This window comes from Salvelinus alpinus, chromosome 4, assembly GCF_045679555.1.
Source record: "Salvelinus alpinus chromosome 4, SLU_Salpinus.1, whole genome shotgun sequence".
NCBI classification, from domain to species: Eukaryota; Metazoa; Chordata; class Actinopteri; order Salmoniformes; family Salmonidae; genus Salvelinus; species Salvelinus alpinus.
The window spans coordinates 36,986,771-37,120,366 of NC_092089.1; the positions used below are offsets into that span (position 1 = coordinate 36,986,771).

At 43.9% G+C, this 133,596-nt stretch overlaps 2 protein-coding genes across 4 annotated transcripts; both read left to right on the forward strand.

Moving 5' to 3' along the window:
* Positions 1 to 26,048: 26,048 nt before the first annotated feature.
* On the forward strand, positions 26,049 to 79,193 carry LOC139573445 (nephrin-like). Of its 2 annotated transcripts, XM_071396895.1 has the most exons (31): positions 26,055 to 26,233; positions 27,306 to 27,456; positions 30,972 to 31,080; positions 34,246 to 34,449; positions 39,957 to 40,079; positions 47,732 to 47,854; positions 48,668 to 48,749; positions 49,743 to 49,849; positions 53,148 to 53,272; positions 53,471 to 53,642; positions 56,254 to 56,411; positions 62,686 to 62,827; positions 63,183 to 63,307; positions 63,442 to 63,610; positions 63,839 to 63,968; positions 64,684 to 64,856; positions 65,825 to 65,965; positions 68,318 to 68,458; positions 69,610 to 69,734; positions 70,185 to 70,347; positions 70,577 to 70,733; positions 71,295 to 71,446; positions 72,521 to 72,632; positions 72,826 to 73,007; positions 73,277 to 73,318; positions 74,190 to 74,315; positions 74,915 to 74,960; positions 75,579 to 75,711; positions 78,060 to 78,138; positions 78,244 to 78,416; positions 78,651 to 79,193. In XM_071396895.1, the coding sequence occupies exons 3-31, from the start codon at positions 31,017 to 31,019 to the stop codon at positions 78,771 to 78,773; spliced, it is 3,792 nt and encodes a 1,263-aa protein (XP_071252996.1). In that variant the 5' UTR covers positions 26,055 to 26,233; positions 27,306 to 27,456; positions 30,972 to 31,016; the 3' UTR covers positions 78,774 to 79,193. The 2 variants fall into 2 exon arrangements, with proteins under 2 accessions (XP_071252998.1, XP_071252996.1); XM_071396897.1 differs by lacking the exons at positions 75,579 to 75,711; positions 78,060 to 78,138; positions 78,244 to 78,416; positions 78,651 to 79,193 and having other exon boundaries at positions 26,049 to 26,233; positions 74,678 to 74,949.
* Positions 79,194 to 87,446: 8,253 nt separating this feature from the next.
* LOC139573446 (intercellular adhesion molecule 2-like) lies at positions 87,447 to 106,026 on the forward strand. 2 transcript variants are annotated; one of them, XM_071396899.1, is made up of 11 exons: positions 87,645 to 87,737; positions 89,879 to 89,924; positions 95,670 to 95,760; positions 97,856 to 98,128; positions 98,209 to 98,535; positions 103,280 to 103,330; positions 103,884 to 103,949; positions 104,385 to 104,414; positions 104,563 to 104,637; positions 104,782 to 104,827; positions 105,467 to 106,026. In XM_071396899.1, exons 4-11 carry the CDS (start codon positions 97,966 to 97,968, stop codon positions 105,489 to 105,491), a joined length of 783 nt encoding a protein of 260 aa, XP_071253000.1. In that variant the 5' UTR covers positions 87,645 to 87,737; positions 89,879 to 89,924; positions 95,670 to 95,760; positions 97,856 to 97,965; the 3' UTR covers positions 105,492 to 106,026. The 2 variants fall into 2 exon arrangements, with proteins under 2 accessions (XP_071252999.1, XP_071253000.1); XM_071396898.1 differs by lacking the exon at positions 95,670 to 95,760 and having other exon boundaries at positions 87,447 to 87,737.
* Positions 106,027 to 133,596: the final 27,570 nt, after the last annotated feature.

Here is a 133,596-nt window from a genome sequence, read left to right on the forward strand (position 1 = left end):
CACACTGCCGCCTCGTGTTCTTTACCTCTCCCTCTCCCTCTCCGCCTCTCCTTCCTTCCTTATCTGCTCCTGTCTTTTCAGCCATGATGAGAGACACATGAACACAGACACACACAAACACACATACACTCACACTCACACACCTTAATGTTTGTCTTATTCACCCCTCCCTCCCTCCCTCCTGATATCCACTTCCGTACTTCTCTCTTTCAAACTTTCTTTCACTTGACTTTACTTCTCTATTGTGACAGTTAGCTGAGGACATGTGACTGCTCTCTGAGGACATGTGACTGCTCTGAGGACATGTGACTGCTCTCTGAGGACATGTGACTGCTCTGAGGACATGTGACTGCTCTCTGAGGACATGTGACTGCTCTCTGAGGACATGTGACTGCTCTCTGAGGACATGTGACTGCTCTCTGAGGACATGTGACTGCTCTCTGAGGACATGTGACTGCTCTCTGAGGACATGTGACTGCTCTCTGAGGACATGTGACTGCTCTCTGAGGACATGTGACTGCTCTCTGAGGACATGTGACTGCTCTCTGAGGACATGTGACTGCTCTCTGAGGACATGTGACTTTACTCCTGTATCTTTGTCAGGACTGTTTGCTTCTTGGAAATGTCTTGTATTGTTACGCATTTGAGATGTGTTTCTATAAGAGGTATTCAACCCCTTTAAACCTTATAATAACAGTTACATACCATGTCGTTTTTAGTGGACGTGCTAGCAGAATCTTGCTGTTTGCAAGGTGTTATGGAATTGGTGGAAATCAGGAATGAAGGCTTACATGTGTGTCATGATCATTTTGTATAGTGGTATAAATGTGTTCTGGACATGAGTGTGCACATGTCTGTGTGTTCTTTCATGAGACTGTACTATGTTGTGTGCATTTGCATGAATGAAAGCTGAAGTGCAGGCCTGTGTGTGGGAGTCTCTGCTGGTGTGTGATGTTTTTTTGTCATGTGTGTGTTGTTATGTGTGTATCTAGTGCGTGCATGCATGTGCATGATTGTGTGTGGATATAAGTGTCTCCGTTTGTGTGTGCATACATGTGTGTTCATATATGTGTGTGTGTGTGTGTGTGTGTGTGTGTCTGTGTTCAGGTTGCACATGACCCCTACTCCTCTGGGAGGTCCCTCTTTCATGTCCCCTGCTCTGCTCTCCACTGAAACTGTGTCAAAGGATAAAAGAACAACAACCACACACACACTGATGAACACACAGACACCTACATTAGCAAGCAAGCACGCACACACAAACACACACACACACACACACACACACACACACACACACACACACACACACACACACACACACACACACACACACACACACACGCACACACACACGCACGCACGCACGCACGCACACACACACACACACACACACACGCATGGACGCACAGACACCTTAATGTGCACAAGCACACGCACGGACACACAGACAAAGACACACACACATGCACAGACACACTTGTGCATTAACACATCAGCACATAGACACATCAACACAGACACAGGCATATTCAGACACTTACCAACCACATTGAGAAAGAAAATACTTACTGGTGAAGAGGTGAGAAATGTGGAGGACACTGAAGGCAATAGCTCTGATATAGATATAGATATATAGACAGGACTATATTAGTGATGTTGGAAAAAATCCATACAATTACTAATCGGGATATTCTTTTAAACGATATATCGTATCGTATTGTTTTAACAATACCACAATATTATTTTTGCGCTAATTGGCTGTACCTGCACCACAACTCCAGGATTGTTCCTTCATCGCTTGTTCTCCATCTTCTTTTTAAACAGGGAGGCAATTTGTTTTCAGCACTTTTATTTCCATGACTGATCATGTCTCTCTCTTGTCTCTCTGCAGCAGACATATGGTGAGCAATATGTTTGGAACATCAAATTGGAATTCAATCACAGAATCGGATTGCAATGCATATAGAATCGGGAGAATCGGGAGAATCGCAATACATATCGTATCGTCACCTAAGTATCATGATAATAGCCTATCGTGAGGTCCCTGTCAATTCCCAGCCCAACACTGTACCAGCATGCTTTTCAGCAGCCGCACATTGTCCTAAAAAGGAACGCTGTCTCTCTCTCACTCTCTCCCTCTCTCTCTTTCTCTCTCTTCTTCTTCAGACAATGGCTATTCTCAGCACTTCTTACACTCTTTCTCGCTATCTGTCTCAGAATATGGTTTGTCCTTGTGCGTCACACCATTGACATAGCCTGGCTGAGTGTTGTGGATTTGCGACTCGGCAGCAATTCCATTATGAATGAGCGTTATGAATTCTCAGCGTCTTTCTGGCATATCTCTGTCTCCAAGGCCCCTCCAAGTAGGCTGTGTTTCTGGACTGAGCTTTGTGCCTCAAAGGAGGATAGAGTGAGCCACACTGGGCTTTTGGGAACTTATGGAGGCAATGGCCAAATATGAAGGGTGGTGTTGGGGTCAGGGGTGGTGAAGGTATGAGGGGTACTGTAGTCCTCAGTGTTGGGGAGTAGTGAACTACATGTATTTCAACCAGTAATTTAACTACATTTTGCAACAGTAGCTTGGTGGTAAATTCAAATCAAATCTTGGTAGTGTTTTCAGTAGTTAATACATTTTCTTTTACCACGTAGCGATGTAGCTAACTACTGGAACTACATACTACTTTTTTTTTAACTTGAAACACCGTTTTTGTGTTTAATAGATTAAATTACACATTCTGTTAACAAATTACACCAATGTGATCTGTTCTTGCAATTTGTAGTGTATGACATTTCAGATTTACATATGATAATTAAAAAAAAAGTAGTTTAGTAAGCTATATTTTTCTTAAGGTAGCTTTAGTGTAGCTTAACTTATTTCAGTGTGAAGTAATTGGTAGCTTGGTAAACTATCTGTTCAGAGTAGCTTCCCCTACACTGGTAGTCTCTCGAGCTCTTGAGCAGTTAGATGTTCTTTACCATTCAGCCATCAGATTTGCCACCAATGCTTCTTATAGGACACATCACTGCACTCTATACTCTTCTGTAAACTGGTCATCTCTGTATATGTTACATGGAGTGGAACAGGGAAACCCAAGAGCAGACTCAGATGAGGAGACTGGGATGAAGTAACCAAGGTATTTATTGAAACACAGGGGGAAGATGGAGTGCAGGCCAGGGGAAGCTCAGGTGGGTTGCAGGAAACCAGGTGCGGAGGCTGAGGCTGGAGTGAGTGGGGTTGGGACAGGGTAAGCAGGGGAATCCAAGGGAGCAGTAGAGTGGGGAATCCAGGGCAGAGTAGCAGGATGAGGAGACGTAGGACTGGAGACAGGGACCGGAGTCAGAGCGGGCAGATTGAGCAGAGATTACGATCTGGCAGTGTGGTAGGACTGAGTATTTGTAGAGGTCTTGATTATGGAACAGATTGCAGCTGGTGGGGATCTGCTCTGACTCCAGCACACCTGTCTCCGCCCACACAATCACACACACAGAGGGAGAGGGAGAGGGAGAGGGAGAGGGAGAGGGAGAGGGAGAGGGAGAGAGCACTGGGAGAGTGGCGGCAGGTCAAGGAGACACAGAATGAGCAGTAGAGGGCGTGGCAGGAGCAGATGTAACAGTATACCTGTCGCAAGCCCCACTGGTTGATGCTTATTTATAAAACCCTCTTAGGCCTCACTCCCCCCTATCTGAGATATCTACTGCAGCCCTCATCTTCCTCATACAACACCTGTTCTGCCAGTCACATTCTGTTAAAGGTCCCCAAAGCACACACATCCCTGGGTCGCTCCTCTTTTCAGTTCGATGCAGCTACCGACTGGAACGAGTTGCAACAAACACTGAAACTGGACAGTTTTAGCTCAGCCTCTTCATTCAAAGACTCAATCATGGACACTCTTACTGACAGTTGTGGCTGCTTTGCATGATGTATTGTTGTCTCTACCTTCTTCCCTTTGTGCTGTTGTCTGTGCCCAACAATGTTTGTTCCATGTCTTGTGCTGCTACAATGTTGTGCTGCTGCCTGGTGTGTTGCTACCATGTTGTTGTCATGTTGTGTTGCTACCATGCTGTGTTGTCATGTGTTGCTGCCATGCTATGTTGTTGTCTTAGGTCTCTCTTTATGTAGTGTTGTGTTGTCTCTCTTGTTGTGATGTGTGTTTTGTGCTATATTTTTATAGGGGAATCCAGGACAGAGTAGCAGGATGATTAATTTTTATTTTTAATCCCAGCCCTTGTCCATGCAGGAGGCCTTTTACTTTATGGTAGGTAGTCATTGTAAATAAGAATTTGTTCTTAACTGACTTGCCTAGTTAAATAAAATAAAATAAAATAAAAAGCTTCTCAGTCCCTTGAGTTCCTGAGCACATGCTGTCTGTCGGTCACTCTGGCTTTTCATGCTGGAAGAGAAAAAGAGGGAAAGGAGGGAAAGGAGGGTGTGAGTGTACGTGTGTGTGATGCACTTTGTGGACGTGCGTGCATGATCGTGTGTATGGTGCCTTCGGGAAGTATTCAGACCCCTTGACTTTTTCCAAATGTTGTTACATTACAGCCTTATTCTAAAATGGATTAAATAAAACAATTTCCTCAGCAATCTACACACAATACCCCATAATGAAAACAGTTTTTTCAAAATTTCAGCAAATGTATTAAAACCAAAAAACAGAAATACCTTATTTACATGAGTATTCAGACCCTTTGCTATGAGAATCGAAGTTGAGCTCAGGTGCATCCTGTTTCCATTGATCGTCCTTGAGATGTTTCTACAACTTGATTGGAGTCCACCTGTGGTAAATTCAATTGATTGGACATGATTTGGAAAGGCACACACCTGTCTATATATGGCTCCACAGTTGACAGTGCATGTCAGAGCAAAAACCAAGCCATGAGGTCAAAGGAATTGTCCGTAGAGCTCAGAGACAGGATTGTGTCGAGGCACAGATCTGAGGAAGTGTACCAAAACATTTCTGCAGCATTGAAGGTCCCCAAGAACACAGTGGTCTCCATCATTCTTAAATGGAAGTTTGGAACCATCAAGACTCTTCCTAGAGCTGGCCGCTCGGCCAAACTGAGCAATCGGGGGAGAAGGACCTTGGTCAGGGAGGTGACCAAGAACCCGCTCTGACAGAGCTCCAGAGTTCCACTGTGGAGATGGGAGAACCTTCCAGAAGGACAACCATCTCTGCAGCACTCCACCAATTAGGCCTTTATGGTAGAGTGGCCAGACGGAATCCACTCCTCAGTAAAAGCCACATGACAGCCCGATTGAAGTTTGCCAAAAAGCACCTTAAGACTCTCAGACGAGAAACAAGATTCTTTGGTCTGATTAAACCAAGATTGAACTCTTTGGCCCATCCCTACGGTGAGCATGGTGGTGGCAGCATCATTCTGTGGGGATGTTTTTCAGCGGCAGGGACTGGGAGACTAGTCAGGATCAAGGCAAAGATGAACGGAGCAAAGTACAGAGAGATCCTTGATGAAAACCTGCTCCAGAGTGCTTAGACTGGGGTGAAGATTCACCTTCCAACAGGACAACAATCCTAAGCACACAGCCAAGACAACGCAGGAGTGACTTCGGGACAAGTCTCTGTGTGTCCTTGAGTGGCCCAGCCAGAGCCCGGACTTGAACCAAATTGAACATCTCTGGAGAGACCTGAAAATAGCTGTGCAGCAAGGCTCCCCATCTAACCTGACAGAGCTTGCGAGGATCTGTAGAGAAGAATGGGAGAAACTCCCAAGACCCGAGGCTATAATCGCTGCTAAAGGTTCTTCAACAAAGTACTGAGTAAAGGGTCTGAATACTTATGTAAATGCGATATTTCAGTTTTACAAATGTTATAAATTAGCTAACATTTAGAAAAATCGGTTTTTGCTTTGTCATTATGGGGTATTGTGTGTAAATTGATGAGGGAAAATAACTATTTAATCAATTTTAGAATAAGGCTGTAACCCAGCAAAAAGTGGAAAAAGTAAAAGGGTTTGAATACTTTCCGAAGGCACTGTATGTGCACATGCAAGTCTGTGTGTGTAAGAGAGAGAGGACAACACTGCCCTTTACTCTCAAGACTTTAACATTGTGGGTGTTAGGCTCTGGACTGGAGCCTCGTCTGTGAGACTCTGGGCTGGAGACTAGTCTGTCAGGCTCTGGGCTGGAGGTTGGTCTGTGAGGCTCTGGGCTGGAGACTAGTCTGTCAGGCTCTGGGCTGGAGGCTGGTCTGTGAGGCTCTGGGCTAGAGACTAGTCTGTCAGGCTCTGGTCTGGAGGCTGGTCTGTGAGGCTCTGGGCTTGAGACAGGTCTGTGAGGCTCTGGGCTGAAGGCTAGTCTTTGAGGCTCTGGGCTGGAGGCTAGTCTGTGAGGCTCTGGTCTGGAGGCTGGTCTGTGTGGCTCGGGGCTGAAGGCTGCTCTGTGCAGGCGAGGACAGGGTAGGGAGGGATGCAGTCAGTAGCACACTGTCTGCCATAGATAAAGACTCCAGGCCCCCCACCGGGACTGGGATGCTACCATCTGGAACCTCCCTCTGAGCCCTATACACCCCCCTCCGCCACCCACCCTGGACCATGCTGGGCCAAGGAGGCCTCTGTCACAGTGATGGAGATGCCTCCCTATGGCACACTTTGGTGTCCCCCTCCCGGTGCCCTCTTTATTCAACCCCCACACCCTCACCCCCTACCCACCCCTGCAGAGTCTGCACATTCCTCCACCGTTCCTCCGCCCCTCTCCAACCCCCTACAGCTAGCTCCTGCTGCCTGTTTATTGTTTGACCAGTCCCCGAGGGTGTATTGGGAGTATGGGGAGTTTTATTTGTCATCCTTTCAGTGGTCGTCAGTGTGAGTGAGGAGCCATAATGACAGATAAGCCAGGGCCTCTTTACAGATAGACTGACATAAAAAGACACTGCTACAGCAGAGTGCTTGGTGGGGGTTGGGGTTGGGGAGGAATACTGTTACTTTCCTGAGGTTGGGTTGCTGCTATCCCATCGACTGTGTGTTATTCTCTGTTTCACAGGCTCAGGTTTTGATCATCACCTGTCTTTATCAGGCGGAGGACTGGTGTGAGCCTTGAGGCTGCCCAGGGAAATTACCGTCCGACAGACGGCACGCTGAGGCTTCGTTAGCCAAGAGCACAGCACAACTCACTGCCTCTCCGGCCTGATCAAACGGGGCAACTCTCTACCATGGCCAAGTAAACAAACCTTTTTGCACTGTGCAGAGGCTGTCTGTGCTTTGCGAAGGTGCTTGTGGAGGGGAAGGAAGGAAGGCAGGCTGAGTTAGTCAGACAGTACAGTAAACAAGCAGCACTAAATGTCCTCCCTCTCTCCCCCTCTCCTCCTTCTCCTCCCTCTCCTACTTCTCCTCCCTCTCTTCCCTCTCTTCTCTCTCCCCCTCTTATCCCTCTCTCTTTTCCCTCTCCTCCCTTTCTTCCCTTTCTTCCCTCTCTTCCCTCTCCTCCCTCTCCTCTCTCTCTTCCCTCTCTTTCCTTTCGTCCTTCCCTGAACTCTTTATCCCTCCACTTAAACAAACATACAGATGTAGGATATTAATTTGAGCCAGTTTGCTACAGCAGGAAAACAATCCTTCAGCAACAGGGAAATGGGAATTATTGTGTGGATTATAATTTTTGTAGGGGTTGATAACTTTTCCGTAAACCGAAAATCAAGTCTGAAGTTTTAAAGTGGAAATTACAAACTTCAGAAGCCTTTTTAAACCTCAAATACACTAGAAGATTTACATTTTCTGCTTTGCGCAAAAGTTCTCCTGCAACAGCGTGATCAAATTAGGATCCAACATCTGTACGGCAGTAATTGTGCTGCCAAGCCGCAGCGGAACTCATTTAGCAAACTTCCCGGTGCCTCACCGCTCCTCATGTTTTTTTTGTGCTTTAATTGATAATTGAATTGACTATCACCATGTAATCAATTAGGGGGTTCCTCCCTGACTCTGACTCCAGGCAGTTAATTGGCTTGTGCCAGAGAGAGCAGGAGAGAGAGCAGGAGAGACAGTGCAGAGCAGGGAGAGACTGACTGCCTATAGAACTACAGATGGGCTTTCAGAACAATTTGCATTATGTCTGCCTTTAAATCACTGATTACCTTCCTGCTTCCAAGAAGTTGCCTGGGTGCAACCCAGGTTGACTAGGATTGGACCTTAGTGACTGTCCTCCAACTTGATTCAGGGACTGACTGGGGCAGACACAGAAGCATTGACGGACACAAAACACACAGCGGGAGGCTCTCTCTGCTTTGATCATATTCTTTCAGAGACACATGCAGGTTCTCTCTCGATTCAACACTCCTTTTGTTGCTTTTCTATACAAGTAGTGTCTGGAAAAATTCCTGACTGCCTGCTGTCCACTGTTGCTTTGTACCTGCAAGTGGAAAGAAAAGTATTGAAGGGAGGGGGCACAAAAGTGCAGTATTGATCCAACCCCTACCTTTATGTTATTCTGTCCTCTACAATGTGTCTTTTCACCCAGTTGACCTCTATTCGAGCCAAGCCAGTGTGACCCTTCTTGAATGATGGATGCTTGACTAGGTTCTACTGGGTTCCCCACCCACCTGGGACCTAGGCAGAGGTTGCTTGGCAGTGCACAGGCAGGAGGCTAATAGGCCCGGATAGGCTGGATAAAGGGAGAGGGGTTTAGGACCGGGACGTAACCATCTGCTTTTGTGGTGGTGAGCATCAAAGCCCTGAAGGAGCCCAATTGGGACCCTCCTTTTAGAGGGGAAACCCCACATATGGGCTTCATATTTCACCAGCCAGGACACAGACAGGCAAGCAGGCCTTTTGGACACAGTCTACCCTCACTATTCTCTCTCTCTCTCTCTGTTTCTCTCTGCATGGCTTCTATAGAGCTTTGAGTTGACTGGAAGGAAGAGAGAAGAGAGCAGACAGACTCCCATGATTAATCCTGGGAATGTGGGTAGTACAATTGTCTGTTTGACCCAGAGGACTTGGGCCATACTCCCTCACTTCACTAAATAAAGATAGGGAGGAGAGGAAGTGGTAGTTGAGTGTGTTGTATGTAGTATAGTGAGCGGTCTTGGAGAAATGGGTCAGTGTGTAGTGTAGCTCCTAAAACATGCTTGCAGGGTGATTCATTATTGAAGTGACTAATACTTAATTTGCCTGGCAGCACCACTGGCTCTCTCACTCTCATCCACTGTGGTGGTCACACAACAACTGTCTACCACTCTCCTCTCTCTCTCCCCTTCTCCCTCCCTCTCTATCTCTTAATCTCCATATCCACTTCTCCCTATCCCTCCTCTGTATATTCCTCAACCTCTATCTTTCCATTCCCACGCTATTGCCATCTCTCTCTCTTTTCTTTCCCTATCCTCTCTCCTCTCTCCTATCCCTCTCTACCTCTTTCTCACTCTCACTTACCTCACGTGTTCTGTTCTCTACTCTACCTCTATTCTTCCCTAACTTGTTTTCTTTATCGTTCCTTCATTCACTCTAGCTCCTTGGTCCTCATTATCTACCTCCATTTCGTCTCGTGTTCTGTCAATCTCTCTGCCTAAGTCATTCAATTTCATCCTCCCTCTCTTTCCATCTCTCTCTCTCCCTCTCTATTTCTGTCTTTCTGTCCGTCAGTCCCGTATCTGTAAGGAGTGCTGGGATGCAGGAAAAGAGAAACATACAAACCAGAAACATATGATAGCAGCGCCGATGGAAGATAGCCAGACGACACAGTTGCAGTTCTGAGATTTCCAGGCACTGCCTGGCTGTCACAAGACTATGCTTGCCTAAAGGTAGCATATGGCATTCTCCAAGACTGTTGTGCTCATTGCCCTCCCACACAACGTCCTGTCTCCATCGCTCTCTTTCACTCACTCTCAGTCGCTCTCTCCCTCTCCTTTTCGCTTTCTCTCTCTTTCACCACTCTCTCTCTTTCTTTCTCTCTCTCTCTCCTTGGTTATTTTCTCTCTTCCCCATCTCCCCTGTCACAGTACACAGCCCCTTCCCTCCCTGTTCTATTTCACATAGCCACACTTCAGTGGCGTTGGCTGAGGAGGATGTCTCTGGCCCTGGCAGTTGGTGAGAGGGAGGGAGGCAGTAGAGGGAGGCTGCAAGGAACAGTCATTAGTTAAATATTAGCCAGCCTGTGTTATAATCCCTCAACAGTGAAGGGAGGGTTAGTGAGGCGGTCATGGAATTGAGAAACAATTGGGCATGTGGAGAGGGTTGGAGGGCGAGCTCTATGGCACGCACACAGTGAAGCACACACAGAAGCAGGCAATAAACACATTTAAACACACACACAGAGACACAGAGACACAAAGACACAGACACAGACACAGACACAGACACACAAAGACAAAGACAAAGACAAAGACAAAGACAAAGACACAGACAAAGACACAGACACAGACACAGACACAGACACAGACACAGACACAGACACAGACACAGACACAGACACAGACACAGACACAGACAAAGACAAAGACAAAGACACAGACACAGACACAGACAAAGACAAAGACAAAGACAAAGACAAAGACACAGACACAGACACAGACACAGACACAGACACAGACACAGACACAGACACAGACACAGACACAAAGACAAAGACATACACACACAATCCCCCCCTCATACACAAACCCCCATAGTGCCCCCAATAGCCTGTCACAGATGGTTGTCCCTTAATAATACTTAATGACACCTGCATATGTGACCAACCCCAGCAGAGGGCCCATAGAACACTCAAGCTCTACACTGGAACAGACAGAAGGTGCTGTTTCAGTAGATACCTGGTGGAACACAAAGAGACAGTGTTTTGGTGCCAACTTCTCATCTACACAGTCAGTGTGGGAAGCTGTGCTACAGTTACACACATAATGCGCTGCATGGTATCTGTCTTGTGAACACGTGTTTTGACATTTGGGATTCAATTTAGGATAAGAAGTGATATATGAGGTAGTCTGTGCAACTCAGATGCTGTAACAAAATGTAATATGTGTTATATATTGGCATGTAATGTGTGATAATATCTGTAACCAAGCACTGCAAAGTAGCATTTCTCATAAGTAAATAGAAGATAGACCACACATTTGTATAACATAAGAACCTACCAGGTAAATACTGACTAAAACAGCTCTGTGAAGTAAAGTTTTACCACAAGGTTGTTTGATAACATAACATTATTGAAGAGTGAAAATCTAGTTACATACCATGATATCATTTTTTGCGATATTTGACTCCATGTATCGATATGCATTTTTTTTTAATTATAATGTTGCTACTGTAGGTAGCATTAACTAGTGCTAGTCGGCTGTCCCTGCGCCAAAACTCTGCTATTTTTCATCGTATTGCTTGTTCTCATCTTTTTTTTAAATTATACACCAACATGTTTTCAGCACTTTTATTTATCTGACTGATCAAAACTTGTTTTTTTATTCTCTCTCTTGTCCCTCTGCAACAGACATATGGTGAGTAATATGTTTGGAACATCAAATAGCAATAAAATTGCAGTATCGAATTGCAATACACATAGAATCGTGAGAATCGCAATATATATCGTATCGGCACCTACTGTAAATATCATGATTATATCCTATCGAGAGGTCCCTGGCAATTCCCAGTCCTACATGACATGTTATCATTAGCAGTAGCCTAATCCATTCTAGACTAGTTTATTGATAATAGTTGTGTGTCCTCTATTCTATACAATATCAGTGCAATCTGTGACAGAAATGGATAATAGCTAAGGAAAATGATTTAGCAGTTCCTCCCTTCTGATTCGCTACATTCTTAGAAAAAAAGGTGCTATCTAAAACCGAAAAGGGTTCTTCGGCTGTCCCCATAGGAAAACCCTTTTTGGTTCCAGGTAGAACCTTTTTTCCACATAGGGTTCTACATGGAACCCAAAAGGGTTTGACCTCGAACCAAAAAAAGGTTATCCTATGGGGACAGCCAAATAAACCATTTGGAACCCCTTTTTCTAAGAGTGTATCAAGGTAATAAGGGTTTTTGGGAAAATAATTATTGTATTTGGTGATCCGTATTAGATTCAGCCGATATATGGTGTTCTCGCATTCATTTCCGTTTGTTGGCTGTGAATGAAGATTAATCTGTGGGGATTATGTGTGAGATCTCCATGGTAACCCGATGTAACAGAATTGTGGGTGTCGTGAGGGGAACCATGCTGGGAGTCTCAATCTCAGACCATGCATCATCTCTCTCCTCCACCCAGGAGGTCCACGGTGAAGAAGGAGCTCTGGACTGCTGTGTGCTGCTAAAGGTGGAGAGAGAGAAACACTGTGTGCTAGAGCTGAAGAGAGAGAACCCTACTGATATCTGCTACAGCGCCACAGCTCAGATATTAATTGTGTGTGAGGGCGTGAGTTGTGTGTGTATGGAGGGTGATGTGGAAGCATCTGACTCCCCCACCCTGACCCTGCACCAAGCACACACACACACACACACACACACACACACACACACACACACACACACACACACACACACACACACACACACACACACACACACACACACACACACACACACACACACACACACACACACACACACACACACACACACACACACACACACACACACACACACACACTATCTTTATCTCTCTTTCACACACACTCTGACACACACCAAAGGAGATGCACAGCTATCCCATTCACACTAATCAAAGTGCAATCCCTCAACCATCTGGCACATATTCATGCAAATACACAAATACCCACGCACACACACACACGCACACACAAGTGCACACACTGACACTCTGGGTCCCATAATCAATTAGTTTCTGGATTGCAGAGGAATGTCGGCTGGTAGCGTTCAGGCCACCCTTCACCCTCATTTCCTCACATGCTGACACAGATCAAACAGCACCTACTTACTTTACCCCCACCTCTGTCCCCCTCCTCTCTCTCTCTCTCTGACTGCCTGTCTGTTTGTGAGAGAGTAGACTGTGTCTGAAACGTAGCTACGTGTGCTGTAGGGTGTAGGTCTAGGCCTAGGAAAAACAGGGAATGCCTGTGTGTGTGTGTGTGTATGTATGTGTGTTGGTGTGTGTGTGTTTGCCTGCGAGTGTACAGTACCAGACAAAAGTTTATACACCTACTCATTCAAGGGTTTTTCTTCATTTGTACTACATTGTAGAATAATAGTGAAGACATCAAAACTATGAAGTAACACATATGGAATCATGTAGTAACCAAAAATGTGTTAAACAAATCAAAATATATTTTCTATTTTAGATTCTTCAAAGTAGCCACCCTTTGCCTTGATGACAGCTTTGTTCTCTTGGCATTCTATCAACCAGCTTAATGAGGAATGCTTTTCTAACAGTCTTGAAGGAGTTCTCACATATGCTGAGCACTTGTTGGCTGCTTTTCCTTCACTCTGCGGTCCAACTCATCCCAAATCATCTCAATTGGGTTGAGGTCAGGTGATTGTGGAGGCCAGGTCATCTGATGCAACACTCCATCACTCTCCTTCTTGGTAAAATAGCCCTTACACAGCCTGGAGGTGTGTTCTGGATCATTGTCCTGATGAAAAACAAACAATAGTCTCACTAAGCGCAAACCAGATGGGATGGCGTATCACTGCAGAATGCTGTGGTAGCCATGCTGGTTAAGTGTGCCTTGAATTCTAAATAAATCACAGACAGTGTCACCAGCAAAGCACCCCCACACCATTACACTTCCTCCTACATGCTTCACAGTGGGAACCACACATGTGGAGATCATCCTTTCACCTACTCTGCGTCTCACTAAGACACGGCGGTTGGAACCAAAAATCTCACATTTGGACTCATCAGAGCAAACAACAGATTTCCACCGGTCTAATGTCCATTGTTCGTGTTTCTTGACCCAAGCATGTCTATTCTTCTTATTGGTGTCCTTTAGTAGTGGTTTCTTTGCAGCAATTCGACCATGAAGGCCTGATTCACGTACTCTCCTCTGAGATGTGTCTGTTACTTGAACTCTGTGAATCATTTATTTGGGCTGTGATCTGAGGTGTAGTTAATTCTTATGAACTTATGAACCTCTGCAGCAGAGCTAACTCTGGGTTCTCCTTCCTGTGGCGGCCCTCATGTGAGCAAGTTTCATCATAGCGCTTGAGGGTTTTTGACACTGCATTTGAAGAAACAGATTGACTGACCTTCTTATCTTAAAGTAATGTCATTTCTGTCATTTCTCTTTGCTTATTAGAGCTGTTCCTGCCATAATATAGACTTGGTCTTTTACCAAATAGGGCTATCTTTTGTATACACCCCTACCTTGTCACAACACAACTGATTGGCTCAAACATATTAATAAGGAAAGAAATTCCACAAATTAACTTTTAACAAGGCACACCTGTCGTTTGAAATGCATTCCAGGTGACTACCTCATGAAGCTGGTTGAGAGAATGCCAAGAGTGTGCAAAGCTGTCATCAAGGCAAAGAGTGGCTACTTTGTCTAAATTTTAAAACACATTTTGATATGTTTAACACTTTTTTGGTTACTACATGATTCCATATGTGTTATTTCATACTTTTGATGTCTTCACTATAAAGAAAACCCTTTGAATGACTAGGTGTGTCCAAACTTTTGTCTGGTACTGTATGTCTAGGCGTGCGGGTGTGTGAGTGTGTGAGTATGCATCCTCCAGCACTAATGGTCACAGCTGCCTCAACACACACACAGACACCTCTCCCTCGCAACCCACTTGCACCAACCCCCCCACCTCTGTCAGATCAGGAATGCACAGGCACATTCTGCCCTTAATGTTTGCCCCGTTTGCACTGTTTATGCAGCCCACGCACTCATTTAAAGAAACTTGATTGCTTTATTTCTACGTGTGTGTGTGTATTTCTCTGCCAACAATGTGTGTGCGTGCAGTTGTGTGTCCCGCCCTAGCTATCTGTTTATTATTATATCATAAAGTCTGCGTTTATTCTAATAAGGCCTGTAATGAATTGCACCATTAGATAGCTGGGTTCAGGAATGTTCACTGCCGGAACCACAGTGATTGCCCATTCAGGTTGTTCACCCTGTTTCTTAAAAGAGTCTCATTCTCATTATAATTTTTTTCAGTAACTTCCCATTTAATTAAAAAAAGGCCGATCATCCATACTCAGTTTGTTTCTCGATATGTTTTGCTTCAGGAGTGAACCTATCCAGCCCAGTGGCCGTTATTCTCTTTGGTGTAAAGACATTGCTCTCTGCCTGTTGTTGGAACTGCACTTCAGGAAGGCAAATAGAAAAAGTCACCTGGCTGGCTGGGTGGGTGTGGTGCTCCAGTTTTACAGATTAACCTCTTACACTACCGTTCAAAAGTTTGGGGTCGCTTAGAAATGTTCTTGTTTTTGAAAGAGAAGCACATTTTTTGTCCATTAAAATATCATCAAATTGATCAGAAATACAGGGTAGACATTGTTAATGTTGTAAATGACTATTGTAACTGGAAATGGCTGATTTTTTTATGGAATATCTACATAGGCGTACAGAGGCCCATTGCCTCTTCACTGTTGACATTGAGACTGGTGTTTTGCGAGTACTATTTAGTGAAGCTGCCAGTTGAGGACTTGTGAGGCGTATGTTTCTCAAACTAGGCACTCTAATGTACTTGTCCTCTTGCTCAGTTGTGCACTGGGCCTCCCACTCCTCTTTCTATTCTGGTTAGAGCCAGTTTGCACTGTTCTGTGAAAGAAGTAGTAAACAGCGTTGAACGAGATATTCAGTTTCTTGGCAATTTCTCGCATGGAATAGCCTTAATTTCTCAGAACAAGAATAGACTGACGAGTTTGAGAAGAAAGTTCTTTGTTACTGGCCATTTTGAGCCTGTAATCGAACCCACACATGCTGATGCTCCAGATACTCAACTAGTCTAAAGAAGGACAGTTTTATTGCTTCTTTAATCAGAACAACAGTTTTCAGCTGCGCTAACATAATTGCAAAAGGGTTTTCTAGTGATCAATTAGCCTTTTAAAATTATAAACTTGGATTAGCTAACACAACGTGCCATTGGAACACAGGAGGGATGGTTGCTGATAATGGGCCTCTGTACGCCTATGTAGATATTGCATTAAAAATCAGCAGTTTCCAGCTACAGTAGTCACTGAAAACATTAACAATGTCTACACTATATTTCTGATCAATTTGATGTTATTTTAATGGACAAAAAATGAGCTTGTCTTTCAAAAACAAGTACATTTGGAAGTGACCCCAAACGTTTGAGCGGTAGTGTACGTACTGGTCACTTTTGCATCAAAGCTGCATTTTAGAATTGTGTAAAATGCAGATGATTAGGAGGAATGGTTAAGATGTCAGGATATGTTTTAGGATGTCCACTCTGTCTCCAAATCAAACACAGTTATTCACTTCTTCTATTTTATTAGCGACTGGTATAAGTTACAACAGGACAACATTAATTGGTACAGTTGTACTTCAAATTAACCTCTGTGAATAAATAAGTACCATACTAACAGTCAAATGAATACCAACACAGTCAGATGAATACCAACAGAGTCAGATGAATACCAACACAGTCAGATGAATACCAACACAGTCAAATAATGATGGAAGAACGAGAGGTAAAATGAGTATGAGTATGAATGTTCAGAATGTCAGGTCAGTGAAATGCCACAGCATCACCAGCATCTGTCCAGTGTAAAATATGTCCGTTACCACCGCAAGGATCAAAGCAACTGCATCATACTATAGGCTGTCTGTACTCGATGATGCAACTTTAATCCTTATTTTTTCCTCTCTTCCAAGGGAGTTTGTTTTCTCACAGTTTTGCAATTAAGCAAGAATCTCTTTTGAAGTGAATGGCCCCCCTCTCTCTTCATGGCTTTGTTTCCTCTTATTTAAATGAGAGCATAGCGACCTGGCATACCACACCGTTTTGAGCCCACTGAGTTTATACCATTGCTGTAGAACGTAAACAAAGGATGCTTCATTAGTAGCCTGGCACTTTATTAATCCTTAACTCACTCACACACACACACACACACGCACGCACGCACGCACACACACGCACACGCACACACACACACACACACACACACACACACACACACACACACACACACACACACACCGCACGCACCCGCACCCGCACACACCCACACACACACACACACACACACACACACACACACACACACACACACACACACACACACACACACACACACACACACACACACACACACACACACGCAAGCAACCACGCACACACGCAAGCAACCACGCACACACACACACACACACACACACACACACACACACACACACACACACACACACACACACACACACACACACACACACACACACACACACACACACACACACACACACACACACACTCCTGTCTCTTTGTCTGGTTAAGGCTTAAGTTAACAAATAATGAGGTCCTTGGTTGTACAAAGGACACTTAAACAGTAATAAGGACCAACTAAGGAGGGTTTCTGTGTGTGTGTCCTGGAAGTTGGAGTAATTGGTTAAAAAGGCTGAAGAACACCAGCTTTTGCCAACCACCCCTTTCTGTCAGGGACCACAAAGAAGCAAAGAAATATGCAATTCAAAACAAAAAGAGAAAAAGAAAGGCAGACAGAAGCCACCCCCGTCTTGAAAACATATGCAGGCACATGCTCCGGCATTCTATTGTCTCAACTGCTGGCCCTCTCTCTATAACTCACTCTGTCCCTCTGACAACTTTCTCTGCGGGGACTTGGAGACGCCCCCACCAGAGGCGTGGGAGGGATGGGGGGTCAGGGGGGTCAGGTTGAGCGATGTGTTTTGGTAAAAGGAGCATGCTTCATTAGGCCTTTTGGCTCAGGGTTCATTAAAACTCCAGGAGAGGAACATTCCAGGATATGATTAACCAAGCACTCCTCCTGAAATGCTGTCAGGACCAACAGATTTGAACCATCATGTGTTAACCCCCCCTACACCGCCCCCCCCCCCCCCCCCCCCCCCCACCCTCTACTCCAGCCAGACCCTCTATTATATACGCCACCATGGCACTGCACCCTGTCTTACTCTCCTCCCCAGACAATAGGCTCCATCTGTTAGGCAGCTCAACTTTCCCTGGCAGGACTCTGGGGGGCCGTGAGGCTGAGAGCTGAGCCCAGTACGGCAGGCGGAGGGGTGACAGTCACCTCTCAGACACCTCCACTGATGACGGAGAGAAGGAGGGATGAGGGAGGGAGGGAGGGAGTATGTTCTAACGGTTCAGTGAGGCCATGAGGGAAAGAGATAATTGTATTTTTGACGGTGTGGGGGTGATGGAGTTAGAGAGGGAATGAGTGAGAGAGGAAAGGAGGGAGTGAGCTTTAGGGGTGGAGTGAATTGATGCAGGGGGGAGGGATAAAAGGAGAGAGGGAAAGAGGGAATGGGTCTCAGGGTTTGGGGTGAGGCGAACCACCAGGGTCCCATCATAGATCCAATAGCCGACAGCTGCTGCTGAGGAGAATATAAGTCATGCAACTGTGACTGGGACCAACCCTGGCTTTTGGCACTATAATTACCAAGAACGGGGGTTTACTAGTCTATACGTTCAGCTATACTCAAAACATATTGGACAGATTATTAAAAAATACACCACAGCACTGTTCTCAATACCAGTGTCAAGGGACTTGATATTCACTTGACGTGGCTTGTTTTTGTATTAGGATATGTCCGCTATATATGCACCGATATACCAGCTATAGTAGAGATGTAAGGCAATGTAAAGTCCAGGGTATAAAGTTGGTTGTGTGCAGTAGGACAGGTATAGATGCATGAGTCCCTGTGGTGCCATCGGCCGGGCTGATTATGTGGGCTCCATGCCTGGTCAGTTTTAACTGGAGGAGATTAGAGAGAGCAGGAGAGGGGTTTAACCTCGTTTGGATCTCTGATATGTTAATTAAAATGGATTTGTGAAAAGGGGATGGAGGGATGGGGAGGATGGCAAGCTCCACCTCAGCCGACCCAAAACCCCATCTGTTGGCTGAGGTAGGTGTGGGTGCGCACGCGTTTCGTGTGTGTGTGCGCGTGTGTGGCCAGCGGAACAGAGATAATAGGCCATACAGCTTATGTTATTAAAGCGCCATTTTACCGCTTAATCGCTTTTGTGAAAGGCTTCTTTTTTGGATCCATTCAACAACGTTCCTGCCCCTGCTTTGTTATTCTCCCCATTTTTAGCTTTCCTGGATTTAACTCAGTTGCATCCATCCGTTTCCTAATCCCTCTGTTTTATCAGTGACACTCAGGGAGCAACCCAGATTGTGTGGCCATGTCAAGTTCCATGCTTGTCAGACCCTGGATCATGCCTGTCTCTGTCTATCTGGGTGGGTTATTGCCTGGCCTGTCAAACCCTGCATCATGTCTATCTCTGTCTATCTGGGTGGGTTATTGCCTGGCCTGTCAGACCCTGGATCGTGTCTGTCTCTCTCTATCTGGGTGGGTTATTGCCTGGCCTGTCAGACCCTGGATTGTGTCTGTCTCTCTCTATCTGGGTGGGTTATTGCCTGGCCTGTCAGACCCTGGATTGTGTCTGTCTCTCTCTATCTGGGTGGGTTATTGCCTGGCCTGTCAGACCCTGGATTGTGTCTGTCTCTCTCTATCTGGGTGGGTTATTGCCTGGCCTGTCAGACCCTGGATCGTGTTTGTCTCTCTATCTGGGTGGGTTATTGCCTGGCCTGTGAAGATGTAGATATTCAAGTGTCTGAGACGGGCTGCAGCTGACGGGACTCTAAATAAAAGAATGGGATACACAAGGCTGGGCAAAACACATCGTCTTCTCTGACCTCAAATTTCCATATGATCCCCCTTCTCTACCTCCATCCCCCCTCCCTCCCTCCAATCTTCCCTACCTCCATCCCCCCTCCCTACCTCCATCCCCCTCCCTACCTCCATCCCCCTCCCTCCCTCCACCCCCCCTCCCTACCTCCATCCCCCCTCCCTCCCTCCATCCCCCCTCCCTCCCTCCCTCCCTCCATCCCCCCTCCCTCCCTCCATCCCTACCTCCCTCCCTCCCTACCTCCATCCTCCCTCCCTCCCTCCCTCCCTCCAATCTTCCCTCCATCACACCCCTGCGCGGTGATAGATGGAGCGGCAGAGACAGCGAGCGTTAAAGTTTGTGGGCCGTGGACCGACGGCGCCGCATGAAAATCACCAGCGTAGAGTAAGCACTCGGAATTGGATGAGAAAGACAGGGAGAGAGGGAGGTGTCAGCACTTTTCTTCCCATACATTTCACTCAGCTGAAGAGAGTCTTATTATCTGACCCGGCTCCCGTTCCCTGAGTGACCTAATAATATTGTGGTGGTGATCCGCAGCCAGCCTCTAACCTCATCACATCACACAGGAATCTACTACCATACTTCCTCTAAGAAGCACTGCAGCGTAGCTTAGCTAGTTTGTTCTGAGACTCTGGCCTGATCAGTTGCACCACCAGTATCCATATCACTTGAATTGAATTAGCATTATACTAGTAATGTTCTTTGTTTATTCATAAGATAAGACTTACTGTATTGTCCCCAAAGGGATATTTGTCTTGGGAATTGAAGTGCTGCTGTTGTCACATAACAAGTCATATGTCACAAGCACAGTCATGCACTCCGCAGCCCAGACCCAGAGCTAGCACATTATAGAAGTCTTTAACGTTTAGTCCTGCATCCTGGCCTTACCTCCTACATAACATCTCAGAAGAGGGCCAAATGCCAGATCTTTCATAATCAAAGAAATGTCAAATATCAAAGTATTAATATCTGTATCATATTAGTATAATTTTCATTATCCTATTCTACTCATTTTAAAGTTATTCTGTTTGTTTAGTATGTTAGTGGTTCTATTTATTTGATACTTGAGTTTCATAAAAATAACTCCAGTCAAGTTATTTGATGAAGTCTCACTCACTTCTCCACACACCTTTGCATCGTGCTCCCTTCACCAATGTTGACATTGTAATGTTCTGTGGTGTGTTCATTCAAACGTGTGCAGCCTTGCTTCACACAGGGTGTCATAACAGGGTCAAAGCGCAAACAAACACTTGACCTTCCTTTTGATTGGTCCACCCAGCGGAAAGCAGTGTGTTATTTAACGTGCTGATGTCGAGCATCTGACTCACAATATCTATTTATTAAATAGCTGTTATGCACAAGCTTGTTAGGGGGTTTGGGATAAATGGAACAGATTTGGGGAATAATCCTTCCCCAATCTGCCCACCACAGCTGGATGTCTCAACCTCGACCCAGCCAACACCGCCTTACCACCCCACCCACCCACACAACACCGCTTTACCACCCCACCCACCCACACAACACCGCCACTCAGTCACACACACACGCACGCACGCACGCACGCACGCACACACACACACACACACCACCACTCAGTCACGCACGCACGCACGCACGCACACGCACGCACTCACTCACTCACTCACTCACTCACTCACTCACTCACTCACTCACTCACACACTCACACACTCACACACACACACACACACACACACACACACACACACACACACACACACACACACACACACACACACACACACACACACACACACACACACACACACACACACACACACACACACACACACACACACAGAGAAAGAGAGATAGAGAGGGATCGAGAGGGATAGAGAGACAGAGATAGAGGGTAAGGGAGAGGAAGAGGGGTCAGGGATAGATATAGGGATAGAGAGACAGAGATAGGAAGAGGGGTCAGGGAGAGATATATGGATAGAGAGACAGAGAGAGGAAGAGGGGTCAGGGAAAGACAGGGATAGAGAGACAGAGATAGGCGGTAAGGGTGAGGAAGTGGGGTCAGTGAGAGATATAGGGATAGAGGGTAAGGGAGAGGAAGAGGGTCAGGGAGAGATATTGGGATAGAGAGACAGAGATAGGAAGAGGGGTCAGGGAGAGATATAGAAATAGAGAGACAGAGATAGAGGGTAAGGAAGAGGGAGAGGGGTCAGGGAGAGATATAGGGATAAAGAGACAGAGATAGGAAGAGGAGTCAGTGAGAGATATAGTAATAGAAAGACAGAGATAGGAAGAGGAGTCAGTGAGAGATATAGAAATAGAGAGATAGAGATAGGAAGAGGAGTCAAATCAAATCAAATGAAATTGTATTGGTCACATACACGTGATTAGCAGATGTTATTGCGAGTGCAGCAAAATGCTTGTGCTTCTAGCTCCGACAGTGCGGTAATATCTAACAAGTAGTATCTAACAAATTACACAACATATACCCCATACACACAAATCAAATTAGGAATGAATTACGTAAGACTACATACATATGGACGAGCGATGTCAGAGCAGAACAGACTAAGATACAGTAGAATAGTATAGAACACAGTATATACACATGAGATGAGTAATGCAAGATATGTAAACATTATTAAGTGAATGAGATGCCATAGCATAGTACAGAAAACAGTATATACATATGAGATGAGTAACGCCAGATATGTTAACATTAAGTGACTAAAATACAGTAGAATACTATACAATACAGTATATACATATGAGATGAGTAACGAGTAATGCAAGATATGTAAACATTATTGAGTGACTAAGATACCATAGAAAAGTAAGGAGAGATATAGGGATAGAGAGATAGAGATAGGAAGAGAGGTCAGGGAGAGATATGCGGATTGAGGCAGTGGATGTCTGATTGGGTTCTCCCTCTTCCAAATCCCTCTTAACCCAGATACCCATGGTCCCTCCACCTACTCAAACATGGCTGGGTTACAAAAGGGAATTAGGATGGAAACCATAGACACACACACACACACACACCCACTCAGGCTCACACACACACAAACACACACACACTCAGACTCACACACACACACATTCAGGCTCACACGCAAGCACGCACGCACGCACGCACGCACGCACGCACGCACGCACGCACGCACGCACGCGCGCACACACACACACACACACACACACACACACACACACACACACACACACACACACACACACACACACACACACACACACACACACACACACAGCACACACACACAGCACACACACACACACAGCACAGACCCTCTTGGAAAGCTAAAACAGCTTCAAGTCCCTGATCCTGGCACGTCATTCCAAACTCAATGTCCTCCAAATCCAACAAGTGAATCCAACAAGCTTTACTACTGCAGACTACCTATGCCAGATTGCCTACGATCTGATCCATGTGGTAGGGGAGAGTGGGGTAGTTGAGCCACCTTTGTTTCTGGGAAGCCATACACAAAATTGGAGTCTGTGAAGGAAGAACTCACGTTGAAAAAGTGTTAAGTCCAAAAAACAGATTTTCACCAAGTCAAATGTATTTATTGTGTTAGAGGTTTCATGATGCTTGTATCTAAACCAAAGCAGATCATTTTAAGTTTGTTCTATACATCACTTGGGGTCTCTATAAGATTCAATATAAGGTCCTAAACCTAGCATGAATGTGCATCCTTGTACCTGTGTGGGCTAATATAGTCAAAATGTTTGCCTTGGGGTAAGTTGAGCCAATGGCCATGGGGTAAATTCAGCCAATGGTTGAGCCAATGGCAAGTTGATAAAATTGAAGAGTTTTCTTCCCAGGCGTAATGCAAGGCATTTTCACTGGCTCAACTTACCACATAACCGGGCTATGTTGTGCCAAGAGAGCACGTTTTTTCTATGTTCTCCAAAGTGTAATGTTTACATGAATTTTCATTATTACCAGAGATACACAACATCCTGAAATATATGTAAATATCTTTGTGAGAAAGAATACTATATTTCCCTTGAGGGAGAGGTGCTGAATGTAAAAAATGTCTCCACTCTCCCCTACTCTGGCGTTGTAGTGACGGCTGGCATGTAATCACACTGCCTTCCTCTTTCCTCTCTGGGTTATTTAGGCTGAAGACCTCAAGACCTTTAGCTCCATCTCCTGTGGCTGCTTGGGAGCCAGATTGACCAGAGAAAAGCATTGTGACCTTGCCATCTGACATGGAGCGTAGCCCCACACAGATACGCCAGCTACAGCAGCTTTAGCAGGGCAACAACAGCACAACAACAAATAGTAGAAGCAGGTTAGCCTGTTGTAATTAGTGGTAGGCCAAAAGGGTTGGGATGTAATTATTTAGCTCAGGGAATGGAGAGACCCAGAGGCCCCTGTGCAGGGCTCTAGGAGACCCTGTAGGGTCACGCGGGGTCTTCTTTCATTAAACAGACCTAGAGGGCTGAAAGCGTTAAACCCTGCTATTGGTGGAGATCACATATTGGATGTTGAACATACTGTATCTGTCTGTCTCTGTCTCGGTCTGTCTCTCTGCTCTGAGCCGATCGGCCCAAGCTGCCGCCGTGTTCATTTCATAATGAAACTTTTTTTTGGTGGTAACAAGTGGCACGCTCTGATCTGTTACGTTACAGTTACTGATCCAACTGTCAACCTTAACACCCCTGTCACACACACATCACACACTGTCACGATCGTCGCCAAGGAAATGACCGGACCAAGGTGCAGCGTGTTAAACGTACATTCTTTTATTTTAAATGTCGCCAACAAAAACAATAAACAACAAAACGAACGTGAAGCTCTGTAAGGCTATACATGCCACTAACAAAGACAACAACCCACAAATGAGAAAAGGAAAAAAGGCTGCCTAAGTCTGATTCCCAATCAGAGACAACGATAGACAGCTGTCCCTGATTGAGAATCATACCCGGCCAAAAACAAAGAACCAGAAAGCATAGACTTTCCCACCCGAGTCACACCCCGACCAAACAAACATAGAGAATAAAAGGATCTCTACGGACAGGGCGTGACACACACAGGCAAACACACACAGGCAAACACAACTTTCTCTTTCTCTCTTATTGCCCTTCTTTTTCATTGCAGTGCTTATTGCTTTACCCTATCTCTGCTTCTGACCTCAGGGCCGGCCCTAGCTTTTTGGAGGCCCTAAGCGAGATTTGGTTTGAGGGCACCCCACTTCATAGGTATAGTATTTTGGTGGGGCCCTTCTGGATGGCAGAAAGAAGCAATTTAAGTTTTAAAGTTAATTTTGCCACATTTTGCCATGGGGTGGAGAGAAATGTTGCATTTTAAAAACGAATTTAATGGAATTCTACAAATTTTGCCATGGAGCGGACAGAAAATGTTGCAGTTTTAAGGTCTGGCCCACTGGGCACATGCCCTGCGTGCCTGGTCAATAATTTGGACATGATTGCTACAAGGTGCAGATAGCTGGCTAGATTAACTTACCAATTAAAAATGTTTTTGCTGACATGGGCAAATTGACTGAATGTCAGTGACTGACATTACAAGACAAAAACTGCTGATGCATAACCACATTTCGAACCCAGTCTGAGTTCCTATATATATATAATTTTTTGGTTGGGGTCCCCCTAGCGGCCGGGGGCCCTAAGTGAATGCCTGCCCTGCTTTGCATCCAAAGACTTCCTGTTCCCTTCCATCTTTTTTTCAAAACAACTCATGTCAATCATCTCTCTTGTAGAAACTCCTTTCAGTTTCTCTCTCATTCCTTTCATTCCTTCCTCTTCTATCTTCAATTTTCCTGCTTGTTTCTCTGTTTCTTTCCATCGATCCTTCGTTTCACTCTTTCCATTACCCCATTTCCCTCGTTCTTGTCTGCCTTCTTCTCACTATTTCCCCTCTACCCCTCCCTTCTGTATCACTCTTTTCTCTCTCCATCTCTCTGTCAGGCCCAGTCTCTCTCTCCTCTCCCTCTGTCTAGCCGCAGAGGCTCCTGCGTTAGCCGTGTTGCTGACAGTGCTGTTTGTGTGAGCAGTGAGCTCCTCCATGGCCTCCCTCGCCTCTCTGCCTCCTCCCCTATCTACCCCCTCCATGCAGGGGAATTAACCTTTCAGCCCTGGGCTTCCGTATTTAATGACTGTCTGAGGGGCCACCTCCAACTACATGGCCCAGCTGTTAGCATCTGTCCCCACAGCACAATCCCCCCCCCACCCCCACTGCGCACACACACACACACACACACACACACACACACACACACACACACACACACACACACACACACACACACACACACACACACACACACACACACACACACAGCACACAGCACACAGCACACAGCACACAGCACACAGCACAGTACACACACACTACAGGGGCTCCATGCTGCTGCCCTCTTTTTATTACCTGCAGAAGCTGTGGAAACACCACAGACAATACCTGCTGCAGAGGGTCTATGCCTAATTCATAGCTGAGCACACAATGAAGGAACTGTACAACGGCCGTAGGTGAGTACTGTTTAATGTATGCTGTGTGTACTGTATATGGTTGACTATGGACTGAATACTGCAGATTGTACATAAAAAGCACTAAGTGGGGTCAAATAAAAAATACGTACTGGTAGAAAAGAATGTGACCTTTGTGTTAGTCACTGTAGAAAGGTTCCAATATGCCTCCCAGTCTCCAGTCACCATTCACTTTCAGGTGTACACGTTAATATGTATATGAAAATGATTATATATATATACTGTATATATATATATGTATATATATATATATTAAAGTATACACCTGAAAGTGAATGTTAACTGGAGACTGGGAGGCATATTGGAACCTTTCAGCACAAAATCAAATATTCTGAAGTGGAAAATGAATTCAGCGTAAAGTCTCCAACTCTACAGCAGCGCAGCTGAATCCCCCCAGGAGTATTCAGTATATAAAATAAAGTGGATACTCGCTGTCCCATGCATTATGTATGAGCATAAATGTTACAAAACGGGCGGCAGTGGAGACATCCATGTTGCCTTTGTATCTTTGAAGGTTCCCTTGCTCCCTCAAACCCCAGACACTATGAGTTCTGTAGTCTCCCTCGGAAAGGATGAGCAGAGGAATCACATTCTCCCCTGCTGCTGCAGCTGTTTAATACAGCTACACTGTACAGGCATATTGAAGCTTTTTATTAGAAATGTAGAATATTCTAGTAGACTTGAAATGATATTGTTTCTCTACTCCCTATGCCTAGCCTATATACTCACTATCCCTAGCCAATATAACCCTGTCCCTAGCCAATATACTCCCTATCCCTAGCCAATATACTCCCTGTCCCTAACCTATATTCTTACTATCCCTAGCCAATATATTCCCTATCCCTAGCTTATATAATCCCTATCCCTAGCCTATATTCTTACTATCCCTAGCCAATATACTCCCTATCCATAGCCAATGTAAAACATCTAAAAGAGTGGCATCACTTTTTTGTTGTCAGCTGTTTTTTTGTCATCTATTTTTCCTTAAGATGACCCCCCCTAACCCTCATACACACTCCTCTCTCTCTTCCTCCTGTGTCGTTCCCTGTCTAAGAAGAGGAGGATACAGTACATGTGGAGTCAGAGAGTGGGAGAGTCCTATTGGCATTCTTTCTCATCCACGCTGCACACTTTTGTTCCAAGCGACATCGTGAGATCAGGCGAGACATAGAGAGTGGCTCCGGGGCCTCGACGTTGCTCAACAGGTAAGCACAGCTCTTCTCTCTCTCTCTCATGCAAATCCCTACGCATATTCAAAGACTAGTGACTTCGTTATGAGAGATGCACTGTCTCTCTTTCTCTCTCTCACTATCGCTCTCTTTTTCTCTCTCTACCACGGTCTCTCTGTGAGCTCTCAGGAGACAGATAAGGATGAGTCAGTGGAGGTTTGAAAAGAGGTCTTCTCTCCTTCTGTCTCTCTTTTTTTCTCTCTTCCAACTTTCTCTCGAGGCAAGTGACATGTGAGGGAGTCAGAGAGAGAGACACATTGAGTCGAAGTTGACGACTCTGCAGAGCAGAACCAGAAACCAAGCCAAGCAGACAGACACTCTGCTCAGGTTGGTGAGAAGAGCTTCTCGGAGACATGCTGTCCAGCTGCCACTGTAAATTGCTGGACGAGGCTGATGTAATCTGGCTCGTCCACCTGCCCGTCCTTGACTTGGCTTGAAGTTTGCTCTGTCTATTTGCATCTGGAGAAGCAGGCAGGCTCACGCTAATCAGACTGTCAGAGGACCACCATGTTTTCATGCACAATTAATGATTTTAGTTCGATTAAGCCATGTGGATAACCTAATCTGCATCTTTGGCCTATAACTGATTCTGCTGGTGAGTGTCGGTGGTGTAATGGGTTCACAACAGACCTCCCCTATGAGGCCCTGTAATTGGGCCCACAGGTTAATGGTGAGATTGGCGGTGTGTGGGTGAGCCTGATATTAAGATGTAGGACCATATCTGAATTGCATGGTTGCATGAGGTTGAGGCTTCATTTTCTGCACATTGAGTGATTTCATGGGGTTTTGCATCAAATTGGTCCAGGATTGAGTGTATTGAGTCGTTTGATGATGTTATGAAAGAAGCCATTAAAAATCTACCTGTCGGGGTCACGCCTGATGCCTCTGCTCTCTCCAATACCCTGGAGGGGAGAATGGCTGACTTGTCTCCGAGAGCGAATCAAATTTCAAATCAAACTTTCTCATTTGCATCTGTGGAAAGCTAGTGAGGGACAAGGTCAGAAACTGTAGTAGCAGTGAAGGTAGAATATCTACTGACTTATACAGGCAAGTTACAACAATGCTTATCCTGGGTGGTGAGCTTCAGTTTTCAATCTCATCCTGACTCATACAACTCTATTGTTGTCAGTGAAACACATGTTATATTATACAGTACAAGGTTTTCCTAGACAAATACATTATTTAGCTTGATAGCACTTGAGTAAATGTGGAAAAATTCAAGGAGTGTGAGTTCTTTCTGAAGGCACTGTAGATACTGAATGAATGTAATTGTTCATGTATTCCATTATACTGTGTGCATGCGTGCGTGTTATGAAGCTTGTTGAGCTAGTTCTGGATAATGACAGATATCTGTGCAAGGACAAGAACTCGATTAGCTGCCGGGGCCGAAGGCCTGCTTTTTAGCGGTTTGTGTCTCATATTGTGAATTTTGAATATGTGTTTGTGTGTGTGCTTGCATGCATGTCTTCATGCGTGCATATTCGTGTGTATGGTTTTCTCAGGTAGCCTAGTGATTAGAGTGTTGCTGGTTTGAATACCTGAGCCGACAAGGTAAAATATCTGCTGATGTGCCCTTGAGCAAGGCACTTACCCTACCATAGCTGACCCTGGAAATCAACACATTTCACTGCACCTATCTGGTGTTTGTGACAATAAAACATAAATTATTATTTTTGGGATGATTGTTTTCTGCAATTGTTTTCTCCATTCATTTTAATTCTAACATGACTTCATCAGAGTCCATCCAACAGACACAGCCAAGACCCAACCCTAAAATAAACATTGTTAAGGACAATGAAACGAAACAAAAGCAAACACTAGAGAATGAACCAATCCTCCATTTTGTGCAAGGACCTATTTTCCCAGTAATTAAGCCCTGTGTTTGGGTTAGCAGTGGTGGCGGTAGTGCGGGGAGGGGAGGGGACGGGAGGTCAGAGTTAGTAGGCTGCGGCTCTTTTCATTAAGATGTCCGGTAGAAACGTGTTGAGTCATGTAGCCTTCCTCTCCAGACCAGTTTCACCTCTCTCCCTCTCAGCCAAGTTGGGCCCCTGCAGTTCTGCAGTAACAGCATCACTCCCACAACGGAGGAGGGAAGGCATGGGGAACTTTCATTACACATATAGAAACCAACCAGCCAGCACTTTACTCTCTCTGGTATTTAGATCTCAGATGTGAGGAAAAGGGCAAACGGGATGGAAAATAAGTATGAGGAAAATCAATTAATGAACATCGGTCGGGGTTAAAATGCTTATGGTGTTTTAAAGGGGCAATCAGCAGGTCAGGTTAAAACAAAGCGAAATGTAACCACTCTCAAATTCATAAACAGAGCAAGGACTGACAATCCATGATATCAAAAGTAGAATTTTAACCATGTTTTGAGGCTATACAGTGTTATTTTACATTTACATTGTTTACAAACATTGGAGCTTTTGTTTTGGGTTCTGAGGGGATACGACAATTGAACCAAGCTCATGAAGTTAAGTTATATTGAAGTTATATTCTTCAAGAATCAATGGGTACATATCCTATATACAGTGAGTCCAAAAATGTAAATACATGTAGCAACTGCAGATTGACCCTTTAATAAAGGGTGTATTAGAAAGAGGGAAAGGGAGGCAGAGAGAGAGACAGTGAGAGAGAGAAAGAGAAACAGACAGAGAGAAAAAAAGAGGGAGAGTAAGAGAAATAAAGAGAGTGATGGTGTGTGAGAGAGAAAGGGAGAGGGGGGGAGAGGGGGGGGGGAGGCAGATTTGTTTTTGAGAGCTCAGAACAGACATCTAATGTGGTGAAGGGGGATCAAATTGCCCTTGTGTGTTCAAAGTGCATGTTGGGGGGCTCTGAAATGCACTGATGTTTCTGAGAGCCAGGAATAATTGAGTGTGAGCTAATTCTTATCAAAGCCTGTTGGAGTGCAACTAATCGACTGAGGGAGATGCCTCAAAGAACCGTTTCTTTTAATTCATTTTGTTTATTCAGATGAGAAAATGTTTAGTTTTCAATCAAGTAAATCACTATTATTTGTTCCACCGCGACAGATAAATTGATTGATTGCAAACTAACTTAAAAAGGGTCCCTTTCCAAAAGAAACAGGCAGAGGGGGAGTGTTAGATTAGAACAGAATGTAATGGACGTAGACATAGTGTTACTCATGGATTTAAATCAAAACTGTTGATGGGTTAATTTACTAGTGCATGCAAGAGTCATCCAATGATCAGTAACCAGGTTAGTCTGTCTTCACCAACATAGCTAGCTACAGTAGCTAGCACAATATGTGGCTATGGCTTTGAGAATACTTTGTGTGCTCGGTGACTCAAAACTTGACATTGAGTCACCTAAGCCTTGACTAACTCAACTTTCACCAACATGACGGTAGGCCGTCATTGTAAATTAGAATATGTTCTCAACTTGCCTAGTTAAATAAAGGTAAAATAAAAAATAAATAAATTGACAAACAGTTCACTGTCTGTCATCTCTGTGATTTGTCGTTTCAGGATTCCGCAGGGCCTGCATCAAACGATTGGAGCCTGAGGTTTGAGATGGGTTTGTCATCAACAACGTGCTTCTCTAGTCCACTTCTTCTTCTCCTCACTCTGCAATGGGGTAAGAAAAACAGCCACAATGGAACTATTGTCACCTTTTGAACTCAGCAAGGCCTTCTGTTAAGTTACACACCATTATACTACTCTATAGCACTGTGCTCTCATTGACTTTATGAGAGGCATAACCTAGAGTTCTGTTCAAATCAATGGATGAGTTTGCATCAAGGTTTCTGTGGACTGTTGTAGTGTTGTTGATAATTGTATGTAGCACATCAGGAATTATTCCTCGCTAATACCCTTTGCTTTTCACTTACCTTGCATTGCACACTTCTGGCATTGGATTGTTATTCATCGACAATCACATTGATACAATTAGACATTGTGCTAAGGCCTCAACATTACGCTTCCTTGCCAATGTACCAGCTGGTTCTCAGAAGAGCAAAACCAACTGAATGGGAGCAGAAACAGGACAGCTTAACGACAACACATTGTCAGAAGAGAAGGATCCTGTGACGAGTGGCTAATTGTTTTCTCAAAATACGCTGTCGATTCCCCAGGCTGTCAAGGTTGTTGTTTTTCCAATCTGTGACCGTCTGTTTACTGCTGCTGGAATTCCTCAGACAATGACAATCTGTGACCGTCTGTTTACTGCTGCTGGAACTCCTCAGACAATGACAATCTGTGACCGTCTGTTTACTGCTGCTGGAACTCCTCAGACAATGACAATCTGTGACTGTCTGTTTACTGCTGCTGGAACTCCTCAGACAATGACAATCTGTGACCGTCTGTTTACTGCTGCTGGAACTCCTCAGACAATGACAATCTGTGACCGTCTGTTTACTGCTGCTGGAACTCCTCAGACAATGACAATCTGTGACTGTCTGTTTACTGCTGCTGGAACTCCTCAGACAATGACAATCTGTGACCGTCTGTTTACTGCTGCTGGAACTCCTCAGACAATGACAATCTGTGACCGTCTGTTTACTGCTGCTGGAACTCCTCAGACAATGACAATCTGTGACCGTCTGTTTACTGCTGCTGGAACTCCTCAGACAATGACAATCTGTGACCGTCTGTTTACTGCTGCTGGAACTCCTCAGACAATGACAATCTGTGACCGTCTGTTTACTGCTGCTGGAACTCCTCAGACAATGACAATCTGTTTGGATTATTTTGTAAATCATATTAAAAAATGGTGGCCGTCAATCCACATGAAATCCCACAGTACTTGTAAGCCTTTGCTCTGTAAAACAAATCTAGTTCCAGTGTTCATAGCATCATTATGCAGTTACAGCACATTTACTGACACATACAGTAAATCAGCTCCAAAATAAATCTAACAATCACAACGAATATTTATTATCCACACTAATCTGTTAATGGAACAGATCCCACTGTACTGCTGGCATAATTATTTAAAGTTGATGAGGTCTGATAGCATGCCTTTACATTTACATTCTCTCTCTCCTGCCTTTGAAAACATCACAGAGAGAAACAGAGAGACATTGTTCAGTAAGTTAACAAGTAACAGGTATCAAATCAAATCAAGTTTATTTTATATAGCCCTTCGTACATCAGCTAATATCTCGAAGTGCTGTACAGAAACCCAGCCTAAAACCCCAAACAGCAAGCAATGCAGGTGTAGAAGCACGGCGGCTAGGAAAAACTCCCTAGAAAGGCCAAAAACTAGGAAGAAACCTAGAGAGGAACCAGGCTATGAGGGGTGGCCAGTCCTCTTCTGGCTGTGCCGGGTGGAGATTATAACAGAACATGGCCAAGATGTTCAAATGTTCATAAATGACCAGCATGGTCAAATAATAATTAGGAGTAAATGTCAGTTGGCTTTTCATAGCCGATCATTAAGAGTATCTCTACCGCTCCTGCGGTCTCTAGAGAGTTGAAAACAGCAGGTCTGGGACAGGTAGAGGGGTGGCCAGTCTAAACTTGATTTGATTTGATGATAACGGTTGAGCTTATACTCCAGAGTATGGCTAGCCTCTGCTTCCATCTTGTTGTGACAGCGAAGGCCATAGAGTTTTGTGGGCAGCATCAGCTCCATAGCATAATTCCAAGCCATAATCTCGTTCAAATAGACACCAAATCCTTGGATGGGGAAAGGAAATCAATGGCCTACGGTGTTTGCCTGTCTTACCACTTCCATCCCCCATGCACATCTCTAGGTAGTGGCAGTAGAAGAAGAGAATAATCCATTTTGTTCCTGTCTATTTTTCAACTTCCTGTTGCTGCTCATTTGTACACTGAATTGTTGTGTATTCATTTATGTAAACTGATATGCAAATGTGATTTTGTGGCTGGTTGTTTGCATGTGTTGTCTATACTGGCCAATCTTGCCCTTCACGTTTGACGTGAGGTGACTGATGTCCCCTTGATCTGAGAGTTTTTCCTCTCACTCACGTTGCCGAGGCGCAGCTGAGCATGCAGTTCGCAAACAACTTTGTGATTGGCTCAAAGAGGGTCAAGATTCAAACAACCTTCCAGAATTAGGCGGTGTAAATAGCTGCTCTCCTCTCCACTGCATAGTTTAAAAATAAGATGCATGCTTATATATTAGGGCCCCTAATTTGCATAGGACTTTGCATGCAGAGCTACAATCGCATTACCTTGTGATCCTGGTCTCATTGTTCTAGCCTCCACTTCACTCACTCCCAGGCTGGCTGAGTGGCGGTAAGGTTACCTTCCAGCCACCAGTGCAGTGTACCGGAGCGTTTCACTTCATACAGGGAGTGAGGGATTGCCCACACCCACCTTCTGACACCCCCACATCACCTATGATAAACGAGGGCATTAAACCAAATATCATTACTCTCATCTGTAGAAATTAGCCGAAGGGACATCGCCAGTGAAGAAAAAGCAATGGGTTCTTGCCCCCCCCCCGCCCTCTCTTCCTTTCCATTCCTTATCTCCTGGACCGAGGAGGGGTTTAATTCGCAGTAATTACATTATTGACTCATTTGCAGGGCCGAATTGCTCCAATTTCCCATCAATAAAACATACGATGTGATGAATAATGTGGCCCAACTCTACTGTGTTTATTTGAGCCCTCATCCCCTGCCTTCCTAGCTTTCCCTTCTTCCCCTCCATCTTCTCACCCTCCTCCTCTCCCTCCATCCATTTTCCAATCCCCCTAACCCATCCCTCCCTCTGTTCCCTCTTTCCTCTCCATCCTCTCACCATCTTCCCTCCTTTCCCTCCCTCTCTTCTTCAGGTGTGGTGGAGGTGGGGGCCCAGCAGGCGTTCAGGACCCAGCCCAAGAACATGACGGTGCGTGCGGGGACTACGCTGATGCTGAAGTGTGAGGTGCTGAGGCCCTCAGGGGTTGTCCAGTGGGTGAAGGATGGCCTGCTTCTGGGTCCACAACAGAGACTGCCGGGGTTCCCTCGCTACAGCCTGTTGGGGGACCCTAAGAGAGGTGAGAGCCCGGGGAAGGGTTAGGGTTAGAGTTTGGGTTGTGGTTGATGGTTAGGGCTAAACCAGGATGTGGACTTGAAGCTAGGGTTAGGGTTATGGCCAGGGTTGAGCCGGGCTGTGGACATGAAGCTAGGGTTAGATTTAGGGTTGTGTTTGAGGCTAGGGCTAGGGTTGAACCAGGATGCAGACATATAGCTAGGTGTAGGGTTGGCGTTTGCGTTATGGTTGAATATAAAGTAGGGAAATATTAGTAGTAGGGGGAAATGGGTGGGAAAACAATATATCAAAATTGGGTAAGAAATAATGACAGGGAAGCAGAAAATGATAACACACATGGGTAGTAGCCCAACACAAATGTGTTTTTACAGCTTGAGCAGATGCAGAAATCAAGCTACCAAATGAATACATTGAGTGGTAGACAACCCATGGACAAGATGAACATGAGGAATATGTCTGCATTATGAGCACAGAGATGCAGTCGCAGAATGAAGGTATACACAAGCCACGCAAACAGGTCAAAAGGGCCAAGAGTTCAAGCATTGTGTTGTTGCTCTAAGAAGTGTGTGAATTTGATGAATTTGAGTGTGTGGAATTTGATTCTTTATTGTGACATATTTCAAATTACAGGTTGTTCGCTGTGAGGGTGAACGGTGCATCTGTCGGCTTTAATTGCATTGGCTGTAAGACAGACATAGTAGCAGTAAGTCTACACTGTATAGCCTTGATATGCATGAAGGACACAGTGATAGGCCTAAATGAAGTTACCACGGGGACCTGATGGTAGTGGCTTAACAGAGGACGTCTAAACAGAGGCCATCTGTGACTACAGAGACTATGTGAATGTGAAATAGCCTCGCGTGCACCACCATTGTCCCCCTCAGAAGTGAATAAAGGGAAAATGAAAGTGGCAAGAGAGAGTGAGAGATATAGAGATAGAGAGAGATGACAGCAATACAATTAGACCCAACCAAATCATGAAAAGACAAAAAGATAATTACTTGACACATTGGAAAGAATTTACAAAAAAACAGAGCAAACTAAAATGCTATTTGGCCCTGACCACTGTGCCTGACCCAAAATAAAGGACATCTTTGATTATGTGCAGACTCAGTTAGCATAGGTTTGCTATTGAGAAAGGCCGCTGAAGGCAGACCTGGCTCTTAAGAGAAGACAGGCTATGTGCACACCTGCCACAAAATTAGGTGGAAGCTGAGCTGCACTTCCTAACCTCCTGCCAAATGTATGACCATATTAGAGACATATTTCCCTCAGATTACACAGACCCACAAAGAATTCGAAAACAAATCCAATTTTTATAAACTCCTATATCTATTGGGTGAAATACCACAGTGTGTCATCACAGCAACAATATTTGTGACTATTTGCCCCAAGAAAAGTGCAACCAGTGAAGAACAAACACCACTGTAAATACAACTTATATTTATGTTTATTTATTTTCCCTTTTGTACTTTAACTATTTGCACATCCTTACAACACTGTACATATAAATAATATGACATTTGAAATATCTTTATTCTTTTGGAACTTTTGGAACGAGTGTAATGTTTACTGTTCATTTTTATTGTCTATTTCACTTTTGTTTATTACTATTTCACTCGCTTTGGCAATGTAAACATACAGTACCAGTCAAAAGTTTGGACACACCTACCCATTCAAGGGTTTTTCTTTATTTGTACTATTTTCTACATTGTAGAATAATAGTGAAGACATCAAAAATAACACATGTGGAATCATGTAGTAACCAAAAAAGTGTTAAACAAATCAAAATGTACTTTATATTTGAGATTCTTCAAAGTAGGCACCTTTGCCTTGATGACAGTTTTGCACAATCTTGACATTCTCTCAACCAGCTTCACTTGGAAAGCTTTTCCAACAGTCTTGAAGGAGTTCCCACATATGCTCAGCAATTGTTGGCTGCTTTTCCTTCACTCTGCGGTCCAACTCATCCCAAACCATCTCAATTGGTTTGAGGTCGGGTGATTGTGGAGGCCAGGTCATCTGATGCAGCACTCCATCACTCTCCTTCTTGGTCAAATAGCCCTTACACAGCCTGGAGGTGTCATTGGGTCATTGTTTTGTTGAAAAAAAATGCTAGTCCCACTAAGCTCAAACCAGATGGGATGGCGTATCGCTGCAGAATGCTGTGGTAGCCATGCTGGTTAAGTGTGCCTTGAATTTAAAAAAAGAATACTGACAGTGTCACCAGCAAAGCACCCCACACCATCACACCTCGTCTTCCGTGCTTCACGGTGGGAACTACACATGTGGAGATCATCTGTTCACCGACTCTGCGTCTCACAAAGACACGGCGGTTGGAACCAAAAATCTCACATTTGGACTCATCAGAGCAAACAACAGATTTCCACAGGTCTTTTTATTTTTTATTTTACCTTTATTTAACTAGGCAAGTCAGTTAAGAACAAATTCTTATTTTCAATAATGGCCTAGGAACAGGGGGTTAACTGCCTTGTTCAGGGGCAGAATGACTAATGTCTATTGCTCTTATTTCTTGGCCCAAGCAAGTCTCTTCTTATTATTGGTGTCCTTTAGTAGTGGTTTCTTTGCAGCTATTCGACTTTGAAGGCTTGATTCGCGCAGTCTCCTCTGAACAGTTGATGTTGAGATGTGTCTGTTACTTGAACTCTGTGAATCCTTTATTTGGGCTGCAATTTTTGAGGCTGGAAACTCTAATGAACTTATTGTCTGCAGCAAAGGTTACTCTGGGTCTTCCTTTCCTGTGGCGTGCCTCATAAGAGCCAGATTCATCATGGTTTTTGACACTGCACTTGAAGAAACTTTCAAAGTTCTTGGCATTTTCCGGATTGACTGACCTTCATGTCTTCAAGTAATTGAAGACATTAATTGAATAATTAATTGAAGACCGCTCAGCCCAGTCAAAACTGTTCGCTGCTCTGGCACCCCAATGGTGGAACAAACTCCCTCACGACGCCAGGTCAGCGGAGTCAATCACCACCTTCCGGAGACACCTGAAACCCCACCTCTTTAAGGAATACCTAGGATAGGATAAAGTAATCCTTCTAACCCCCCCCCCCTTAAAAGAGTTAGATGCACTATTGTAAAGTGGTTGTTCCACTGGATATCATAAGGTGAATGCACCAATTTGTAAGTCGCTCTGGATAAGAGCGTCTGCTAAATGACTTAAATGTAAATGTAATGTAATTAATGACTGTTGTTTCTCTTTGCTTATTTGAGCTGTTCTTGCCATAATATGGACTTGGTCTTTTACCAAATAGTGCTATCTTCTGTATACCACCCCTACCTTGTCACAACACAACTGATTTGCTCAAACGCATTAAGAAGGAAATAAATTCCACAAATTAACTTTTAACAAGGCACACCTGTTAATTGAAATGTCTTCCAGGTGACTACCTCATGAAGCTGGTTGAGAGAATGCCAAGAGTGTGCAAAGCTGTCATCAAGGCAAAGGGTGGCTACTTTGAAGAATCTCAAATATAAAAATATTTTGATTTGTTGAACACTTTTTTTGTTACTACATGATTCCACGTGTTATTTCAAAGTTTTGATGTCTTCAATACATACAATGTAGAAATGATTCTACAACATCAAAAATAAAGAAAAACCCTTGAATGAGTAGGTGTGTCCAAACCCCCTTAAATTAAAATGGAATTGAGAGAGAGAGAAAGAGAGAGAGAGTGAGATGAGAATAAAAGTATGTAGCAGGATCTGCACACGGCGTGTATAAAAAGTAATCGCCAATTAGAAGGCAATCCTAAATAAGAGCATAGCATTTGCTCATGATCAACCAGCACAGAGCCGTATGGTGCTATTCCATGGTGCCATGGCTGTTGTGAGACACAACACTAGCAGACTGGCAGACACACACACACACACACACACACACGCACACGCACACACACACACACACACACACACACACACACACACACACACACACACACACACACACACACACACACACACACACACACACACACACACACACACACACACACACACACACACACACACTGCTCTCCACTGAAACTGGGTCAAAGGATAAAAGAACAACAACCACACACACACACTGATGAACACACAGACACCTATATTTGCACACACACACTTATGCATACATACACATATATTCACACAAACAAAGAGACAGATATATATGCTTGTGGCAAACACATACTTAAATCTATAGAAGCAAAAACACAAGCGTTATCACTTGACGCCACTCGATGGTACTTGTCACTGATTGTCACCATCAGTGATGTCTGTTGGCGCTGAAAGAGCTCTCACACTCTCACATACGCTCACACACACACACTTGGCAAGTTGATTGCGGCATTTGTGGTGAGTAATTTCAGGAAAGAGGAAAATTATTAATAATTCGAAGTCTTCCCGCTGTATGATAGCATAGATGTGAAAATTGCTGCTGGTTGGTATTAATTATCTTGCCAGCTTTGTTGATGAGTCCTTTTTTAGGACTGGGTGGTTGTCACACCAAGATGTTATTTTATACATGTTAGTACGCTGTGAGTCAGAGAGCGACACAAAGCAGGAAAAAGCCTCCCAGACCCCAAACATCCTATAATACACACGTTTAATGGCATCAGTCAACATATTAAACCGTGGATGGTGAAACACTATCAGGAGAGAAATAAAGATGGAGAGGTACTTTGTCTGTCCTCCTCAATCGATACATACCATATTCCCAGCAATATAAAACAACATGACAGATCTGGAGTCAGACTTCATACACCACACAGCTATCCCTCTTCGTTGGTTAGTCTGCTATTTTCCAAACCTACGTAGCCTAATGGTAAATCAACAGGGTGTGAGACCAAGTTGCAAGCAAAATGTCCCCGAAAATCAGGTACACAATGCTAGAGAAAATATTTACTGAATTGGACTAAAGCCTCTTGTGTTATAAACAGATGTAATTCCAGTGTGTATCTGGTGCTAAGATCCTCCTCAGTACTGTTTGTGTGGAAACCAAGCTCTCTCACAGTGGTCGGTAGTCAAAACCACTCTCTCTCTCCTCTTTTCAAGGGCTTCAACTTGGTGCCTGATAAATGAGAATCCTACCAGTCTGTTTCCCCATAGGTATCAATGATGCAGGCAGACATTACGCTGAATCTACAGTATTATAACAGCTCTGTACCAACCACACCATCTGGCAGCATTACAGATATTCAAGTCTTTCATTTCCCACACAAAACATCTGTGTTCATTCAACCATGTTTCCTCGGTTGAAGGTAATTCAAAACTCAGTGCTTTTTGGACCCAGTGCCCCATAGAGACACAGGGGCTTGGTAGTAAATGTTCATAGATGTACATTGGACGTGTACAAAGAGAGCTATTTCAGATGAAGAGTGAATGGTAGAGACTAAATGGACCACCTCTCATTGTAATTACAGTTCATTGTGTGAAGCTTCGCAATTACAAGATAATGTGTCATTACAACATGAATTACTGTCCTTGTGTCTCTCTCTACTCCAGGACAGTACTATCTCCAAATCGAGAAAACCGAATTGGAGGACGACGCCCCCTACGAATGCCAAGTGGGCCAGTCCGAGAGCAGCCGGGCAATCATCTCCCATACAGCGTGGATCAATGTGCAGAGTGAGCAAAACCACTGTTACTCCACAGGGGGGCACGGTGGGTGGTGGGTCATCTTATTCAAGACAAAGCGTGACATTAATGTATGAAAATCTTCAGGAGCTCAGCCACACACTGGACCCCTAACCTGTAATCTACAGGTCCTTGTCCTTGACACATTGTGTTATTTGTTGCTATGCAACTTGAGTCTGCTGTTTAGGCTTATTTTGGCCTCAAAATTATAGAGATTAAACCCATTTCTTACTTTTATTTGTACATAAACAGAGTACAATAACATAAAGTGGCCATTTTGGTTACTTCTTGGGTATTTAAGCAATAAGGTCTGAAGTGGTGTGGTACTGTATATGGCCAATATACCACTGATAAGGGCTGTTCTTAGGCACTACGAAAGTGGAGTGGATACACCCCTTAGCCGTGGTATATTTGCCATATACTACAAAACCTGGAAGGTTCCTTATTACTTTAATAAACTGCTTACCAACATATTAAAATAATGAGTGACATATTTTCATTAAAAACATTACTTTGATAAGTCAATTCATACTATTTCATCCTTCCACCAAAGGAAATATTTTCCCATCATTGCTATGCAATCAAAGAATTCTTTCCATTCAGCCTGGCTAACATTCTTGTCTTTTGTTAGCTCGCCATCGACCGAAAACAAAATCACGTCAATCTCTGCCGTTGAAATGACAGCAAACTAGCTGTATTTCCTTTTGTTTGAGTTTTTTCTATAGACAATTCTTTGGATATATCCATAATAATGATTCTGATTTCACCTGGCTCAGTCAGAAAAGTTGCTGTCTCATCAGGACACCGTTCACTCTCTATGACAGAGGAAGATCTCATTTGTAAATTACAAAATGTTTGCAGAATTGCAAAGAGGCAGACAGCAAGGTGAATACAGTAACCCCAACCCAACAGTTGCACAGTCCATCCGCTAATCCCATGACCATGAACTGCAGGACATTATCGCACACAATAGAGAAATATGACAATTGAGATATGTTTTAGATTCTATGGATCACACACAAGCAGTGTGTGAGCCTCCGTCCGTAGCAGCCACTCATGGTGCTCCGTGTCAGTAGCTCCTGGAGAAGTAAATCATAATAGAATGGGAGTGAATGAAAAGTTTCCACACAGACATGGGAAGGAATGGATGTAATTGTGTGAGTACACCAGGCCGCCTGTTGTCACTTTATGATGAACAGCATACTCTCTCATTCTCTTTCTCCTCTCTCTCTCCTCTCATTCTCCTCTTTCTCTCTCCTCTCTCTTATTTCTCTCACCCTCTCTCTCCTCTCTCCTCTCTCTCTATCTCTCTCTCTCTCTCTCACCCTCTCTCTCGGAGCTGGCTTTCTCTGTCTCCTTGCTTTTGGGAGCTATGCCATATGTGGAGAGCACGGTGACTCTGAAAGAGCTTTTCTTCTCCTGCTACGGTGTATTCATTTCCCCCTTCTCCATTCATCTTTCGCTCTTTCTTTTTGGGGGCCATGGAGTGTGTATACCGGGGTGCTGGGGGTGGGGGGGGGGGTGTTGCCTTGGTGACTCTCGCTGCCTCTCTCGCTCTCCTGGGAAGGAGCAGATTTTTCTGACATCAATGGGAGAGAGAGAAAGGAAGGAGGGTGGAGTGAACCCCAGCTCTCTCTACACTCCCCCCTGTTCCAGCCAGCTCCGTCTTTATACACCTGCAGCTACAGCAGGACTCAGTCCCACATTTATCACTGCTGTGACGTGAAGTGTGTTGTTGGGTGGGTGTGTACACACTCAATCACAATACGTAAAGGCTATCCACCCAGGTGCCTATGAGGCACCAGATCAGAGAGGTCCAGGCCCAGATCAGAGAGCTCAGGGTGTCAGGAGACTGTAGTGTAGTAGTTTGTCTGGAGGAGACCTTCAACTCTCCTGTCAGTCCAACATGCGTAGATCATAATGCTCCCACACTTCCCAGCTGCTATCCCTGAATATTTTCCCTGAATGTTTTCCAACTGATTCCATGACAGATGGATGTATTGATACAATCAGACAGACAGACAGACCAGCCTGAGGCCACAGACTAATCTAAATCCTGCAACAGCAGTGGTCGTCAGTCCTGGGGACCCAGAGGTGTGCAGACGTTTGTTCCAGAACAACACTAAAACACTTGCTTCAATTATTATTAATGTAATACTGGGTTAGGACCAAAGCCAGTACTGTACAACCTATGAGTGAAATGAGTAACACAGCTTGACAGCCTTCCAATGAGTTAAGAGTTCCTCCAGACTACCACAGCTCCCATGATAACACAGACAGCCTTTACCAGTCAGCCAACCAAAACACTATCACACACTTTAAGAAAAGAGAGATAGAGGTTGTCACGCCCTGATCTGCTTCACCTGTCTTTGTGCTTGTCTCCACCCCCCTCCAGGTGTCGCCCATCTTCCCCATTATCCTCTGTGTATTTATACCTGTGTTCTCTTTTTGTCTGTTGCCAGTTCGTCTTGTTTGTCAAGCTTACCAGAGTTTGTCCTGTCAGCTCTTGTCTTTTCCCAGCCTCTCTTTTTCTCGCCCTCCTGGTTTTTGACCCTTGCCTTGCCTGTCCTGACCCTTAACCTGCCCGCCTGACCTTCTGCCTGCCCCTGAGCCTGCCTGCCTGCCGTCCTGTACCTTTGCCCCTTTCTGGATTTCCAACCTCTGCCTCACCTGAACCTGAGCCTGTCTGCCGTCCTGTACCTTTGCCTCTGTTGCTGTAATAAACATTGTTACTTCGTCAAGGTTTGCATCTGGGTCTTACCTTATCCTGATAGAGGTAGCGATGCAAAGAGAGTGAGAAAGCATAGAAAGATCATGTAAAACCAAAAGAAAAGCGAGCCTTGCTCTCTAGTTGGACTCCCCCAGGTCGGAGTGGTGGATTGTGGGTATCATCACCAGCTAATTCAAGACGGATCACCACACGCATCGAACAGTCGAGAGGGAGGCACACAAACGTCAATAAGTCCTCTCAGCGGGCCAACAAAGAGTCATTTTCGAGACATTTCTATCAGGGGCAACATAATTCCTGTGTGTTTTTCCCATCCTGCCGAGTTCAGATAGGGGATTACGGCAATAGACAGATCAAGCGGCAGCAAGTAATCCATGACAAAAACAACCTCTCCACCACCCCCGCGTCCTCCCGCCGAAACTTATACCCCCGGCTCCCGCCCGTCAGAATACCAGAACACCTGACACATCCACTGTCTTTTGTTTGAAACCATTAGTGTTACCATATAATCCTATTAATTAACAAGTCCCTCTTTCCATTTTCTCCTCTCTCTCTCTCTCTCTCTCTCTCTCTCTCTCTCTCTCTCTCTCTCTCTCTCTCTCTCTCTCTCTCTCTCTCTCTCTCTCTCTCTCTCTCTCTCTCTCTCTCTGTCTCCCTTTATCTCTCTCGCGCTCCCGCTCTCGCTCTCTCTCTAAGCACAGGCCTGCCTGTATATCCGGATCCTGCAAATAAAATTCTAAATGTTTTTGTTTGATGTGTCCCCGTTTTTAAGAATACGTTACTCATGCAGTTAAGCTGCAGTTAGGTATTTCTGTGGGAGTAGATGGGGATTGGGGGAAAGGGGGGTGTTTAAGCTTGTTATCAGCGTTGGTTGGGGGTTAGAGACAACAGTTTGAGGTACGACGGTTGGCTAACGAGTTTAGCGCACGGAGAGTCTACTGCACAATGAGCCTTCATGTTATGGCACTTCTTTATGAATAATGCAGCAACTCATAAACGGGGGAATTTACACAAGCAGAATGGAAGGCAGGGTGATTTTGTTCAATGGGTATACCTTTGTTCTATTTGCCTGTGAAATTGGCCCTCTTTTTCAGCACAGTGAGCAAACAGGTATTAGCTGCCCAAGGCTGCGGACCAAAAAATTAGCCTCAGCTAGGTATGTGGTGTGCTGCGGATATGAGAAGGATTTTATGAGTTATTGCTCAATAATGTCAAATATGTTGCATTCAAGGCCAGGTCAAAAAGCTAGTGAGTGTTCTGTTGTTGTTTCGTCTGTCTCTAGTATCCAGTTCTCACTCACAGGGAAGATGCTGGGTCTTTGTGACAGGGGATGGAGGTGGGGGTTGTTGAGTAAGATGTTGTTTCTTATGTAATGTGAAAGATGAGGGGGAGAAGGACTGACTGAGGCCTATTTCTGTCTTGGACACCTGCTTCGCTTCCTGTTCAGCACTGGGGAGAACGGAGGAGAGGAGGAGAGGAGGAGAGGGATGAGGAACGAGGGAGGAGGATGAAGGGGGAGGACCGCTTCAATGGCTTTCAGCCTCAAAGCTCACACACCTGAGTCCTTAGTGTGTGCGTGTGTCTGTGCGGCGTGCATGAATGCATACATGTCTGCTTTGATCTAGTGAGTCTGCACATGAAGAGTTTCATTCCAAAACACTATATATCCATTTTCAAAAAATGTTGCTAAATGAGCTTTTAATGTTTAAAGAAATTAGGAAATAGATTGGTGTGTTTTTTCACTATCTAATCATGGCATGGGGTTGTTCAATGACAGACATGTATTTGTTTAAAATATAATTTGATGGTTTCATTTCAGAGTGACAAACAATCATGTTTTTGGAGGCAAAATGCTATATATCTGCCTCACTCTCATCGAAATAAGTAGTACTGCTTGATTTTACACAGCCAAATGCAACAAATAAGTAGATTTAAATGTACTGTATGTAAAACAATAACATTTGCCATTTTACTCATTTAGCAGATGCTCTTATCCAGATCAACTTACAGTAAGTGCATCTATCTTAAGATAGCTAGGTGAGACAACCACATATCAGAGTCAAATATACAGGTTACAAACATTCCATTCCAGCTAAACAATGGTTATATAGAGTTTTGGGGAAAAAAACACAAATATGAAAAACGTGTGGATAATATAGCGTTTTGGAAATGAACTCTTCACATGCATGTGTTCTCACAGGAGTCCATCTGTGTCGGTGTGTGTGTGTGTGTGTGTGTGTGTGTGTGTGTGTGTGTGTGTGTGTGTGTGTGTGTGTGTGTGTGTGTGTGTGTGTGTGTGTGTGTGTGTGTGTGTGTGTGTGTGTGTGTGTGTGTGTGTGTGTGTGTGTGTGTGTGTGTGTGTGTGTGACCGTTAACAATGACAGTGATGTAAACGTAGGCTCTCTAAACTGTCTTCTTGTTTATCTGTTTCCCGTTGATCAGATGTTTTATTCAAACAGATCAGAGGAGCTTTGTGTTCTCTATAAAGTCACTGTATGGTGACCACCTGCTGTGTCAGAGGCACACAGCTACCTGAATCAAGATAGATCAGGGGGATTCAGTCAGGGTCTGTGTGTGCAAATGTGTTTTCAGACTTGTTGATCTGTCTGTGTGTGTGTGTGTGTGTGTGTGTGTGTGTGTGTGTGTGTGTGTGTGTGTGTGTGTGTGTGTGTGTGTGTGTGTGTGTGTGTGTGTGTGTGTGTGTGTGTGTGTGTGTGTGTGTGTGTGTGTGTGTGTGTGTGTGTGTGTGTGTGTGTGAGTGTTATCCCTAATTGAAGTGTGTGTGTCTGGCTAATCTGCTTCTTGTCTGCCTTATCCATCCATCCGTCTGTATTTGTCTAATGAATGGAACTTTGCGTCTCGTTGTCTCTCGCCTTCATGGCAGCAGCATGTCTGCGTGTTTGTTTATGTTGAGAGGGTGTGTGTGTGCACATGAGATTGTGTGTGTTTATGCATGACTGTGCATGTTTGTGCACATGTGAAAATGCATTTGTGTATGTGTGTGTGTGTGTGTGTGTGGGGGGGGGGGGGGGGTGTATGTGTGTGTTTTGGGAGGTAGTAGGGGGGAACTCAGGTGGGGCTCATTGGGGTCACATGGTCCACCTGAGTGGCTGTGGTGGATACGGGGCTCTCATTCCCAACACAAGCTACAGCACACCCTCCACCATACTGCACCTCCCTCTGCAGATTTAACAGCAGTGATAGAGAAAGAGAGAGAGGGAGGAAGGGGGTTGGCTAGGGCTGGGGAAGGGGGGTAGGGGATGACGGAGTAAGTGTGAGATAGGAAGAGGAGGCGAGCAAGAGAGTGAGAAAGAGAGGGAGCAAGAGAGAAGAAATGACATACCTGCCCAGCTCGTTTGCGAACATCATTATTCTTATTTTAGGAGGTTTGTTAGGTGGCGAGACTCTCCTGGAGCACCACAGTGATGCAGCCGTGTGAATCATGTGGGTTTGAGTAGATTGAGCGTGCAGGAGCCTGTCAATAGACACATGGCCCAGTCATCGGCCCAGCATCCCGGGGAGTGGAGACTGGTGAGGGAGGGGGAAAAAACACACAAACAAATGCATCTCATTATTTCAGTGCTCACCTCTGCAGTGCTCCGGGTAACCCATCACAGTCCACACAGATCCAATTGCTTCCATTAAATCAGTTTGAAGCTGCAGCCAGATCTCATCTGTCTCAATAGCAGGGCTGGAGCCAATAGGACTACTCTACTGCACACAGCAACAGCTCCTCCCAGTGGCGCTAGGTGAATTACCCAGATTTGGAGGAGAGGAGAGAAACGATCTGGCTGACTGTTTATCCAGCCATAACCATTGGATTTATGGTTTATGTCAGCATTCAGCAGTGGATGATGGAATTACCCCTTGATGAAACATATAGCTAGCTCTTCCCCTGGATGACTCGCATGATAAACAAACAATAGCTGCTTGTTTGTGTCTCTTTCTTCCTCTACTGTTCCATTTTCTCTTTCTTTCTTTCTTTCTTTCTTTCTTTCTTTCTTTCTTTCTTTCTTTCTTTCTTTCTTTCTTTCTTTCTTTCTTTCTTTCTTTCTTTGTCTTCTCTCTCTCTCTCTCTCTCTCTCTCTCTCTCTCTCTCTCGTCATCCTCTCTCTTCTTCTCTATATTCCTCTCACTAAAGCATGCTGTCAGTTGATATCTGTTGAAAAGTAGCAATGACCTTTGTTTCTTGTGTGCTATGCTGGCTCTCACCCACTCACAGAAAGCTTGCATTTGCTTGGTAAAATATATGTTTAAAGATCTCTTTCCTCTCATCTTTCCATGTCCCTACTCCTTTACCCTATTCTGTGACAGTTTGTTGTGGAGTAGATGATCATGTGTCCAGAGTAAATGACAGTTGTACTGAAGCCTGTTTGTTGATTAGCAAATTTGGTGACATTTTCCCTCTGAATTCCCTTCCAAATAACTTCCACTCTCTTCAACAAAGTTTTCTTTCTCTGAATTCCTGCATGGTCCGAAAGAAATGAAAGAGAGTGGGGAAGAGAAAACTAGGAGTGGGAAGTGCTTTGATCTGCTGTGTAAGCACGTATTCAGCTGGGGGGTGATCTGAGAGAAGAACTGTTTGGCGCTAACACAGATTATCATCTGTCTCGTTTCATCACCAACACATCTCTGTATGCACATCACAGTCTTATCTACTGTACACCACACTAATGATATGGACCCATTGATTCTCCAGGAATATAACAGAACCTGCCTTATTAGCTTGGTACATCTGTCTTTCTTCAACATCTAAGGGTCTCAAATGTTTTTAATGCATTAATTACCAAATCATATTTTTCTGTGATCTGTAAACAGAATCACCAATTCTGGTCAAGGCCTAGTCTGTACTGTATATCTCTTAAGACGACCCAGAACCACTGTTATAGACACCAGTCCACTGTTCTCCCCTCAGTTCCTCCCTCTAAACCTTACTTTGAGCTGGAGACCACAGAGCCATGGGTAGCAGGGAAAAGCTACACTGTCACATGCATCGCTCCAGACGCCAAACCAGAGGCAGTGATCACTCTGTTTAAAGGTAGGTCACCAAGTACGGTATCAACCCACTGCACACAAACTTAATAATGCTAGTACATACAGGTTTTTCCATTAGGAATAGCAGAGACGTTAAATGTGAATCAGTACTGAGTTGAGGGAAAAACATGTTTGCAATGACATGTTTCAACCTACACTATAATTGTAGTACACTATAACACAATGCCCTGTTTTTACAATGACATTTTAAAACTATGGCTGTGTCTGAAATCTGTCTTGCCTACTACTTACTAAAATGACATACTGTGTACTAATAACACTAAATACTATTTAGAATTTACTGGTTAGTAAAACATATGCAGTAAGCAACAAATATCGTAATACTTATCATCCATACTGAGAAGGCGTCATCTATTTTCAATAAATGTAAATACATTTATCTTTATTTAACTAGGCAATCTAATGCGCAATTGTGCTTGTTCCCTGCCATTCGTTCATTTTTGTAGAGCACATCCCCTATTCTGATTATCAGCTGTTGTCAAACACCCTACACCCCAACCCTAGCACTCTGCCACCTCTGGTCTTTTGTTCCTCCCACCCCTAGAAGGTGCATGCTTCTACTCATCCCAGGCAAACCTCTTCTCTGTCCTGGCACCCCAATGGTGGAACAAGCTTCCCCCTAACGTCAGGACAGATAAGTCCCTGCCCATCTTCCAAAACGTCTGAAACCCCCAACTGTTCACAAAGTATCTTTGTAAAAATGGTTGGGGAAAAACGAACACCCTTGCCTTGTTTTCTCTAACACTCACACTCTCTTTCCTCCTCCCCCCCCCCTCCTCCTCTCTTTCTCTCTCAGATGGAGTTGAGCTGACAGGTGTAGAGTCTTTCCCTATGCCTGGCTCTGAGGACAAGCTCCAGAACACACACGCTACAAAAGAGTATGTGTTCCTGTTCTCTGGCTCGTGTGTGTGTTTGTGTGTGTGTGTGTGTGTGTGTGTGTGTGTGTGTGTGTGTGTGTGTGTGTGTGTGTGTGTGTGTGTGTGTGTGTGTGTGTGTGTGTGTGTGTGTGTGTGTGTGTGTGTGTGTGTGTGTGTGTGTGTGTGTGTGTGTGTGTGTGTGTGTGTGTGTGTGTGTGTGTGTGTGTGTGTGTGTGTGTGTGTGTGTGTGTGTGAGTGTTATCCCTAATTGAAGCACTTCTGCATTCCCACAGAACTACAGTACAGTGTAATGAATTGGTGCCGACTGTGAACTGTCACTCGGTGCCTTGTGTCAAATCAAATTAGCTTTTGTCATAGACACAGAATTACATTTCAGTTGCTAGACAGATCCAATCCTATCTGATTCACCTGGTGGTGCATACATACATTCACCAGTGCTGCATAAGAGTCTAATCCAGCTCCAAAGATAATAACCCCTTGTCATCTGCAAAAACACGCTGTAGAAGGTATTAAGGACATAATTCAGCTCTAACGCAGAGTAGCCTGGTCTCCAACTAAATCCTTTATGTGTAGATAGTGGTTATAAATAGCAACCATATTTTGTATAGGAGCTTTTAAATCTGGAGATGAATATAGATAACATGGTGGACTTTGGGTTTGTCATGGGTCTGGAGGTATAATGCCCACATTGCGGGGTTATAATGCTCTTAATATCCAGACCCCAGAGATTGTATGAATCTGTCTGTTCTTATGGGGTCTCAAGGGCTCAATTAGAGTGTTAAGGGGTGATGTGTCCTATGTTAAGTCATGATCTTTAATGTTATCCATCATCTATTCTTCTCTTCCATCCAATCCTTCCTTCCCCATGACCCGCTCTCCCCCACGCTCCTCACCCACACCCCCATCGCACACACACACACACACGCACGCACGCACGCACGCACGCACGCACACACACACTTACACACACACACACACTCCCCACCCCTGCAGGTTCATGTTCTTAAGCAGTTCGGACAACGGGAGGGAGCTGGTGTGTCGTGCGAAGAACCCGGCTCTCCCTAGGGCCCTGGAGACCAGCCTGGTGATGAATGTATACTGTGAGTGTGTGTTGTTCCTTACCTCATGGACTCACAGACACCTTTACCTTTCCTTATTCCCTTCTCCAGCCACGTGTGGACCCCGACCCCGGGCTGGCATTGGGGCAAACATCCTCACACTGAGCAACCACTTCGAGGGGAGACTTTCAACCACGGGCGAACTCACACCTACTTGGGGCTCAATCCCAATGCTCAGCCTGGAGTGTTTACATTTATTTTTTCACCTTTACTTAATCAGGTAGGGTAGTTGAGAAGAAGTTCTCATTTACAACTGCGAACTGGCCAAGATAAAGCAAAGCAGTCCGACACAAACAACAACACAGAGGTACGCATGGAATAAACAAACGTACAGTCAATAACACAATAGAAAAAATCTATATACAGTGTGTGCAAATGAGGTAAGATTATGGAGGTAAGGCAATAAATTGGCCGTAGTGGCGAAGTAATTACAATTTAGCAATTAAACACTGGAGTGATAGAGGTGCAGAGGATGAATGTGTAGAGATACGGGGGTGCAAAGGATCAAAAATAATTAAATAACAATACGGGGGTGGGGTAGTTGGATGGGCTATTTACAGATGGGCTACTGTATGTACAGGTGCAGTGATCTGTGAGCTGCTCTGACAGCTAATGCTTAAAGTTAGTGAGGGAGATAAGAGTCTCCAGCTTCAGTGATTCTTGCAGTTTGTTCCAGTCATTGGCAGCAGAGAACTGGATGGAAAGGCGGCCAAAGGAGGAATAGGCTTTGGGAGTGACCAGTGAAATATACCTGCTAGAGAGCGTGTTACGGGTGGGTGCTGCTATGGTGACCAGTGAGCTGAGATAAGGCGGGGCTTTACCTAGCACAGACTTATAGATGATCTGGAGCCAGTGGGTTTGTCGACGAATATGAAGCGAGGGCCAGCCAACGAGAGCATACAGGTCGCAGTGGTGGGTAGTATATGGGGCTTTGGTGACAAAACGGATGGCACTGTGGTAGACTGCATCCAATTTGCTAAGTAGAGCGTTGGAGGCTATTTTATAAATGACATTGCCGAAGTCAAGGATTGGTAGGATAGTCAGTTTTACGAGGGTATGTTTGGCAGCATGAGTGAAGGATGCTTTGTTGCGAAATAGGAAGCCGATTCTAGATTTCATTTTGGATTGGAGATGCTTAATGTGAGTCTGGAAGGAGAGTTTACAGTCTAACTAGACACCTAGGTATTTGTAATTGTCCACATATTCTAAGTTAGAACCGTCCAGAGTAGTGATGCTAGACGAGCGGGCAGGTGCGGGCAGCGATCGGTTGAAGAACATGTATTTAGATTTACTTGCATTTAAGAGCAGTTGGGGGCCACGGAAGGAGAGTTGTATGGCATTGAAGCTCGTCTGGAGGTTAGTTAACAGTGTCCAAAGAAGGGCCAGAAGTATACAGAATGGTGTCGTCTGCGTAGAGGTGGATCAGAGACTCACCAGCAGTAAGAGCGATATCATTGATGTATACAGAGAAAAGAGTCGGCTCTAAGAGTGTTAGAGGTCGACATGAAAGCATCAACGTCTCTACTGCTGTCACATTCAACCCACTTAACTCTTTTAATTCCTCTGGCATCAGTGCAATCCAAACTCCAACTCAAGCCCAACTGTTACACTCTGATAATACTGATCAGATGAGCCTGGGAATGAAACTCAAGCCCGAATTCTAAACTCTACTGATGCTAAATATAATTGTCAGGACTGTGAGACCATAACATCTCCTACAGTGTAGGACATACAGTACACAGCATAATAGGGGTGGGTGATTGTACGTCTCAAAGGATCGTTTCCTTGTTTACCCTTTGTCTTGTTTGGACAAACAGTATATCTTTGAAACAATATGGAAACCCAGCCTATTGTTTTCTAGTTTTAGTTGTTCCTCAACATTTTGTAGATCAATTTCAGTAATGATTGTTCTGGAGTCCACCCACCTGGTTCTGTTCCAGGTCTAAATCAGCTGCTGATTAAATGCTACTGTTACTAAAGACACTCAATGGTAAACATTCCCATTCTACTCCTTCCTTTCCTTCCACCCCCGCCATATTATCCACAGCCGTCCATATGAAATACTGTCTCTATCTATCTCCCTCTGCACATAGACGCTGTACTATTCTATGTCCTACACTTTAAACACCGCCCAGAACTGGAAATGCTTCTACATCTCCTCTCTTTCTTTCTTTCTTTCTTTCTTTCTTTCTTTCTTTCTTTCTTTCTTTCTTTCTTTCTTTCTTTCTTTCTTTCTCCCTCCTACCTCCCTCCCTCCCTCCCTCTTTCTTTCTATTTCTCTGTCTGTCTCTGTCTGTCTCTGTCTGTCTCTGTCTGTCTCTGTCTGTCTCTGTCTGTCTCTTTCTGTCTCTTTCTGTCTCTTTCTGTCTCTCTCTGTCTCTCTGTCTCTCTGTCTCTCTGTCTCTCTGTCTCTCTGTCTCTCTGTCTGTCTGTCCGTCCGTCCGTCCGTCCGTCCGTCCGTCTCCCTCTCCCTCTCCCTCTCCCTCTCTCTCTCTCTCTCTCTCTCTCTCTCTCTCTCTCTCTCTCTCTCTCTCTCTCTCTCTCTCTCTCTCTCTCTCTCTCCACTCTGTATTAAACAACATCCCTCCACAGTAAGTGCTAATGTAGCAGAACCCGTCGACCACCGCAACAGTAGTCCTTACTCAGCAAGCCAGCCCATCAAAGCCTGGAGCACCGTGTCCGTTTTCAGCCAGCCAGATTGTTAGTGAGGTAGCAATTTGTCACGCCGGCCCAGGGTCCACATACAGCCGCCTGCGCTGCCTGCGCTCCCAAACTCATTGCAGCAATAACAAAGGCTGGCCCTCCCTTAATTTATTTTACGCTGTATATTTTATTCAGGAAGGCTGTAACTTATTCATATTTCCAAACGTTGCTTTATTACTGTTTAAACATCTGTTATTTTGCTTTATGGAGTCGATCCAGCCGGCTGCTCCCTTAATACTTAATGCTTTCATCAGAGCTAGAGCCCTTACTCTGCAGTCAGGGTAAATGTTGCCGATTTATTGGCCCTGTCTCAACAAATAGAGAGGATGCTCCCTTGCTCATAAAGCCAAGTGTCCGCTCATCCCAGTGCATATATCTCACCCTCTCTATCCTCTCTTTCTGTCATCTTCTCTGTTTCTGGTGATTCATCTCTCCCCCTATTCTGGTGATTCATCTCTTCATCTCTCCCCCCATCTCTCCTATCTCTTTCTATTGCTCCCTCTCTTCCTCTCTCTTCACTTTCTGTCGTTCTTTCCCAAGATGTTGTTTCATCTCTCTCTTTCCCTCTCAACATCAGTCCCACCCCAGCATCCAGTAATCCAGGGCCTGGACAGAGAAGGCCTGGTGAAGAGGGGGACCATGTTGAAGCTGGTTTGTGTGTCCCAGGGAGGGAACCCATTGGCCACCCTACACTGGACCAAGGTACATAGACTACACTCGGCTAAAGCTTAGAATCAGTCGTTTTTGGTGTCTACTTCTACTTCTGTACTCTTTCTTTCAGAACTCACTCCCTTCCTCCTGCTGCCAGTCAGTCACCTATTATGTTAGTGAATAATCCATACAGTAGCCCTGTCCTGTCCTCTGCTTGTTACTAACTCATAGTTCTGTCCTGTGGATCAGAATGGGGAGGTGATTTCCACCAGCTGGGAGGTGGACACAGAGTCGCGACGGGCCATCAGCCACCTGACCCTGCAGGTTAAACCACAGGACAACCAGGCCGAGCTGCGCTGTGAGAGCGTGAACCAGGTGACCCCTGTCCCTCTGTCCAGCAGCCGCAAGATCACTGTCCTCTGTAAGTCCCCGACTGCTAAGAGATACATGCACTTGAATGCTAGAACACACACACACACACAGACACACAAAAGCGATGGAATGTTCGTGTTTATTCAAATGGTTGTTAACCCAATCATTAAAGTTATTTTCAATAGCATTCATCCCAATCACAATTACATTAACATTAGTCCTAGCTCCAATACTGAAACTAATTCTGCATTAACACAAATTCTAATATCAATATCATTAATGAAACTAATGGCAATTATGACCCGGGCCCATATTTCACACAGAAACTAATTTGAATCCCAGCTTGGTCTTTTACAGTGAGCTAATTTAACTGAATCGCTTCAATGCACAATCCAAAGGCAATAAAGCCGGCACTTTCTGTGGTGATAATAATGCCAGGTGATAAATGACACATTTTCACCTCACTGCAGAGCAGATTTCTCTACTACCTTGACTGGAAAACAAACAGAGAATGAAGGTTCCTTCGCATCACACCGACTCTTCCTTCACGCCATCACTCGCTATCTTGCTGCGTCAGTTAACGGTCTAAACCGCTCTCTTCTTCCTCTCCTATCCCACGTAAAAGCCATGTTACCTCCTAGCTATTCCTATTCATGCCTCATACACGTCGAAAATGAGTTGCAGACCCTTTATCAATGTATCTCTCTTTCTATTGCTCTGTCTCTCCTTTTAGTTTTGTCTTGAGCTGGAGGGCAGAGAGAAGAACTGGTGTGTTATGAATATGCCTGCGTCGCCCTAAGGGATGTGTGTAACCTAACACACTGTCTGTCTATGAGTGTAGCCCTCATGTCTGCCTGTGTCCCGTGTATAACATACAATCATACATGATATGATGCATTCATGTCTGCCTGCTCAGTCATTAGCCTGTCTTACTGCAGCCCCTCAGGGCTTACTGCTCAGCTGCACTTCCTCTGTGCCAGTTAAGATCCCTCCTTTGAAAAGGCGTTTGATAAAGTATGATTAGAATTTATATATAAATGCCTGGAATACTTTCATTTTGGTGAATCTCTTATACAATGGGTTAAAGTGATGTACAGCAACCCCAGATGTAAAATAGTAAACAATGGTTACTTCTCAGAAAGTATTGAGCTTTTAAGAGGAGTAAAACAAGGCTGTCCGTTATCTCCATATCTATTTATTATGGTCATTGAAATGCAAGCTATTAAAATTAGATACAACAAGAACATCATGGGGTTAGAAATCCAGGGGATAAAAACAAAAGTGTCAATGTATGCTGATGACTCTAGTTTTTTTCTTAAGTCCGCAATCTGGATCTCTGCAAAGTCTCACTGAAGATCTTGATCACTTTTCTACCTCTCGGAATTAAAACCTAATTATGACAGGTGTTCATATTACTAGTATTGGATTGTCAAAAAATACAGTGTTTACACTACCTTGTAGTTTACCAATAAAATGGGCGGATGGTGAAGTAGACATACTTGGTATTCACATCTCAAAAAATATAATTGAACTTACCACAATTCATTTCAATAGAAAGTTAGCAAAAAATAGATAGGATTTTGCAACCATGGAGAGGTAAATAGTTGTCTATTTATGGAAAATTACATTGATTAACTCTTTGGTCCTATCACAGTTTACTTACTTACTAATGGCATTGCCTACTCTAGATGATTCATTTTTAAAATCATATGAGAAAAAAATATTTCATTTTACATGGAATGCTAAGCCAGACAAAATTAAACGTGCCTATTTATATAATGAATATGAGTTTGGGGGGCTAAAATTATTAAATATTAAAGCTTTACACCTCTCACTAAAAGCTTCACTCATATATAAGTTATACTTAATAAACCCAAAATGGTTCTCCAGTAGATTATTAAGAAAAGCTCATACTTTGCTCAAAAATTGCTTTTTTTTGCCTTCATACAGATTACAACTTCTCATTTCCGACTAATTGAAACATTTTTTTTTTTTTAAGTATCGCCCTTTCTTAAACAAGCCATACAAAGCTGGTTACAATTTCAGTTTTATACTCCAGAAAAGATAGAACAAATATTACAACAAATGGTATGGTTAAGCTCAAATATATTAATTAGTAAAAAAAAACTATTCTTTATCAATTTTTTTTTTTTATTGTGTTATATTTATTAATGATATTATGAATAGAAATGGAGGAGTTATGTCACATATGCAGTTATCAAAAATATATGGGAATATTTGTCCTCCGAAGAGGGGGGGTGGTGAAGGGGTTTTAAACATAATAATAAAAATAAAAGATCCCTCCTGGTATAGCTGAGTATAGACAGGCTTTGGTAACTAGTATGGGTTTGAAATGGATGGAAAACCTCAGGAGAGGACAAGACTTCATAAAGTGATGTTGATAGATTAGAAATGGTTTCTTTACTTCTTCCTTTACTTTAAAATCCAGTCTTTCCATCCTTTCTATAAAATACTGATCCTGACACAGAGCACTTTATTGACTGAATTTATTGTGTGTGTGTGTGTGTGTGTGTGTGTGTGTGTGTGTGTGTGTGTGTGTGTGTGTGTGTGTGTGTGTGTGTGTGTGTGTGTGTGTGTGTGTGTGTGTGTGTGTGTGTGCGTGTGCGTGTGTGTGTGTGTGTGTGCGTGGTGTGTGTCAGTTGAGCCAGAGAAGGTGATGGTGCTGGGGTTGTTCGAGGCGAGAGAGGGAGAGGAGGTGACCCTGTGCTGTTACACCTCCTCCAGTAACCCGCCTGTACACATACGCTGGTGGCTGGGCTTCAGGGAACTCAACACCACCGTGGTCAATGTGGAAGAGGTAGGGGACCTGCATTTACTTCGACACACACTTCTTCTCACACTGAATCACAGTGGCAGTTCAAGCTTGTATGGCTCCCTGGCTCAAGATGCTGAAGCGGTATGATCCCACCTCCTCTGACAAGGCCTGGGCCTCAATCTTTATCACAGGGTCTTTGGTTTGATCCCTCACTTCAATCAGTGCCCCTCTCACCGCTGCTGCCTGATGCCTCAGTCGCTCAACATGCTTAACTTTACTCTCCCACCTTGTCTCAGTCCACATCTTCAAAGTGATGTCCACACGTTTTTTCAGGATGGCCCATCACTGTGTGGAGGCTGAGAACAAGGTGTAGAGTTTGTGTAAGATGCCAAAGTAACCCATGGCATCAACATAACTTTTAGCAGCATCAGCCACAACCAGGTTCAATGTGTGAACCCCACATGGCACAAATAGAGCTCTTGGATTAATTTCCATGAGTCTGGCTTGGACACCTTCATTCTTTCCTCTCATGTTGGCCCCATTATCATAAGACTGTCCTCTGCAGTCCTCAAAAGGAATGTTTAGCTCCTCTAATCTTTTGAGAATCAGGGATGCCAAATGTTGGTCCCTGGACTCCTCTGCCTCCAAAAACCCCATAAAATGTTCCTTTGTGTGGGGCTCCTCCTTCAGTAACACAATCTAATCACAACAAAAAACGGTTCAGTGTGGCTGACATCTGAGGTGCAATCTAGAATGATAGAGATGAATTTTGCCAGCTTGATGTCACTCACCATTACTGTAATGACCTTGCTGCTCAACAAATCAATGAGTTCATTCTGTATTTGGTGGCCAAGGTAGCTGGTGGAGTGACTCGAGGTCCCTTTTTGGACACGGTTAAGGTGCTCTTTCATGACTGGATCAAATTGTGCCATCAGTTCAACCTCTTTGAGGAAATGTCCATTTGATGGAGAGTACAGTGTTTCTGTGTGTCCCCTTAGTGCCAGATTTCTAATTGCCAGAGACTGCACAATAGCAGTCAGACGTGTCAACACCTCTCTCCATCTTATCCTCTAATCCTCCATAAATGCCATCTCATGCTTATCAATTGTTTCCCCTTTTTTGATCCTCATTGCCAGTTCTTTCCATGTTTTCATGCAGTTTTGGTGTTTTGGACTGGTGTCGTGTGAAGTCAGAAAAGAACTTGTTTCCAGTCTGGCAGTCCTGCTAAATTAATTTTCTTCTTAGAAAAGAGTTTGCAGCAGAAGCAGAAGAGGCTGTTGTTTCTTTTAGAATAAACCAACCAACTTCTAGGGATTCTTTCACCACTCACTAAGGTCTTCCTGAAATACTGCTGGTGGCAACTTCTTCCATCACACTCATTCCTTGGGAATGGTACCTAACTTAGTCCTCTGTAAACGAGTTGTGTCTGAATTCCGAATGTGTCTGAATTCTGTCAGTCAGAACTGAAGGCCAGTCAGCAGGGTCTGTAGAAAGGGGTTCATCCTCAGCAGCAGGATTTGGTGGGGATGCTGCTACAGGCATTTCTAATGGAGAGCACATGGGCATTAGTTTACACATGTTATTCACAGCATTCATAGTGGTGGAACATCCCACATACATACCCAGTAATAATAAAAGCATCATTGTTACCTACAATGTGGAAACTTAAAACTTTGCAAAAGGGAAATTATTTATTTTGTTTATGTTATGCAGGCATGCACACATAAACACATGTGCGTGTACCCACACACACATGCCTATGCGCATAAACACACCTGAAGAATCCTGCTGGGGAGAAGTGGAAGCAAATGGGTCTTCATCCTCATCCTCAGGCTTAGACAACATTTCTGACACCTGTGTGACTGAGGAGGTGGATGGCTCCTCATTCTGGCCAGTGCCAGAGGGTGCTGGCCCCTGAATTTGCATTGAAATACAGTATATGAGTCTGACACCCTAAATACATTTGTTGCACAATTAAATATACATGTCATTATGTCATTAATTTTCAGAATAGGAACCAATTGAACCATACAACCTCCTTGGCTAATTCTAGGCATAAGACCCCAAAAGACTCAATATGCAGTTTTGGTGTTCTGGACTCCTGTCGTGTGAAGTCAGCAGTCCAAAATATCAGCATAATATGGACTTCTTTTAATTTCGCCTGCAGCATTTTAAATTCCCCTTACTGAGCTCAGGACCTAGTCAATACAATCACACAAAACCTTTATGATGTCACCTGAAAGTTAACCAAATTAATAATGTGCTAGTTAGGTTGTAATCATTTGCTGCAGGCTACACACATTATCATGATGAAACTGTGTGAAATTATATCCAATATTATGTAAGTTAGTTGGACAGAAAACTGAATATTGTCGCCCTATGTATAATAGCATAGCAAGTAACATAGCAACACATGCTAACAAACATAAGTGTTATACTAGCCTATTTCATTACATGCATATTATTATACTCATAAAGAGATGACATAGCTGCATACCTTTATCTTTTGTGTGTTTCTCCTCTTCTTCTTTCCTCTTTTTCCTAAACTGGGCATCTGAGCCTTAGACCTTTTCTTATCCATGTGTGTTGATTTGGCGCTGGAGCATCAATACATTACCCATCCCCCAACACTGTCAACCAAGAGTCAAGACTAAACCAAATCCCCTTGGTGGTGTGCAGACTGGTTTTATATTATTCTGAACGATTTTGCACAAACCCCCCCAAAAAAGCAACAATATGTCTGTGAAACTATATATTCACAGTATTATGAATGAATTGTGGTTTATTTGGTAGCATTTTGTAGTGTAACTGATTTTACTAATTGCATTAGTACTGTACAAAGTTAGAGGTGCGCTATTTGATAGATTCCACCGCTCCCACTACCTCGGGCTTCCAGTAGGGAGACTTGAGGTCAACCTATACCCGCCCCCCTCCCCATCTCATACTTCTGGGTGGGAGACCTTCCCAGGCAGTAGCCTGCCTAGCTTACAAGCTAGATAAAGGAAGCTTCCAGAAAACACTTCCTGCAGCATTAGTGCAGCCTCACTTTGGTGTGTACTACATTGTACAGCAGCTACCCTAAGTTCTTCAAGAACAAGCTACAGACAGCTCAGAATAGAATGTCATGTTGGCCCTTCTCAGCTTAGCGAACTACAGTGGCTCTCAGTTGAAGCTGAGATTGGCCCATGAAACTGTGTATGTACAGTCCCCCAGTGTCTAAAGAACTCTCTTACTACTGTTAGGGACTCTCATTCCTACACCATGCGAGGCAGTGCCACAGATTTTGTGCCATGTCGATTCAAGAGCAGTAGAGTGGAACAAACTCCCAGCTGAGATAAAAACTGTTTCTGCCAGTCTTAGGTTCAAACACTACTGCAAGGCTTGGTTAATGTTGACATAGCCTCCTAGCAAAGTGTAAAGCCACTCTGCACTGGTGAAGTGATTTGGTAGATGTGCATATCTGCTTTTTTTGTAAATATGTGGACATTGTGTATAATGGAATGTATGGCACAGAGTGCCCATGTCACTTGTATTGCCCTGCAGCCACTTCAAATCAAATCAAATCAAATTGTATTTGTCACATGTGCCGAATACAACAGGTGTAGACCTTATCGTGAAATGCTTACTTACAAGACCTTAACCAACAATGCAGTTCAATAAATAGAGTTAAGAAAATATTTACTAAATAAACTAAAGTAAAAATGTAAAAACGGTAACACAAGAAAAGTACATAACAATAACGAGGCTATATACAGGGGGTAATGGTACCGAGTCAATGTGCGGGGGTATAGGTTAGTCGAGGTAATATGTAAAGTGACTGTGCATAGATAATAAACAGTGAGTAGCAGCAGTGTAAAAACAAGGGGTGGGGTCAATGTAAATAGTCTGTGTGGCCATTTGATTACTTGTTCAGCAGTCTTATGGCTTGGTGGTAGAAGCTATTAAGGAGCCTTTTGGTCCGAGACTTGGCGCTCCGGTACCGCTTGCCATGCCGGTAGCAGAGAGAACAGTCAAAGACTTGGGTGACTGGAGTCTTAGACACCGCCTATTATATAGGTCCTGGATGTCAGGAAGCTTGGCCCAAGTGATTTACTGGGCCTTAAGTACTACCCTCTGTAGCGCCTTACAGTCAGTTGCCATACCAGGCAGTGATGCAACCGGTCAGGATGCTCTCGATGGCGCAGCTGTAGAACTTTTTGAGGATCTGGTTGTGGTCGTGCCCTCTTCACAACTGTCTTGGTGTGTTTGGACCATAATAGTTTGTTGGTGATGTGGACACCAAGGAACTTGAAACTCTCGACCCACTCCACTTCAGCCCTGTCGATGTTAATGGGGGCCTGCTCGGCCCTCCTTTTCCTATAGTCTACGATCAGCTACTTTGTCTTGCTCACATTGAGGGAGAGGTTGTTGTCCTGGCACCACACTGCCAGGTCTCTGACCTCCTCCCTATAGGTTGTCTCATTGTTGTCGGTGATCTGGCTTACCACTGTTGTGTCGTCAGCAAACTTAATGATGGTGTTGGAGTCGCAATCATGGGTGAACAGGGAGTACAGGGGGGGACTAAGCATGCACCCCTGAGGGTTCCCAGTGTTGAGGATCACTGTGGCAGATGTGTTGTTCCCTACCCTTAACACCTGGTGGCGGCCCGTTAGGAAGTCCAGGATTCAGTTACAGAGGGAGGTGTTTAGTCCCAGGGTCCTTAGCTTAGTGATGGGCTTTGTGGGCACTATGGTGTTGAACGCTGAGCTGTAGTCAATGAACAGCATTCTCACATAGGTGTTCCTTTTGTCCAGGTGGGAAAGAGCAGTGTGGAGTGTGATTAAGATTGCGTCATCTGTGGTTCTGTTGGGGCGGTATGCAAATTGGAGTGGGTTTAGGGTTTCCAGCATGTTGATGTTGATGTGAGCCATGACCAGCCTTTCAAAGCACTTCATGACTACTGGGTGGTAATAATTTAGGCAGGTTACCTTCACTTTCTTGGGCACAGGGACTATGGTGGTCTCTTTGAAACATATAGGTATTACATACTCGGTTAGGGAGATGTTGAAAATGTCAGTGAATACACTTGCCAGTTTGTCCTGATAATCCGTCTAGCCCAGTGGCTTTGTGAATGTTGACCTGTTTAAAGGTCTTGCTCACATCGGCTACGGAGAGCGTGATCACACAGTTGTCCGGAACAGCTGGTGCGCTCATGCATGCTTCAGTGTTGCTTGCCTCAAAGCGAGCATAAAAGGCATTTAGCTAATCTGGTAGGCTCGCGTCCCTGGGCAGCTCGCGGCTGGGTTTCCCTTTGAAGTCCCTTTGCCTACCAATGAGGACCACAACAGAAACAAGTCTTGGACTTTTTGTGTATATAACCCTCTGTAATTTCGGTACATGTATTGGTTGCCTGCTGTGGCTTCTTTATGTATTGTAAATTGAATTGAAAATGACCTATCAAACTACACCTCGGAAGTCAATACACACTTAAAATACTTAATTCAGACTTCAGGCAGTCTGATTTGCACATCTCGAGCGCCCAATGACAAGCATCTGTGAGAGAAGCCTTTGATTCTGAAAGATCTCATATTATTCTACCCCGTGTAGAGTTTCCACTTTAACCACGTTAAATCTGTTCTTCATTCTCTCTCTGCTCTGAACAAAGAACTAATATTCAGTCTATACTACACAATGCTTTCCCAATGAGTGAAGCCTCAAAAAGTGTTCCAGTATTCTTCTCTCTCGGCTTTTGAGTATGTTAATGAGATAAAAGTGAATAAAAGCTGACATGGGAGTTGAGAGAACCATTATTTCGGCTCTTTGTTCATTTGGAGAAATAATTTTCATTTGATCTAGCATTTACAGCTGCATTCTATCCAGCTTTAATGTGCCTGAATACATCTGAGGGTTAATAAAGACTGACACCTCAGTGGTGGTTCTTTGTGAACGCGTTCTTTCTTGTGTCTGTTTCTCTATGGAAAAGGCTTTTGCACTAATCATCTCAATGAAAGCCTTGATGAACCCGGCGTGCAAAGCAGACATGACTAGCATCATGCAGGAGCAAATGGGGGTTTGATGAAATTTATTACGAGTTTTGCGAGCAGGAAGAAGTATATGAATGTGATTTATTAGTTTGTTTATTATCAGGGACCGGGCACAAGGTAAGTAGAGCACCCGAGTTAGAGAGCCACAAAGCTAATTTCCATCATCAAAACAGTATTATTATTGTATTTCCTGTGAGCAGCTTACTGTGTATTTATCTCCAAGGAAAATGTTTAGGGACACTAGAACTTCCTGTCTCTTCCTGACGTTGTCATGTGTCCTTTCCTGTCTCCAGGGAGACCACGGGGGGAAGAAAACCATGTCTAACCTGACCCATATTGTCTCTCGGGAGGAGAACGGGCTGCCCCTCACCTGTGAGACCTTCAACAAGGGCACACGCTTCTCCAAGAGCCAGTCCAACAACCTCATTGTTTTCTGTGAGTCTCTGGATAGAACTATGACAACAACAACCCTACAAGCCTAATGGTTGTAGGGAATCTCTATTGAATGACTATGACAAGTACAACCATGAAAAAACCTTGCACAACCAGAACATAACTATGCATTGTACAGTAACAATTGCAACAATCTCAATCTGTGCTTTCTGTAACTATACCAATAGCCACAACCACCTCTCTCTTTCCCGCCCTCCCCCTCCTCTCTCTCTCTCGCTCTCTCTCTCCCTCCCTCATCTCTCTCTCCCTTACACCCTCCCCTCTCTCTCTCCCCTTCCTCTCTGTACTCCCTCCCCTTCACCCCTATCTCTCTCGCCTCCTCCCCCTCCCCTCTCAGACCCTCCTCAGAAGGTGTGGATAGAAGCCCCTCCCCCAGGGCTTCCTCTGAGATCAGGAACCATCATACGCCTCATCTGCTTCTCTATTGGGGGAAGTCCCAAAGGAACCCTCAACTGGTACAAGGTGTGTACATGTGTGTATTGTATGACAACATACATTTCGATTGGTTAAGTTGTCAAAAGTTGTAACAGTTATTAAGACTCTCTGTCTGTACAGTACCATGTCCTCCATTCTCTACTCTCCTCTCCACACCGCAGGATGGTAAGGCGTTATCAGACTACCCCAAACAAGTGCCCTCTGATAAAGGCGTGTCCAAAGAACTGGCCGTGCGCCTCCAGCCCAGTGACAACATGGCTACCTACCGCTGTAATGCCACCAATAAGGCCAAGATGGTCCTCAACGCCTCCGTCAAACTCATGGTCCAGTGTGAGTCTTAAAGACCTACAGACCGGGCTCTGGGCATGAGTGGATTAATACTAGCCTTTATGGACCTGACTAATAGATGAGGAAAGCATTATCTATATTCAAGATGATAGGTAAATGAAAGATGATAGGTAGATTCAAGATATAGCTACAAAGACACAGAATCAGCAGCCTCAGTATGTTGACAGTGGTGTCTTGTCCTCTCTCTTCTACTCCTACACCCCTCCCCAGTCCCTGCAGTGAGTGTGACAATCATAGCCAAGCAGAAGGAGCTGCGTCGGGGCCAAAACCTCAGTCTGGACTGTCTGTCTGGGAGCAGCAACCCCCAGGCCAACATCTCCTGGAGCCTGGGCCCAACCAGGTGAGAGGAGGGCAGGTTAAGCAGAGCCGGTCTGTGGGCCGTGGAGTCAATGGAGACCCTAGACTACAGTAGACCCTAGACTGTGCAGGTCCATTTTTTGCAAACCGCACCTGCCACAATACCGCGGCTGCACCGTAACCCGCCAATCATGACAGAAAGCTGTCGCAACCCGGCCCGTAATTTGTACCTAAACCCGCCCGCAAACCGCCAGATCATATCAATTGATTTCCTTGTTATGACTAGTAATAGGCAAGAAGTGGGAAAGCAGGAGAGGATAATGCGTTTTACAAGATAGTAAATAGATAGAGGGCTAATCTTTATATCTGTGTCATTATAGCATCTGTGACAGCATGGGCACCGCCACCGAGGCTACAACCGATAGGAATCCCCACCCAGTTGAATACTTTGACTACTTTAAAATGGAGCAAGCATGGTGGAAGCCCTCATTGACGCTGCCCATGATAAAACGGCCATTTGACCTCTATCATTCTCTGACGTTTTCCTCAGCACCACTGTGAGCATTCTGTGCAAGCAGCCTGTCTCAGTTCCGCTCTGATGGCACGCACACACTACAGAATAAATTATTCAACTGTCAGAGCACAGAAAAAATGTGAAGTTGTTATTTTATTAATTAAAACGGCAACCCTGCCACGGATTTATTGAATGTTCAAAATAGACCCGCCAAATGTTCTCCTCTCATCTCTCCCTCTCCCAGGCTGAAAGGGGTGGATCTGTCTCCTAAGAACACAACGTTTGGGGGTGTATCAGTATGCAGTACTCTGTCCCTCCCCCTGTCCTCCCAGCACCATGGCCAGAGGATCACCTGTCAGGCCTACAGCTCTCTGCTGTCTGAGGGAGTCAACACCTTCTACAAGCTCAACGTCCTCTGTGAGTGTTGAAGAGTGTGGGTGGGTGGGTGGGTTGTATACATTTGTCTATTTCTCTCTGTGTGTTATACAGAGCTTTTGAATATTTTATTTGTTTCACTGTGAATACTTAATTTGTTTCACTGGGATCCAAATAAAGTATTGAAAATGTGTGTGCACAGTTATGAGTAGGAAAGAAAGAAAGTGTGTGCTGGTGTGTGTGAGGCTTGAAGCCTGATGGTAATGTGACACGATAGTGTGCATGGAAGGCAGTTTTGTTTGTGTGTGTTTGTGTTGTTCTCTGTGTTTGTGTGTGTGTGTGTGTGTGTATGTGTGTGTGTGTGTGTGTGTGTGTGTGTGTGTGTGTGTGTGTGTGTGTGTGTGTGTGTGTGTGTGTGTGTGTGTGTGTGTGTGTGTGTGTGTGTGTGTGTGTGTGTGTGTGTGTGTGTGTGTGTGTGTGTGTGTGTGTGTGTGTGTGTGTGTGTGTGTGTGTGTGCGTGCGTGTATGAGTGTGTGTTACTGTATTCCTTTGTTGTGACTGTGGGTTAGTCAGGCTCTATGGCAGTGTTGTTCTAATTGTGTGTGTGCTTTGCAGCACAGCCATGTTATTCTTTGATGCTGTTTCACAGGCTGTAGCCAGCCAGCTCTTCAAAGCCTGCTGCTCCTTGCGAGCATGAAGGAATGTCACTGTGTGTTTGTGTGCAGCTGCTGTTGGACAACACTACTGTCACTCGCTGTTTTTATGCCTGTCCCTCTTCCTTCCTCCCTCCCGAACCTCCCTCCCGCCCTCAGTCTCTACCTACCTCTCTCTCTCCCTCCCTCTCACCCCGGCCTCCTGTGTGAATTCAGTGTTTTTGTGATATTGGTGGACGCCGCTTCTCTACAGGTTTTTCTTTCATTTGCACTGCTGTCGCCTTTCATGGCTGACATGGTTTCTTTGTGTCTGGGTTTGTATGTTTTTCTCCCTTTGTGTGTGTGTGTGTGTGTCAGATCCCCCAGAGTTCAGCCCTGACCATCCCCAGAAGATACAGGTAGTGGAGGATGAGACAGCCATCCTTCCCTTGCTTGTCTCGGCTAATCCAGATGACGTCTCCTGCAGTTGGCTCTACCGCAAGGAGGAGCTGCACAAAGGTGATCCACCCTGCTCTCGTCCTTTCTCCCTGTGGTATCTCTACATAGCCAGCCAACTCTCTACAGCTGAGCCAGCAACTGTGCTTGTATCAGCCGCCATTCAGGCTCTAAATAAAACATGGCAGGTTGGGCAGCAATGTGAACCTGCCTGATGTGATTCTCGTTCAAATCAAATCAAATTGTATTTTATTTGTCACATGCTTTGTAAACAACAGTGAAATGCTTACTTCCTTACGGCCCTTCTCAACAATGAAGAGAGAAAAAAGAAATAATAGAAAAGTAAAACACAATAATAAAAGTAATAATAAATACACAATGAGTAACGATAACTTGTCTATATACTGTACACATGGTACCAATACCGAGTTAATGTGCAGGGGTACGAGGTAGATATGTACATAGAACAAGGAATAAAGTGACATATAATAAACAGTAGCAGTAGCATATTTAAAGTTAGTGCCAAAAGGGTCAACGCAGATAGTCCGGGTAGCTATTTGGTAAACTATTTAACTAATTATTTAGCAGTCTTGTGGCTTGTTCAGGGTCCTGTTGTTTCAAAACTTGGTGCATCAGTACCACTTGCCGTACGGTAGCAGAGAAAACAGTCTATGACAAGCGTGGCTGGAGTCTTTGACAATTTTTAGGGCCTTCCTCTGACACCGCCTAGTACAGAGGTCCTAGATGGCAGGGAGCATTAGGCCGTACGCATTATCCTCTATAGTGCCTTGCGGTCGGATGCCAAGCAGTTGCTATTCCAAGCGGTGATGCAGCCAGGGCCCATGTCAAATCTTTTCAGCCTCCTGAGGGGGAAGAGATGTTGTCGTGCCCTCTTCATGACTGTGTTGGTGTGTGTGGACCATGATAGATCCTTAGTGACGTGTACACCAACGAACTTGAAGCTCTCGACCAACTACAGCCCCACTACAACCCCGTCAATGTGAATGGGGGCGTGCTCGGCCTCCGTTTTTTGTAGTCCACGATCAGCTCCTTTGTCTTGTTGACGTTAAGGAAAAGGTTGTTGTTCTTGCAATCTCTGACTTCCTCCCCTATAAGTTGTCGTTGTCGGTCGTCAGCAAACATAATTATGGTGTTGGAGTCATGCGTGGTCACGCAGTCGTGGGTGAACTGGGAGTACAGGAGGGGACTAAGCATGCACCCCTGAGGGGCCCAGTGTTGAGGGTCAGCATGGCAGATGTGTTATTGCCTACCTTCCTGACCTATGGGTGGCCTGTCAAGAAGTCCAGGATCCAGTTGCAGATGGAGACGTTCAGTCCGAGGGTCTTAGCTTATTGATGAGCTTTGAGGGCACTATGGTGTTGAACGCTGAGCTGTAGTCAAGAAATATCATTCTCACATTGTTGTTCCTTTTGTCCAGGTGGGAAAGGGCAGTGTGGAATGCAATAGAGATGTCATCATCTGTGGATCTGTTGGAGAGGTATGCAAGTTGGAGTGGGTCTAGTGTTTCTGGGATAATGGTGTAAATGTGAGCCATGACCAGCCTTTCAAAGCACTTCATGGCTACAGATGTGAGTGCTACGGGTCGGTAGTCATTTAGGCAGGATACCATAGTGTTCTTGGGCACAGGCACTATGGTGGTCTGCTTAAAACATGTTGGTATTACAGACTTGGACATAGAGAGGTTGAAAATATCAGTGAAGCGCATGCTCGCAGTACACGTCCTGGTAATCCGTCTGGCCCTGCGGTCTTGTGAATGTTGATCTGTTTAAAGGTCTTACTCACATCGGCTGCGGAGAGCGTGATCACATAGTCTTCCAGAACAGCTGGTGCTCTCATGCATGTTTCAGTGTTATTTCCCCCGAAGCATAGGAGAAGATTAGCTCGTCTGGTAGGCTCGTGTCACTGGGCAACTCTCGGCTGTGCTTCCCTTTGTAGTCTGTAATTCCCTGTCATCGGACCACAGCCACCACACTCCTGTCCCTAACCTCCCGCCTCAACCTCCACCACCACATCCACCTCCCGGAGGGGTTACTCAGCCATTAAAGGAGGGGTGCTGTGGTACAGTGGTGGTCTGACAGATGGGCTGTTGTTTCTGTGGGAATTTTGCCAGGCCAATCAATAATATAGCATTAGATGTCACTTATAAGCCATGAGTGGCTTAGGGACATGTGGTTTATGCATTTATAATGAATATTTTTGTGTGTGTGTGTGTGTGTGTGTGTGTGTGTGTGTGTGTGTGTGTGTGTGTGTGTGTGTGTGTGTGTGTGTGTGTGTGTGTGTGTGTGTGTGTGTGTGTGTGTGTGTGTGTGTGTGTGTGTGTGTGTGTGTGTGTGTGTGTGTGTGTGTGTGTGCGGGTGTCCGTGCGGGTGTGGTTGTGTGTGTGTTTATGAACAGAAATGGATCCTCGGTACCACTTTACTGAGAGCACAGCATTTGAGATCTGGAATGTGACAAGGAGAGACACCGGGGTCTACACCGTGAACTGTACCAACGAGGTGGGGTCTGACAATACCACCATCACTCTGGACGTACAGTGTAAGTCTCACTGGCGTTGAATCTGGTCTGTCTACTCACCTCAACACCGTGTTAGAACACTGAACTCAAGTCTAGGCTTTAGTTCAGGGATTGAACACAAGTCTTCAGGACTCAGGACAGGCAAGGTTTCTCAGTCCTCATGTGAGTGTGGTTCATCAAGCCACCTACATTACATGCTAGTGTTGTATACCCAAAAACACAAATTCTGTCACAACCTTGAACCAACCGACCGACACATCCCCATCCCACTGCCCCCACTCTTAATGATGTAACAATCGCACTGTTCTGAATGTAGGTCTGAATGTTCCAGTAAAACCTACAGTGCAGAACAACCCTAATGGACAGACAGCACAGCGCTGTCCTGATCCGATGGAACCTGACAGTTGGAGGTTTCCATAATGTATAGAGGATTGTAATAGCTTTAATGGGTGGCGCTGTAGCCCACTTGTTGTTCCTGGTTAAAATGAATGTGGTGTGTGAGAAGGCCGTAAGTGTCTCTGGTGGTTCCATCAGTGTGCTGTTTGTATGAACACAGACAGGGGCGTTGGGGCACTAATGCCACTACTGTTATAAGTAGATGGTACCCACAGGAAGAGAAGAGCACACAGCCAGGTGGAAAGGGATTACACTGCAGTATGTTGGTGGAGTCATAGTGCTGCCGTATCCAGGACATAGTGACTGACTGAAGGAGGAATGGAAGGAGGGAAAGTGGGCCATGATGACTGCACCCTGCCTGCCTCTGTCTCGCTCAAAGTTAAAGTGGAGGACAGGCGGCATGCAATGGGGAACCTCCAGGGTGACGTGGCCCAATTTAGGGACATTGAATTGGGCAGGGGTGTCTGACAGTAGGGGGTTGGGACAGTTCTAAAATATACTAGGGTTAAATTGATTGGCAAATATTTAATGTAAAGTGGTCACTTAGAGAAAGGTCATTAGTTACAGTATGTATAGGGTGTCTGTAGGATCAGTGATGCATAGAATAGAATAGAATGGAATAGAATTGAATGGAATATAATACAATAGAATGAATAGAATTACAGAGAGTTGGAAGTCGGTGGGTGGTGAGTGACTGATTGTTCCTTAAGTTCTAAAGTAGAATTTTACTTTCCTACTGTTTCTCTCGTCCTACTTTCTTATTGCCTACTCCCCAGATGCCCCTAGTGTGAAGATGGAGAAGGACCCAGTGTATGTGGATGTGGGGGAGACAGCAGACCTGTTTTGTGTAGCAGATGCCAACCCCATCATCAACACTGACATGTTCTCCTGGAAATGGCTGGTGAGAACCCTCATATCCCCATCTCATCTCACCTCTCCTTTCTTCTCATTTGATTTCCCTTTATCTGGCCTCCTTTCTTTTATTTCACCATTTCTTACCGTTTATCACTCCCCCTCTTAAATGCAGAGACGTGCCATATTTCAGCGGCTCTAACTATTCTTCCGCCCCACCTCTCCCGGCTCCCGGCTCCACACTTGGCCCAAATCCAGAAAAATTGCTTTCATTACGGCGCGGCAACTAAAGGGCACATTCATCAACGTACGCTCTCTATCCTGTATCTACTGCTCTCTTTTTTTCTCTCTTTTACTCTTTTTCTCTCTCTCTTTCTCTTTCTCCGCTCCCCCTGGAGTACCTGCACTGATCTTGCACAGGAGGGGGTGGGGGTGTACGAAGATGTGCATGCTGTCCTCCTGTCTTCCTCTCGTTTACCCCTCTCTCTGTCTTCCTCAGGGCGAGGGGGAGATGGAGGAGATGGGGGAGCAGAGCCAGGATGAGGCCACTGGGCAGCTGACCATCCAAGGGGCGACGCGGGCCCACGCCGGACGCTACCAGTGCACTGCCGACAACAACATAGAGCCCCCTGCCAGCGTGGCAGTCCAGCTGGTGGTGCGCTGTGAGTCTAAAGAGCTCTACCAAGATCTATCAATCATGTCGTGTGAATTCATCATGGGTGCAATGGAGTGGAAAAGTGTTGTGGGTGTCTTTGTTTGTGTGGCACCATTCATCATGTCTATGCATATCTGTATTCATTTGCATGTATTCCATGTTTCTGTCTATCCATTTCTGTTTGTACATGTACAATGTGAACATCTCTGGCTGTATGTTTGTCCTTTCCTGTGTAGTTAAGCCAGAGCTCCAGAAGGGGGCACAGTGGAATAAGGTGGCAAGCAGAGGGGATGGCACCAGAACAGCTGAGGTGGTGTGCCAGGGAGAGGGCATCCCGCGGCTCCACTTCTCCTGGGCTAAAAATGGCGTGCCCATAGACTTCATACACCCCAGGTGAGAGCACATCCCATCCCTCACTCTCCATCTGGTTCTCACCTTCTCCCCGTTCCACACACACACACACACACACACACACACACACACACACACACACACACACACACACACACACACACGCTCACGTACTCAAACATAGCCACACATATCCCTAACAATGTAGAAACTTTAAACTACTGTGTCATGAGAATGTGGCAAAATATTCATGATGGTGGATAACTAGATTCGTTTCCATAGTTTATACATTCATTCAGTATCTCACCATTAAATCTTAATTTGGGACTTTGCCTCTCCCTATGCAAATACCTGTCACAGTGCCTGCTGTCTGCCCTATAGCCATATTGTGTGTGTGTGTGTGTGTGTGTGTGTGTGTGTGTGTGTGTGTGTGTGTGTGTGTGTGTGTGTGTGTGTGTGTGTGTGTGTGTGTGTGTGTGTGTGTGTGTGTGTGTGTGTGTGTGTGTGTGTGTGTGTGTGTGTGTGTGTGTGTGTGTGTGTGTGTGTGTGTGTGTGTGTGTGTGTGTGTGTGTGTGTGTGTGTGTGGGCGTGTGTGTTCTGCAGGTACCAGGAGAAGACAGTTAGGGAGGGCTCATTACACACCAGCACGGTAACCGTGGTGAACGTGAGTGCAGCGCTGGACTACGCAGTATTCACCTGCACTGCTCGCAACACTCTGGGAGAAGACACACTCAACATCCAACTGCTCAGCACCAGTATGTGTGTGTGTGTGTGTGTGTGTGTGTGTGTGTGTGTGTGTGTGTGTAAGCGTGTGTGTGTGTGAATGGGTAAAAGGTCAGAGGTTAGGTCAGACATCAGGGCCCAGGGATGTTGCTATGATGTAAAACACGTACTTTACAGCCAACTGCTAGAGTCCCATTGGTCCTAATTTAGCTACATCCTCTCATATAATAGTGTTTGTGCGTTTGTGTATGTGCTGCCTTGTCCACAATTTTATTAGTGTGGGAGGACCCTCCAGCTTATAGAGAAAATGTTCTGTCTCTCTCGATGGTAGGAAGAGCAAGTCCTCAGTGTCAGACACCCTTTAGCTATGTCATTTCTATGGAGTATCTCTCCTTTATCCCCTGCCTATAGCTCTAATTCCCCGCTCTGTCAGATAGGCTGAGTCGCCCTCTGGCTCACTAGCAAGTGTATTCCTACGCCGGCGATGTCAACACGGCCCCTGCTCCCAGCGAGCCCCCCAGCCTCCATTGGACACATTTAATGTTTAAAAGCGTGAAATACAATTCAATATTCACTGCTGTTTTTTTCTCTCCCTCTGTTTTTTATACTGCCTTGAATATTCATAATTAATCTGACGCAGCGATAATAAATGTTATATGCTTCCTTATCATCAGAAGGCCGGGAACGGAAAGAAGGCTGTATTCTCTCTATCCCTGCCCGCCTCGCTGCCGCTGTTTGGATTAAAAAAAGACAGATCCAAATAAGACTGACCCCTCTAACCTCGTATCTTATGAGCGGAACTGATAATGGAAATGATTTAGTCTGCAAACAGAGCTGCCTGCATGCCTGCAAGCACAGCTTCTCTCTCTCATTCTAGTGCTGAACTCTCTCCTCTTCTGCTCTCTTCCTCTGTCATTCTCTCGTTTATCCTATTTCATCTACCCTTCATTCTACCCCCCTTCTTTCTCTCCCTCTCTCTTTCCATTTCTCTACATTTTTTCCCACCCTGTTTTTTCCCCAATTCTCTCTCCCTTTCTCTGCCCCCCCCCCCCCCCCCCTCCACCTCTTTCTTTCTCTTACCTTCCATCTCTCTCTCTAACACACAGATCAACCAGATCCTCCCTCAGAGTTCCGCCTGGTCAGCTTCACCCATGCCTCTGCAACTCTAGAATGGATCCCAGGCTTCGATGGGGGTTTGGAGCAGAGATTCCGTGTCAGGTGATAGAGCATTGACTACAGTTTGGCCGAACATGATGTGTCAAATATTGTGATCTCTTCTTTGCATTCATAAGCAACCAACACATCCTTGATAGGGATATTAGGAACAGGTCTGGATCAAGGGTCAATTCCATTTCACTCCTGTCAGGTTAGAGCCCATCCCTGTACTGACTAAGATACTGTTGATTAACAGGTACCGTTGGGCTGACTCTGTGAGTTTCCTCTACGTGGATGTGTTCCCTCCGAGAGCAAACATCTTCATTGTGACAGGCCTGTCCCCCGCCACTACATACAACTTCTCTGTCAACGCACTCAACTCCATGGGAGAGAGCGGCTACGCAGACAACAACTCAGTACTCACCATCACCACCGAGGGTCAGTCTAGAGCAAGTTCACAACATGACTTCTGGGTCTTAGCTAGGAGAGGGACAATGGTCGGACATTAGATGGTTTGGACTCCTGCACAGCTGGTATTGAGATCAGGTTATGTCTCTAATGACACCCTATGCCCCATTTTGTAGAACATGAATCATCTTGGCACTATATGGGGAATAGGATGTCATTTGACATTTGACCCAGGTTTATTTTGCAGCGTTAGAACAGCATTGATGTTTTCCCCTGTCTTCCATGGTTCTTCTAACCAGAGTGGGAAGGAGCAGTCCAGGAAGAGGATCCCTCAGGGGAGGGTAAGTTTATTTCATCTTTTTTGGGACTGTGGAAAATAGCTATTTTCTAAGCAGCTATCTTCATTTGGCTAAATCATGTTAATGTACAGTATGCACCTCCAAGGCCCTGAAATGTGTGCTCTTTGAATAATGGTACTGTAGTTATGGCAGCCGTGGTCATAAACGCTACCTTCTTTCCTTGTGTTAGTCTTCTATCAATAAAGGAAGTGAGAGACCGGCTTACATACTGATTATTATTATCCTTTAATAAGTTTGACTCAATATGCAATAAACGTATTTACCACAAAATAGTCAAAACTCAGAGTGAAGTTCAATTGTTTAATACCAAAGACGCAAAAGCTGTAATGGGCGCCCATCAAGTGGTGCAGCCGTATACATGTCTTTCGAGTGGCGCAGCACTCTTATATCCAAGCAAAGCTCCCCACCCATACAATGATATATCAGTAGTTTTCCACTCACATCACACAGCACTTTCCACTGAGCTTAAGGACATGGTCTGCTGCTAACCATGACCCAGGAGTTTCAATCATCTCAACCACTGTTGGCACCACTTCCTCTTACCTTGTTGCTGTTTAGGCCATTGAAAATATCTGTGGTTTCCAGTTACCGGAACCCTAACAGACAGTTATCTAAAACTACACACTCCCTAATATCAACTAACCCTTCTTCTCTACTTTTACTATCACCTTACAATTCAAAAACATCCCCAGAGACTTAAGGCCTCGTTCTACTTCCCCTTAATCACACAAAAGCTATTAATGATACAAACCACAATTATTTACAACCGAACACCCTGTTCCTGGATCTTGCTTCCTATGATGTCATCATGGTGGATCAACTCATTCCTGTTCTTGGTTCTCTTGTAAACCAGAGACGACAGGGTTGTCGCTGTATCAGACTGTGATCATGGCGGTGGTTGGTGGGGCTCCGCTGCTGGCTCTCAACTGGCTGGGCTGCTTTCTGTGTCTGAGGTGGAAGAAGAGGCGGGGCCAGACAGGTAACCGTGGCAATAGCATGGTCAAGGTTGTGTGACTGTTTTCTTCTGCATCTGTCTCAGAAACCTCTGCCCAAGTCACCAAAGAGTTGAGCCTGAATCTTAATGCATCTCTCATTTCTTTCTTTCTCTCTCCTGCTATTTCTCTGTGTGCTCTTATCTCTTCTCTTCCTCCTTTCCCTCCAAACACACCCATATGCCCCTCCCTCCCTCTGCAACCATCCTCCAAGAATGTCACTTCTTCCCTCTATCTTTACCTTCATCTAATTTATTCGATTTTTTGTCTCTCTCCCCCTCCCTCTCTCTCTCACTCTCTCTCTCCCTCCATCCCTCACTTCCTTTATCTCTATATCTGTCTCCCTCAGTTTCCGTTCCCTGCAACTGTCAGGTCGCCTATCTCACTCTCTCCTCTCCACCCTTTGTCCTCACACACTTCTTTATTTCTTCATCCATCCTTCTCTGTCAGATCTCTTTTACTTCTTCAATAGTGCCCCTATCCCATTTCTAATCCCCACTCATTCATCCCCCACCCTCTCTCGCTCTCTCTCTCTCACCCTCACTTTCTCTCACTCTCTCTCACTCTCCCTCCCTCTCTTCTCCAGAGAGTAAAGGCAGTGTTTCAGATGGGAAGAAGAGTGAAGGAGATGGGTGAGTCATCATCTTAGTCTGTCTCTGTGTGTCCAGGCTAGTCAGCATCCAATCCAGTCCAGTGGGTACAGACAAATGACTATACGTCCAATCCCCTCTCAGAGGCCTAAACCCTGCCCTACTGACAGACCACACCCAGCACCCACAACAGCAAAACTACAGGACCCTGTGACGGACAAAAGTCTCCCGTTTTGTATGATGTAATATAGCAACAAAAGAGTAAAGCAGACACTCCTGTCAGTCTAAATTTGCAATTAGGGGGCAAAGCAACAGCGCAAATACAGGTGTCACATCCAAATATACTTAAAATGCAATACGCCATATGGCATTGACAGTGCTATGCTCTTGTGCACTGTACTGTAGTGTACATGTCTTTGTATCTAGGTATTTTCTCCCTGAGGATTAAGAAAGAGTGACATAAGATGAGTGGGTGGGTGTTGATTGGATGATGTTGATATGTCTTAATTCTTTTTTTAAATAAAAAAGAGTGAGATGGGAGGATGTGGGTGGGTGGTTGGGGAGTCGGGATGTGATGCTGTGTTTTCTAATTAAAAAAGATACAGAAAAGTAAAAAGGAATGGAGGAGGTTAGACGCTTTGTTCTGTCTGTCATATCCAGGTCCACTGTGTCCACTGCCAGCGGCTCCACCAGGTACGAGGTCAGAGAGCTGGTGAATCCTGCGGCCCAGTGCACCCTCCTCATCGACAGCGGATCAGAACCAGACAGCAGCGTCTACGAGAGCTACGCTGGGGTAAGAGGAGAGAGAGGGGGAGGAGGTGGGGAGAGGTGGGGTGGAGGAAAGAGATGGGAAAAAGGGGGATACTTAGTAAGTTGCACAACTGAGGAGAGGGAGTAAGGAGAGGAAAGAGGGAGTAAGTAGAGGAAAGAGGGAGAAAGGGGGATGACAGAGAGGTAGATAGTAGAGAGAGGGAAAAACACAGTAAGGTAGAGTGGTGGATGAAGGGGGGAGAAGAGGAAGTTGACAAAATAAAGAAACAGAGGGAGGGGCTTAGAGAGGAATAGGAGAAGAATAAAGTGAGAAAACAGGAGGGATGAGAGGTAGGAGGATGCTAGCAGACAGAGGTGGAGAGGTGAGCAGAAAAGGAAGGATTAAGGAAGGGGGAGATCAGTCAGAAGAGAGGAAGTGGAGGAGTCAGGCATAACGAGGGAAACAGAGGAGAGATAAACTAATAAACACCTTTGGCTCTTCTCAGAGTAGGAAAGGGAGATCGATAACCCACAATTAGCATTCAAAATACATTTCGATCCTGGTGAAATTGCACATTGTAAAATGCCAACAAGGCTTTGAACCCTGCAGAAAAATGTTAAGTAGAATATAACAACATCGGCAGAAATAGACTATTGTTAGAATAGGCTCTAATGCAAGCAAATTCTCCTCAGAGGTGTTAGCTAACCTTGAGTTATAATACAATACATGAAGTCTAGGCAACAAAATATACTGTTTGTCAGGTGTCTCTCTACAGAGTCACCATGTACAGTCGTGGCCTAAAGTTTTGAGAATCAAATAGTATTATTAATTTTCACAAAGTCTGCTGCCTCAGTTTGTATGATGGCAATTTGCATATACTCCAGAATATTATGAAGAGTGATCAGATGAATTGCAATTAATTGCATAGACCCTCTTTGCCATGCAAATGAACTGAATCCCAAAAAATCATTTCCACTGCATTTCACCCCTACCACAAAAGGACCAGCTGACATCATGTCAGTGATTCTCTCGTTAACACAGGTGTGAGTGTTGAAGAGGACATGCTGATTGAGTTTGAATAACAGACTGGAAGCTTCAAAAGAAGGGTGGTGCTTGGAATCATTGTTCTTCCTCTGTCATCCATGGTTAGCTGCAAGGAAACACGTGCCATCATCATTGCTTTGCACAAAAAGGGCTTCAATGGCAAGGATATTGCTGCCAGTAAGATTGCACCTAAATCATCCATTTATCGGATCATCAAGAACTTCAAGGAGAGCGGATCAATTGTTGTGAATTAGGCTTCAGGGTGCCCAAGAAAGTCCAGCAAGCGCCAGGACCATCTCCTAAAGTTGATTCAGCTGCGGGATCGGGGCACCACCAGTACAGAGCTTGCTCAGGAATGGCAGCAGGCAGGTGTGAGTGCATCTGCACGCACAGTGAGGCAAAGACTTTTGGAGGATGACCTGGTGTCAAGAAGGGAAGCAAAGAAGCCACTTCTCTCCAGGAAAAACATCAGGAACAGACTGATATTCTGCAAAAGCTACAGGGATTTGACTGCTGAGGACTGGGGTAAAGTCATTTTCTCTGATGAATCCCCTTTCCGATTGTTTGGGGCATCCGGAAAAAAGCTTGTCCGGAGAAGACAAGGTGAGCGCTACCATCAGTCCTGTGTCATGCCAACAGTAAAGCATTCTGAGAACATTCATGTGTGGGGTTGCTTCTCAGCCAAGGGAGTGGGCTCACTCCCAATTGTACCTAAGAACACAGCCATGAATAAAGAATGGTACAAACACATCCTCCGAGAGCAACTTCTCCCAACCATCTAGGAACAGTTTGGTGATGAACAATGCCTTTCCCAGCATGATGGAGCACCTTGCCATAAGGCAAAAGTGATAACTAAGTGGCTCGCTCGGGGAACAAAACATTGATCTTTTGGGTCCATGGCCAGGAAACTCCCCTGACCTTAATCCCATTGAGAACTTGTGGTCAATCCTCAAGAGGCGGGTGGACAAACAAAATCCCACAAATTCTGACAAACTCCAAGCATTGATTATGCAAGAATGGGCTGCCATCAGTCAGGATGTGGCCCAGAAGTTAATTGACAGCATGCCAGGACAGATTACAGAGGTCTTGAAAAAGAAGGGTCAACACTGCAAATATTGACTCTTTGCATCAACTTCATGTAATTGTCAATAAAAGCCTTTGACACTTATGAAATGCTTGTAATTATACTTCAGTATTCCATAGTAATATCTGACAAAAATATCTAAAGATACTGAAGCAGTGAACTTTGTGGATATTAATATTTGTGTCATTCTCAAAACTTTTGGCCATGACTGTACAGTACAGCATCTGTCTATGTTTTTCACCTATGGTCTTTGTCCTCCCAGGAGAGCTCCCACTACTACTACCCCACCAGTGACTACCGCCCTTCTCTCTACCCCCACCCCGAGGGAGCACAAGGGCAAGGTGAGAGAAACCAAAATACTACCTATGAATAATACATCACAAGAGAAAAGACAGAGACATTTCTCCGTTTAACTTCAAAAAACCTCTTTGGCTCTCTTTTTCAAGATGGCCGCCGCTACCCACTAGAGCCCATAGGCCATGAGTATGAGGAGGTGGGAGACTGGGGCATGTATCAGGACGTGCTGGGGTTCTCTCTCCCCCTGCCTCCTTCCCAGTTTGACCCCAGGTTACCAGAGCAGAGGCGAGAGTGGAGACCACCATCACCCAGTTACCCTCAGGTCAGCACAACCCCACTGGGATAAAGTAGTAGTTATTGATCCCTGAGGGGTGATGACCCTTATAGTTTCACATATTGGACTAGATGTGTTTTATCACCTTGGGTTTTTCCAAATAACATAGAGATTGGATGGGAAGTTTCGCATCAAAATGATTTCAAGTTAGGATTTGGCCTACAGTGCTATATAGTACTGTCATGTCTCTCACCTTCTTGACACAGCTTTCTTCTCCAACAGGGAAGTGGGAGGGGCATGACTGCCCGGCAGCAGCCAATCAGAAGGAAGGATCCGGTGGTTGAGCGACGCCCAGAGAGAAACGACTATGATTTACCTTTTGAGCTCAGAGGACAGTTAGTTTAGGAAGCTTAGGCCTTGATTCCAGAATGTGGACAATACCTCAGACTCAAATACAAACTCTTAGTGCTGTGCTGGTATTGAATACGATATGAATAGGAAGCCTTTCAACTGATCAAAATGTTACTACCAAAAGGTAGAGTATTTACAGTAGGTGATGTTGTGGGACAGTCAATCAATACAAATTAGGCCTACCGTCGATCCAAAGACGTAAAATGTAAAAGACGAAGCAACAAAACATGCAGAGTTTTTCTTGCAGATCTTTTAGTAACAATTGACTATACTCTACTGTACAAATAAAATGGCAAGGATAATCTAGGCCTAACTGATACACAATTCCAACATGCCTTCAGTGTTTTTATACAGATACATGTCATATCCAAAATCTTTCTCCAACAAGAGCCTTTACTGGAAGTGTCACTCCAGCAAGATGAGAGATGAAAAGGAAGTTAGAAAGTCAGAGAAGATTTTTGTATTTTGTATTTGTATTTGCATTTGTATTTATTATGGAATCCCATTATTATGGATCCCCAAAATTAAGGCAGTTTATACAATTTTAAAAAGTTACAATACATTCACAGATTTCACAACACACTGTATGCCCTCAGGACCCTACTCCACCACTGCCGCATATCTACAGTACTAAATCCATGTGTATGTGTGTGTGTGTGCGTGTGTGCGTGTGTGCGTGTGTGTGTGTGTGTGTGTGTGTGTGTGTGTGTGTGTGTGTGTGTGTGTGTGTGTGTGTGTGTGTGTGTGTGTGTGTGTGTGTGTGTGTGTGTGTGTGTGTGTGTGTGTGTGTGTGTGTGTGTGTATGCATGTCTCTGTGCCAATGTTTGATGTTTGTGTTGCTTCACAGTCTCTGCTGTTCCATAAGGTGTTTTTTTATCTGTTTTTAAATCTAATTTTACTGCTTGCGTCAGTTACTTGATGTGGAATAGAGTTCCATTAAGAATTGGCTCTATGTAGTACTGTGTGCCTCCCATAGTCTTTTCTGGACTTGGGGACTGTGAAGTGACCTCTTGTGGCATGTCTGAGCTCATGGGTGTCCGAGCTGTGTGCCAGTAGTTTAGACAGACAGCTCGGTGCATTCAACTTGTCAATACCTCTCATAAATACAAGCAGTGATGAAGTCAATCTCTCCTCCACTTTCAGCCAGGAGAGATTGACATGCATATTATTAATATTAGCTCTCTGTGTACATCCAAGGGCCAGCCGTGCTGCCCTGTTCTGAGCCAATTGCAATTTTCCTAAGTACTTTTTTTGTGGCACCTGACCACACGACTGAACAATAGTCAAGGTGCGACAAAACTAGGGCCTGTAGGACCTGCCTTATTGGTAGTGTTGTTAAGAAGGCAGAGCATTGCTTTATTATAGACAGACTTCTCCCTATCTTAGCTACTACTGCAACAATATATTTTGACCTTGACAGTTTACAATCTAGTGTTACTCCAAGCAGTTTAGTCATCTCAACTTGTTCAATTTCCACATTATTTATTACAAGATTTTGTTGAGGTTTAGGGTTTAGTGAGTGCTTTGTTCCAAATACAATGCTTTTAGTTTTAGAAATATTTAGGGCTAACTTATTCCTTGCCACCCACTCTGAAGCTAACGGCAGCTCTGCAGCTCTTTGTTGAGTGTTGCAGTCATTTCAGTTGCTGTAGTAGCTGACGTGTGTGTTGAGTCATCCGCATACATAGAAACTCAAAGGCTTTACTCAAAGTCAGTGGCATGTCGTTAGTAAAAATTGAAAAAAGCAAGGGTCCTGAACAGCTACCCTGGGGAATTCCTGGTTCTAACTGAATTATATTTTATATGCTTCCATTAAAGAACACCCTCTGTGTTCTGTTAGACAAGTAACTCTTTATCCACATTATAGCAGGGGGTGTAAAGCCATAACACACACGTTTTTCCAGCAGCAGACTATGATCAATAATGTCAAAAGCTGCACTGAAGTCTAACAAGACAGCACCCACAATAATTTATCATCAATTTCTCTCAGCCAATCATCAGTCATTTGTGTAAGTGCCGTGCTTGTTGAGTGTCCTTCCCTATAAGCATTCTGAAATTCTGTTGTCAATTTGTTTACTGTAAAATAGCATTGTATCTGGTCAAACACACGTTTTTCCAGAAGTTTACTAAGGGTTGGTAACATGCTGATTGGTCGGCTATTTGAGCCAGTAAAGGGGGCTTTACTATTCTTGGGTAGCAGAATGACTTTAGCTTCCCTCCAGGCCCGAAGGCACACTCTCTCTAGTAGGCTGAAATTGAAGATGTGGCAAATAGGAGTGGCAATATAGTCTGCTATTATCCTCAGTAATTTTCCATCTAGATTGTCAGACCCTGGAGGCTTGTCATTGTTGATAGACAACAGTAATTTTTCACCTCTTCCATACTGACTTTACGTAAATCAAAAGTACAATTCTTGTCTTTCATAATTTGGTCCAATATACTTATTTACATTGTGTTTGCCAATGCCCCTAAGATCATGTACATTTGATGCAGCATTATGACAACTCATTGTATCAATGGTAGGGATTAACTGAGCTGGTCTTGGATCATTTAGCAGTCATTGTTTTAACGCAGCCTCGAAGTGCGTGGAAAGAGATGACCGTAAACTTCAATCAAGTTCTCAGTTGTGTGGGGCAACAGGTTTCCCTCCATCCTCCCCAGACCAGCTTCCTACCCCAATGCCCTACTTCCCTCTCCTCCTCTCTCCAACCCTTCTCCCTTCCACTTCCCTTTAGCCCAGTCAGTACTACATCCTACAGACCCTGCACTCAGAAAGGCAGAAAGACAGACAGGTAGACAGGGACACAGACAGTCAAGGTAGACAGGGAGACAGTCAGACATCCACTGGCACTTTTGGGCCATATGTGATGCAGGACTCGCAGAGTCGCCCAAGCGGAAACCATCTTCCATGCGCCTGCTTGCCGTGGGCACCTTGCCCTTTTGAACAATCTGCCTGTCTGTGACACATGTCCCTCACAGCGGCAGACGAAGCCTGGGATTATTACAACACATGGTCACTGCCCAAACCACCTCCACCTACCTCCCCCTCAACCTCCCCCATTCCCACCCTCTCCCCCCAACCTCCTCCCCCCTCCTCTGAAACAAAGAGACCCTGAGCCCTCCCGATTCGCCCCTCCAGCCCTGGGGTGAGCCTCTGAAGGTCGGGGATGAAGGCAGTAATTGAGCATGGTAATGTGTTGTGAAGGTAAAACCACCACACTGTATCTACAGTCTGCCTCACTCCCGCTAATCCTGTTGTCTTTCACATTTCAGTTTCATCTCATCATTCTAGAGAGAGACCATGCAGGCCATTAGTCCTTCTCTGCGACGAGAAAGAGAGAGAGAGGGAGAGAGAGGAAGGGAGGCTGAGAGAGAGGGTAATCGAGTGGAGAGAGAGAGTATGACAGATAGATGTAATTTAAGATCTAGGTAGAAAGTATACCCTCAGATAGCCCTTTAACTTGGTTTTATTGTGCAGATGGGTAGTTAGTTCAAGGTAGTTTAAGTTCAGGATATTTCTACCTGGTCTGTACAGATCGAACTGATATGAACATTTTGACAATGTACCTGGTTACAAATGTACCTGACTTGGTGGTGTTATTCAGGTGAGGGTTCAGATTTGGAATTGTCATACAAACATTGTTCTGAGAGCATAGCATCTACACAAACACACACAGGGATGTTCCTCCACCCACTTCCCATAATATCTGGTGTGTGTGTGTGTGTGTGTGTGTGTGTGTGTGTGTGTGTGTGTGTGTGTGTGTGTGTGTGTGTGTGTGTGTGTGTGTGTGTGTGTGTGTGTGTGTGTGTGTGTGTGTGTGTGTGTGTGTGTGTGTGTGTGCGTGCGTGCGTGCGTGCGTGCGTGCGTGCGTGCGTGTCCCAGGAGGACAAAGAACAACACTACTTCCTCATAGCCCTCTGATAATTGCATAAAACTCACATTGAACACACACTCACACACTCACACACATACAATATTTACACACAGACACAACCAACCAACACCCTACTTCCTCGTTCTCCCTTAAGCTTGATTTTTCATATCAGTCACGAGTGCACAAAACATCATCTTGATTTACTCATTCCAAGGGGGAAAATACTATAAGCCACTGGTTCTATTTTAATGAGGATCATTCCGCCTGCTTTAAGACCTATTCTATTTCTAGAGGAGGTCTCCCAGGAGATCTCAGATATTATTTATTATTACTACCCTGTATTGGGAAAATTCTCACCAAATTGGCCTGAAAACGTAACTGTTGTGAACACAGTTGTGGAAATATTTACAGTTAGGGTCTATTTGAGATCAAGCACATGACTGATAACGATGAAGTCTGTGTTCTTCTACCGTCTATTCTATATGCGTTTCCCCCACATTGCCAGGCATCTGCGGTTGTCTCTACCCAGCTACCCAGATATGAAAGAGATGAATCGCAATGATTCACCAGACGGCTGGTGCTGTCTCTCAATTAGGGGCGACAGATAGCCTAGTGGTTAGAGCGTGGGGCCAGTAACCAAAAGGTTGCTGGATTGAATCCCCGAGCTGACAAGGTGTTGATCTGCCTCTGTACAAGGCAGTTAACCCACTGTTCCTAGGCTGTCATTGTAAATAATAATGTGTTCTTAATTAACTGACTTGCCTAGTTTAAATAAAAGGTGTGTTATTTTCCATCATGGACTGCCAAGACACATTTTTCTCATTACTGAACAATTGTTTAAGTTCCAGTCAAAGTGACAAGCAGGTATTCAAATGAAAGCCTATTCTCTCCTGCTGCCGATGCATCATGGAGGAGTGGAGAGGAACTATAATCTGCTAAATTGAATGTTTGACAGCCTAATACAGGCATGTCAATGTCCATTTCTCTTCTCTCATGCCATGGGTAGTTTGATGTATTATGTGCAGAAGAAGGTCCCAACGGGTCGAGTATGAACGGGAAACAAATGGAGAAATTAATTAGCTTAAAAGTACAATATGTTTTTTCCTCTTTATACACCCTTTTTGTACACAATAGAACAAAATACACCGTAATAAAAGGGAATAGACCTTTGTCAATCCCAGGTGGCTAATAAGGTTGCTGAACCAATGCCGTAACACAAACCATACAATCAGTAAAACCGTACCCTATATGCTGCATCATATTTTCATTTCCTGAACTAAGTACAGTAGAGATGAAATTGAAATTACCCGAGTCCTGCTCTACAGAAAACTGAGAGTACATACAGACATCTGTAGTGCAGTTTCCTGCAGCGGGTTATGTGAGCAAAGAGAATGCAAAGTGAGTTTTAGATTTGGATGAAACTAAAAAAATAGAAGAGTTGTCTTATGAAAGGCAGCTTTGAAATAAAAACAGAATTCATGGTTAATATTTGATGAAGGCTGATTTGAATACATGCTAAAACTAAAAGAGTATGGTGAACCTCTTTAACTATTGATGTTAGCTAATGGCTTTGATGGCATGGCATACACGTTCCTCCCTGTCTGGACCACGTGGTTAATAAAGAACACCAGAATACAATACAACCAGTAATTCTAGCTTTGCATTTAGAGTACATGCATTTGCATGTTGGGTAGGCTATAACAGCACAGCGCTTTTAAAGCTGTGTAACATGCATTGAGGTGTGTCTATTGCCATTTAATAGCCATAGAGGTAATAGAAAAACAATGTTAAACTGACAGTGTTTTATTGAATGTAAAGTATTATTTCAGTGTCCAATGTTCACCATTGTACAATATGTTGACAGCATTGCATTATTGTAAGCTTGCTGAAGACATCTGTAGAATACAGTAACGTATGTGCCTGTGATTCTCAGCCATGGTCAGTGGACTTCAGGAAACAGCAGAGGGAGCACCCCCCTATCCACATTGATGGGACAGCAGTGGAGAAGGTGGAAAGTTTTAAGTTCCTCGGCGTACACATCACGGACAAACTGAAAAGGTCCACTCACGCAGACAGTGTAGTGCAGAAGGCGCAACAGCGCCTCTTCAACCTCAGGAGGCTGAAGAAATTTGGATTGTCACCTAAACCCTCACAAACTTTTACAGATGCACAATTGAGAGCATCCTGTCGGGCTGCATCACCGCCTGGTACGGCAACTGCACCGCCCACAGCCGCAAGGCTCTCCAGAGGGTGGTGCGGTCTGCACAAAGCATCACCAGGTGCAAAATACCTGCCTTCCATGACACCTACAGCACCCGATGTCACAGGAATGCCAAAAAGATCATCAAGGACAACAACCACCTGAGCCATTGCCTGTTCACCCCTGCACCATCCAGAAGGCAGGTACAGGTGCACCAAAGCTGAAAAACAGCTTCTATCTCAAGGCCATCAGACTGTAAACAGCCATCACTAACAAAGAGAGGCTGCTGCCTACATACAGACTTGAAATCATTGGCCACTTTAATAAATGGATCACAAGTCACTTAAATAATGCCCCTTTAATAATGTTTACATATCTTGCATACCTCATTTCATATGTATATACTGTATTTTATACCATCTATTGCATCTTGCCTATGCTGCTCTGTCATTGCTCATCCATGTATTTATATGTATATATTCTTATTCCAATCCTTTACTTAGACTTGTGTATATGTCGTGGAAAATTGTCTCAGAAATATAACACTTACAAGAACTTGTGAATTCAATGTAGACTTTAATACAAATTAGCAAAGCCGAGCCCTTCCATGGAAGGAGACTAAATTCTCATATTACAGAGTCCTGCCTTTATAGGATTCTGTCTTTGCATAACGTATAGAGTCCTCTCCCTCTCTATGAAAATAGCTTCCCTTGACCTTTCTCCATTATTATCTTTTCATCTCAGAGCTTGCTTGTTAACGCCCACATCTGACAGCTGTATAGGTTATAATGGTGGCGGGACCCTTTTCATGTCCTAAAAATAATGCATGCATTGCATGCTTATGTTTCACCTGTTGGTCATCAGTCATTTTGCTACCATCCTCTTTCCTCTATCCTTCTGACCATAGTATGTCCAGCTGTCATAAATGTACGTATGGCCTTGGTTAATGTACTCTTTGGCATGTTACCCTTTCAGAAATAGAGTATGGCCTGGGTGTCATCTTCTCTTAATGTGCATGTCCTTGCTACTTCAGCATGGCAACTACACCTATTTATATTTAATGCTTAGCTCCCACATATATTAGGTAGTTATTGTGGAATTGTTAGATTGCATGTTAGATATTGCTACACTGTCGGAACTAGAAGCACAAGCATTTCGCTACACTCGCAATAACATCTGCTAACCATGTGTATGTGACCAATCAAATTTGATTTGGATTGTATTCACCTGTTTGAAGACTACCTGCTGAAATCTAAAAGAGATGAAAAGGTTAAAAAAAATATATTATATCCAGTGGTCTGGTGCAGTGTGGCCAGTGGCATGTCTTGTGAGGAGGAGGAGAAGGAGGATGTACAGCATGTTGAGAAGTAAAGAACGTGACTGGATGGGGACAGTCCAAAAGCCACCCCAACTCCTGCAGCGAAGACTGTGTCCTCTGTTTGAGTGCCTGAATTGGCCCCATTGTCCATTGTGACCGGCCTGGACTGGTGTCTCATTGTAGTGGCTGGAGAGGCTGTGCTGACAACTCTCCAAGAGCATCGCCCCACTGGGCTATAACTGATGAAATCAATGCTGTAATTTCAACCCACAAAATAAATGTGATGCTTGAATCAACATGGAAAACTAATTGCACTTGAAAAAAGTTATCATAAACATAAGAGTATTTAGTCTTTTTTTAAACTAACTTTTAACCTAAGTCAATGACACTGTAATTTGTATTTGTTGATTTCCCTTTGAATACTCGTTAGTTGACAACTCAACCAAAAGTAAATCAAAACTAGACGTTGAGTTGACGTCTGTGCCCAGTGGGGCTATTTTCCTTGTTGTGTTTCTCAGAACAGTACTATGCTTCTTCAATGCACTTTCTTACTGGAAGTTCTGCAGTAATTGAATCTGTGAAGGACAGTTCCCGTCCCACTAATCTTTGATGATGCTTAAACGTATGAGTATTGTGAGATTTTATTTTATTTTAACTGAAATTTTTGCGTACAATTTTTTGCTGCATTCCCTACGTTTAAAGGTGTACAATACATTGAAAAGGCGACAGCATTGAAAAGTCTCCAGGGTCACATTTGGGGAATGCAGCACAAGACGGGGTATAGTGCAAAAGAGAGACAAGCAGACACACAGACATGGAGGGAGGATGTCAAAAAGAGAGACAAGCAGACACACAGACATGGAGGGAGGATGTCAAAAAGAGAGACATGCAGACACACAGACATAGAGAGAGGATGTCAAAAAAAGAGACATGCAGACACACAGACATGGAGAGAGGCTGTCAAAAAGAGAGACATGCAGACACACAGACATAGAGAGAGGATGTCAAAAAGAGAGACATGCAGACACACAGACATGGAGGGAGGATGTCAAAAAGAGAGACATGCAGACACACAGACATAGAGAGAGGATGTCAAAAAGAGAGACATGCAGACACACAGACATGGAGAGAGGCTGTTAAAAAGAGAGACAAGCAGACAAAGACAAGCAAACACAGAGAGAAATAGAGAGACAGACAGACAGACAGACAGACAAACACCAGCCGCAAACACCAGCCGTCAGGCTATAAAACAGACAGACGAGAACCACTAACACAGAGACAATTGAGGCAGACTGACTGACAGTGAGAGAGACTAGTCTGGAAGACACAACAAAAAAGGAAGTGACATGACCCACGTGTGAGAGCCAGCAAACAGAGAGAGAAAGAGTGGGTGAGAGAAAAAAAAGTGTAGTGCGCAAGGGATGGAACAAGGAAGTCATGAGCAGAAGGGTGTGGTCGACTGACGGTTCTTAATGCTTCCTGACTGACACACAGAGGAAAGAGACCGTGGATGCTGCTCTGGAACGAGCTCTGGAACTACGCGACATCTCAGGATGGACACCAAGGTGAGCTGAATGGCTTTCTTTGGGGACTCAAAGAGGAGGAAGGGAGGGACATTGGTACTCATGAGAAAGGGAGAGAGTAAGATATGTGAAGTGAGAGACAGAGAGAGGGAGAGAGAAAGAGAGCGTGTGGCAAATGTTTGGGATGGACGGACAAACAGACAGATACACAGAAAGATAGACAATGGGTGAGTGAGTGAGAGCGATAGAGACGGCCAAACAGGGGGTTAGAGGGGTGAGAGAGAGTCGGGTAGGGAGGCTGGGTAAGAGAGAGTCTGGTGGGGAGGCTGGGACAGCCCCAGGCGAACAGGCCCTTGCCTTGACATATGCTTCAGAGGCTTCAGAGTGAAATTAGGACTGGCGTAACCCGCTAATCTGAGCTGTCAAGCCTCATGATGACCACTGACGTTCACCTGTCACCGCCTCCCCTGAGGACATGCTGCCATCAGAATAGGTCAGGGGATCTCAGCTAGGTACTGATACAACACCAAAACACTCATCTGGATTTCAATCCCTCCCTTCTTCCTTGCCTTCATCCACCTCACTCTCTGCTCTCCATCCCTCTAGAACAAATAATCATTGGATTCCTGGTTGGTTTACTGATGATGTTACTTTTCTGTATACACACTGCTTTTTCTCAGAACTAAAAGGTTGTCAGGGTGATTGCGATTCTCCTCAGAATGAATGTGTTTACTTGTTTGCCTGTTATTTTATGTCTATGATTACCATATGGTGCAGATGAAGAGTGATTAGGAAAAGCTGTTATGACCCTGTACAGTAGTTGTGTGTCTCAGAGAAAGCTCTGAGAGTAGCACCTGATTGCTGTAAGTGTTGCTGTTATGACAGATCCTCATTCTGCAACTAGATTTTTAGTTGGCGACACTAAGGAGTTCAGAAATGATTTAGTGTGATCGCAGCGACCTCAAACTTCCCCCTCGGCTAAATTAGGGCCATGTGCTGTGTGATATGTGTAACTATACAGAGATCATGGCTTTCAGCTGGAAAAATGGAAACGGGGCTTCAGTATAATTCCATGGATTAGAAAATGTGAGTGCACTCATCCAGTTTGTATATCATATTATATGTTTTGTTTGAGATTGTCAGCCATCTTCATTGTGTGAAAAATGTGCTTGACTGCACTTTGGTGTGGGGGTGAGAAGTGGTAGAAACAACCTCTATGAGTACAATTTCCTGTGTTTCAAAATAAATGTTATAAGGGCACAAGACCCAGATGCAGACACGGGAGGCAGATGGTTTGAGTCTTGATATTTATTAAACAATCCAAAAGGGACAGGCAAAAGGTCAAAACCACTTCAGAGTCCAGGAGGTACAGAGTGGCAGGCAGGCAGAATGGTCAGGCAGGCAGGTATAGAGTCCAGAAAACAGGCAAGGGTTAAAAAACGGGAGGACTAGCAAAAGAGAATCGAAGCAGGAGTACGGGGAACCCGCTGGTTACTTGAAAAACATATAAGACGAACTGGCACAGAGAGACAGGAAACACAAGGATATATACACCAGGGATAATAAGCAGCACCTGGAGGGGGTGGAGACAATCACAAGACAGGTGATACAGATCAGGGTGTGACACATGTAGTCTCAGTGACTGACATGAAACCAGTAACACGGCAACTTCCTCTTTATACTGATCTTAGTCATGGGCCTAGATCCCTTGTTCTACACAGTAGCTCGTAGTGTCTGTCTCGTTGTGTAGAGTACCATTAGAAAACCGTTAGAGAATCATTACAAAACCATTACAGCTACTGTAAAGATAGGAGCTGGTTCTGAAACCTGTTACTCAGCCCTATAATGGGCAGAGAGAACATTCGTGAGTGTGTGTTTACGTGCAGCGGGAGCACACAAACAAGCAGGGTGTTAATGAAGGTTGATAGATGTGTGGTTGTCATGTGTCTGTTGTAATCTATTGTCGGTATAGCAGATGTGCCTGTGTGGCTGCCTCTAAGTGATCTGTATTCATTGCAGTGTCACCTATGCTGCTTAAGGGCCTTTGCTTATCTTGCAGATTTCCAGCTGTAGTAGTAGTCAGCTTAATGCTGTATTAATTACAGACCCTGCTGAGACGCTGTACCACAATGAATCTCTCACTCACATCTATCTCTCACTTCTTCACGTGCTCTGTCTTTCAGATTCAGCTGAGCTGGACGGCAGTATGTCTGTTTCTCACACTACCAGGTAAGTCATCAAAAATAACCATTTATTTCTCTCTCACACATACACATGCGTGCACCCACGGTCACACACACTGTTCTCATATATAAACATACTGTATACACACTCTCTTCCTTTCTCATCTCAAACTAAAATGTGTCTAAACCAGGGGCCTTCACCTTTCCTTGCCCAGGGACCCCCATTATATGTTAGCAAAACATGTTTCTTTTCTTCAGATGTTTTGTCTTATCATCCGGTGAATGATAATGAGAAGGACAAGTAATCAACATTTCAAAATGAATAGATTTGGAAGATAGATTTTCATTATTTTGACCTCCACACATTATAATTGGAAAAAGTGTAAACTCTAACAGCCTATTAGTTAGAAAGGTAACTCCAAGTTAGGGCTGTGACGATTATAGAATTTTGGGTAACAATTAAATGTAATGCAAATGGCCACAGTTGTCATAATTGTCTCAAAAACAAATGGTTTTGACCACCTTGAACTTTTGGAAACCAAGCTTCTCCTCCCAACCGTTCCGCTCATAAAATGATTACTAACTTCACCCTCTCCATGTAAAAATGAAAAACTGCTATTGGGTGAGCTATATCTACTTGAATATAAAGTTCAATCTCTCCCTTCTCCTAAAATAAATGTATTACAATAATTGTGATGATTATTATACGACAGATGTGCCAGCCCTACTCCACATACATGTTGGTAGCAGCTGTTTAGCTGGTTAAACAAAGGTTAGCAATTTGTTGAATAAATAATGTATGGCCAAGTCAAGAAAGTTTGCCAGCAGCTAGCGTCATTCACCACGACTGGTACTCTCAGGAGTTTTTTCAAAGCCTATGTCAGATACTTCAGTGAGTGTAATGAGCTCCAATGAGTTTAATTTGCTCAATATTAGGAGTTGAGAAATAAGGACATCATTAAAAAGTAATAATTCCCTCTTTTCTATAGTAGGTATGTATTTAAAAAATTGTTCAGTCTGTTGTTGCTAGTGATATTCATAAAATCTATACATTTTTGCCATATTTTTGCAGACAACCTGCAGTACCTCCGCGGACCCCTAGGGGTCTAAACAGTCCCGAGCCACAGTTTTTTTCAGTGACATCTCTCCTCTGAACCACATTGTAAATATCTAAAATGACCTCACAGGGATTCAGCAACAGAACCGATTTCCCTGATAGAAAATAGATTCAGTTCTAATCACATTTGCTTGTGGGAAACCAGTGGGCCCATAGTGGGCTTGTAGCGATTCATCACAGAGTGGTGAATTGGAAGGTATTGATGGGGAGTGGAGTGTGTACAAAGGCCTGCTTCTCCCGTCTCTCAGGGCCAGGAAAATCCACCTCTGTGTTGGCCAGAGCAGCCCCTTCATAACAACGCTGCACTGCCCGCTCACAAGACAATTATTATGACAAACTTTGAATACATTCACACCACTCTATCTACCCAGCTAACAATTCTAGGGAGAGATAATGTTTTTATGATGTTACCCTTAATGTTCCTTTAATGTTTGAGTGTCCAGTTTCTTGTTAGTTAGGGTAACATTCTATCTTTGTGGGCAAAAACCTTCTGAGAACCTTTTCAGCATGTTTTGGCGTTACAGAAAGGAGAACGTTCCCTTAATGTCAAACAGAACATACCCAGAATATTACACATCACGCCTTGTTACCGAGCCAATGATAGCTCCTTGTCTGTTCGCAAGTGATACTCACACACAGTGCTTAGATTTTTTTTTTTTACTTAAATATTTGACACACGTTGACATACACTATATATACAAAAGTATGTAGATCCCCTTCAAATTAGCGTATTCGGTTATTTCAGCCAAACCCGTTGCTGACAAGTGTGTAAAATCGAGCACACAGCCATACAATCTCCATAGACAAACAATGGCAGTTGAATGGCCTTACTGAAGAGCTCTGTGACTTTCAACGTGGCACGTCATAGGATGCCACCTTTCCAACAAGTCAGTTCGTCACATTTCTGCCCTGCTAGAACTGCCACAGTCAACTGTAAGTGCTGTTATTGTGAAGTGGAAACATATATGAGCAACAACGGCTCAGTCGCGAAGTGGTAGGCCACACAAGCTCACAGAACGGGACCACCAAGTGCTGATGCACGTAGCGTGTAAAAATCCCCTGTCCTCTGTTGCAACACTCACTACAGAGTTCCTAACTGCCTCTGGAAGCAACATCAGCACAATAACTGTTCATCTGGAGCTTCATGAAATGGGTTTCCATGGCGGAGCAGCCGCACACAAGCCTAAGATCACCATGCGCAATGCCAAGCTTCGGCTGGAGTGGTGTGAAGCTCGCCAAAATCTGGAGAAGTGGAAACACTTTCTCTGGAGTGATGAATCCCGCTTCATCATCGGACTGTCCAACAGACTAATCTGGGTTTGGCGGATGCCAGGAGAACGCTACCTGCCCCAATGCATAGTGCCAACTGTAAAGTTTGGTGGAGGAGAAATAATGGTCTGGGGCTGTTCTTCATGGTTCGGGCTAGGCCCCTTAGTTCCAGTGAAGGGAAATCCTAATGCTACAGCATACAATGACATTATAGATGATTCTGTGCTTGCAACTTTGTGGCAACAGTTTGGGAAAGGCCCTTTCCTGTTTAAGCATGACAATGCCCTCCTATAAAGCGAGGTCCATACAGAAATGGTTTGTCGAGATCGGTGTGGAAGAACTTGACTGGCCCGCACAGAGCCCTGACCTCAACCCCATCGAACACCTTTGGGATGAATTGGAACGCTGACTCAAGCCAGGCCTAATCACCCAACATCAGTGCCTAATGCTCTGGCTGAATGGAAGCCAGTCCCCTCAACAATATTCCAACATCTAGTGGAATGCTTACCCAGAAGAATGAAGAACCAACTCCATTTTAATGCCCATAATTTTGGAATTAGATATTTGACTTTTGGTCTTCTAGTGTATTTGAGTGAGTCAACTAACAAAATCAATGATTACTACAAGTTTAGATAGCTGGCCGCTAGACTTAACAAAATATATATGCTGACATGGGCTCATTTAGTGACTGTCAGTGACTGACATAACAAGAGAAACTGCTTACACACAACCAAAATTGCACCTTGTGTATACTACTATTTTTAATCTCAATAGTAAGTTGAGACCCCAACTGAGTTCCTATGATTTACTTTTGGTATAGTATAGTTAGGCCCTGCCCAGAAGAAACCCTGACCCCTCCTCCTTTGGCACTCATGTAGATGAAACAGCTCAATAGGTGTACGCAATAGGTTGAGTGCACTTTGGAGTAAATCTCAGCTCTGTTAAAAGTACAAAAAATATATCATTGATCATAGTAATTCAGGAGTATCATTAAAACAGCTTAACATGCCCCAACAACATTAGACAACTATAGAAAAAGCTCTTAAAATACTGAAATAAGTCAATCAAATCACTGAGATCACAGTACCGTAAACCAAGAGGTTGTGAATTCAAATCCCAAGTGAAGACATGTTGAATAATTATTGTGTAAATGCACATTCACAATGTAATCATCTATTTTAAAGTGTGTAAAACATGTAAGTTAAAAGCACTATGTTAAATGTACTGTGTGTGTGAGTATCCCTAACGTTCACAACAGACAGAGCTATCAGTGGTTCCCCATTAAGACCCTTGATTGACTCTGCAACATTAACAGGGCGTGATGTGTAATTCAACTTTTTGGGGGGGGAAACATTTATTTGGGACCATCAGGCGACATCCTGACAACTGATACACAGAAATGTTCCAGCAACGTTTCCATCAAAAGTGTCTAGAACAATGTCTTATGTTCTGAGAACATGGCAACCATGTTTGGTGGGACGTTGATGGAATAGTCTCATAACACAGAAAACTGGTCACATGAATGTTCTTACAACCTTACCATGAAATGTGTCTAGAACATTGATATCTTTAATTCTGAGAACATGGTAACCCCATTCTGGGTAAGTTCTATTTGACATTAAGGGAATGGTTTCTTGGAAACATTCCTTGCACATCACCAGAACAGTCCTATGAAAACATTACTTAATGGCCTAATGACACTCTTAAGAGAATGTTCTCTAAAGTTGTGGGAACGTTTTTTGTTAGCTGAGTAACTCCCTCCCTTTGTCCCTCCCACTGGCTGTGTGTGGACACATTCTCAACCCTGGCTGCTGCTAGGAATACATTACTCAATTGTTGTGGAGAATAATTACAGCAGTAGCCATGTTTTGTGCTTCTGTCTGTCTTGTAATGTATTGTTTAGGTTTTACCCAACTGCTTTGTTTCTGTCATGTTTTCTGAATCTAAGATAACTGAAGAAATCTGTAATAAATTTGAAGTTTTTGCCAAGGATGCTTTAGTTAGCAATTTTACATCTAACTAAGGTGTTTCTCACTGTCTATTATATTGAACAGAGCGCAATCACCGCAGCTGTTCACACTCTGTTAGTGGGCAAATGGACATCATCAACTCAAAACCCACCTTTCATTTACCCGTTGTAACGCACGGATGTTCCAAACTATGTCGCAGACGAGACTGACTTTATTACCAGAATGATCCTATTTACACTTTGTAGTCTATTTGACACTAGAATAACTGTTTCTGACTCATATCGATACCACAAAGGCCATTTTCAAAGGGATTTTTAAAGGCAGTGACTCTCTTTAAAAACTCCCATTCTGAAGCTGTGACTTCCAACATTCTATTCACTGTAAACAATGTGACTTTTGACACAAATCAGCTGCTTTGACCACTTCCTCAACAAGCTAGACAAAACAAAATCTTAATCTACTTCTCTCCTATTTAGATCTGATATAGAACAGAAATATATTCTACCAATCAATCGATATAGCTGTTTGTTATCAAATCAACTTGCTTTTCCTCTCAATTTTTACAAACAACTGAAATTTTGACCACTTTCCCAGCAAATAAGACACAAACGTAGATGGTATGACATATTAGTCTACTTTTCTGCAATTCAAATCTGATATCAGAACATAAATATCTTCTACCAATCAAACAATGAAGCTGTTTTAGTAAGAGCATCAAGTACTTTTCCTCTCAACATTTTGAAAATACTGCCATTTTGACCACTTTCCCAAGTTAGACAAGAACGTAAAGTGTATGAAATCTTAGTCTACTTCTCTGCTATACAAATGTGAAATCAGAATAGAGTATATTCTAACAGTCAAACGATACAGCTGTTTTAGTAACAACATTGACAACTTTCTCCCAACTTTTCAGAACTACATTTTTGCCCACTTTCCCAACAACTTGGACAAAAACGTAGAGCGTATGAAATCTTCTAGTTCTCTGCTTTTCAAATCTGAAATCAGAACATAAATATCTTTTACCAATTAAATTATAGCACTGTGGGAGCAAATAAGACTGATTATGCCATACAGCTCAACCCAACCCACTAAACTAACCCATTATAAGAAACCCCACTGACACAAACCAAACTACAATAGCGACCCCATGTACTGTAGCACCTATGTGAACTGAGCCACAATAACAATTAGCAACAGTAGTGGAATCGTCAGTTCGCCTTCAAAATAAAAGTCCTGCATTGAAACTGATGCAAACGGATACAAATAGTGGAATCATGCCATATCTGGACTAGATAAGGCAAAAAAAAAGGTTGGAATGTTTTAAATTTAACAAAATACACTAATTTGTTAATTTGACAAGTCAGCTTATTGTGTGTATTGAACATTCATATTGCACTGTACTGTCTAACCTAGGGATTGTGCACTCATGATATAGGGTATCAGCCTACTTGGTGACACCCACAGAAGACAATTCTGAACAGTTTACACAAATATTAGAGTCTTGGGTTTCCTGTCCTTTTCCTCTGGTAAGTAATTCAGTTAATAAAAAAAAGAGTAGGTTATGTGTTTATATTCTAATAGTCAACATTACAGTGCCTTCTGAAAGTATTCACACACCTTGACTTTTTCCACATTTTGTTACATTACAGCCTTACTTTAAAATGTATTAAATAAATAAAAATCCTCAGCAATCTACACAGTACCACATAAGGACAAAGCAAAAACAGGTTTTTAGAAATGTTTGCAAATGTGTAAAATAAAATGGAAATGCCTTATTTACATAAGTATTCAGACACTTTGCTATGAGAATTTAAATTGAGTTCAGGTGCATCCTGTTTCCATTGATCATCCTTGAGATGATTCTACAACTTGGAGTCCATCCGTGGTACATTCAATTGATTGGACATGATTTGAAAAGGCACACATCTGTCTATGTAAGTTCCCACAGTTGACAGTGCATGTCAGAGCAAAAACCAAGCCATGAGGTCGGAGGAATTGTACATAGAGCTCCGAGACAGGTTTGTGTCGAGGCACAGATCTGGGGAAGGGTACCAAAAACATTTCTGCAGCATTGAAGGTACCTAAGAACACAGTGGCCTCCATCATTCTTAAATGGAAGAAGTTTGGAACCACCAAGACTCTTCCTAGAGCTGGCCGCCTGGCCAAACTGAGTAATAGGGGGAGAAGGGCCTTGGTCAGGGAGGTGACCAAGAACCCGATGGTCACTCTGACAGAGCTCCACTGTGGAGATGGTAAAACCTTCCAGAAGGACAACCATCTCTGCAGCACTACACCAATCAGGCCTTTATGGTAGAGTGGCCAGACGAAAGCCACTCCTCAGTAAAAGGCACATGACAGCCTGCTTGGAGTTTGCCAAAAGGCACCTAAAGACTCTCAGACCATGAGAAACAAGATTCTCCTGGTTTGATGAAACCATGTTAGAACTCTTTGGCCTGAATGCCAAGCATCACATCTGGAGGAAACCTGGCACCATCCCTATGGTGAAGCATGGTGGTGGCAGCATCATGCTGTGGGGATGTTTTCATTAGCTGGGACTGGGAGACTAGTCAGGATCGAGGCAAAGATGAACGGAGCAAAGTACAGAGAGATCCTTCATGAAAACCTACTCCAGAATGCTCAGGACCTCAGACTGTGGCGGAGGTTCACCTTCCAACAGGACAACGACCCTTAGCACACAGCCAAGACAACACAGGAGTGGCTTTGGGACAAGTCTCAATGTCTTTGAGTGGCCCAGCCAGAGCCCGGTCTTGAACCCGATTGAACATATCTGGAGAGACCTGAAAATTGCTATGCAGCAATACTCCTTATCCAGCCTGACAGAGCTTGAGAGGATCTGTAGAGAAGAATGAGTGAAAATCCCCAAATACATGTGTGCCAAGCTTGTAGTGTCATAACCAAGAAGACTCAATGCTGTAATCGCGGCTAAATGCTTCAACAAAGTACTGAGTAAAGGGTCTGAATAATTATGTAAATGTGATATTTCAGTTTTATATTTTCATAAATGAGCAAACATTCTAAAAAACTGTTTACTTTGTCATTATGGGGTATTGTGTGTGGATTGACGAGGGGGAAAAAAACATTTAATCAATTTTAGAATAAGGCTGTAACGTAACAAAATGTGGAAAAAGTCAAGGTGTCTGAATATGTCTCGAATGCACTGTATACTGTAGAGAATCATTTTACCATCTAAACCGATGTGAAATATATTTTCCACAGCCACAAATCTTGTATTGTCAGTTGTTTGAAGCTGGTGTACAAAACTGAAAGTAAAAGATGCAAAAACTAAACTTGAAAACCGGAACCATAGAAATAGCGCACACAGAACTGATATACTACTTAGACCTGCTTTCAATGAAGAATGACAGACCTACAGTATAACTCACTATCCATGTGAATTTGGTCAGGTCGCTCAAAGTTGCATTTTGCTGCTTTAACGTTACTGATTAGAAACTGCCTTCTGAAAAATGCAATTCATGTAACCTATTTTTAATTTGTTCTGTATTCTAGGCCTATACTTAGGATATAGTTTTTGTTTGAAGCTAAGTCTGCTTGAGAAAGTAAATGATATGATTATGGTCTCTGTCATGCTCTGAACTGTAGGTGCGCCTACACATGCCTCCTGTCCTGTTGAGCTCAACCCTCCCAGAGTAGTGGTGAGATATGGGGACTCCGTCTCAGTCAACTGCACATCATCCACAGACCCCGAGGGGATGGGGTGGGAGGCCACGTTCGGAGGTACAGATTTGCATGAAAATGTCAACTTTGTCACCTGGACTGTGAGAAGCCTCATGGACTGGACAATAGAACCTAAATGCTACGTCAATCCACAAAATGGAAGTCAGTGTACTGAGATTCTCCCTGTCATTCTCTACAGTAAGTTATTTTTCTTATATTTGTGAGTTTTGTCAGCAAAATCCATTATATTTCACTATATGTAACTATTTTGTCTCTAGAGACTCCAGACAGCGTGTCTATCTCTCCTCTGAGCCACTCTGGTCCAATGATGGAGGGGAAGAAGTACCAGCTGCAGTGTGACATCCAGAACATCGCTCCTCTACAGAACCTGGTTGTGAGGTGGTACAAAGGGAATGAAACTATAGAGACTCAAAGGTTTAATGACTCCACAAAGAAACCAGTGAATATGTCCTCCACCCTCACCATCACCCACAGAAGATATGAGGGTGAAGTGGAGTACAAATGTGAGGCAGAGCTGGACCTGGGACCAGAGGGACCAAAACCTTCTGCCTTGTCATCAAAACCTCTTAATGTTACTGTTTACTGTAAGTATTTTTGTTTCCTTTTGGGGGTTGGTGGACTTGTAGGGACTATTTAACGGGCTGCGGGGCTATTCCATTCCACATACTATCTTCTACCAATCAGATTATAGCACTGGGGGAGCACATAAAACTGATTATGCCACACAGCTCACCGCAACCCACTAAACTAACCCACTATAACAACTCACACACTCACTAACCAAACTACAATAGTTACCCCACTTACTATAGCTAACCCATGGCCTACCTACCTAAAACATTCAGAATTAATACTGCAATGTACTGCTACTAGTACTTCTGGGTTACTTACTACGTCCTAGTCCCCCACTAAAGGCTATTATCAACTATTTATAAAACAGTCACTGCCTCTACTATACCAGCCTCAATTTGTCAACACTAACAAACTTCTAAACTTCTTCCACTAAATGCAAAATAATAGCCTAAAACTTTTTTCTATTTCTTTGACTAAAAGTGTAGTAGTCTGACTGTAGTTATTTATGCTGAAATATGTACAGTCATGGCCAAAGGTTTTGAGAATGACACAAATATTAATTTTCACGTCTGCTGCCTCAGTTTGAATGATGGCAATTTGCATATACTCCTGAATGTTATGAAGAGTGATCAGATTAATTACAAAGTCCCTCTTTGCCATGCAAATGAACTGAATCCCCAAAAAACACTTCCAATGCATATCAGCCCTGCCACAAAAGGACCAGCTGACATCATGTCAGTGATTCTCTCGTTAACACAGGTGTGAGTGTTGACGAGGACAAGGCTGGAGATCACTCTGTCATGCTGATTGAGTTCGAATAACAGACTGGAAGCTTCAAAAGGAGGGTGGTGCTTGGAATCATTGTTCTTCCTCTGTCAACCATGGTTACCTCCAAGGAAACACGTGGCGTCATCATTGCTTTGCACAAAAAGGGCTTCACAGGCAAGGATAATGCTGCCAGTAAGATTGCACCTAAATCAACCATTTATCGGATCATCAAGAACTTCAAGGAGAGCGGTTCAATTGTTGTGAAGAAGGCTTCAGGGCGCCCAAGAAAGTCCAGCAAGCACCAGGACCGTCTCCTAAAGTTGATTCAGCTACGGGATCGAGGCACCACCAGTACAGAGCTTGATCAGGAATGGCAGCAGGCAGGTGTGAGTGCATCTGCACGCACAGTGAGGCAAAGACTTTTGGAGGATGGCCTGGTGTCAAGAAGGGCAGCAAAGAAGCCACTTCTCTTCAGGAAAAACATCAGGGACAGACTGATATTCTGCAAAAGGTACAGGGATTAGACTGCTGAGGACTGGGGTAAAGTCATTTCCTCTGATGAATCCCCTTTCCGATTGTTTGGGGCATCCGGAAAAAAGCTTGTCCGGAGAAGACAAGGTGAGCGCTACCATCAGTCCTGTGTCATGCCAACAGTAAAGCATCCTGAGACCATTCATGTGTGGGGTTGCTTCTCAGCCAAGGGAGTGGGCTCACTCACAATTTTGCCTAAGAACACAGCCATGAATAAGGAGTGGTACCAACACATCCCCCGAGAGCAACTTCTCCCAACCATCCAGGGACAGTTTGGTGACGAACAATGCCTTTTCCAGCATGACGGAGCACCTTGCCATAAGGCAAAAGTGATAACTAAGTGGCTCAGGGAACAAAACATTGATCTTTTGGGTCCATGGCCAGGAAACTCCCCTGACCTTGATCTCATTGAGAACTTGTGGTCAATCCTCAAGAGGTGGGTGGACAAACAAAAACCCACAAATTCTGACAAAGTCCAAGCATTGATTATGCAAGAATGGGCTGCCATCAGTCAGGATGTGACCCAGAAGTTAATTGACAGCATGCCAGGGCGGATTGCAGAGGTCTTGAAAAAGAAGGGTCAACACTGCAAATATTGACTCTTTGCATCAACTTCATGTAATTGGCAATAAAAGCTTTTGACACTTATGAAATGCTTGTAATTATACTTCAGTATTCCATAGTAACATCTGAGAAAAATATCTAAAGACACTGAAGCAGCAAATTTTGTGGAAATTAATATTTGTGTCATTCTCAAAACTTTTGGCCACGACTGTACTTTTGACTATATTTCAGCTATTCACTGAAGTAAAACCTTTAAATGCCACAATGCCACAAAGGATGTACCACTTATTTCTGACTTGTTATAGTTATCTGGAACACCACTCCTCTTACACTGTTTAAGATAGAAATGCCATTCCATCTGGATTAAGATTCTTTCATACAACTTTTTGATAACATTTATACTTTTTAAACTATTAAACTTTCCGTTCTCCTAAAACAACTTCATCCACTGTAAAGAGATTTCTTCAACATTCTAAAGCTCCCATTGTTGAAAACTCCCATGTCTTCCAACATATTATTCACTGTAAACAATGTACCTTTTGACACAAGTCAGCTACTATCCCAACAACTTATACAAAACCTTAGAGGCTATGAAATCTTAGTCTAATTTCTCTGCTATATAAATCTGAAATCATAACTTCTACCAATCAAAATTGCTCCATCAAAGAGGCAATGCAGAAGTCGCTATGTTAACACATAAACATCTAACTCACCATTCCACCCAGTTGCTGAAGTTACCTGACGAGAGCTAACTAGTCAGCCCAGACAGAAGCACAAAACAAACAATAATATATTTAAAAAGTTGTCATTACTTTTTTGTCAATTTCAATCAGGCACTGAGGTTATCTACCTAAGAAACACAGATATCCAATTGACCAGTGAGAATTCTCAAAATGTGAGCTTTTTCATGCTGTGATATCACAGTCAATCACAAGTGTAAAAATTGGCTCACAATAACTATTGAATGTGAGCTGTGTCACGCTGTGGGCATTTTTACATGACACAATACACTCCAGTAATACGGTTGATATAGTAGTCTATCAAAGTAACCAGACCTGATATTTTGATATACAGTGGGGAGAACAAGTATTTGATACACTGCCGATTTAGCAGGTTTTCCTACTTCCAAAGCATGTAGAGGTCTGTAATTTTTATCATTGGTACACTTACACTGTGAGAGACGGAATCTAAAACAAAATTCCAGAAAATCACATTGTATGATTTTTAAGTAATTCATTTGCATTTTATTGCATGACATAAGTATTTGATCACCTACCAACCAGTAAGAATTCCAGCTCTCACAGACCTGTTAGTTTTTCTTTAAGAAGCCCTCCTCTTCTCCACTCATTACCTGTATTAACTGCACCTGTTTGAACTCGTTACCTGTATAAAAGACACCTGTCCACACACTCAATCAAACAGACTCCAACCTCTCCACAATGGCCAAGACCAGATAGCTGTGTAAGGACATCAGGGATAAAATTGTAGACCTGCACAAGGCTGGGATGGGCTGCAGGACAATAGGCAAGCAGCTTGGTGAGAAGGCAACAACTGTTGGCGCAATTATTAGAAAATGGAAGAAGTTCAAGATGACGGTCAATCACCCTCGGTCTGGGGCTCCATTAAAGATCTCACCTCGTGGGGCATCAATGATCATGAGGAAGGTGAGGGATCAGCCCAGAACTACACAGCAGGACCTGGTCAATAACCTGAAGAGAGCTGGGACCACAGTCTCAAAGAAAACCCTTAGTAATACACTACGCCGTCATGGATTAAAATCCTGCAGCGCACGCAAGGTCTCCTTGCTCAAGCCAGCACATGTCCAGGCCCGTCTGAAGTTTGCCAATGACCATCTGGATGATCCAGAGGAGGAATGGGAGAAGGTCATGTGGTCTGATGAGACAAAAATAGAGCTTTTTGGTCTAAACTCCACTCGCCGTGTTTGGAGGAAGAAGAAGGATGAGTACAACCCCAAGAACACCATCCCAACCGTGAAGCATGGAGGTGGAAACATCATTCTTTGGGGATGCTTTTCTGCAAAGGGGACAGGACGACTGCACCGTATTGAGGGGAGGATGGATAGGGCCATGTATCGCGAGATCTTGGCCAACAACCTCCTTCCCTCAATAAGAGCATTGAAGATGGGTCGTGGCTGGGTCTTCCAGCATGACAACGACCCGAAACACACAGCCAGAGCAACTAAGGAGTGGCTCCGTAAGAAGCATCTCAAGGTCCTGGAGTGGCCTAGCCATTCTCCAGACCTGAACCCAATAGAAAATCTTTGGAGGGAGCTGAAAGTCTGTATTGCCCAGCGACAGCCCCGAAACCTGAAGGATCTGGAGAAGGTCTGCATGGAGGAGTGGGCCAAAATCCCTGCTGCAGTGTGTGCAAACCTGGTCAAGAACTACAGGAAACGTATGATCTCTGTAATTGCAAACAAAGGTTTCTGTAGCAAATATTAAGTTCTGCTTTTCTGATGTATCAAATACTTATGTCATACAATAAAATGAAAATTAATTACTTAAAAATCATACAATGTGATTTTCTGCATTTTTGTTTTAGATTCCGTCTCTCACGGTTGAATTGTACCTATGATACAAATTACAGACCTCTACATGCTTTGTAAGTAGGAAAACCTTCAAAATCGGCAGTGTATCAAATACTTGTTCTCCCCACTGTATTTAACTTTGACTATATTTCACTGCTTCACTTAATTAAAACTGTTTAAACTTCAACTACCACACAAATCATTTTAAAGAGCTGAAGCAAGTCACACAATATTATTTCATATAAAATTACATTTCTAGTTTAAATTGTGTGTTTACAACATTTCTGCCACAGACCAAGGCCACACGTTTAACTCAATGTCATCCTCTCTGCTTTTCTCCTCAGCTCACACAAACACGTTAACAACACCCACGGCTAAGTCCTTAACCACCGCAGGTAAATAACAAACCTCTTATTCCCTCCTTGACATATTGGAATTACCTGTTCCCTGAAAAATAAACACCCATATTGGTAATCCCTGAAAAACACTGCAACAGAGCTATAGTGAATGGATGCTTTGCTATGAAGAATCTCCCATAACCAGTTCTGTCTTTCACGTCAAGGGTGCATGCAATTTAAAATCGAATTGGCTCTGTAATTAGCAAATGTTACATTCCCCTTTCTCGTTAAGATAGACAGGCAGTGGATTTTACAGCACCTGACAAGGACTCCACTGATACGCTTTAAAAAGTGTAATTAGACTGACCCGATTTCCTGAGAGTCGTGCCATTGAAATATGCTGAAATTCTATAAAAAGTGAGAGTTACATAAAAGGAATGCACCTGGAATTTAATGAGATGTAATTATGTACAGGTCCATATGACAGAGATAAGGACTCAAAATGCTGACAGAGAATTTTTTATATTTTTTTAAATCTCTCGCTCTCTCTCTCTCTCTCTCTCTCTCTCTCTCTCTCTCTCTCTCTCTCTCTCTCTCTCTTTGTCCATAGTGACACCATCTCCAACCACCTCTGAAAATACCATCAAGAGAACCATCGCTCTTCTTGTTGCCTGGGGTAACAAAGGCCTAACATTTCCTTAAATCTGGAGTTTTTTGTTTTGTTACTGTCAAATTTGCTGTGAGATAACAATATCACAATTCCCTGTCTCCCAAACAAAACCCTTAGAGGAGTTGTGAAACAGAAACAGAGCACCTCAGCTCGCTGTCTCTAACTTGTCCTCAGATTAATGCTTGATTGTGGCTGATGTAAGAGATAAGAAGTCTCTGAGTGTGTCCCTCTGCGCTGTGCAGGCTTATGTAAGGGTTGAGATGTGACGTCAACAACATCAATTGGACCAGACCGCTCTGTTGTCATCTCATTGTGTTGTTCCCATGTGACCCACCTCTCTCTTTGTTGCAGGAATATAGGCTACACCTATTATGCTCTAAAAACACACAATGCAAGTAGTGTCTTTCAACTAAGTGATATTGTATTTTTCTTTGATCACAGATGCAAAGTGGGATGAACCATTCAATTATGGTAAGAGGATCTGACTTTTTCCAAAGTGCACAAATATAATGATCAACCAAGCAGCTAAAATCCACTTATCAATACCACAATGCCTCCAAACATGGTTTACAATCACATGGTAATAGACTCATCTATGTGTCACTGTGTCTATGCTCAGACTACTACTTCCTCCGTGTTGTTGGTCTGTCTATGGCTGCAGCGCTCTTCATCCTGGGTATTATGGTCATTAGCTGTGAGTAGAAAACATTTACCCTCCGTGTCTCTTTTCTTTGTCGTATTCACGCTGTTAATACTGTACTGTTATCATAAAAACAGCTCTCTCTATCCCTCTTATTGTCTTTCACTCTTTCTTTCTTTCTCGTTCTCTATCACACAGGTGGTAAAGTATGCCGGATGCCTAGGTGTCATGTGGGCACAGGGAAGTGAGTAGTCCTCTATAGCCACTTATATCAATGTGACACACACTCACGCACACATACAGTATACACCCAACCACACATGTCACCTTCAGCTTCACATACTACAACTGACACAACTGTGGTTATGCTTTTGTGGCTGTGACCTCATTATGGAACACAGGTCCAATCATGCAACAGTATTTGTAATGGAAGTGTTCCAGTGAAGTGACTGACTATAAAGGGACAAGGTAAAAAGCCAAGTGGACCAGCAGGGTTGCAATGGTTAGGGATATCATTCTGTGTTGGTATTGAATGCTACTGTATTCTATCTATACCATGAGTGAGTATCTGTGTGCCTAAATGAGTTTATGTAGATACAGTACTGTGAACATGGATAAATCACTGTTTTGACATCAGTCATAATCACTGAATGGACTGCTGACTTAGATCCTGTTGTTTACAAATGGCTTAAAGCATTGTTTGGCTGTATTCGATTGGTTCGTCAGCCATGTACAGTTATGTAAATCTTTGTTTTCGTTGTTTGATGAATTGATGTTAGAATAATCAATGTTTGATTAATTTAAATTTGATTATCTGACCTTAGATGAATTGACCCTGGATAATCGGACATTTCATTAATTGACGTCATGTGTTTTTTCCCAGGTCGTACCAAGTGGCCAGAGAGTAGTGAGGGGACAAACGTGTTACTGAGTGGCCTCAAGACACCAAAAGAGTTCATCAGAGGGACATGGAGAAACAACACTGATACAACAGACCTTATCGACCATGTGCGTGTGTATGTGTGTGTGAAAACGTTGTTGGACAAAACTCTGTCTCTCATTTCAGAGATAAGAACGTGAGATGTGTTTCATGTGCCTTTCCCACAGACTGCAAGTGAGACTCACTCAACATTATGAAATTACCCCTCCCTCACTCTTCTAAAGACTTACCTGTGGTTTTGAATGCAAGTTTTATTAAACTTTGGCAATCATGTTTCTATGTATATTTTCAAATGCTTACAAAATGTTACAGAATACATACTGTTACGTAGCTCAGAGGCGCCCCCAAGAGCACTGGAAGAGGTACTGATCCTTTTCTCTCTGATATCCCAGAGATGGAAATTTCATGCCTAGCTTTTCACAGATTTTCATGTAGATTTTATCTGTAGATTTGTCACCAACGTGGATGACATTTTCTCTAATAAATCACATACATGTCCTGTTCATGGTCTCATTTTCACAGATATTATCGAGGTCCATCATGCATCTGACAGCCTCATCTAACCGAACAGTCCCTCTGGTTCCGGGTAGGGAATTGCCAATACTACATGCCAAAGGCACAATGCAGACATAGGTGTCTGAGAAGCTTCCCTGTTCTACCTTTAAATGGAAATTCGACTCAAACTATATTTAGGTATTTTTTTCATTAATGGACTGTTAATACAGATCCAAAATGTCAAGTTTTCAAGATATTGGACTTTCAAGAAGCAAAGTGTCACTGGCCACATGATTTGTCCTTATAAAGGAACAGAGAGGTGGAGATAAAAAAAAATGTTTACTCCAGAATAAACCATGGACAAATTAGTCACGCTGACAAGTGAAGAATAGGGGCATTATTTTCCTGTTAGTCTTTGTTAAATGTTATTTCCATTGCCTTCCATTACCAAATTCAACTTTGAAATTAAAATTAATTGCGAGTCTGGCTGGATAATGACAAGATGAGTCATGTTTGAAATCAGGTTTCCACCTCTATCGAACAGCCTGCTCAACACTAGCCAAGCTGTTTCTATGAAAACGTTTAAAAGCATTACCTCAGAAACGGCCGAGCCTCATACAATAAGCTTTATGAATAAAATGGGCCTGAAAAACATTCCACTATCGGTTAATCTTCAAAATACCCCTAAAGTTCAGGATGTAAAAATAAAACCTGTTCACTTCCCTTTCCTGTATTGTATAACTCACAAAGAAAACAGATGGTCAGTAGTTCCAGCATGTTCTTTACTCAGAAAACAGACTGACAAAATGTTTTAGTAGAAAGTTATTTTAAGCTTCTTAGTGGCTTTTCATTGTACAATTTACAACTTAAATGAGCAAAACTCTGGATTATGCCACATAGTGTACCAGCTCTGTGTCCATATGGCATATCGTGAAGCATTCACATTGAGACAAAGCATAGCAGATTTAATGTAAAAATAGTCATAATCCATGATATAGAAGAGCCATATACAGAACATGAGTAATGCTAGTCTGAATTGAATGATTGGAGAATGTATGGGCTGTGGAAACCTACAGTACAAGTAGAACAGCAAGATTACACTTTTAGTGCAGGTCTCGTTATTCTAAAACACACTCAGATTCATAGACATAGGATTAGATGAGATATAGAGTATTGTAGAAACACTTCGCTACTGTACGTTACAAACAGTTAATGATCCTGAGCAAACAGAATGTACAGGGTTTATCAGCATTGATTATGAGTACTGATGAAGACGTGTGCTTAACTAAAAGACTAAATTATCATTTGAATATTGAGTTTACAATAGGACATTTCATAACAATATAATAATACACCAAGCAACTTGTCAAAGAAAAACATTTTTTTAAACACATTTGCATAGCGTATTGCTGTGCAGAGGACGCATCATCCCTGAAATGCATCAAGCTCATCAAACAAAATCTGCTGGTTGATACATTTTCCTATTTTCATCAAAAGACAGAATGCACAACAGTTTTTTTGGAGAGGGGGTAGTGTAAGGACTTTTGTATAATAAGTTAACGCTCTTGGAGAGCCATGTCTGACAGTGTCAGGGATTGGCTGAACTCGGTAATGCTTTCTCTAGACAAAAAAAAATCAAGATTAGATGAAAAATGGGCCTAGAGAAACTTTAGCACAGCTGAAAAAGCCCATGGAGCTGTTTTGAAAATACAATATTTTTCCAATATTTGAACATTTCATACCCTTTTCAACGTAAGGCCTGGAATAAATAAATGGAGGACAATCAGTTTTGATGCATTCACAATAGCAATGCTTTGTGGCTTTGAAGGAGCATAATGCCATGGAGATGTGCGAGTGTAGCTGAATGTACAGAGCGTTACACAGGTCAAACCAATTATTTTAGGATTTTTGCACTTTGTTTGGTTCGTGGCTTATTCAACATGCTTGCTTGAACGGTTCTTACATGTACTTTGTATCGTGAACAAGAAAAACTGTTCTATGCAAACCTCATCTTATAGTGAGACTAGTCGCGAACTCGTAACCACAACATCTACTTTGTAGGTGAAGGGTATTTCTCATGGTATTTCTGAGTAGGGGAAAGGCTTTCTTGAATGTGACTGTGGTCAGTAAACAAACAGAGAGTGAAAGTTGTTTTGTTCTTTTAAATGTATGTCAAATTATTCTCCTTTTGAAATGCTGTCAGAGCTAGACTACATCTCAGGCTTACTGGGCTAGTTGTGATGCTTCAATCAAACCCCACATACACAAACACCTGCAGAGTGCAGACACACACATACCACTCCGTATGCATTTAGAATCTGTTTCTCACTATTAGTAGCACCAGCTACTAATTGAATTTCATCAACTTAAACAGATTGGGACAATTCTGATTGAGTGAACCAGATAACACAAAATGAGATGGAGGTGCTAATAACACAGGTGTTTCTGTACAGCTTGGAACCAAGCCAAGCCCATCCCCAGCTGATGACATCACAGCGGTAAGGTTGAGTGGAGAAAGCACGCTGTTTTGACAGACCCAGTTATTTCAACACTACTTGATCTTGGGTGTAATTCGCACACACTCACAACAACCCTTGTTCCCTTATGATAACGCAACAAATGAATAGCCCTGTCATGCCGAAGCACATCATGTCCAACTCCCCCTCTCCTCTGACCCCTGCCAAAAAACATCCTTTCTCTGGAATGCAGAGTAAGAAATAAGCCAGCCAGCACCTCGGCCCTAAAGCTTTTGTTCACGGGGCACGATTGATTTCCATTTAAATGAAAAGAGAGCCAGGGAGCGATGGTGGAGCGGCTCTATACTCAGTATGAATGAAACACGGGCATTGTGGGTATTTCCCCACTCACATCCCACCCTACCTATCCCCACACTTTATTTTATACTCTCAATTTCTCCCCCCCATACCCCCATCCCAGCATTATAAACCATTAAAATCAGACTTTCCTCAGCCATCCGAGAGCTATTTACAATCGGTGATGCGGTTGACGTTCTGAACAAAAGCATTTCAAAAAGAAAAAGAGAAGGGGGGGGAGTTGAAAAGAAAACATCATTCACTAAGGTTGATTAATTCTCCACCTCAAGTGAATGTTCAAACAGACCTGACTGGCTTTTTCCATCCATTTCTTTCCCTTTTTTTCCCCTTCAGAGGTTGAGAAGATGGGAGAACAAGCTTTATCTTTCAACTGTATTGGCTGTTGTCACTAATAGGCCAAGGATAGGATATGTCACAGAGTTGAATGGAGAAATTTAGAGAGGACTGGGTTGTTTTAGGGTGGATTAAACTTGCTTTTCTCATGCAAAAAAGCCCGTTCTGAAATCACCAAATCAACTCTGAATACAATTTAGTTTAGCGACGGAGCGGAGAAACCTGTCGGAACAATTGCAAATGACTTTTAGCAATACTTGTTTTTCTTGAAAAATATGCCATTGGACAAAAGGAGTTTGTCACATTTGGTCACATTCATTGGCTTCAGGGTTTCTCAATAGAATCCAATGACAAAACTTTGGTTCCAAATGTTGCTATGTGTCCCAAGCTTAAAGGGATAATCCATAGTTGAAACAATAAAGCATTCTCTCCCTATTTTGGTAAAAAAACTGAGGGATGGGGCTGGAGAAATGTAACCATTCTCAAATTCATAAGCTATGAGCTATGGATGCAAGGACTGACCATCCGTGATATCAAAATTATAGTTTTAACCATGTTTTGAGGCTATATAGCATTTGTTTAAACATACTTTGTTTGCAAACATTGGAGTAAAACAAGCTTATATTTTGGGTTCTGATGGGGCACGACAGTTGAACTAAGCTGAGGCATATATATTATTCAAGAATCAATGCCCCTTTAAATATATACACACATACTTTGGGATATGTGGCACAGAAACGAACAAGAGACCAAATATAGGAAACTAAGTTACACTGGCTTTGGAGGGGACCCATGACACAGTAACAGATGGTCCCAGACAGGAGAGAAGTAGGAAGTGGTTCAGTAAGAGCAGGCTGGGGTGGAAAGTGTTCCCTTCCTGAGTCAAAGGGCAGTGTGTTATAGAGTTCAGTTCATTGGTCCTCCCCTGCAGGCGTCCAATGGGACTGGAGCTCATCCAGTGGTTAGACCGTTCCTTTCATTCCCTGTTCTGCAGGCACTGAGTAGATCCTAAAGAAAGGAGAGAAGAGTGAGGGGAAAATGTATTATACCAATCCAAAAAACTGGTGGGACTTTACACGACTGAAATATTATTAATTCACTACTATAAAATATTAAAAACATACGACAGTGATATTTATTTCCTTGTTAAGAGTTTATGGGGGATATATCAATTTAGAAACATTGGATGTCCTTGGGAAATGTACAGACTACAGCATATAAACATTACACGTTTTGGAGAATTGGGGATCCTTCCCATAAGACAGCCTGTTCACGTTCGCACATGGAAAGCAGGTAGCTACAATCCTTGTTTGTGGGAATCCAGAAAATGCATGTCGGTTTATAGCGCACTGCAGGGGTTTGGCATGCTACATGGCGACTGCATTACCTCCACACATCCCCTCCCCAGGTGGGACTTATGGCCCTGGCAAGTCTCCCTGTTGATCCAACAAGCCAAGGGTTGCTGTGTGAATAAGCCTCTTTTCAGCACACCTATCACTCAACACACAACACAGCCAGAACTAACTGCAGCCCTAGGAGCCCAGCGTTAATCCTGCAGAGGAATTTAACCCCTTTCTCTTTCTAAGCCTGCATCATCAGATCTATAGCGCCGAGGTGAATACGTGCTAGGTAAACTCTCTAACCTCTATCGTTGGATAGGTCACGTAGCAGCTAGCATGGGACAAAGGAAACTGATTACTCTGCAGAACACCAGCCCACAGCACTCAGCACAGTTACACAACCCCAAAGACAGACCCAGAGAAAGAAAGAAAAAAAGAGAAAGAGACAGGTAGAGCTCTGTTACCCCCCCCCCCCTTCCTCCCTCAGAGGCCCCAGGAGAATGACTAACTGACTATCTCTCACTGTCTGTTCAACTGGTTCAGGCTGTTCTCTGTGCTCTGATTGTTGTTGTCAGATAATGTCATCATACCATAGAAACAGAGCTGGGATTTACTGCTCACTGTGCAATGTGCTTCATACTCTAGATTTCTATAGATGTGTTATTCCTGCTCTGGGCTCTGGGAGCAGGCTGGGTCTTGCCCTGTAGGGGTCATGAAGGGCCGACCGTTCTCTATGGGTTATTGTTAACAGTTGACAGGGTGGGGCGAGGTAGAGCAGTGGAGTGGGCTGGATGGCTTCAGGCTGTGCAGGTAATTGCAGCACAAGTCCAGACGGGCTCGACGGCTCAGCGGCTGGGTGGATCTGCTCCTCCTGATTGAGTTTCGCAACCCCAGCAAGAGTTTGTCTGGTTTTACATGACGCTGGCATGATGCCGTGGCGGAGCGTGTTGCCAAGCCAGCGGTGCGGTGGATGGACTGACTGTTACTCACTCGACTGGTTCTGTCGCTCCCTTCCAGCCGGGCAGTCAGGTAGCGGAGGACTAAGTGGAACATCTCTCTGAGAGACACTAATTTCTAGTATGTCTATTATCTAAAAGGCCTGTTCCTCTTAGGGAAAGTAAACACTCCGAGGGGAATAACATGGAGAGACAAGGCAGAGTGACTTACAGTTCAACTCTAATTTAACTCAATTTCCATAACTGCTCAATGGAATCCCCCATGGACAAAAATTGCAGCCCTGATGGTTTTATCAAGAAGATGGTGGCAATGGAGGAATTAGGGGTACTAGGTTACACTGAGACAAAATATGCACAACATATTGTAAGACTTTCAGTCAAACAGAGTGAATGGAGAAGTGTGGCCTTACCCTTGTGGTCGGTTGTGCATGCGGCGCCGGACCAGCACTACGGCTGAAACCAAACAGAAAAGGGAAAAGGTCACCATTTCCTCCTTGCCGCTAGAGAATAGTTCACATTTGCTTAGTATTAGAGCTTACATGACACCCTGGAAGTGGAGTAAATCAGGTCAAGTACCTGACAGAAGGGCCTAACAGCCGTAGGCCTGCGAACTCACTGACTTCAACAAACCACTTTTCTAAAGGTTGCTACATCTGGTCCCTGATCAAACCATCAGTAATAATGTGCCAGATACAGGCCCTATAATGTGTTGTGTTGTGAGGTGTGAAAAGAGGTCTGCCAGTCACGTAGCCTGTATATCTGGTCTGATATTGTCTCAGTCTTGTCTTGACTTGTAATCCTTACCTACTATCACTGCGATTGACAGTGCCACCACACTCACGGCTACGATGATGACAATGGTAGTAAATCCATCTGAGAGCAAATAACACACGACAAAAGGAGTTGATGGTTGCAACACACTGGGACGAAATTAACGTACAAACTTAATTAACACAATTACTTTAGCATGACATGGCTAATGTTCATACAAACCAAGAAGTATGAATTTGCTAAAATATGTACGTATAAATGGATTTATAGCACATTGAAATTACAGTTAATCAAGTAAGAAGGTACCTATGGGCCTACTGACATGCAGAAATAAGGTTACTTAAATTCTACATACTGTAAAAGTAGAACAAGTTGTAAACAAAGTTTTTCCTACCTTCCGCTACTTTTTCTCCTGTTGCCTTGTTTGTGTCCACAATATCATTAGTTTCAGGTTCGATAACCACGTTATCGTTCCTGAGATTTGGGATCACTGAAACAGGCAAGAACACACCTTATTATTCTCCCACCTCCATTTCCATTCAGAAGGAAATCACCAGTACAGACACATACAAACAAACAAACATTCATTCATCTGCTCACTGACTAATTATATCACTGTCTGATCAACATGGCAGAGGAGGAACAGAACTGGCAGATTTAACAGATCATCATTCTGATTGGATCGATTTCACTCCCAGCCAATCATTAAGCATTCAACATTCACTCCTGGATAATGATGAGGGGTAGGGAGAAAGGCTTCGGCAGTGCAGCTCCTCTCCTGGCCTGGCTGAGAGAAGGTGTTTCTCCAGAAGATGTGGCCTGCCTGCCTGTGGGGCAGTCCTCCCTGTCCTAAATAGCTCTGTAATTATATCAAAGCAACATCATGGGGAAGATGAAGAGTGACAGCGAGCGACGCCGAGAGAAAATGAGAATGCCAAAGAGGATTAGTTCCCTGACAGGGCAGGGGGGGGGGATCTCTACGTGTCTGTCTAGTCTAACTTCTGCTTGATGGATACACAGGGGGGGGGGGGGGGGTTCTCCCCACAGATAATTGATTCCATTCTGGGGGTAATGATGAGGGGAACGGTGGTGTAACAGAGGTGTGATCTCTCTTACTCTGCTGACGGCTGCTTGCCCATCACATTTCTAACAGGGGGCGAGTTAAAGGGTTAAACTCACCGTTTTGCGTGAATAGATCTTCATCGTCCCCATCTGTGGGACATTCAGAACAGAGGAAGAGGGAAAAGCCCAGTCAGCATCAATATAAAGTAGCTTGTATTACATTTAAAGATTAGCAGTAGTTATATTGCTGTGCTTCATTTGAGGGTTCACTCATAGAACATTATCGGATCATCACGGTACTCCTAAACATAATCATCACTTTTGTAACATTTAAAAAAAATGTTTTCATATTCTCCTGATTTCATGCTACTTGTGATTTTGTCCCCTTTGGTTTCCAGATGAAGATGTATTCCATACCTGCTACGTCTGCTGATCCTTCACTCTCCTCTGAGGAAGCTGTGTGGGAATACAGATGGGGAGGATGGGACCAGATTAACTCACAGCAACATCTTACTGTGCATCACGAAGGTCATTCGTTACATCTCTGCACTGTACTGGAGCAGAGCTACTCTCCTATGAACTACTACTGTGGGATATACAGAATGATTGAGCTGCCATCCATTCAATGGTATACTCACTCATGAACTCCATACGTCTGTGGCTAGGGCATTTAGCTCATGGTAAAGGTAGCCATCTTAATATTACCAGTTTCAGAGTTTTGTTTGAATAACTAACTATACCTTTAGATATATAGTAAAACACTACTGTAGCATACACAGGTTCATGTCTTCTTTATGTTGAACTGTGGTTTATATAATGTGTATGTATTCTTTCCTCAAAATATACTTAAATGTTTTTGTTTCACCTTTATTTAACCAGGTAGGCTAGTTGAGAACAAGTTTTAATTTACAACTGTGACCTGGCCAAGATAAAGCAAAGCAGTGTGACACAAACAACAACACAGAGTTACATATGGAAAAAACAAGCGTACAGTCAATAACACAATAGAAAAAAAGAAAGTCTATATACAGTGTGTGCAAATGGCATGAGGAGGTAAGGCAATAAATAGGCTATAGTAGCGAAGTAATTACAATTTAGCAAATTAACACTGGAGTGATAGATGTGCAGATAGAAATACTGGTGTGAAAAAGAGCAGAAAAGTAAATAAAAACAATATGGGGATGAGGTATGTAGATTGGGTGGGCTATTTACAGATAGGCTATGTACAGCTGCAGCGATCGGTTAGCTGCTCAGATAGCTGATGTTTAAAGTTAGTGAGGGAAATATAAGTCTCCAGCTTCAGTGATTTTTGCAATTCGTTCCAGTCATTGGCAGCAGAGAACTGGAAGGAAAGGCGGCCAAAGAGGTGTTGGCTTTGGGGATGACCGGTGAGATATACCTGCTGGAGCGCGTGCTACGGGTGGGTGTTGTTATCGTGACCAGTGAGTTGAGATAAGGCAGAGATTTACAAAGCATAGACTTATAGATGACCTGGAGCCAGTGGGTCTGGCGACGAATATGTAGCGAGGGCCAGCCGACTAGAGCATACAGGTCGCAGTGGTGGTTGGTATATGGGGCTTTGGTGACAAAATGGATGGCACTGTGATAGACTGCATCCATTTTGTTGAGTAGAGTGTTGGAGGCTATTTTGTAAATGGCATCGCCGAAGTCGAGGATCTGTAGAATAGTCAGTTTTACGAGGGTATATTTGGCGGCGTGAGTGAAGGAGGTTTTGTTGCGAAATAGGAAGCCGATTGTAGATTTTATTTTGCATTGGAGACGTTTAATATGAGTCTGGAAGGAGAGTTTACAGTCTAGCCAGACACCTAGGTATTTGTAGTTGTCCACATATTCTAAGTCAGAACCACCCAGTAGTGATGCTGGGCGGGCGGGCGGGCGGGCGGGTGCGGGCAGCGAACGGTTGAAAAGCATGCATTTAGTTTTACTAGCGTTTAAGAGCAGTTGGAGGTCATGGAAGGAGTGTTGTATGGCATTGAAGCTCGTCTGGAGGTTTGTTAACACAGTGTCCAAAGAAGGGCCAGATGTATACAGAATGGTGCATACAGGTGGATCAGGGAATCACCCGCAGCAAGAGCGACATCGTTGATATATACAGAGAAAAGAGTCTGCCCGAGAATTGAACCCTGTCGTACCCCCATAGAGACTGCCAGAGGTCCGGACCACAGGCCCTCCGATTTGACACACTGAACTCTGTCTGAGAAGTAGTTGGTAAACCAGGCGAGGCAGTAATTTGAGAAACCAAGGCTGATGTGTCTGCCGATAAGAATGCGGTGATTGACAGAGTCGAAAGCCTTGGCCAGGTCGATGAAGACGGCTCTACAGTACTGTCTTTTATCGATGGCGGTTATGATGTCGTTTAGTACCTTGAGCGTGGCTGAGGTGCACCCGTGACCAGCTCGGAAACCGGATTGCACAGCAGAGAAGGTACGGTGGGATTCGAAAGGGTCAGTGATCTGTTTACTAACTTGGCTATTGAAGACTCTAGAAAGGCAGGGCAGGATGGATATAGGTCTATAACAGTTTGGGTCTAGAGTGTCACCCCCATTGAAGAGGGGGATGACGCTTTCCAATCATTAGGTATCGCGGATGATAGGAAAGAGAGGTTGAACAGACTGGTAATAGGGGTTGCAACAATGGCGGCGGATAATTTTCGAAAGAGAGGGTCCAGATTGTCTAGCCCAGCTGATTTGTAGGGGTCCAGGTTTTGCAGCTCTTTCAGAACATCTGCTATCTGGATTTGGGTGAAGGAGAAGCTGGGGAGTCTTGGGCAAGTAGCTGCGGGGGGTGTGGAGCTGTTGGCCGGGGTTGGGGTAGCCAGGAGGAAAGCATGGCTAGCCGTAGAGAAATGCTTATTGAAATTCTCGATTATCGTGGATTTCTCGGTGGTGACAGTATTACCTAGCCTCAGTGCAGTGGGCAGCTGGGAGGAGGTGCTCTTATTCTCCATGGACTTTACAGTGTCCCAAAACTTTTTGGAGTTAGAGCTACAGGATGCAAATTTCTGTTTAAAAAAGTTAGCCTTTGCTTGCCTGACTGAATGCGTGTTTTGATTACTGACTTCCCTGAAAAGTTGCAGGTCGATTAGAAAGGCCTGCTCGCAGAAGTGTTTTAGGGAGCGTTTGACAGTGATCAGGGGTGGTCGTTTGACCGCGGACACATGAGGCAATGAGGCAGTGATCGCTGAGATCCTGATTGAAAACAGCAGAGGTGTATTTGGAGGGCAAGTTGGTCAGGATAATATCTATGAGGGTGCCCGTGTTTACAGATTTAGGGTTGTACCTGGTGGGTTCCTTGATAATTTGTGTGAGATTGAGGGCATCTAGCTTAGATTGTAGGACTGCCGGGTTGTTAAGCATATCCCAGTTTACGTCTCCTAACAGAACGAACTCTGAAGATAAATGGGGGGCAATCAATTCACATATGGAGTCCAGAGCACAGCTGGGAGCTGAGGGGGGTCTATAACAGGTGGCAACAGTGAGCGACTTATTTCTGGAGAGATTCATTTTTTTAATTAGAAGCTCGAACTGTTTGGGCATAGACCTGGAAAGTATGACAGAACTTTGCAGGCTATCTTAAGTATCAGCCTAGGTTCTTCTAAAATGAGTTTTCCACTTAATATTCTGCTATCTCTGGAAGCTATAGGACTCAGAGAGAGACGGTGTATATTTCTCGTGTGGAACACATACAGGCATAAAAACAATAAAAAGGTGATCTGTGTGATTAGATCTTTATCAGTGTCTCAGTGTCTGCTGCCAGAGCATTGTGGGAAGGTGAGAACATGCGATACGTACCAGCAGCTCCTCGCAGAGTCACAATCAGACACAGAAACAGCAATCGCAACATCTTCCAATGCTGGAGGGGAGAGAAGAGAAGAAACCAAGTTATAAGTACTGGTCATTAATATTCTGCTATTGATGTGTGTGAAAAACGAAACTTCCCGTTTGAAAAAGCGAAAGTGAGATGGCGTGAAAGAGTCATCTATAGTCTGTTGTTGAGGCTGTCTGTTGTTTACTCAATCATTTAGGTTTACCTCAGAACCACAGGTAGTCAATGGAAAATTACAGGTATCGGGAACACTATCTTCTGCAATAACGACACGGACTACCATGATGACACAACTCCATACAGGTGGCACAAGCACTGCACTGATGTTAAAGGACGATGTATATCTTGTCTCAGGGGTAGGGGTGGATGTAAACTGTGTTTCCCAGTGCTCAGCAGAAAGTAACCCTGTCCCTCTCTGAACACTCAGTCACAGCCAGCTGGCATGAATTGCCTTTTCAACACTTTCCCCTCCCGTCTGGGTAACGGTGTGGGACTGTGTGTGACTCGGTGTACTTTTACATTTTGTATTGTGTGATTGTGTGTACTGTGTGTGTGTAACGGTTTGAATGGTGCGTAAGGCCACAGTGCTTTATTCTAACCAGCCATTATTAATCATTAGGATGTATGTCGTGTTAGCCATTAAACTCTGTCACCCTCTGTTTAGACACTAAAAAGTTATTTGTAACTAAACAAATATTTAAGTTTCTGTCAGCTCCACTTTGGAAGATGGCCCAACAGTCACATTCGTTTTGTCTGGCTGCAAGTGTGAGTTTTTTTTCCTGCCGCCTTCTTGAGAAACCTCACACTACTTCCTGGTGGCAGCGGGCCCTGAACAGAGTCTGTTCTCTTCCTCTATTCGCTCATCTCTCCAACACACAGATGTGGAACACAGCTGTTCCTAGCTAAACAAAGCCTCGGCAACCAGCTGGCCAGCCGCAGTACAATTGGCTGTATTTTTAAAACGGGCCCAGGCTTGGGAATGACCTCTTCCCTAGTCAATGTCCGACTGGACGGATGACGCCTCGGTGTTCAAATATAACACGGCTCCCTGGCACGGGCCCAGAAGCCTTTGCTCTACCAGGGAACCAGGGTTAGAGTGGTGGGAGAATTCCCCCTTAGAGAACTGGAGCAAATACTGCTGCAACTGCCCTCCCCCTCATTGTCAGCGATGCCCATTGTGTACAGGGACCCTGCTTCCTTTAGCTAATGACTACACTACTATGTGAGGGCTCTGGGAAGTGAACGGAGGTGAACTGCATTGTTGGGACATTGGACAGGCTGTACACCAGGAGTTTCCACCAACCTCCTACCCCCTATCCTCACTGCCCTCTACACCATTAATATGTTACGGAAGTCCAGTTGAACTTCCAGTTGGGACAGTGTTGCCGTACATTTGTTTACCATGGCATTGTGAAGACATGAAGTCAAGGCAACAGGTATAAATGAGATTATGACCCATAGACTCCCGAACCATAATGGTGAGGGGAAGTCAGTAAAAAGAAAGAGGGAGAGGTGGACTATAGTGTTGGTGGGGGAGGGAGTGGAGAGTAACTGAGTCTCCTCCATCTCAGTTCACTAGTTCAGCAGGGGATTTGATGCTTGAGAAAGACCTGAGGATCGGGAGTCTATGGGCTATAATCTCATTTGTACGTGTTGCCTTGGCTCCAGATGTCTTCACACTGCCATGGTAAACAAATCACCATCCTGGAGGGTCGCAGAGGGAGACGGGGAGAGATGCGTGAACAGGGCTTCTAAATTACCAGGCTTGAACAAGCGGGTCATGGAGGGAGACATATGTTAGTTTAAGGTGTTAATCAGATGAGAGGAGGGAGACTGATTTCAGAGGGAGACCAGTGTGCTGCAGTGTACTGTGTTCTGCTCAGGCCTCACAGAGAGCTGCAGTAAATCTCTCAACAACCTAAGCAGCAGCCCCAAATAAAATCCTCCTCTGTATCCAATTTAGTTTTGTCAGAGATGCTTTGGGTGAAATAATAAGCTGATCCAATTTGGAAACATTTATCAACACAGTCTATTGCCTCAGAATCAAAACGCCTCCTGCGAGATGGTTTTATTTCTCTAAATTGGATAATATATTCTTGTATATTTGAATGGCGATTGAATTTGCATTGGTATCAATGCAGGATTTTACTAGGCCCGAATTTGCACCCTATCATAAGCGGTGGCCTCCCAATGAAGGAGAGAGAAGAGGCCTGCCCAGAAGCCACAGAGCTACAAAGATCATAGACTATCAGAAATCTATGCATCCTAAATCAAGAGTGCAGCACTAAGCGGAAGCTTCTTCTGCAACCTACACTTAGTGTACAGAACATTAGGAACACCTTCCTGATATTGACTTGCCCTCAGAACTGTCTCAATTCGTCAGGGCATGGATTCTAGAAGGAGTCGAAAGCATTCCACAGGGATGCTGGCCCATGTGGACTCCAATGCTTCCCTTTGGGTAGTGGACCCTTCTTGATACACACAGGAAACTGTTGAGCATGAAAAACCCAGTAGCACTGCAGTTCTTGACACACAAACCGGTGCGCCTGGCACCTACTACCATACCCGTTCAAAAACACTTCAATCTTAAATCTTGCCCATTCACCCTATGAATGGCACACATACACAATCCATGTTTCAATTGTCTCAAAGCTTAAAAATCCTTATGTAACCTGTCTCCTCCCCTTCATTTATACGGATTGATGTGGATTTAACAAGGTACATCAATAAGGGATCATAGCTTTCACCTGGATTAATCTGGTCAGTCTGTCATAGAAAGGTGTTTTGTAACACCTTTCGTGTAAGGGAAACATTTGTTTCCCTTACACGCACGTTGAGCAGAGCAGCATACCTCACTGGCTAAGCCCGTCCCAGAGAACATCTTGATCTTGTTTACAGGGTTTAAATCTGAATGATAACACTCCCCACCAACATCACTACCACATAATCCAACAAACACACAAATAAAAAGAATGCACACAGACATATACATACATTATTCCCATACAGGCAGCTAGATGAATAAATGCCACTATCTCTGTCTCTCACGAACACACACTGCTGTCATGACTGACGTGAGTGGGAAAAAAACACTGATGTGGCAAGATAGCTGAGAAATTAGGGGAGAGAGAGACAGAGAAGCTAGATTAAACTTTTATCATACAGCACAGTAAGAACAAACAGACATAAATATAAAAAGAGAGCAAAAGAATAACAGATAGAACAAACCAAGTGAGCAAGAGAGGGGGAAAGGGAGAAGGAGAGAAAGAGTGAATGCTACCTGATGATTTGTTATTCAATGCCATTCAATTGCAAAATGTGGTAGCTCTGCTTTCTATTGTTCAGTGAAGGGAGAAAATATTCATATTGAAATGTTTACTCAACTGTCCCCTACACAGAAAACGTTTATCTAGGTGAGTTGAATGCAAATAGATTCTTTCTAGAACCCATAAACAACAAATGTCCCTTACACTATGGCAACAGGCCACAAATAGCAATTATGGAGCAGGTAAATACGCACATAAACACAAACAGTACAGTCAGAGCACATTACCTGCTATTGAGAGCATGCACACAGGTTGCCATGAAGCAATTCAGCATCAGGCAACATAAGAGTGTGGCATTGGGCTGGCTGCGTGTGTGAACCAAATGAAGAAATTAAACCCACAGTAGCAAAGTACACAGAGAGGATGTGACCATCCCTTTGCAGACATGCTATCATCATCATCATCACAGAACCAAATGGAACATTTTTAAGAAGGCTCCAGATTCTGCTGTCTGTCTGCCTGAGTGTATGTCTGAGCATCTGTCTGTCTGTCTGTCTGACCAACAAAAGGAACTACAGACAACAGAGACAGTCACAAGACTAAGGAAGTGATTCTGACATGATGATGAGCACTGTGCTGACTGCCACTACCACCATTACTGAAGTACAGCACAATGTACATGTGATGTGGTTGGCCTATGGCACGCTGACTTGCGTAGCAGTGTTATACAGGATTATACTGTGTCTCTTTCAGGGAAACTTTAATGCTATTCAATTAGACAAAACATCTTTAACAGCCATCTGATGGAGAGATGCTGCTGCTGTTTTTTGTTTTGTTAATGCAACAGCAGACCAGTGTTTTCCCTACACCTGTAAAGCTGTGGCAGGCTCCTCAGCCTAGCTCTGTTCCCTAAGAAGTCTTCAAGTGATTTCAATTGAAACTATTAGAAGACTTGTATATTGATTTATGGGCCTTTGCATCCTGCCTGAAAAATAATCTAGTGTAAACACTGCCCTAGACAGTGAGCTTGAAATCCTTCAGTGAGCTTGAAACCTGAGGTTTCAAGCACACTGAAGGATTTCAGTATTCCATGTTCATCTAAGCCTCTCCATAATCTAGACCTTCACAGCTGGGTGTCACATGCCTTTCAGAAATACACTTGATTAAAACAATTGTTCAAAATCCTCTGCCTTGGCTGCTATGTGTACAGACTCTCCCACCAAGTTTAAACCATTTGATGTCAATGTGGGCTTCCACCACTCTTTGGGGGGAAACTTGAGTTAGTATAGTAGAACTAAAGGTCTCTAAAAACAGAATTGTTTGATCTGAGAAAAAAATTAGGTCAGGCATACACACAGGCACACCATACACACGTGTGTACAAGACAGGAAGTGAGAAAATGACTGCCTTGTCTGTGTTTCATGCTAAGTCATAAAGCCTGACTGTGTGATCGCTCCTTATCTGTCTGATGCAACAGCCCTTATCAACACAACTGGTTAAAGTTCAGACCATAAACCTGCTTCCTTATGGGACTAGTCTTTACATTTGAATTGCAAATGTAGCTTACTGTAACTATTTGGAGTGCATCATATAAAGGGCAGTGAGGTAGCTAGCAGCCTATAGGTCCAATGTTAATGACTGCTAATAAACAAACATCACAAAACACTAGTATCACTTCAACTATGTGGTTGAGAATAAATATGCAAAAATGTTATAACTGCTTCAGAGTTTCAATCCAGACACTTTTTGAATTAGAAGACTTTCTGTGATTCATTATCATTACACAGTTAGGACAGCTTACAAACAACGCTTAGGTTTAGTAGCCTGCCTGGTGGTTGGAAAAAATATTCCCAATCTTAGTCATTAGTTGGCTGATAAGATAGTTATAAAGGCAAACTCGTTCTGCTTGGCAGCTCTGCAGAAGACAAGACAGTACACTGCAGTGCACATGCAGAGTGAATGGTTTCTGTTCCAACTGAGAGCAATATTGCCAAGACAACAAAACACATACCAATAAGACTATTTAGCCTAGGTAGAAATCCATAATACCCTTTCCTCCAACTTTCGCCAATGTTTTTGATCTCATATGAAAATGATCATAAAAGATGCAAAAAGATGTTCACCTTGTTCAGGTAACCAACACATTACAGAATCTGAGCAAAGGTTTCCTGGACGCCTATGTAGGCAAGACTGAGGCTACTGTAGACTAATTGATCATGTTTGTATTAATATATCAGCCCCAGACAACCAACAACAGAACATGAGCTGACATTTACTCAACTTGTGTCGAGGCATTGCAAGACCATTTAAACTAAATATTCCAATAACACCAAAATATTTTAAATAAAGCATTTTGATATAGTAAACTTCCATACTCTCTTCTAAAATGTCATAGTCTATAAATTATAGGGTTGTCTTAATATTATAGATTTGGGTCTGTCTGCCGCCCACTCAAAAGGTACTCACCTACACTGACTTTCTGCACCGTGCGACTGGCTGAGTTTCACAATAGGCTATTATGAGACTAAAATGAACCTGCAAGATGTTCACGTGCCGGTGGCAGGATGCACTGTGATGCTGCAAGGGCCAAGTTCAGAGGAACTTGTTAGAAACAAAAAGGGAATTCACTAGCGATTTGTCACATCACTTAGTAGAAAGAAATACCCCAAATACGTCATTGACATGTTTGCGCAGATGTTTTACAGGGAAGATATGAAAAAAATCCCTTGTGTTACAGTACGCCTAGGCCTATACAATACACAAACACATATGCGGCGCAGCAGTTGTCTGAAAGTTGGAATTTTCCTTTGCAATGTTCTGAATTGAAAGCGCCATCATTTGGTTGGAACATTGAAGTCAATTTGACAGCCCTTCATTGACAGAGAGAGGTATTACAGTGTGACACGTGGTCATGTTGTTCCCTCCATGAGCTCACTCTCATCTGTAAATCTGAACTAATTAGGGCCAGCTTTCAACACCTTACCGGTGTTCGAGAGCATCAAATACGTGATACATTGTGGGCAAAGTGTCACTGTCTGACTGATCTATAAATAATAATGAATAGTTATTTATAATGCAAGGTGATTTGTAGATCAGTTACCAACTGCAATTCAGTCCATGGCTGTGTTTAGACAGGCAGATTTTTTTCCTTCTCACTAATTGTTATTTTGAAAGTGAAAAGATCTGATGTGATTGGTCAAAATACCTATTAGTGAAAGAACTATCAGAATTGGGCTACCTGTGCAAATGCTTCAATTATCATTAATGATGCGCATGTGTGTGAATTTGGGGTTAGCAGCGTATTTCTTCAGCAAATACGACCATTTAAATACAGTTGTTTTTCTGTTAATTTGATCCAACTAAACAACTGTTTTTGTTCAGAACAGTTACGTTTATGTTGCTGTTCCAGGTGTAAGTACTGCACCTCTCTTATGGTTTAGCAAGCCTTGGCCTGTTGTATATTTCCATACAATGTGTATGTGACTTCTGTGTGCAAGGTTATTGGAAAACTCTTGAAATAATAGATTGATGGAGCCCTTCAGGGTATTTCTGTGTTCCCTCGTGGGCCGGCCCTGGACATGTGACACAGGCGGTCGCCAAGGGCCCAGGCTGAGTTGTTTTTTTAAAGAACTCAGTCGGGGTCTCAACTTACTGTTGAGCGTTAGAGTAGTAGAATACACAAGGTGCAATTTCGAAACTTGGTTGGGCATCAGTAGTTTCCTATTGTTTGGAGTCACTGAATTAGCCCATTTCAGGTATAATTTTTTTTATATATAAATTTGTAAATTCGTTTACCCAGCTATCTAAACTTGTAATAATAATGGCTGAATTACTGACTGGGCATGTCAAGAGGGCATGAGGTATGGACCCCCAAAAGACTACGCCTGGTTCAGTCATGCTGCCTTTACCTGTTAGGTGTGCCATTCCATGTCATTCCCATCATTGTGACTCAAGTGAAATATCACCCTGTTTGATCATGCAAGACAAAAGTCGTAGGTCTTGGCCCAAGCCTTGGATTGACATGCAGGCCAATTACTGTATGCCAATACTGAGTTGTAAACCTTCTCTTAATAAGTTATATCATAGCTACTTGAGCTGTTTTTGTTAGATGGAGCCCCTATGCTACAAGACTAACAATCATTTATTTAACTAGGTTAAGAACAAATTATTATATCAATATACCTTATTTAAAGGTATCACTTGACTGGACTTAAAATGGGACTGCACAGAATCGGGAAAGGGCAGGTATGTGTGTCGTGAATCATCACTCAGGGTAAACTAACATGAAATATCTCATGTAATTCACACATGCAACATACTGTTATGTTGCCTCTCCCTTAAACCACTCAATACTCAACAGAGTTACTATTTGTATAGTTTTGTGTTCTTAGTGAGGTGGGGCTACCTGTGTCTCAGTTCTTGAGATAATGAAGACATTGACCTCCCTGGATATCGTGCCAGCCTGCCCTGGCTAGTGGATATCCCTTAGCATAGTGCCATTTAATGTCATGGTAATGCTGGGGGCACCCTCGTAGACTCCTAATTAGGCCCTTCTCGCCCATTTGTTAATCAGGTGGTCATGGGTTCTCCAATGGAAGCTTGCAGCCATCTGACAAGCAAAGCTAGATTAGTGCATTGTCTGGCAGCTTATAATGGCTTTGACATGCAGAATGTAAAGTGTTGAAGCTACAGTTTAGACAGTCACCTCTCTTCCCTCTCTGTCTTATTCACGTTGGTGTTGATTAAAACTAAGCTATTTAGGATTGTTGGCACCGCAGTGACTGAGGTTTGGGCTTACATTTAACATACTTGTTAACAGAGCACCTTTGTCCGTAGGCTATGCTTTAGGGGATGTCCATATTAAAACCAAGCTTTTCTGTAGTGGTTATCCCTCTTTAAGCATTATAACCCCCTTGTTGACTGTCAATCATTAACTAGTCTTGCTCCGGACCTGTGTTCTTACAAAGAAAGTATTGCAGAATTGTATTTAATTGCTCATGCAAAAAATACTAAAGCCGTTTCTTCATAGCCCCACCGCCTAAATTATACAAGACAGTGCTGAAAGTGGATAGTTTTAATGTACTTAGCCTTACAGCTGACATCTCTTTATCAAGGCTCTTGCTATATTCTAAGTGTATACTGGAAAGCATCACTCACCTTAAGTCGTGTTGACACTTCTATCTGTGTTGAGTTGATTCTAGACCACTGCTATGTTTTGTTCCACTGTTGTTGTGATCCCTGGCAACATGGGAGCTTCCTGAGAATGTGCGCACAGGTGCACATCAGACAGAGGTCAGGAACTAGGAACTGTGCTCTGAATTCTCTCATTGGCTGCTGAGCCAGGTGCAATCTGACACCTGCCCTGATAGTGTTATCTGTTTTCCAGTACTTGCACACTGCTCAGTGCTCTTAGCTTGGCGTGAAACATATACAGTAGGTTTTACTTACAGGTGATCAGTGTGAGCTGTGACAGTAATAATTTTTCTGCAAATGCAATGATCCAACATTTAGTTTCACACATTTTTTTATTTGCTGTCCTCGACTAGTGTTTGTACAATTTATAGCTTTTTCATACTGAAGAAATCTCATTGGCCCCATTTTAGTTTTAACATGGGAATGTCCTATATCCTGATCCTCCACATAGGCGCTGGAGAGGGTTCAGCTCCAAATCCCTGTAGGGGATTTGCTCTCAGAAGTCTGTAGGTGTCGCAACAGGTTACACATGCTCTAAACAGGACATTGACAACTTCACTTACGACCTTGCTGACCTGAAGCCAGTTTCTAACTTGGAGTCTGACTTTGTTTTCCCTCCCCTGACTAACGTTAACATGAACCATCTAGCCATGTGTGAAAAACAAGGTACTGTATGTACTACAACTAGAGATGAGCTCATGGCTCTATAGGTCATTTTACTTTTCAACCTTTTTAAGAAAATACAATAAAAAAATGTGGTTTCTTCAGGCAACATAACCACTGACTACTTTGTTTTTGTATCTGCAGATCCCTGTGAGGAGATGCACTGTGGACCTCACAAGCTGTGTGTAAAGAAGCACGGAAAGCCTGTCTTCGCTTCAGAGTCTAACATCTGCTCTGTATAGGGGGATTCTTACAGCCGCACCTTTGTCAGTAGTAACACTTTGCCGTGATTGTGGCTAGTACGTGTCCATACCGTCTCGTTGCTTTTGCAGATCAATAGTCAGAAGAGGAACCTGCCCCTAGCCCTGGCTCTCTGCCTTTATACCCTAGCAGCTCCGGCGTTGTCTTGGAAACAGACTTTGGCCTGATGCTGCAGTATGACTGGCATCACAACCTTGAATTGGAAGTGGCACCGGAGCTGTCTGGTTCACTGTGTGTTCTCTGTGGAAACTACAACCACAATGCAACTAATGACTTTGCCACCAATGATGGAACTGTAGCGGCTGTGGACTTTGCGCTTCGCTGGAAAGTGGACTGCGGCGCTTCATGTCCTGTGTGCAGTACAGGCCAAGTGAACTCTAAACCTGCACTGGGTTCGGTTTCAGGCTGCTGCAGAGCCACGGCCATGTTGATCCTGACCCAGACGTCCGCAGCTGCAAGGCTGACCAATGTGCTGCTGATGGAGCTCCTTCTGCTGTCTGTAGGTCGATGCAGGCCTACTTGACATATGTCAAAGGCTGGGGCTCAGTCTTTCAAGGCCGGCTACCTCCCAGTGCAAGGACGGCTATCTGCTCAGTGGCAGCCATTGTGTCCCAGACAGCAGGTGTGGCTGCAGCCATCAAGGTCTCTACTACCTCCCCAAGGAGATGTTCTGGATGGACCGCCAGTGTCGGAAGCAGTGCACCTGCACCAGTGTCAGGAGGACAAGATGCGCAAGATTCTGGCTGGGCTACCATAAGGAAGGGCTTAGGGTGTTTACAGCTCAAGGGGATCGGCATTACACCATTTTTGACGGGAACAGGTGTGACTTCCAAGGCACCTGTGCGTACCAGCTGGTGAGGCACTTCCCTAGCTCGGGAGACCTCCCTGGTTTCAGTGTGGTGATGCAGAACGAGAGGAGGACAACACCAACACTTCTTATTCCAGAAGGGTCAATATTTTGGTCCATGGTTACTCTATTGAGATCTCTCATTACTGGGATGAAGTAATTGTGGTGAGTTGGCCAGCTTTGGATACATATTGAATAGAGTTCCCTGTCTGCACTATTGTCTAAACTATCAGTGTCAGAAGATTTGTAATATCATCTGGTCTTGCACATGCCCTTTTGACTACTTCTCAATCTTGTTTCAGGTGAATGGGATTATTTTGAGCCTTCCCTCAGTGTTGAGCCAAGGTAAAGTGAAGAGCTACATGACTGGGCTCTCCACGTGTATTGAGACTGACTTCGGTGTCCTGGTCACATACAACTGGAACCTCCTGACTGTCCAAGTGCCCAGGGTCTTCTCTGGCTCACTCTGTGGCCTGTGTGGGAACTTCAACGCGGACCCAGAGGACTATCTAACAGACGACGGGGACATCTATGGCTGTGAGGCGCTGGAAAACTAGAAGCGTTGTTGAATGTGTGGATGTGACGACTGTGATCAAACCCCAGTGCCCCATCAGGAGCAGGCTCTCTATTTAGGCAGAGACTACTGAGGGAGAGTTCCAGAACTGCCACGGGATGGTCAACCCCAAACGCTGCCTATAACTGTCTACGACCTCTGCTACAACAATGACAAGCAGACTGCCCTGTGTCAGATTCTCTCAACTTACACCGCTGCTTGCCAGGAGAAAGGGGCAAACATAGATGAATGGAGGGCTTCAGATTTATTGTGGTAAGTAGTTTGAGTTGATAAATCTTTTTGCTCTGTATTGATGACTATTTCAACTAATCAGTTGATGTGAACCTCTGCATGATCTATACATGGACATGTTTTGCTAAATTTCCCTTCCTATGTCCTGTACAGGTCTGTACTGTCCAGCCAACATTGAATACAACCTGTACTCCATCCCTGTGCCCAACAATTGTGTGGCGTCTCGTGTAAACCTGGGTTCTTCCATAATGGTGGGAAGTGTGTCCCCAACACTGAGTGCGGCTGCCTCTGACGGTTTGTGCCACAAGATCAAGGCGGTGTTTTACCCCCATGATCACTGCCAGGTTGCTGCACCAGTCGGTCACGGCTAGCTACCATGCACTGACACCACCTGTTCCAGTGGAACAGAGTGTAGGATCCAAAATGGCCCCCGTGACTGCTATCCAGCGCCAGTTTCAGGGAAGTGCAAAGTGGTGGGAGGCAGGCACTTGCGGACCTATGATGGGCATAGCTTTGATCTCCATATGGGCATATCAAGAAGCCCCTATTTCCTAAACCAGACATATGCCAAGAATGGAGCAGATACATTTTCATATATCCAGCAAGGTCGGCTACACCTGAGGTACAAGGGACTGAATGACAGTGGAGCTGCAGCAGAGGGGGATAGTTGAGGTGTGTTTTACAGTAGCGGCCTTTATCCTAATGATAGTATTTGTCTTGAGCTATAATAAAACTGTTTAAACGTTGATGTGATGTTTCAGATCTGACCTTTGTCTCAAGGTGAAAAGGGTTTCCTGGAACCTTCCGGTCCACCAGGAGAGTTTCAGTGCTGTGCTTTCTGGTCTGACAACACAGTTGGAATTGGACAATGGGGCAGTGATCACATACGGTGGTCCTGACTTCATACAGCTGTTATCTCCTCCTGCCGACGCTGGCAAGGCATGTGGTTGGTGTTTAAACTTCAACAGCGCTGCTACAGATGACACTCAGATGGTCAGTGACATTTTCCTGTCTGGGGTCATCTGCCCAGAGAGTAACTGGACCTTGGTGGCTGAGTTCAAGTTGGAGCATTTCTGTGGAGTCTTCTCAGCTCCTGCTGGCCTATTCAAAGACTGCCACGCCACGGTAGACCCACAACCTTTCTTGGACAACTGTGTAAAGGCCCCTGTGTGTGTCTTGAAGGGATATGGCAAAGTACTGCGGCAGCCTGAAGGCTTATACGTTTGTATTTTAAGAAGCCACAGCCAAGGTCCAGACATGGAGGGGAGACAAATGCTGTAAGTGGATGATGCAAGATCCTTTCTGGCTTAAAACTGAATTCAACATGTATTATGTTTACAAAGACTAAATGTCTTTCCCCTCCATACAGCCATCTCATGCCCAGTGAACTCTCACTACAAGGTGTGTACCAATGCCTGCCCTGAAACCTGTGCCAATACTTCTGGTTTGGTCACCAGTCCTTCGACTTGTGTGGACGGGTGCCAGTGTGAGGCTGGGTAATGTGCTCAGTCATGATCACTGCGTCAAGCCTGAGCAGTGTGGCTGATTCCAGACTGGATGCTACTATGAGGTGTGTGTGTGTGGAACTGGCAGTAGCAAAGGTTTAATGGTTCAGTCAGACTGGCCTTTGTATTGTACTCCCAAATTACTCCAATCCCAAACTATACTGAACAAAAATATAAACGTAACATACAAGAATTTCAAAGATTTTACTGAGTTACAGTTCAATTGAAATAAAATTAAATAGGCCCTAATCTATGAATTTCACATGACTGGGAATACAGATATGCATCGTTTGGTCAAAGATACCTTAACATTTTTATATGGCCCTCAGGATCTCATCATGGTTTTTCTGTGCATTCAAATCGACAATCAATAAAATGAAATTGTATTTGTTGTCCGTAGCTTATGCCTTAGCTTATACCATAACCCCAATATGGGGCACTCTGTTCACAACATGGACATCAGCAAACCGCTCGCTCACACAACGTCATACACGTGGTCTGCGTTTGTGAGGCCGGTTGGACTGCCAAATTCTCTAAAACAACATTGGAGGTGACTTATGATAGAGAACATTAAATTATCTGGCGACTGCTCGTGGACATTCCTGCAGTCAAAATTCCAATTGCACACTTCCTAAACTTGAGACATCTGTGGCATTGTGTTATGTGACGAAACTGCACATTTTAGAGTGGCCTTTTATTGTACCCAACACAATGTAATGATCATACTTTTTAATCAGCTTCTTGATAATCCATCCACCTGACAGGTATGGCATATCTTGGCAAAGGGGAAATGCTCACTAACAGGGATGTAAACAAATGTCAAAAAATGTGTGTATGGAACATTTCTGGGAACTTTTATTTCAGTATCAGGAAACATGGAACCAACACTTTACATTTTTCTTCAGTGGTACAACACCACAACTCAAAAAAAACTCAGAGAGGTGGTTTAGTTCAACTAAACAACCAAGCCCTCCAAGTTTGGTAACTTTGGAGCTTCTGGGTGTGTCAGTGAATCCACCTGACCCAGCGGGGCAGTGATTACCTTTCTCAACACAGCCCAAGGAACCGTCAAGAAGGGTGCAGCTCGACCCTTAGGGCATAGGCAGCCTCTCAGCGCAGGGAGCTAGGGGCGGAACATGTGCACCCATCCAACCAGGAAACCTCCCCCTTCTGCAGAAACACAATGAGTCAGTGTGTGTTTGTTACACAACCCTCCCTCTAACTGACACCCCACAAAGGTTTTGGAATTAGTCAAGCCCTGTACACAGGCGTAGTGACGAACATACAGTTAAGACATTAATCATTGGGCTGTTTGTGACAGCCTGGGCTAAATGAAGCATGGCACATTTTGCTCTGTGGTGTAGTTGTGGGAACATGTCAGGGATTACAGCTGCACAAATTCAGGTTTGGGAATTGGTGATAAATAATGTGTCACAATAAAATGTGACAATGTATCATTACTGACTACACCCTCAGAGTAGTCAAACCTCTAGTCTTGGAACATGATAAAACAGTCAAATGTTCTGGTCATTTTGGAAAGGTGTGCACCAATGACTACAACCCAGAAAATGCAAATTGGACAAAAATACAAACGCAACATGTAAGGTGTTGGTCCCATGTTTCATGAGCTGAAATAAAAGATCCCAGAAATGTTCTATATGCACAAAAAGCTTGTTTCTCTCTGACTATGAATACATTTGTTTACATCCCTGTTAGTGAGCAGTTCTTCTTTGCCAAGATAAGCCATCCACCTGACAGGTGTGGCATATCAAGAAGCTGATTAAACAGCATGATTATTGCACAGGTTCACCTTGTGCTGGGGACAATAAAAGGCCACTCTAAAACGTGCAGTTTTTTCACAACACAATGCTACAGATGTTTGTGGAGGGAGTATGGAATTGGCATGCTGACTGTAGGAATGTCAGGACCTCCACATCCATCTGAGACCAGCCACCCGGACAGCTGACTAAACTGAGGAGAATTTATTTCTGTAGTAAAGCACTTTTGTGAGTAAAAACTCATTCTGATTGGCTGGGCCTGGCTCCCAAGTGGGTGGGCCTATGGCCCACTCATGGCTGCGCCCCTGCCCAGTCATGTGAAATTCATAGATTAGGGCCTAAGGAATTTACTTAAATTGACTGATTTCCTCATAAGCTTTGTTTCATGTTGCGTTTATATTTTTGTTCCGTATACATTGGATGTATTCAGCCTGACGTATTTATAATATACCTATGATTCATACTTCCTCAATGCTTTCATTCTCCGAGTTGGCAATGATCTTATTTATTTTGCACACACTTTACACCAAATCTTGAATAATAGCCTACAGGGGCTAGTGGAATTGTTATTGTCAATCAGAAGCTTGTTCAGAATTAATTAACCTGTCAATTGTTCCGAAGCTAATGGAATGCATGTCAATGTCTGTCACACTGCTGGTTGAATATACATCAACTTTAGAAAGATTCCAACAGTGCAGCTTTTTCCTCTGTGCAGATTAGAATGCCTGTTCAGAACGTTTGATGCCACCCAAAGTCGACGCATTTATAATTCATCTAGTACAAATGAACAGACTGTAATAATCATAACAATAATGGACAATTTTGATATGCTTTGAAATTTGATACATTCAATTAGGAACACTGTCAACTGCAGTAGTCGTCAAATCTGTGTGAATTCTCTCAAGAGCCTAATTCTTGTCGCCTAATCTTTCCAGTCCAAGCCCTTAATCTGTTGACCTGGCCCAGAAAGCTGATTGCTGGCTGCTCAGAGGCCACCACTACTACACCATTGATGGCCTGGAGTTGAACTACCATGGAAACTACACTCTGGTCCAGAAATGCACCCACGCCAGTAGTGCAGAACCCTTCTCGGTCATGGTGCAAAACGACCATGCTCAGAACCACTTTCCATCTATTAAGGCCCTACAGCTCACTTTGTACAAGGACCACACTGTTATCCATAGAGGCAAGATAGGCTGTTGTTGGATACCTTACAAATACACACATGTACTTTACATTCAAAATAATGTTACAATCAAGTCGGTCAGGCTATAGACCATGCAGTGATTTTCCTCTGGGCATGTCTATTTGTCAACCGTTCTGTAATTGTTTTCCATCGAGTGATTGTTTAACATCCCTTTTGTAATAAGAGTTCACTGGGTCATTCTCTGGATGGCTGATGGACTGTGTTTGAATAGTAATTCATGTCAAGTTCAAGTGCTTGTCTGTATGGCATTTTAGCCAGACTGGGTGAAAAATTGAGAATATAGAATTGTACAAAGCCTTGAAGGGAGGTCATTTATAATAAGATAAAAAATAAGTTATGTTTCAGTGGAATGACTGAAGTGGAATGTTTACTCGGGTTGATTGCACATAATTTGAGAGCTGCCAATTATATGTTCCGATGCCATTTTAGTTAATCATTGCCTATTGACACATTTGATTATATGAATTATTCCACACAAGTAAATGTTAACATGAAATACATCAACTCTCTACTCTGAAATGACCCTTTGTCTCCTTTCTCTCTTAAGGTGAATGGCCAGAGAAGGCTCGGTGAAGGTCCATCAGAGCAGTCTGTTCTCGATCGTTGACACCAGCTTCGGCCTCCATGTCAAATACGACTGGTTCTACTACATCCTGGTAAGCCTGCCCAAGAGCCGCTCTGACGTGTGTTGTTACAACCATGGCAACAAGGACGATGATCTCCGCACACCAAAGGGTGCTACTGCTGTGGATGAGGCGGCCTTCGGCTGGAGCTGGAGGGAGGGTCCTGGACCAGGAGGGTCAGTTCTGCCATGCGTACTGTGGAGGCCCCTTCTCCGACATGGATCTACAGTACAACAAGGAAAGTTACAGGACGTCTGGGATCTGGTCGCATAGAAAAACCCTCTCAGT

What these genes read in the sequence shown, in the direction of transcription:
- LOC139573445 (XM_071396895.1), top strand. Translation starts at nt 31,017, where the DNA reads ATGGGTTTGTCATCAACAACGTGCTTCTCTAGTCCACTTCTTCTTCTC. An exon ending in CGTCAAACTCATGGTCCAGT is followed by an intron (nt 63,611 to 63,838) that starts GTGAGTCTTAAA and finishes ACCCCTCCCCAG; the next exon opens with TCCCTGCAGTGAGTGTGACA. An exon ending in CTACAAGCTCAACGTCCTCT is followed by an intron (nt 64,857 to 65,824) that starts GTGAGTGTTGAA and finishes TGTGTGTGTCAG; the next exon opens with ATCCCCCAGAGTTCAGCCCT.
- LOC139573446 (XM_071396898.1), top strand. An exon ending in TCTCCCTGTCATTCTCTACA is followed by an intron (nt 98,129 to 98,208) that starts GTAAGTTATTTT and finishes TTTTGTCTCTAG; the next exon opens with AGACTCCAGACAGCGTGTCT. An exon ending in CGCTCTTCTTGTTGCCTGGG is followed by an intron (nt 103,950 to 104,384) that starts GTAACAAAGGCC and finishes CTTTGATCACAG; the next exon opens with ATGCAAAGTGGGATGAACCA.